Consider the following 139754-nt stretch of genomic DNA (forward strand, 5'->3'; position numbering starts at 1 on the left):
ACTCACTATGTCCTCACTGGCCATGTGCTGGGAATGAGCAGCTCAGGTGGGCAGCAGCAGGGCTGCCCACTGGTCACCTCCCTCACCAGGGGCTGCAAAGTGGCCTGGAGCTCCATACTGAGTAGAAGGCTTTGGGCCAGAGTATGATGCAGTGCCAGACACCACCTGTGTCAGTTCCTGTAGTGCCTGACGGTCTATTTCCCTGCCGTCCAGGCTGTGTACCCCGCTGTGGGAGAAGGCTTGGGCCAGGCTGAGCCAGGTTCCCTGACTGTGTGCAGCCGTTCTGCCCCACAGAAGCTGCTCCTTGGTATCCGAGCTCTGGAGTGTTTGGGCTGCAACTGACAGGAGTTCAGAGGACACCCCAGGGGCAGTGGCAGTGCCCGTCTCTGATATGCTCTTCTCCCATGAGCCCTTGTTACACTCCTGCTAGCCCCTGGCTTGTGGGCTTGGCCTCTGAGCTGGACTTCTTTCGGTCCTTGTTGCAAGTGGGCCACCTTCACCTGGAAGGCCAGGTCGTATTTCTCCATCTCATTGGGCCCCAGGGTGTACCACCGCTCACTCAGCATCTGGCTGATGGTCCGGTTATCCTGGTTGGGGTGACCCTGGTGTGTATATATATGTTTTTGAGATGGAATCTCGCTCTGTTGCCCAGGCTGGAGTGGAACAGCGTGATCTTGGCTCACTGCAACCTCCACCTCCTGGTTCAAGAGATTTTCCTGCTTCAGCCTCCCGAGTAGCTGGGATTACAGGTGTGCACCACCACGCCTAGCTGATTTTTGTATTTTTAGTAGAGATGGGGTTTCACCATGTTGGCCAGGCTGGTCTCGAACTCCTGACCTCAGGTGATCCACCCACCTTGGCCTCTCAAAGTGCTGGGATTACAGGCATGAACGACCATGCCCGGCCACTTTGTATATCTTGAACTTCAGAGTAATTGTGAAGTCAAGTAAGTAACTAAAATAAGAAAGGATGAAAAACAGAGTGGTGATTACAAAAAGAAAATGAATATGTAGCAACGGAAAATCCTATTAAAGGAAACAGACTTCTACTGTAATCTTGTAGAAGTTGAAATTAAATAAAGGGGGTAAGCAGATACATTCCATAGCTCAGCTGAGGGCCCGTGTGTGGACACATGCTGGACACAGCCAAAAACATTTTGCGAGGATTTGGATGCTAACCTAAGTACCTAATGCAAGGTCTGACATGCTGAGGTCAGACAATGTCAACTTCCCATCTGCACAAGGGTCGTTTAACAGAAGCATGCACTGTGCAGCCTGGCTACCGCTGAGAGGATGGACTTGGAGAGATGACGCTAAACCTTTCTGTCACCAGCAAACTTGTTTATGTACTTATTTTTCAAATGAAGACAATTGAAATGATTTACAAGATTCTTAGAGATAACTTGAGAAACCCGAAGTTTGGGATCCGTTATTTAGAATCCTGGGATTTAACCGCTGTGATGAGCAAGTGGTAAGATACCAACTCCTTTGCCTCCGACTGTGAATGCCTGGCTTGGTGTGGGTGGGCTGGGGAGGGCCAGGGCTGAGGGAGCACCCTTGGACTGGAGGAGCTGCCACGTTCCATCAGGGAGAACCAGCTGCTCACCAGCTGTCCTTGCATCATTTCCTTGGCCTCCACCTTCCTGGCAACTCTGGACTGGGCTTATGAGTATGTTCTCTATGTATACCTATGTATACCTCTTTCTTCTGTGCTCAGGCTCACCCCACCCTGGAGCCACCCCAAGGGAAGCAGGAGGCCCCCACAGCTGCTCAGTCTCCCAAACACAAGGGCTTCTTATTGAGACCACCCCCTTCCCTGCTCTGGGGCCTAGCCCTGGAGCAGCTGCCTAGGCCTCTGTAGGGCTTCCCAAGACCCCTCACCACATATTAGTAAGGTACCTCTGAGCCGCCAGGCCCCAGCTCAGGGAGGGCTTAGTTCCCGCTCATCTGGCTGACTCCTCACCCACTCCCTGCCACCCACCCCCCGAGGTTGGGCACACTGTTCCTGAACACTCCCTGGTGCCCAGAGCCTGCTTTACCTGCACTGAACTCAGCTGATGTGCACCTGCCACACCCTCCACCAATTGAGTGTCACCTGCTCCCTCATCTCAGGCCTCATGGTGTTTGCTGGCTGATGACCGAGGTGGCCCCGACACTAGGCCTTCACAGCCCTGATAAACCTGGGGCTGATCTCGTGCCAGGTCTCAACTCCCTCCTCCTTCCGCCAGCTTGGTGTCACCTGAGTCATGACCCTTAGGTGACCTGCTCACACTGCGGCTGCTCTCGGTCCCAGCCTCCACTTCTAGGAAGTTCTGTTAGCGAGGTTTGTGGAAGTCTCCTGTTACGCTGCCTCTGCATGTCCACCCGCGTCCTGCCCTTCCTGGTGCGCCCTAAACAATAACCCAGGGCCAACTTCTGTGCACAGACCTGCTTTCAGAAGTTCATCAAGTTGGCCGGGCACAGTGGCTCATGCCTGTAATCCCAGCACTTTGGGAGGCTGAGGCAGGTGGGTCACTTAAGGTCAGGAGTTCGAGACCAGCCTGGCCAATGTGGTGAAACCCTGCCTCTACTAAAAATACAAAAATTAGCTGGGTGTGGTGGTGTGCTCCTATAGTCTCAGCTACTCAGGAGGCTGAGGCAGGAGAATAGCTTGAACCCGGGAGGTGGAGGTTACAATGAGCTGAGATGGCCCCACTGCACTCCAGCCTGGGTGACACAGCAAGAATCCGTCTCAAAAAAAGAAAAAAAAATTCATCAAGTCACAAGATAAATTATAATCCATAGCATCATGGAATACTGAAACTGGAAGTGACCCCCCAATATCTACTTTAATTCCTGGTTCCAGGACATCCGTGTGACTCACTCAAGGTCACACAGCTAGTTGGTAGATACAGAGCTGGCACTAGCATCCAAGTGCCTCGTTCCTGTCCCTAAAGAACTAATGACTCCCTGTGGGTATGCATTAATAATCTTACTGAAGTTGTTCAAAATCTGGAATTCAAAATGAACTGTGTCCCATAGAATGAGTTTGGAAAACTTTGAGGTTTGACTTCTGCTCGTGCCTAATTCACTGAGAGGCTTTGGAAGGGTCCTTTATTCTCCCTTTCCCCACACATCAAACACGGACACAATGATGGCACACAAACGTCGGGACACCACGTGGGAATGCGGGTGAAGACTGCGAGCTGCTGGCAGGATGGCATCCTGTCATTTTCTAAAGTCTTCTGGTAAACAGACGGGACAGCTTGAATGGCTAAAATCCACAGTCAGCCTCCAGAGATCACTCCTGCAATTATGTGTCAAAGGTGTCTCCAAATACATGCCAGACCCAGGGCCAGACCTGGCGGTTGTCCTTGGGGAAGGAGGTGGAAACACTTGGGTCTTCTGACCTTTATAACGAGAGAAAACTAACTGGGAAGAGGAGGAGTACGAAAGAGAAGAGGGGGACTAGACCTGGAGCTGGAAGATGAGGCTCAGGCCCCGTGACCACTGCCTACCCACTGAGCAACTTGGGGCCAGGCATGGGATCTCCGCCTCAGCGTGCTCATCCACAAATTAGAAATGACAACAACATTCATCTCACAGAGTTATTATGAGAATAGAAGAGGTCATGTATTTGAATGCACTCTGCTCACTAGAAAGAGGAGCAAATGTAACTTCTTATCAACTAATGGCCAAAGACCAACAGCTGGAGGTACAGTAATGAGAGAGAGGGCTCCCGGCTGGTTACTCCTTACCAAATAATTAATAAACTCTATTTAAATAGTAATATAATGAATTTGGGTTCCAAGTGTTTAATTTACATTGACCCCTGGGGGCTTTTGAACATTCGTATCTTGTTCAAGTCATCCTATGCCTTGTGTAAATTTGCAGAAGCCCTAAGGCATCTAATGGGGATGACTGGGGGAAATCAAATGGATCAAAATGACAAAATGACAATTTTTCTCTAGGCTAATAACTCAATGAGCAGAAAGGAAAGTCCTTCCTTTTAAATGTATATGAATGTATATGTAGTTCACACTTACACTCTGACACAGATCTCATTGTGTCCAATGATGTGTGTGTGTGTGTCTCCAAGACTGAGACACATGTACTAAAGAGTGATACTGGCCACATCTACTCTGGGCTTGGAGGGTAACTTCAGCAAGTGCTGGATGCTGGAAGCGACCAGTGCTGGAATGAAAAGCTTCATGGAATGTGAGGATCAGGCAGTAGTTTGGGGAAGGCGGGCTGGGAAGGCATGGTGATACACTGTGCCACGCTCATCTGCAAACTTAACGCTACCTGCTGGAGACCTGCGGCTGGAAGCCCAGCTCTGGAAACCTGCATAGAGTATTTAAAGCCAGGGTATCAGCACGTTTATAAAGTGGGTTTATGATAATATAAAAAATTCAGTTAATAAGCCTGAGTCCCAAAAGATGAACCCATGGGGTAACAAGAGTGTGAGACTGTGAGAGGCAGAGAAGGGCAGCTGACATGTTCCCACTTGAGCAAGGGTTTGTTATTCTGTTCAGATCAAAACTGGCACCAATGGCACGTGTAATTCCGTGCAGCCTTAAAGGGGACTGGAGGGGGCTGCACACTTCTCTGAGGTCACCCTTCAAAGAGACAGGCTTCCATTTATGGGCTCAAGCACTGACACACACACATCCACAGCAGCTCAGGGCTGCTGACTGAGTTATTTTTAGAGCCCTGCCGAGGACTAGGCAATACCAGGATCTTCATGATCCATTATATCATGATTCTCACACGCTTTAGCCTGAATCCATTTGGTGCACAAAAAATGCCTCATTTCTTTATAGGAGAATTTTTTTTTTTTTTTTTTGAGATGGAGTCTTGCTTTGTTGCCCAGGCTGGAATGCAGCGGCACGATCCTGGTTGACTGCAACCTCCGACTCTTGGGTTCAAGTGATTCTCCTGCCTCAGCCTCCTGAGTAGCCAGGATTACAGGTGCCCACCTCCATGCCCAGCTAATTTTTGTATTTTTTGTAATTTTTTTGTAATTTCTTTTGTAATTTTTGTATCCAGCACTCGCTGAAGTTACCCTCTCAGCCCAGAGTAGATGTGGCCAGTATCACTCTTTAGTACATGTGTCTCAGTCTTGGAGACACACACACACACACACACACACACACACACATCATTGGACACAATAAGATCTGTGTCAGAGTGTAAGTGTGAACTACATACACATTCATATACATTTAAAAGGGAGGACTTTCCTTCCTGCTCATTGAGTTATTAGCCTAGAGAAAAACTGTCATTTTGTCATTTTGATGACATTTAGTAGAGACGGGGTTTCACCATGTTAGCCAGGCTGGTCTCGAACTCTTGACCTCAAGTGATCTGCCCGCCTCGGTTTCCTGAAGTGTTGGGATTACAGGCATGAGACACCGTGCCCAGCCTATAGACAAGAAAGCCAGGCTCTGCACATCACATGTGACTGAGAAGAGTCTACATTTGAAATAAGCTAAATTCCACAGAACTATAGCGAACCTTGAAAATCACTGACCTCTCCTCTTCTTTCTCAGTTTTACTTGTTTCTTCCTCAAATGTTGCCTCATTTTTGTTGAGCAAAGATCTCCAAATGGGTGACAGCCTTTCCTATTCTTGGGCAATACGCTTCTAAAGGGTGGGGTCTGATAGTGAACTTGCATTGTTTGGGATTTGTATGAGTCTAATTTCTTTAATTTGGCTATTTTAATTATAGCTGAATAAAAGTAAATGACATTTTCCAAACCCTTTTTTGGGCTTTCCCAAAATAGCTTCCTTTAAAGAATCATGAAATGAACCCTGACTGGCATCTCAGAGTGTGAGCCGTCTTCCAAGAAGGATGTCTACTGAGATTGTAAGAAGTGATCTTTGAGGCTAACCAAAAACCCACTCTAAAGTTTCCCTGTTCCTTAAATACAGAGATGTGAAAAAAATATATAAACAGAAAAAGAAGGGAAATAAACTTCAAGAGCTCTTTGGGAACAGTATCTATCTACTTTTCATATTATTAAAATGTCACCTTTATGACACTTCGAGTTTGATTAAAACGGCGCACTTGCTTTATCTGGATGGGCCATGAATCCTGGTTAATTATGGTGTTCTATAAATAAACATACCCCACAACCCAACTCAGACTTGACATCTCTTAGCTGACATCTGAAAACTTACCCTTTGCATGTTTTCAAAGTGTCAGCTTGATAAACCTAAACTTTGTAGGGTTTCTGTGGATGGAGACTTTTATGGAATAAATAGATTAACAGATCAGTGCAGAAAACAAGGACACAAGGGAGGAGGTACTGTAGCTGCTGTTCACTCCCGATTTCAGGTGACTGCTTTCTGGACTGAGGTGTCACACTGACCGAGGTTTGAACGTATACTTTGCAGCTTACAGGCTGTGAAGCCTCGGGGACATAACTTCACCTTTCTGAGCTTCCATTCCCTCAGGTGGGAAATGAGGACAAAAATGCCCAACTCTGTAGTTGTCAACAGGATCAAACAAAAAAACACACATAATGCAGACTACAGAGCTTTGGAACAGTTGGTGTGAAAAAGGAAAACTGGATCAAGAGAAAGGTTAATAAACCAAAATAAAAGCACTTTTGGAAAATATAAACACTCCAAAAAGAAAAACTCAGGTAAGCATCTGCCCATTTAAGCAGAAACAAGTTCAGCGGTGGAACATGAAACTGCAGGTGGCGTGAGGTCAATGTCATGAGTTAGTGGCCAAGGCCGCCGTGCTGAGTCCTGCTTCTCCTCCGGGTGAGCCCGCTTCCTGTCCCCACTCCTCAGCATGGCACTGCCCACGAGCAACTGGCACTGAGAAGCTCCGGCTGCAAATACCCATACTTCAAACATTTTCCTTTGTGAAAAGGAACAAGCCAGATACTATTCTTAGGAAGAAAAAAACCACAAGCCTTTTTCCTGCAAGTAAGCTCAGCAAGTTTGACCGTCCCCCACTCCCCGCATCCACACAAGGGTTTTCATTATTCACAGTGTCAGAATACAGAGCAGCGTTCTGTGCCTCCAAACCCAGGCCGCGCTGGCCCGTTCAGAGGGCCCGAGGCTCAAGGATGGCAGGGAAGCTCTATGGGTTAAGGCGCTTGGCATTTCCAGTGAGCTTTCTGCTCCTTATTTATTTATTTATTTATTTGAGACAGAGTCTCACTCTGTCACCTAGGCTGGAGTGCAGTGGCACGATCTTGGCTCACTGCAACCTCCGCCTCCTGGGTTCAAGCGATTCTCCTGCCTCAGCCTCCTGAGTAGCTGGGATTACAGGTGCCTGCCACCATGCCTGGCTAATTTTTGTATTTTTAGTAGAGACAGGGTTTCAATACGTTGGCCAGACTGGCCTTGAACTCCTGACTTTGTGATCCACCCGCCTCAGCCTCCCAAAGTGCTGGGATTGCAGGCGTTAGCCACCGTGCCCGGCCTCCTTATTTATTTATATGACTGAATACAGCAGCATCTCCAGTTACTGGGTTTTCATTTACCAATAACTGGTAAATGAGGAATGTCCATGAGCATTTAAAAATAGTTTTAAAAAATCTCAAAATCTGCAAAGGCTATGACATGAGTCACCAACTTTGGTTATAAAATAATGTGGGGTGTCACACACCTTGAAGATTGTTCAGTTGTACCTGCTGGAGAAAGGAAACACCACAAACCAAGGGATCACCGAGTAGAAAAACAGCCTTCCTGCTACCAAGCATTAGGCCCAGGACAAGGGCGAGGGCAAAATCATTTCAGGAGAGCTGCACGTAAGTGGATTTACAAACTAGTTAGCACATCTGCCTTGCAGAACTGGAGCAAAAATGGCTTGTAGTTCTGGAAAGGAAGCCACTTGGACCAGGAAGAACGGATAAAGAAGGATGACTCACACAAGCACCACACCACTGCAGGTTAGCTGAGCCATATGGGAGGAATGCGTGCACACGCACTGGGACACATGTGACAGAGAGGGACACAGGACATCGAGGTCCTGTGTGAGGGGCAGCAGCAGCCAGGAAGGTGTTTGTTTTCACCCAGGCAAGAGGCTGCCCAGTGAGCACACTGGCACGAGGACAGGCTGCTAATGAGCAGCAAGAAGGAGGAAGAATTGTCCCCATCTTGGCTGTCCCCATCAGGGAAGCCCTCCCTGCCTCCTGGCCAGGCACGTAGTCACCCTTCCCAGGGCACTCATGGCAGCATCCACACCATGACTGGCACATAGCCAATCACCTAGGGAGCTTTACACACACACACACACACACACACACACACGCATGTTTACACACATGCATATGCACACATGGCCATGAGTGCACGCACACCCCTATATCCGAGGCTCTGGGGCAGGGCCTGGGAATGTATGTTGCTTCTGATGATCAGCCAGGTTTGAACTTCACTAGGACTAGATAAAACTCTAAAGGCACTTCCAGCATTAGAGGACAATGATTTTATGAAACATGCACCTATTTTTTAAAGAGCCATTTTTTTCTCTGTATTTTCTCTTGGAGGAGGGATATGCTTTTCTCTCTTTGGAGACATGAATTGACTCTGTCACTTGAGGGATGTCAGCAGGTCACCTCTCACTGCCCCATTGGGCACACGCTCCTGGGGCTGCTGAAAGGCTCAGCTATGAGGCAGGCGAGCCAGGAGCCCAGGCATGCAGGCTAACAGCCCGCAGCCCAGAATGAGGATGCAGGGGTGACCCAGAACCAGCACACTCCAAGAGTAAGACTGAGCCATACTTCTTCCCAGGGCTCCCCTGGATCCAGGTGGTAACACTGGCCTTTGGTGCACGGGGACTAGCAGTGGCCTCTCAGCATCCTGTCGGTCTCACCAATGCCACCTCTCTCAGGTTTGGCTGGTTATATTCCTATCGTCCTGACATCCTAACAGCTACCATGTAGTGAGTGCACTGATCGATCCCCCTCCCTGTGCACCAGGCACTATGCCAAGTGCTCTGTCACACTGACCAACTGTCACCCCAAGTTCTTGTGAAGTGCTCTTATTAGCTTCATGGTACAGATTGGAGAACAGGGTTAGTCATCTGCCCAGGAGTGCAGAGCCAGGAGCTAGGGTGTCAGCAGGGCCACCTGACCTCGAGGCTGTATTCTTAACCTAGCACATGTTCATTCCTTAAGCCTTCTGGAACGAAGCCTCCTCCCACCCATCTTGCCTCTGGAGAGGAGACAGCAGAGTCCCAGCCCCTGGCCTCTGTGCAAGGCATCTCCTGGCTTACCTTGGCCAGCCTCGCTCGCTTGATGAGGTCGTTGAGCTTGCGCACCGCTGCCTTCTGGGGGAGGCTCTGGATGTCTCTGAAGAGGTCCTGGGCCTCAGCCTCGAAGAGCCGGCGGTTGTCTGTGTTCTGCAGGGGCTGCGCCCAGAAGGAGCCAATGTAGACGCGCAGTACCTCGGGCGTGTTGATGACCTTGCCTAGGGACCACACGAGGGCCCCGTAGACCCGCATCAGCTGCTGCGTGTCCACTTGGTCGGCCTTGTTCAGCACGACACGGATCTTGTCGTCCTGGCACCGGAAGGCCTTGATGGCCTCTGAGAATTCATCTGAGATGTCCAGCTTGTGAGCGTCAAAGAGCAGGATGATCCTGTCCACCCTCTTGGCAAACCACTGCAGGACCTGGCAGAAGTCATAGCCTGGGTGGAGAGAAGGACACGTCAGTGTAGCCACTGCTGCAGGAGACACGTTTAATGAGGGGCTCAGGAACAGTCTCGCTCTCCAGCAGCTGCCAGGGAGAGAGCCCTGTCTCCAACCTGGAGGCAGTGGAGGCCTGGTGACATGAAAATCACGGGCTGGATGAATCCAGGCGGGAAGGACCTGGGGAGCCCTTCCACAGGAGGAGGGAGGAAAGAGAATGGGGCTCATGGTCACTTTGGGAATTGCTGACTTCCATATCTGCGATTTCATTTAGTCCTCATGAGTGTTTTATTTCACCTAATACAGACCTTTTGCTTGATGGCAGAATTGATCAATGGTTTTGTAAAAACACAGGCCATGGGTCAAAAGATCTTACTTCTGAAAAGTCTCACTTTTCTGAAAGCCCCAGATAGAGAAGAAAGAGAACCAGAGGCCACCTGGCATCCCATGGGGGTATCCAGTAAGCATAACAGAAGAGGCATCGCCTTCAATTAACCCAAGTTTGTAGAGTGCTGAGGAGGTCAAAGGTTGGCCCAGCCAGTGTTGTGATCAATATTTATCTTTGGACTATTTATAACTCAGGTATATTGTGAATATTTTTTTAACATTACGTATCACAGCCATTGTGTAAAATGGTCTCTTGCCAATTTCTTTTTTTAAAATGGCCTGGCCCACAGCAAATTCTGTCCAGCCTATTCTGACCACCTCCACAAATCATGCAGCTGCATAAACACTCTTCAGCCCAAGGTCAAGGCTCTCAGGCCTTTCCCCAGGGAGGCAGATTCCCACGAAAAGCAAACAAGAGGAGGCCAAGCCCACAAAGTTGACTTTTAATCTCAGTCTGACTAGTTGTAGAAGCAGAGTCTCAATCCAGCCCAGCTAGTGCTGAGATGTCACCTGCCTGACCCCCATGCTAGGGGTCGTCTCCCCTCTTCTTTTAGATTTTGAAAACTTTCAAACATACATAAACATCTGTAAGTCATATAATGAATGCTGATGTACCTACCACATAATTTTAACAAATGTTGACACTTTGCTTTGTTTGCTATTTCAGATATGTTTTAAAACCAAGTATCGTTTCTTTAGATAACAAAATACCATACAGTGGTGAGAAGGAACTAGATCTTCACTTGTCAACACAGGTAAATCTCCAAAAAAGAACAAGAGTAAAAACTTAGTTTCAAAAGGACATGTACAGCATGATAACATTCACGTAAAATGTTAAAATACAAAATACTCAACCATCTGTGGATACAGACTATAGCACAAATACAAAAATGTCAGCATTGATTGTGAGACCCTGGTTGGCTGTGGGGGTGGAGAAGGTGTGGATCTAAGGCAGAGGAAAAAGTATCTGAGGTGAATAATCTATTAGGTGAAAATAAAGAGGGTCTGCGGACTAAGGTTTCCATGCATTTGAAGAACAGGTGTTAGAGGAATAGCTGAACAAGCAAACTGGATTCAGGTCCATTTTTCATAAAGAAAACAAGACGCTTGGTAACGTTGAAGCCCCCTGTGCACCCCTCCCTGAGCCCTTCCCCCCACTAGGAGGCCGCTGTCCTGAGTGTGGTGTTTATGCCGCCACACGCGTGGATACTTCCAGTTCATGCTTTTCATTTCTCTGTTCTGTCTCACTGCGGCACTCCCTGACTCCTTGGGGATAAGGAAGACAAAGGCAGTTCTCGGAATGTGGGCCAGCGTTTATTTTCATTGCTGTCAGCAGCCAGTTTAGGTCAGAGGAATATCAAAGACCTACTGACAGGGTCACACATAGTCAAGGTTTCACTCTGAGTTCTGTCCCTGAAAGGCCAGAACAAACTGCCTCCTAGGGTAACACTAAGTGCTACTGTCATTTGAGACAGACGTGTGCACAGACAGCCCTAGCCCACAGGATTGTAGGTCCTTAGTGGATGAATGAACTGGCTGTTTTCTGGGTGCTGGGAAGATGCTTTGGAGCCACTCGTAGATGGACCTGCATGGGGACTTGCTTTTCCAGGAGAGATGATTGATTCACCATGCTGACATGACCACTCTCCCACGTGGTCTTCCTAGTGATCAGATGGGGTATCTGAAGGTTCAGAAACAGATCAAAGAAAATGCTGTGCACATGGAGTGAATGTGAGTTGCTTTTGCTGAATACCCTTCCTGTTGGGTCGGGAGGTATCCTTTATGGGTTGTGGAGGCTGAAGGTGTGGCAGAGAGTCCCTCGCCCCATTCCTTAGCAAGCTGGGGCATAAGCATGTGATCTAGAGTTAGACATTCACTTCCTTCCACCAGAGAGGAGTGCTGAACCTTGGGGAAATGACACGAAGACACAGTGAAAATAAGAATTTACTCATGGTGGTGGCGGCTTCCTAACTCTTTTCTAAGCCTAGTTCTCCAACTTTCCCATTAATCCTGTGAAAAATTCTCCAAAACATTTTCTTTTCTGCTTAAATTAGTTAGAATCAGCTTCTTTGGTTTGCTATTGAAAGTGATGATAAGGCTGGGCACGGTGGCTAATGCCTGTAATTCCAGCACTCTGGGAGGCAGAGGCAGGAGGATTGTTTGAGGCTAGGAGTTTGAAACCACCTGGCAATATGGTGAGACCCTGTCTCTACAAAAAATAAAAACAAATTAACTGGGCGTGGTGGTGTATGCATGTGGGCTCAGCTACTGGGGAGGCTGAGGCAGGAAGATCACTTGAGGCCAGGAGTTTGAGGCAGTGAGCCATGGACACACCACTATACTCCAGCCTGGGTGAGAGAGTGAGACCCTGTCACAAAAACAAAACAAAACAAAACAAACAAAACCACAATTGGTAAACAATCCTCCCCTCACCCCCATTTAAGATTTCGGAGTACCTCTTACTGTCAGTTCCGAAAGAAACCTGCCACCCAAACTGAAACACAGCTGCTGCCACTAGCTGCGCTCATGCCAACCCTGCCGTGCTTGTGCCAACCCAGCCGTGCAGATGCAGGCTGTCTTCCTCCAGGGCCACCTGGGTTGAATGGTTACCTTTGATTGCAACACTTGTGTTTAAACTTTAACTTAAATTTGAGTTCCTAACAGTTAATTTAAGTATCTTTAAAAAAGATGCCATTTCAATGCTATAGTGAAATCAAAAGTTATTAGGAACAGAGCTGCCAGATTTAAGTTTATTATAAGTGATGCCAATACTCATGTCTGGAGGAACAGGTACATATCCATATTTTCTTGTGTTAAAGTAACAATGAGAGCTTAATACAGTTCGAGAAGTACAGGTAGGCAGAGCTGTGTTTGTTCTGTCCCTGAGCAGGTGTAAGAGGACGGTCTGTCACACATCAGGCAACACAATCAAAGGAGTAGAAATCACTGTGTCCAAAAGAGAGCAAGGAATGATCAAAGCTGGGAGAGGTTGGTCTGCTTACCACCTCCCCCTACAAAGTTAGGATTATTTTGCTACTTTAAGCATTTTAAGTGTACTGCACAGTGGCATTAAATAAGTCACATTGTTGTACAACCACCACCACCATCCAACTGAAACTCTGAACCCATTAAGCACTAATTCTCCCCTCCTCTCTCTAGCCCCTGGTGACCACCATTCTACTTTTTGTCTCTATGAATTTGACTACTCTAGGTACTTCAGAGAAGTGTCCTTTTGTGCCCGGCTTCTTTCACTCAGCACAACGTCCTCAAGGTCCATCTGTGGTGTAGCATGTGTCAGAGTCTCTCCCTCCTCCTAAGGCTGAATAGGTCGGCTTGATTCTTGTGTCATGAAGGACTCAGGTGGCAAATACCTAGCTACCCAAAAATCCCAGTGGATCTAACTCCCAACATGTCATTTAGTCTGCCTGCTAAAGGAAAACGGTGATTCAGAAGGACTTAGAGACCACTGATCCTCAAAGCCTGTTCCTGTGTTGGAATGAAATAAGGGGCTTGCTAAAGTTTAGACTCCTAGGCCCCTCCCCAGAGCCACTGAATAAGAATCCCTGGGGCTGAGCCTGGTGATCTGCACTTGGAAGCTCCCCAGGTGATTGCAATGCATGGTGCAGTTTGAGGATCACTGTCTAGACTGAATACCAGAGTGGGGAAATTGTACAGACAGGTTTATGTTCCTGTTGGTTAGCAAGCAACAAAGCAAATCAAATACATTTAAAGTAGTATTAGTTCCTTTTATTCCAAAAAGTTACCAATAGATGTTTAGGTGGTGCATCACAGGTCGAGGAAACAGAACTGAAACATGCTTATCTGAAGACAGATTTTAAAACTCACCCAAGCTCCCTGCTTTTGCCCATGCTGGGCTATGGCCCTGGTGAACCCTTCCTCTATGGTCTAGACTGAGCCTAGAAAGCCAGCCCAAACCCTAGTCATTCTTCAAAATATCTGGGCCAACTTTGATTAAGTTAGACATAACTTTAAGCTCCAGTTTTTTTCACCTGTAAGATCGGGTTGTTGAGTGATTACCTGAGAAAATGCTTTTATCCATAAGGCATTGAGACTTTGTTAACTTTCAGCAAATTTGAGCTGTGGTTACTCTGGTTTCCTCAACTGCTCCCCATCCTGAGTTCCCTTGCCTGTGCTGCCTATGGCACCACTTCACACAGGGTATTAAAATCAGAGGGATGGGCTGGTCTCTTTCATTAGATTATATATTCTCTAACCACAGGAACCGTGTCTTCATCATGGTCACACAAGATAGTGGCGGACAATGTGGGCCTTGGACCCAGACTGCCTGGGACCTTCCTGGCTCCATCACTTACTAGTTCTGCGACCTTGGGCAAATTACTTCACCTCTCTGTGCCTCGTTTCCTCATCTGTAATAACAGTGTCTTGGGGCTACCCTAGGGCTGATAATAGTATCCACAGGCCTCAGGAGCTGCAGAGTTAATATACGTGAAGCATTTAGAATCACCTTGGCACCTAGAACGCTGTCCAAAATGCTATCTACTGGTTATTTAAAAAATCTTTGTATCCAGTGCCTGGCATACAGGGGGGATGCAAGACATATTTGTGGGAGAAGCACAGTCTGCAGTTATAGAAGGAAATAAAATTATTTAGGGTGAAGGCGACAGTGCACTGATGCTTGAACCAAGTGAGAGAATCAGTGCTCAGAAGTAGATAACAGAAGACACCAAGGGAACAAAAACGCTGCTCATATGCGATCAACAGAGCAGCAGACTCACAGAAGCCCGGTGGCCTTCCTTTTCTACCAGCAGGTCTTAAAGATTCCAGCTTGCTCCTAAATTGAATCTATGATTTTAATCACAGACACTCCCCAGCTCAGGAAAGTCCTATACATACCCATGCTGGCTGGGATAACGCAGGGCACACATTTGTACCCAGAAGGATGAGAATAATGCATTTTTCCAAAGGTTCTATTAGAGGGTGGTTAGGTTCCCAGGAACACTAGAGGTTAGCTACACTGTGCTAAGTAGGCCTGTGAAAGAAGCGATCACTTAGAACAAGGTTGAAAACCAGTGGGCCTCAGACTGAATGTGGTGCTCAGCTGCTGTTTTGTTTGGTCTGCATAGCAGGTTGTTTGTTTGTTTGAAGACAGGGTCTCACTCTGTCATGTGGGCTGGAGTACAGTGGGGTGATTATGGCTCACTGCAGCCTTGACCCCCCCTGGCTTAAGCAATTCTCCTGCCTCAGCCTCCCAAGTAGCTGGGACTACAGGTGCCCGCCACCACGCCTGGCTAATTTTTGTATTTTTAGTAGAGATGGGGTTTCACCATGTTGGCCAGGATGGTCTCAATCTCCTGACCTCATGATCTGCCAGCCTCAGCCTCCCAAAGTGCTGGGATTACAGGCGTGAGCCACCACTCCTGGCTCTGTTATAATTTTCGTTTGCCTGCTCAAGAGCGATGGGGTGCAGAGTTTCCAGAGCCATCTTGCTTTTGTCATACTTTTTTTTTTTTGAGACGGAGTCTAGTTCTTGTCGCCCAGGCTGGAGTGCAATGGCATGATCTCAACTCATTGCAACCTTCACCTCCTGGGTTCAAGCAATTCTCCTGCCTCAGCCTCCCAAGTAGCTGGGATTACAGGTACCCACCACCACACCTGGCTTTTTTTTGTATTTTTAGTAGAGATGGGGTTTTACCATGTTGGCCAGCCTGATCTCGAACTCCTGACCTCAGGTGATCTGCCTGTCTCAGCCTCCCGAAGTGCTGGGATGATAGGCATGAGCCACTGTGCCCGGCCTGTCATACTTTTTAAAACCCTCCTGACTGTGACATTCTAGAAGGGGAAGCAGGAGACTAGAAGGTGGTATAAAAAGAGAAAGGAGTTCAAGACCAGCCTGGGCAACATGGCAAAACCCCATCTCTACAAAAAATACAAAAATTGACTGGGTATGGTGGCATGTGCCTGTAATCCCAGCTACTTGGGAGGCTGAGGTGGGAGGATTGCTTGAGCCCAGGAGGTCGAGGCTGCAGGGAGCTGTGATGGTGCCGTGGTGCCACTGCAGTCCAGCCTGGGTGACAGAGCGAGACCCTGCCTCAAAAAAAAAAAAAAAAAAATGAAGGAAGGGCTGAGCCAGGGTGGCATGAGCCTGTAATCCCAGCTACTTGGGAGGATGAGGCAGGAGGATTACTTGAGCCCAGGAGTTCAAGACAAGCTTGGGCAACATAGTGAGACCTTGTCTCAAAAAAACAGAGAAAGAAACAGGAACAAGGAAAGAGTAGGAAATGGAGAAAGAAGGAGGAAAAAAAAAAAACAGGAAGAGTTGAGGGGTTAGAGGAGAAAATGATGTGACTCAGGAATTCCACAGCTGTTGGTCAGCCTGGCAGTTCTGGGCATATCTAGTCACATCGGAGGTCCCAGTGTCCCCAAATTTGCATATCGAAGTGGTTTATTGAGCCCAAGATGCTTAGCCCTCACTAGCAACTTGCACCTACCTCCCTTCAAGTTTCCAGCCAGTAGTGGCGTTCAGATATGGGGGCTGCAGTGGGGTCCCAAGAGGGAAAATTAGGTCTGGGGGAAGTAGCTGTCTCCTCTTTCTCTCCTCCCTGCCTTTCCTATTCGCAGTCTCCAGGCTTGCTCTTGTCTGCTATTTCCAGTGCTAATGAAGAGTTGAGGCAGAAGGGGCAACGGGCCAGGGCCTGCTGACTGCCAGGAAGCCTAAAGAGAAGCTGCCTGGCTACTGGCCTTTGGCTTCTTGCCCCCGATTCCTACTACCCAGCTTCTGTCTCCGGAGCTGCCTCCGGAAAGGCAGGACCTGATTCCATCCAGCAGCCTTGCTGCCTGGCGGGAGAGGTTGCCCCCACCTTCTCTGTGAGGCAGGCAGAGTCCCTGATTCTGCTTCTGGCAGTTGGGGGGCTCTTCTCAGGTTTCTTGGGGCCAGAGATTCTCAGGGTGGGGCTTGGGACCTCTGTGGCACTGTAAGGCTTTCCCAGGCCTTCTCAGGCTATCTCTATCCCCCACCCCATCTTACTGAGCCTCTCTGCTGTGTGGCCCCTGCCTCGCCTCCCACTTCCTTCCTTATTCAACACATGGAGGGTGTGGGGGGCCAGCTCTTGCCAACTACACACATGGGTGCACACGTGAGAGGCCTTACATCTTAAGGCACACATGCTTGATACATGTGTGGCCCCAAGCCTGTGAACGGGCTGTGCACCCAAGGCCTGCTTTGCCCAAATCACATTTCTTCTTCCCTCCTACACCCCTTCCTGGGGTATGCACAAGGGCTGCGGGATGGCCTGTGTCCCTGCTGCCCTTTGTGGGTATGGCCAGAGATAGAGCTGGTATTTAGGGGCCTGGCTGGGGGGACAGGCTTCCAGGGAACCCTTTCACCCTCATTGGGCTACAGAGATAGTTCCTCTTGGGTGGGGAAAAGGAGCAAGAACAGGTTGCCAGGAGAAAGCAGTGGAGGCTGGGCACGGTGGCTTATGCCTGTAATCCCAGCACTTTGGGAGGCAGATCACTTGAGTTCAAGAGTTTGGGACCAGCCTGGGCAACGTGGCAAGATCCCGTGTCTACAAAAAAAAAAAAAAAAAAAAAAAAAAAAATACAAAGATTAGCTTGCATGGTGGCATATGCCTGTGGTTCCAGCTACTAGGGAGGCTAAGGTGGGAGGATTGCTTGAACCTGCAAGTTGAGGCTGCGCTGAGCCATGTTTGCACCACTGCACTCTGGCTGGGATGACAGAGTAAGATCCTGTCTCAAAAAAAAAAAAAAAGAAAAGAAAAGGAGAGGAAAAAAACAGTGGAGCCCTTCTGAGCTCTTTCTACCCAGCTCCCTCTGCTGGGTGACTGGAAGTCCTGGGTGGCCTGGAGGGCTCCTGGGGGAGCTGTGGTTTGCTGCTGAGCCTGTTGTCTGCTCATCTTCTCAGGTGTGTGGTTGTGTTGTTCAATCCCCGGAAACACAAACAGCACCACATCCTCAACAGTTCCAGGTAAATGGGCTGGGGTCCTCAGGATACCTCTTCCTTCTGGGAGCTATGAGAAGGGCACTGTCTAGAGTCTCTATGGCTCTGGGGGCTGGGACCTGGTTGGGTCCTAAAGCCAGATGGGGAAGTGCCACATGTGCCATTGGTGTCTGCTGGTCTCACCTTTTGAGAGGCTGGGAGGGAGCTAGGCTTAGGCCAGGCTGCCGGTGCCCCTCTGAGCCTGCCCCATCTCTTGCAGGAAAACCATCACTGCCCTTGCCTTCTCCCCTGATGGCAAGTACTTGGTCACTGGAGAGGTGAGTGAGGAAGAGGGCTGGCAGTACTGTAAAGAGGGCAGGTGTCCCGGCCTCCGCAGAGAGCTGCGGTCCTAGGCCTGCTGTCACTTTGGCTTCTGAAACAGACACCAAATCCTGGTTTTCGCTGTACCTTAGAATAGTGGTTCTCAAGCTTTAGTGGACATCAGAATCACTTGGAGGGCTTGTGGAAGCACACATCACTAGGCTGGTCCTCAGAGTTTCTGATTCTGTAGGTCTGGGATGGGAGTCTGAAATGTGTATTTGTAACAAGTTCCCAGAGAGTGCTGATCCTGCTGGTGAAGGAAGCGTGCTTTGGAAACCGCTGCCTTAACTATTCCTTACCCCCGGGGGCCCCCTGCTGGGCTCAGGAGGAACGTTGCTGTCCCGGCGGCGTAGTCTTACTAGGGGCAGAAATAGACCTGAGTGCTAGTGGCTCTCAGTGCCGGCTGCCCATCGGAACCATTCAGGGAGCTTTGAACAACCTGAAGTACAGACGGCCACCCAGAGATGCTGACTAAAATCGGGAGCCACTTTCTTCCTGGTAATCACTGTCGCCCTCAGATCTTTATCATATTTCCTCTGTACCCTGCCCTGACTTTTGGCTGGGGAAGTGATGGTATCTAGTAGCTGAGGAGGCGAGGGCCCCGCTCTGGAAGACGAAGTGGGGCTGTATGCCTGTGGAGAAGTCAAGAACTCACTTCCAGTTCTTGCCTCCCTGCAGAGTGGGCACATGCCTGCCGTGCGGGTTTGGGACGTGGCAGAGCACAGCCAGGTGGCCGAGCTGCAGGAGCACAAGTATGGTGTGGCTTGTGTGGCCTTCTCTCCTAGCGCCAAGTACATTGTCTCTGTGGGCTACCAGCATGACATGATCGTCAACGTGTGGGCCTGGAAGGTGAGTGGCTGGGTGGGGTGGCCTGGCAGCCTCACAGGGGTCAAGTGTCAGCTGGGGAGGCAAGAGACTGCTGACCTGCACTGCTCCATTCCACCCCACTGAACCATTCTCATTCTAGAAAGTTATTTGAAGCAGAAAAGAGCAACTGTGTGGCCAAGCATGTTGGTTGAAGGGGCTAGCTTTATGCCTTCAAGGACTTCTGCAGGAAACGAATCTTTTCAGCTCCTCTAGAAAGGGATTATTTCCCTACCCCTCTTTTTCTGGCCAGTAAATTCTGGAAAGAAACACTTTTTCAAGTACAAATTCTAATTCTCCTCCATTCTCTGAGTCACTGTCTTCTTAGCTCCAAGAGACAGAGCCTTGATTCTTCCTTTGGCATCCCCTCCAGAAAAACATTGTGGTGGCCTCCAACAAGGTGTCCAGTCGGGTGACAGCAGTGTCCTTCTCTGAGGATTGCAGCTACTTTGTCACTGCAGGCAACCGGCACATCAAATTCTGGTATCTCGATGACAGCAAGACCTCAGAGGTGAGGTGCTGAAGCTGGGAGTAGCCACCAAGGCCCCTGGCAGGGCCTGCCCAGCCCACCCCAGGAGACTCTGCCCCACTTGGGCCTCTCTCTTCATTCCCAGCAGCCATGCAGAAGTTTTGGATGAGCCAGATGCTGTCTGGGCTGAGGAGTAGGCCCAAAGAGCAAGGAGGTGCTGGAGGCGTCCCCTGTACTCTCCTAGGGCCTAGTTTCCAGGGGCAGGCTCTGGGGTGGATGGGGGTGTAACAGTGGTGTGTGCCTCCACAGGGGCAGGCTCTGGGGTGGATGGGGGTGTAACAGTGGTGTGCCTCCACAGGGGTAGGCTCTGGGGTGGATGGGGGTGTAACAGTGGTGTGTGCCTCCACAGGGGCAGGCTCTGGGGCGGATGGGGGTGTAACAGTGGTGTGTGCCTCCACAGGGGCAGGCTCTGGGGTGGATGGGGGTGTAACAGTGGTGTGTGCCTCCACAGGGGCAGGCTCTGGGGTGGATGGGGGTGTAACAGTGGTGTGCCTCCACAGGGGCAGGCTCTGGGGTGGATGGGGGTGTAACAGTGGTGTGTGCCTCCACAGGGGCAGGCTCTGGGGCGGATGGGGGTGTAACAGTGGTGTGTGCCTCCACAGGGGCAGGCTCTGGGGTGGATGGGGGTGTAACAGTGGTGTGTGCCTCCACAGGGGCAGGCTCTGGGGTGGATGGGGGTGTAACAGTGGTGTGCCTCCACAGGGGCAGGCTCTGGGGCGGATGGGGATGTAACAGTGGTGTGTGCCTCCACAGGGGCAGGCTCTGGGGTGGATGGGGGTGTAGCAGTGGTGTGCCTCCACAGGGGCAGGCTCTGGGGTGGATGGGGGTGTAGCAGTGGTGTGTGCCTCCACAGGGGCAGGCTCTGGGGTGGATGGGGGTGTAACAGTGGTGTGTGCCTCCACAGGTGAATGCCACTGTGCCCTTGCTGGGCCGCTCAGGGCTGCTGGGAGAGCTACGGAACAACCTGTTCACTGATGTGGCCTGTGGCAGAGGAAAGAAGGCGGACAGTACCTTCTGCATCACGTCCTCAGGGCTGCTGTGTGAGCTCAGTGATCGAAGGCTTTTGGACAAGTGGGTGGAGCTGAGGGTAAGTACCTCCGTCCCCAGGGGTAGGGTCTGCTCATGTCTCAGCTCAGGGGAGAACTAGTGCCCAGGGCTTCAGACTAGGGGCTGGTCCCTTGTGCATACGGGAGATCCCAGGAGAATGAAGCTTGGGGGAGCTAGAGCTTGGCCCGTTTCCAGCCCTTGGTGATCTGTATAACTGCCTCCTCTCTGCTCTTTCTGTCTCTTTCCCCTGCTTTCCTCTTCCGCTCAGAACATAGACAGCTTCACAGTAAGTGGTGCCTGCACCTTCCTCTCTTTCTCATGCTATTTCTTTCTCTTCACTGGGCTTTTCCTACTGGATCCTCTGGTGCCTAGAAGAATCCTCGATTCCTAATCCCTGGCTGGACAGGGCTGAGGGGCTCAGAACAGGGCAGCTGGGCGGCTTTTCCCTTGCCCCTGCCTTGGCCGGTCCCTCCTCTTGGCAGGTGGCTGTTGATGGGTGGGGAGGAGAGAAGACTGAGTGTGCAGGTGGCCTTGCTGAGCTGAGCCACTCTGCCCACAGACCACAGTGGCCCACTGCATCTCTGTGAGCCAAGACTACATCTTCTGTGGCTGTGCTGATGGCACCATGCGCCTTTTCAACCCCTCTAACCTGCACTTCCTTAGCACCTTGCCCCGACCCCATGCTCTAGGGACAGACATTGCTAGCGTCACCGAGGCCAGGTGAGCTATGTGGGCCCCCCTTCCTCCATTTGTAGCCTTACCCCTGCCCAGTCTTTCTTGTCAGTGCCTCAGGGAGCAGGTGAAGAGTGTATTGATGCCCCAAAGATTATTGGGAACACCTCTTTAGACAGAAGAATTTGGGTTTATTGGTACTTGTTGCAACCAAGGAGACCCCACCCCATGGAGAACCGTGGAGAGTCTCAGTAAGTGGGTGTTAGGAGGGACATGTGGGATTTGGGTTTGCGTTGGGTGATTTTAGGAATCGTTCAAGGGATTGAAGTATTCTGGTTGGATGCTGTCCGGAACTAGGGGCAATTCTACAGTGGAACATCTTGTTAATTTATCTAAGAGGTGAAGGAAAGGTATGGGGCTAAAGCTGTATTTGGTCAAGAAGCCGCCAGCAGTCATGTCGATGGGAAAGGCGGTGTTTGGTCATTGTCATGGTTCGTTGTGGTTTGTATGGTGATCTTGTTTTTATCTGTGCACAGAGTAGTCTTGTTTTTGTTTTGCCCCATCACAGCCATATAAGTATCTTGTCTAACGTTGGTGTTCTGTGAAGCTGTGTTCATCCGAACACCATGACCCAGCAGCTAGTGCTGGGTCAGGTTCCTGCTGATGGCTAGTAGGGTCTCCTTTCTTCTCTCAAGCAACTACTTCCAAACCTGCAGGCCCAGGGAGGGCTCCTCACACACTGCTCCTTCCATTGTGGATTGGCTTCTCTTTTCATTCCCTTCAGTCTGACCAGTGTGCCCTGTCCTCTCCCTACAGTCGCCTCTTCTCTGGAGTGGTGAATGCCAGGTATCCAGACACCATTGCCTTGACCTTTGATCCTACTAATCAGTGGCTGTCTTGTGTGTACAACGATCATAGCATTTATGTTTGGGATGTGAGGGACCCCTAGAAAGTGGGCAAGGTGTACTCGGCTCTGTATCAGTCTTCCTGCGTCTGGAGTGTGGAGGTATGTGGGCTGGCTGGCTGGCTGGAGACTGGCCAGGTTGGCTGGGATACCATTTTGAGGACAGAAAATAGGGATCCCCAAGTATAATCTTAGATTCCTGCTGCCTCCCTGTTTCTCCAGTGACTTCCCTGGGATAGATCCTGGGGACTGAGTTTGAATGTTACAGGCTTCCCCAGTGTGCCCCATCCTTAGTTTTGCCTCAGTCATCTTGGACAAGTTATTGAATTTGACCAAGCCTCAGTTTCCTCACCTGTAAAATGGTGTACTTGATTCACCTAATTGTTCTAAGAATAAAATGAAATAGTGTAAGTGGGAGACATAGAAGAGTGCCTGATATGTAGTGGGTGCCTCCCCTTGGTCATGTTGAAGGGTATATACCAGTTATGTATGGCCTGTGACAGGCACTGGGTTAAGTCCTGGCCACCATTCCCTTTTTCGTCCCATTCCCTTCCATCTCCTTGGGTAGGCAGAGGACTGCTCCCGAATGGAGGTCTGATTGTGTTCCCTCGGCCCCTTCAGGTCTACCCCGAGGTGAAGGACAGTAACCAGGCCTGCCTGCCCCCCAGTTCCTTTATTACCTGCTCCTCAGACAACACCATCCACCTGTGGAACACAGAGAGCTCCGGGGTGCATGGCTCCACCCTCCACCGAAACATCCTCAGCTGTGTGAGCCCTGAGGCTGTGGGGCCCTGCTTCACCCTCAGTGCCCCCATCCCCGCAGCTATTGCACCTGGTTACTGGGAACTGGGTCCCTAGGCCTCGGCCTTCCAGCCTTCATTTGGCTGTGCTCTGTGGTCCAAGGGTTTATTGTGCTCAGCTTTCTTGCCCCTTGCAGCTGTACTGGTCAGGCCTGCTTCATCCACCTTTTCTAACCTGTTCCACTAGGACCTCATTAAAATCATCTATGTGGATGGGAACACCCAGGCCCTGCTGGACACAGAGCTGCCTGGAGGAGACAAAGCTGATGCATCCCTGTTGGATCCCCGCGTGGGCATCCGCTCGGTGTGTGTCAGCCCCAATGGACAGCATCTAGCATCAGGGGACCGTATGGGCACACTTAGGTAATGCCAGGCCCTGGGTGGGTACTGACTGCCTCTCATGGTGCCGAGTTGGGTATTTAGAACTTTAGGGAGGGTTTGGCTCAAAAAGATTGGGCAACAAGATACTTATTTACAAGGCAAAGATAATAACTTCACAATGAGTAAACCTAGCAGAAATCATCTTCACCAAGTGATCAAGGTTAACATCCTCATATCAACATCATTAAGCCCATAATAGGACGTGCTAAGAAGGAGGAGACATTGTTTCTGTGGTATTCTTACCAAAAATGCATAAACTCAATATAGGCGTGAGAAAACATCCGACAAACTCACATTGAGGTACATACCACAGAGTAACTGATCAATACTCTTCAAAAGCATCAAGATCATGAAAAGTAAGGAAAGACCAGAGAACTGTTACAGACCACAGAAGTCTAAGGAGAAGTAACGAAATGCAATTTGGATTCTGGATAGGATCTAGAGTCAAGAAAAAGGACATAGTAGGAAAACTGGTGAAATTTGAATAAGGTCTCTAATTAATAGTATTGTACCAACATAAATTTCCTAGTTTTGATAATTGCACTATCGTTATGTAAGATGTTCACATTAGGGAAAGCTGGGTAAGGGAAATATAGACGCTCTCTGTTCTTTCAGCAACTTTTCTCTAAGCCTAAAAGTTCAAAAAAAGGAAAAAGGAGGAGAAAATGTAGCAGAGGAGGGGGCGTGAGTCCTTCCTGCGGCCTGGCCATGGCCTCTTCCCACCTCTCCTCATCTTTGCAGGATGCACAAACTTCAGTCCCTGAGTGAGATGCTGAAGGTGGAGGCCCATGACTCTGAGATTCTGTGCCTGGAGTATTCTAAGCCAGACACAGGTTAGGAGAATGCCCGGAATGGCACAGGTCTCCTCCAGTCCTGCCGGTGCCACTTATATCTGTCCCGGCTCTTGGACGTGGGGTCGGTAATCTTTGGATCATTGGTGTCTTTGCTGGTTTAGAGGAAGACAGCTCTGTCCTTGCTCCGTGGTTCACATGGCTTGGGGATATGGGGCTCAGTTCCCTTGGGGCTCTTTGCCAGGCCCAGATAAGGGCTGTTCAGGGCACTCATGGGCTGATGGAGTTCTTTCATCCCCAGGTCTGAAACTGCTAGCATCGGCGAGCCGGGACCGGCTGATCCATGTGCTGGATGCCGGGCGGGAGTACAGCCTACAGCAGACGCTGGACGAACACTCATCCTCCATCACTGCTGTCAAGTTTGCAGGTGCGGGCAGGGTGAATGAGACACATCCTGCCACTCTCACCCCTGCTGCCATCTGCCTCCCACCTCCATGAGAAGGGTCTGCCCGTTGTGGGGGAGTGTTGGACAGCAGCTGGGAGGCCTGGAGCTGGTTGGGAAGATAGGTGGAACAGAGACTCTCAGTGCTGGGACTTGAGCCAACCAGGTTGGACTGAGGATAAGGAGACAGGAAAACCTGGGTTTCCAGGTTTAATTTAGTTGGTTTTCCCTGGCATGTAGAGTAGCTTGATGGGGGATCTCATGGAGGGAAGGTGGGAGGCAGGCTGCTCCCATGTGGTGAGAACAGTGGGAACAGCTGGGCTTCCCTCCTTCATAGCCAGTGATGGGCAAGTCTGCATGATCAGCTGTGGAGCAGACAAGAGCATCTACTTCCGCACTGCGCAGAAGGTGAGGGCACTGGGCTTTCCTGAGAGGGGCGGGGCAGGGCGGGGTCTGCCATTCCCTGCCTAAGGTTATAAGAGGTGAAGGGAGGCGCAAGTAGGGCTCTTGGGGCCTGGTGAGGCATTTGGGTGTGGGCCTGCCCACATGCTCCACCCCTGCAGTCTGGAGATGGAGTGCAGTTCACATGGACACACCACGTGGTGCGGAAGACGACCCTCTATGACATGGATGTGGAGCCCAGCTGGAAGTACACGGCTATTGGCTGCCAGGACCGAAATATTCGGTGGGCATCCCCTCCTCAGACTCTGCCCACATTCCTTCATCGCCCTACGGGGTCAGCTCTGTGCAGCTAAGTTCCCACATCTGTCGTTCTGTACAGGACTTTGTACCCCCTTGAGCCTACAGTACTTTGCTTCACCCAAGAGGTGGTAGCCTGTTTGCTGCTGGGGGTAGCTCCCAGAGAGTGTAGACTGGGAGTGAAAGCTGGCATTTCCATCCCCCAGGCGTGTTCCACCTTCACCGCCTCCTCATGAGAAAGAGACTATGTTTCTTACAGGATATTTAACATCAGCAGTGGAAAGCAGAAGAAGCTGTTTAAAGGGTCACAGGGTGAGGACGGCACACTCATTAAGGTAAGGACCCAGAGGGGGTACTGGACAGGGGCTCGGGGACAGGGTGGTGCTGGGTGGGAGGGACTGGTACTTCCCATGTCCTCCAGCTGCACACCCTGCTACTCCTCAGGTGCAGACAGACCCCTCAGGGATCTACATTGCCACCAGCTGTTCTGACAAGAATCTCTCCATTTTTGACTTCTCCTCAGGCGAGTGCGTGGCCACCATGTTTGGCCACTCAGGTGAGTGTAGCCTGAATCCCCGAGTAGAAGCTGATACCTGTGTAAACCTGAGTGAGTTCCACCCCCGGAACTTCACTCTTCTATTAGTTTCTTGGGACCCGCAGAGCTACCTATCCCTACCCTGCAGCCAACCCCTGTGTCCACTGTTGGGATGGAGAGGACTTGGTTGGGAATTTAAGGTGGCTTATAGACCGTATTCTTTGTTCTTCACAGAGATTGTCACTGGCATGAAATTTAGTAATGATTGTAAACATCTCACCTCTGTGTCTGGGGACAGGTGAGCAGAATCCAGCTTCCCTGAGAGGCAGATTCTTACTCTGCCACAGCACCCTGCCCTCCCCTCTCTCCATTTCAGTGATGTCTCTGGGAAGTGGGGTTAACAGGGATAGCTCTTGGCTGTGCTTGACCTGAAGTGGAGGGTGGCTCTGGTCTCCTTGCCATCCATGGATAAGGGGAACGAATAGCGCTAGCCATTCTACCTGCCCCTCCTTCAGCCAACTGTGTGGCTTTACCCCAGCTGCATATTTGTGTGGCGCCCGAGCTCTGAGATGACCATCAGCATGAGGCAGCGTCTGGCCGAGTTGCGCCAGCGTCAGCGGGGCGGCAAGCAGCAAGGACCATCCTCTCCCCAAAGGGCTTCTGGACCCAACCGGTGAGAACAGAATGTGGGCAAGTGATGGGTGGGTGTGCAGATGGCTTGCTGGGACCTCACTGCACTTCCTCCATGCTTTGGGCCTGCCATTCAGCAACTCTGTCTCCCAAGACCTTACCTCTCACACAAGGATCCATGATGTCAGCCTCTTCCCCCTGTTGAGTCTCCTCTCCCCCTATTGAGTCTCATCTTCCCCTCATTGAGTCTCCTCTTCCTTTTTCCCCCATTGAGCTTCCTCTCCCCCTATTGAGTCTCCTCTCCCCATGCCCTTCCTTGTCTCGGACTCAGGCACCAGGCCCCATCAATGCTGTCTCCTGGACCGGCTCTCTCATCAGACAGTGACAAGGAGGGAGAAGATGAGGGGACTGAAGAAGAACTTCCAGCACTGCCCGTCCTTGCCAAGAGTACCAAGAAGGCACTGGGTCTGTGGCAGTTGGGTGTGGGGGCAGACAGGCCCTAGTTGGTATGATGGCTAGATATGGTTTTTCTGAGACTGTGGGGTGAGAGCAGTGTGAGCTGAGGAAACTGAGGCATCATTGTGGCCACACAGGGTATGGGCTGATGGGGCCAGGGCTCCAGGGTTGGGTGGGGGCGGGGGGGGGCAGGAGACACTTCCTCTGACTGCCTGTTTCTGTCTAGCCTCGGTCCCCAGCCCAGCCTTGCCCCGAAGCCTGTCCCACTGGGAGATGAGTCGGGTGAGTCGCCATTGTTAAAATGTTCTTCCAAGGTTAGAGGAGGCGAAGGGAGCTGTGAGAACAGGGCTCTCTGGGCCTGGTAGGGTACTGGGGCATGGGGTCTGCCCACATGCTGCACTCCTGTGTCCAAGGAAGGCCTTGTCGGGGAAGTTGAAGCAGCTGGGCCGGTCCTGGGTGCGGGGTGAAGAAAGCCCAGGTATTTCCTTCCTGTGGACCAGTTGGGGTGGATGGAGCACAGGGTTAGTCAGCACTGGGGAGGTGGGGCACTTGTTCAGCTGCCTGGTGCCTGGAAGTAAATATCATCAGAGAAGAGCTCAAGGTGGAGAGGACAAAGGACCCCTAAGCCAGACAGTTAGAACTAAAATGCAGGAAATCAAGGATCCAAAGAGCGGAGATCTGGAGAAACAGTTCTAAAGACCCCGGTTAGGAGGTAAGCGGAGAACTTCCAGAATAGTTAGAGGGAAAAGGCCATGAGGGGACCCGTAACTCAGCAACTGCCCTGGGGTGGCCAAAGGGGGATCAAGGTGTTCAGAGCAAGTTCCCAAGCACCAGTACCTTCCGTTGTCAGCAACAGTTTCACAGAGTGATGATGCTGTGGTGTCTCTGGAGCACCCTGACCGGGCCAGGGGTCTCAGGCCTGGGCTATAGGTTTGTCCTTGGTGCTGTGAAGGGACTTTGGGGCCCCCAGCTATTGGAGTGATTAGGGTAGAGAGGCAAAAGGAGTGGTTGGGGTAGACAGGCAGAAGTGGCCTTTGCCCTGGGCTGGGTTTCTTGGGGGACTCTTTGTAGTAAGTGGTTGCTGCTGGGGCTGTCCTCAGAGTGGGAGACTTTTAGAGACCCCCAGCTCTGAGGCATCCATGATACCAGGTGAAGGCTGAGACTAGGGGTTCCTGTGCCAGAGGATGCGGAATGCAGCTAAGAGCATGAACTCTGGAGCCAGACTAACCTGCAGGCCACTTACTGTCTGTGGGACGCAGACTGGTCACTTAAGCCCCCTGTGCTTCAGTCTCCTCATCTGTAAAACAAGGATGATACTAGTGCCCATTTCAAAAGGTTGCTGTGAGGATGAAGTAAGCTAGCATGTGTAGTGTGCCAGGCACATAGTAAGGGATATGTGGATATTTGTTGATCTGACTGTGTGGTTGTTGTTACTCCTCCCCCACGCCCTACCTCCCACCAGGCACAGGAGTCCGTGGGGTTCCTGGACCCAGCTCCTGCAGCCAACTCGGGACCCAGAAGAAGAGGGCGCTGGGTTCAGCCAGGTGTGGAACTGAGCGTTAGATCCATGCTGGATCTGCGGCAGCTGGAAACACTGGCCCCAAGCCTGCAGGACCCTAGCCAGGACTCGCTGGCCATCATCCCATCTGGTCCCAGGAAGCATGGGCAGCAGGCCCTTGAGACTTCACTCACTAGCCAGGTGAGCCTGCTTTCTCCCAGCTCTCTAGAGAGTTCCAAGGGGCCTTAGGCAGCCTTTGCCACCAGCTGGGACCTGAGCACTGGTCCAGCTATGCTTGCTCTGCCCCTGTGGCACATGGGTAACCTGAACTGCAAAGCCAGGATGGGGGTGGCTGGGATGTATGCTTTGGTCATCAGGATAGGCAGGGGAGGGGTTGGGGTGGAGAGGCAAAAGTGGCCTTTGCCCTGGGCTGGGTTTCTTGGAGGACTCTTGGTATTAAGTGGTAGCTGGAGGTTGGCAGCCCAGAGTGCTAATACAGTTCATCCAGAAGCTCACATCAGCAACTGGAGCCCAGCCTGGCTTCTCGATGTCTGTCCTTCAGCTTCCCCTTGAATGAGTGCACACCACATCCTTACTCACCTCCACCTCTTCTCCAAGGGGAGGGTTGGCCCCCAGGATACTCAGGGCTTACCCCCCAGCTACCACTGCCTCATCTGTCACCTCTGCTCTGTTAACATCCCTTTGTGTGTTCCCAGAATGAAAAGCCCCCTCGGCCTCAGGCTTCCCAACCTTGTTCCTATCCCCATATTATCCGATTATTGTCACAAGAGGAAGGGGTCTTTGCCCAAGATCTGGAACCTGCACCCATTGAAGATGGTATTGTCTACCCGGAGCCGAGTGACAACCCCACCATGGATACCAGGCAAGGATCCTGCCCTAGCCAGACCTCGTGCCCCCGTCTTCCCCTCCCTATGAGTGTTCTTTAGTCGAGGGAGGGTTGGCCCCCAGGATACTCAGGGCTTTCCTTCCAGCTCACCACTGCCTCATCCCTCACCCTGATCACAGGCAGGAGTCCAGCGGGGCTGCTGCCTACCCCTGCTCACTGCCTTTTCTTCTCCCTGCTGGAATCCTGACAGTGAGTTCCAAGTGCAGGCTCCAGCCCGGGGAACTCTGGGAAGAGTGTACCCAGGCAGCAGGAGCTCAGAAAAGCACAGCCCTGACAGTGCCTGCTCTGTGGATTACAGCAGCAGCTGCCTTTCCAGCCCGGAGCACCCCACTGAAGGTGAGGCTGTAGCCTGGAGGGAGGGGCCATGGGGGGTGGGGCCCGGAGGTGGGTAGGGAGGTTCTGGCAACAGATGGGTGCAGTGCGATGCCTCTCTCCCCTCCCCACACCCAGACTCTGAGAGCACGGAGCCCCTCAGTGTGGATGGCATCTCCTCAGACCTTGAAGAGCCAGCTGAGGGCGATGAAGAAGAGGAAGAAGAGGAGGGAGGCATGGGCCCCTATGGGCTACAGGAGGGCAGCCCCCAGACTCCAGACCAGGAGCAGTTTCTAAAACAGCACTTTGAGACTCTGGCCAGTGGAGCTGCTCCAGGTGTGGTCAGAGGGCCAGCATTTAGTGCCTGCAATTTGCCCTTCTCCCCTCCTTGCCTACCTGAGAGGAGGGTCCCAGGGTATAGGCTGTGGCTGGGGGTCTCAAGGAGGAAAATCTGGGGCAAGGGCTTGGTTTTTGCCCCAATTCATGATTTCTCTGACCTTGGTAGGGGCCCCAGTGCAGGTCCCAGAGAGGTCAGAGTCTCGGAGTATCTCTTCACGATTGCTGTTGCAAGTACAGACCCGCCCACTCAGGTACAGAGGCCCCCTACCCCCCAGCAGCAGCTCTGGCTCTCCTGGCCTCCCAGGGCTCCTGCCCTCTCCTCTCCAGTGTTCTGTCTCTCCATGCGCGGAGTGTTTTGCACTCCCGGTTTTGGGCTAACTGGCCTTTCCCCAGCCCTATCTGGCTTTGTGCTGGTTCTCTCCTAGTGCCCTGGTGCTATGAGTTTCTCGCCATTTTGGCAGGGAGGAGCATTGAGACTTCTCTGGGCCTTCTCCCACATTTCCTCCCTGTAGGGAACCATCCCCGTCCTCCTCAAGCCTGGCACTGATGTCGAGACCAGCCCAGGTGCCACAGGCATCTGGTGAGCAGCCGAGAGGCAATGGTGCCAATCCCCCTGGAGCACCCCCGGAGGTGGAACCGTCCTCTGGCAACCCCAGCCCCCAGCAGGCAGCCTCTGTGCTGTTGCCACGATGCCATCTCAACCCTGACAGCAGCTGGGCTCCCAAGAGAGTGGCCACAGCCAGCCCCTTTTCTGGACTCCAGAAGGCCCAGTCTGTGCACAGTCTGGTGCCACAGGGTGAGGAGCCTGATGGGTTCAGTGCCAGGGTGCAGGGTGTATGGAACACATGTACATGCTGGAGGAGGGAGGGCCTGGTGTGGCCCTGATGTGCCACTCTGCTGGCCACTAGGTGTCCCTTAATGGGCATGTGGAGGGGAACAGCAGCTCTTCGGGATTGGGTGTTGGCACCTGGGATGCCTTCCTCAACACCTGACCTGTGTATACCTCTGTCTCCTTTGCAGAAAGACATGAGGCCAGTCTGCAGGCCCCTTCACCAGGCGCACTGCTGTCTCGGGAGATCGAAGCTCAGGATGGTCTGGGCTCCCTGCCCCCAGCTGATGGCCGTCCGTCTCGGCCTCACTCCTATCAGAACCCCACCACCAGTTCCATGGCCAAGATATCCCGCAGTATCTCTGTTGGGGAGAACCTGGGCCTGGTGGCTGAACCTCAAGCTCATGCCCCCATCCGAGTCTCACCACTCAGCAAGCTGGCCCTGCCCAGCTGGGCTCACCTGGTCCTGGACATCCCCAAACCACTGCCTGACCGTCCTACCCTGGCTGCATTCTCTCCTGTCACCAAAGGCCGGGCCCCTGGCGAGGCAGAAAAGCCTGGCTTCCCGGTGGGCCTAGGAAAAGCTCACAGTACAACTGAGAGATGGGCCTGTTTGGGGGAGGGCACCACTCCCAAGCCTAGGACAGAGTGCCAGGCTCATCCTGGGCCCAGCAGCCCCTGTGCCCAGCAACTGCCAGTCAGCAGCCTCTTCCAAGGCCCTGAAAACTTGCAGCCCCCACCCCCTGAGAAGACTCCCAACCCCATGGAATGCACCAAGCCAGGGGCAGCCCTGAGCCAGGACTCAGGTGTGCACAGCTCCCCAGCTCTCATCTCCTGCCCCATCCTTACTCTCCCCTCTCTGTTGGCCGCTGTCTGGCTCCATCCCATTTCTGTGGGTACAGCTTCTGGTGTTTCTTGTCCTGTCTGCTCCTGTCGCAGGTCCGTAAGTCACACCCCTGATGGTGAGACCCTCCTGCTAACCTTCATGATTTCCTTGTGACTCACTTGCCCATTCAGTGGCTTCTGAACTTGGGGCTGGCCGTCTCCTCTGGACCTTGTTTGTGTGGTGTTGGGGAGGCCGTTGGAAGAGAAGCCAAGAGGAAGGGACTGAGGGCAAGTGGGGGGTGCAATGCTGAGGGCTAGGTCTCTCCCGCTCTGAGTGTCTTGGGTGCGGAGGCCTGAAAGGGCTACATGCTGGGCCTCACTAAGCTGTATCCGTCTCTTTCGGAGCCAGCGGTGAGCCTGGAGCAGTGTGAGCAGCTGGTGGCAGAGCTCCGCAGCAGCGTGCGCCAGGCAGTGCGGCTCTACCACTCGGTGGGTGTTAGGTGCCCCCCGGCAGGAGGGCGGGCACGTCAGTAGTGCTGGGTGTTTCGGATAACCATGTCCAGAACAGTATGCTAAGGCTCTTGTGCTGACAGGATGGCACACTCAAGAACATCTTGGGCAGCATAGGTGAGGGGGTTAGAGGCCAGGCTAGCCTCTTGTACCGGGCACCTGCGGTCATTTCTGGTTAAGAGCTGGAGACTTCCCTCAGGAGGTGAGGCCTGAAGAGACCACACCTCCTAGTTGGCTCAGGACAATCCCAGTTTATGTCGTTGTCCCAGTGTAATTATTAATGGCATCCTTTTTCATATCCATGAATTATTTGGCCCCCTTAGACATAGGGGACAGTCCAAGAAGGCCCAAACTTTGAAAGAGAAAGCAGATTCTGCCGGAGTTGTCATAAGGAGTTGCTTATAAGATGTAGACGGTTCTGCAATCCAATGGGTTCCTCCTTGGGCGTCACCCCCAGAGTCTGCCTGCATCCCATGTTCCCTGGCCATACATGCTGATCTTGGCGGGTAGAGTTCCCAGCTAGTCCCTTTTGAGGCAGGCTGGACCCAGGTGGGGCCCCTCCCTTTTATATGTCTGTTGACAGGCTCCTCCACCTCACTTCTGGGGGTGCTGTTTCAGGTGGCTGGCTGCAAGATGCCCTCAGCAGAGCAAAGTCAGATTGCCCAGCTCCTCAGAGACACCTTCTCTTCAGTGCGACAGGAGCTGGAAGCTGTGGCTGGGGCAGTGCTGTCCAGCCCAGGCAGCAGCCCTGGGGCTGTGGGAGCCGAGCAGACAGAGGCCCTGCTGGAGCAATACTCGGAACTGTTGCTTCGAGCCATGGAACGGCGTATGGAATGCAAACTCTGAGTTCTGGAAGCCTGTCCCAAGTGAATGAATGCCCCAGCGATTCCAAACTGCAGCCCCTCTGCCCCTCACCAAAACCTGCGGGGCTGCCTGGAGTGGAAAGCAGGGAGCAGTGTTCAGAGGCAAAGCAGCCTTCCCAGCCGCTCCTCGTGGGGGGGCCTGTATTTATTAATTTATTTCCCTGACTGTTGCCTCACTTCCTTGGAACTCCTGCCTCCACAGCCCCTCCAGTGGCAGGGACAGGTCTTGGGTCTTTGTCATCTTGGTGCTGTGAGAGGTAGGAGGGCAGCCTACCCCATCTAGGAATCTGGGAAGGGCTGGCCCTCTCTTAGAAGCCATTTGAAATTACTGCAGGGATTAGCTCCCTGTGGTGGAGCATACACAGGGTACTCTGGGGTCGAGGTGAGAGGTGATGTGGTATTCAGTGCCCCTCAGCCAACTGTGGGCCTTCACCTCTACCTGCACTTCCCCTCTCACACCAGCTGCACTCCCCTGGCTGCCAGAGCAGGGTGGTTTTCCCCAATACCTGGCAGCTCAGAAAGGCAGAGCCATCTGGCCCTCCAGGGTGTCCCCAGCCATCAGGAGACTTGAGTTGGTATTTGGACCTGAGCCCGCACATTCCACTCCCATTCTCCCTCCAAGAGGGGCCCAGCATTGTATTTCCCTGTGACCCCTTACTCTCCTGGCCAGAACTTGAGCCAGCTGTGGGACGTTGCTGCAGAACAGTAAGCCCTCACCTGGGCAAACATGAAGCTCTGGCCTCCTTTCCTCAGCCCCTTGTTCTTCCCTGTCCTCCACCCTGGACCCCAGCCGGCTGCTGGAGCCCAGAGGCCACCTTCTCCCTGCATCCTGAATGATGCTTAGTCAGAAGCCTGTGTTGGAACATCCCTCGTTTACAGGGCGCTGGCCTACCTCCTGAGGACCTCGGCCACAGATGAGATCACACGCATGCACGTGCACACATGTACACACACACACCTACCTGCACAGCACGCCGTTGAGTGTTGGTTGCCAGAGTATCTGGCTGGCTGCTGTGTGCCTGGTTTCCTCACATCCTGCCTCAGCTTCACCACCCTGGCTTATGTGGAACACCTATCAGGGAGCAGAAAAGGGGTGCAGTACACTAAGTGAACCCAGATTCTGGATTCTTGGTGTCCACAGCCTAGCTGATACGAGATGGCCCATAGGACACCTGGTTTAGGTAGAAGGAGCCTCCTCAAAGGCAGTGCTGGGCACCCACGGGTGTGCTGGATACTGGAGTTTGAGAGGAGGGAGGTGCTGGGGCCAAAGGAGACACTAGAAAAGTGGTAGATGGGACAGGTAAGTGGCAGAGGTGAGGGGATAAGTTAGAATGTAAAAGGGCAGTAATTAGGGGTGAGGGAAAGGAGATAGGGGACCCTAGGAGGTAGAGTGGGACCATGTCGTGAGGCAGTTGAAGAGTTGAGGAAAGGTTTTTCTGGGCCCTACTGCTCCCCTCTGCTGCAGGTAAGTCAGAGCAGCTTTACCACAGCTTCAGGCCACGAGAGCCCCTGCACCCGCCCTGCTGCGCCATAGGCAGAGGCTTATAAAGAAATGGGTTCCGGGCCAGGTGTGGTGGCTCAAGCCTGTAATCCCAGCACTTTGGGAGGCCGAGGCGGGTGGATCACGAGGTCAGGTGATCGAGATCAGCCTGGCCAACATGGTGAAACCCTGTCTCTACTAAAAATAAAAAAATTAGCTGGGCGTGGTGGTGGGCGCCTGTAATCCCAGCTACTCGGGAGGTTTAGGCAGGAGAATCGCTTGAACCCTGGAGGTGGAGGTGGAGGTTGCAGTGAGCCGAGATCGCGCCATTGCACTCCAACCTAGGTGACAAAGCTACACGCCATCTCAAAAAAAAAAAAAAAGAAAAAGAAAAAGGGTTACAAAATGTTCCCAGCTCCGGGGCATCAGCCTGAGTGCGCTTGAGCTGCTCCAAACCTGGCCCTTCCCCACTCCTCTAGCATCGCCACCCGCATGGCCCTGGAACTCCCGCGGCGCCGGGGGCGGGCCCGTGCCTGCTGTGCCCCGACTTCCCACACCAGCCGCGCCCACCGCAGGTGGGACTCAGGTTCGCCCTCTGGGCCAGGTCCTTCACGAGGAGGGAGCTACCCTTCGCCAGAAGTTTGTGAGAATGTGGCCGCCCTTTTCCTGCCCTCTGCCCCATGTGGGTGGGGGGCCTCGTGGCCCGGCCGGCGCCCCGTCCCCTTCTGCATGTCTGAGGCCACCGGCAACCGCCGCCCCACTCCAGGTTTGCCCCCGCCCTGTTTTGAAAGCCCCTTATTTATAACTTTTATACTTTGTGCAGGTCGCGGCGCTTCCCGCCTCATCCTCGGCTGCATGGGGCGGGGGGGCTGTTTTTAACGTGCCCGTTTGTACTGATGTATGAACTTGTCAATAAACACAATTGTTTGTTAACCCTGGGATGCCGGCCCAGTGGGGCAGGCCGAAGCGGGCGCTGCCAGTCGCTCCACCGCTTCGCTGGCAGAACTCGGTGTGTGTCCAGGGGCAGGACGGGGCGGGGTGCTGGGGGTGTGGCCTGCGGCGGGTGCCTCTGGAAGGGCGGGGCGAGGGTCTGGGGGTGTGGCCTGCGGCGGGGAGGGCGGGGCGAGTGCTGGGGGTGTGGCCTGCGGTGGGTGCCTCTGGAAGGGCGGGGCGAGTGCTGGGGGTGTGGCCTGCGGCGGGGCGTCGGGGAGGGCGGGGCGAGTGCTGGGGGTGTGGCCTGCGGCGGGGCAGGACGGGGCGGGGTGCTGGGGGTGTGGCCTGCGGCGGGTGCCTCTGGAAGGGCGGGGCGAGGGTCTGGGGGTGTGGCCTGCGGCGGGGAGGGCGGGGCGAGTGCTGGGGGTGTGGCCTGCGGTGGGTGCCTCTGGAAGGGCGGGGCGAGTGCTGGGGGTGTGGCCTGCGGCGGGGCGTCGGGGAGGGCGGGGCGAGTGCTGGGGGTGTGGCCTGAGGCGGGGCGTCGGGGAAAGGCGGGGTCTCGGCCGGCGCTGACGCAGCCATGGCGGAGGCGGCTTTGGAAGCCGCGCGGAGCGAGTTACGAGAATTCCCGGCCGCTGCGAGGGGTGAGTGGCTCTCCCACAGGCTGCGGCGATTTCCGAACACGGGAGGGGCCCTGGGATGCCGCTGACACCGGGGGCTCGGAACCTCGTGTGTGCGACTGCCCTGAGGCCCCGCTCGGGTTGCTCTTCTGTGGCAACCTGCTTCCCTTCTCCCGTGTTCGCGCGCTCCCGCGGCTTCCTGGGTGATTCTGTTCACGTTATTCCCAAGGCCCGGTGCCGTCTTGACCGTGGTCGCGGCGAAGCCCTGTGTTTCCTACAGTCTTGAGCAGCTTGCTGTTGCCCTTGTTGAAAGCTCATGGAAGGCACACAGGTGGTGGTCGGATTCCTCCCCCACGTGCCCCGCCTCCGACCTCAACTCCCGTGTCGCACTTTGGGAGGATTGCAGGCTGACCAGATGGTCCCTGGCTCTTCCCCTGCTTGGTTTTTATTCCTTTTCTTTCTTTCTCTCTTCCCTCCTTCCTTCTTTTTTCTATTTGTAAATGATTTCTTACCACTGAACAGCAACACAGGCTCATGTGTATGTGATGGGTATGTAATATACAATGGTGCGCAATGTAAATGAAGCAAGGTTCCCTCCCAGCCCCAGTTTGCATTCTTACAGAAAGATTGTTTATATCCGTGCACACACGACTTTTTACCCTTTTTTTGTACAAATAGTAGCCTGCTAAACACACTCTTCTGCACCGTGTATCTTGGAGATCATTTCACATTCCTCTACCTCAGTCTTTTTCACGTCTGTGTGCTAGTGCTGTATTCACTTAGTCATTTAGGTCATGTCCAATCCGTTGTTTTCAATAATGCTGCAACGAATACTTTGAGGATTGATTTAACAAATACTTATTCAGCATCTCTGTGTGCCAGGCTCTGTTCAGTGTGTTTGAGATACATCACTGAACAAAACAAATCTGTCTTTTACAGTGTATGTCCTGTTACATTCTAAGTGAGAAGGTGGACAATTAACCACAGGTGTACTGAATGAGTACAATGTAGAGTAGAAGAAGTAGGTTAGAAGGTAAGTGCAGGCAAAGCCCTCTGTGGGAGTGTGCCTGATGTGTTTAGGAAACAGTGAAGAAGCCAGTCTGCAGGAGCAGCGTTTTCTACACATGTGTGAGTATGTTTGTTGGTTAAATTCTTTATATTTTTTGAGACAGGGTCTTACTGTGTCACACAGGCTGGAGTGCAGTGGCACAATCATAGCTCGCTGCACCTCGACCTCCCAGGTTCAAGAGATCCTCCTGCTTCAGCACCTGGGAGTAGCTGAGACTACAGGCATGCGCCACCACGCCTGGCTAATTTTTCTGAATTTTAGTAGAGACAAGGCTGGTCTCAGATTCCTCAAACAATCCTTCCACCTCAGCATTCCAAAGTTTTGGAACGCCATGGAACACATAAGCCACTGCTCCCTGCCTTGTTAAATTCTTAGCAGAGTTATGGGGTCAAAGCAATTGTTTGGATCCCTTTTGAAATTTTCTCACTTGGAAGCCCCAGGAGAGGAAAGCAGCCATTCTCTAAAGGAAATGGTGAGCAAGTAAAACAAATCCCTAATTGCAGAAGTCCAAAGGGTGAAAAAATGGCAGTTTCCATGCATTTTCAGAATCCCAGGCTGTGTGCAGGACTCACGCCTGTAATCCTAGCACTTCAGGAGACCAAGGTGGGAGGCATCTCTTGAGGCCAGGAGTTCAAGACCAGCGTGGGCAACATAGTGAGACACCATCGTGTGGTGGCATGTGCCTGTAGTCCCACCTCCTGAGGCAAGAGGATTGTTTGAGTCCAGTAGTTTTGATGACAGTGGCGGGCAGTTTGAAGCAGATGCTGTCATCATGCTGGCTGCAGTGGGGAGGCACAAGTCGGGCAGCAGAAGCAGCTCTGGGAGCAGCAGTGGTGGTAGTGAGTCCCCTGTTCCCTGCATCCCCGAGGCAGCCGACTGCACCACCCCCACCCTCACATGGCTGGGCAGGACCTGCTCCTAAGCCCAAACCCTCTGCTGCAGCCTGAACCTCGCTCCCTGCCACATCCCAGAAGCCTGCGAGCACCCTGCCAAAGGTGCAACTGGGACTTGTAGGGACTTGTACTTGTGAGTACAAAAATACTCACACATGTGCACAAAGACCCTGCTCCTGCCAACTGGCTTCTTCACTGTTTCCGGAACACAGGACTACTAGGCTCATTTGTTTGGGGTGGTCAGAGCTGCCATGCCATATGCACCTTGCCCGCCACCGCTGTGGGGAAAATGCGAAGAGGAGAGGCAGCTGGGGCCACATGTTCCACAGAGCTGGCGGGAACTGGGGACAATGGGAGCCCCACCCCTTCCAAGTTGGTAGAGTGGGAGCTCCCTAGGCGCAATTACAGCCACCCAAGCCGGGACTGCAACTCAGGCACCCCTGTGCTCTTGGGAGCCAGGAGCAGGCAGGAGCCCCACCCTCCTAGATGCAGCTGCAGCCTCCCAAGCTGCAGCTGTGGACCCAGGCATGTCTGCACTTTTGGGGACTCAGGAAGGCCCCTTCCTGCTGCCGCAGGCTTGGAAGTGCCTGATCCTGCTGTCTGGCTTCTCCCCACTGTCAGCACCTGATCAGATCATGGAGCAAAGTTGAGGCCGAGCCTGGGTGCTATTGCAGTGCTGACACACCAGCCCCCTGCCTCCTTGGCCCCCTCTGGCCTTTGGGTGCCAACGAGCATGGGAGGGAGGCCAAGAGGGGCTGAGGGCAGCTCAGTGCTGGCCTGCAGGCACCCCTTGGCACAAACAGCTTGGGTGCCGTGAATGGTGGCAAGAGGCAGACAGGTTCCTGGGTGGAAGGTGGCGGGTCCCGGTGAAGCCCGACCTTCAAGCCAGGGAAGGCCTGAAGCCTGGGGGCTGGGCTGCCGGTTCCATGGACCGGAATGGGAACTTTTGGTGCTTTTTCCGGCCCACCCGTGGCTGCCCATGGACCAATAGGCATGTACGTCCTCCCCTGTGAGACCCATAAAAAGCCCCTGACTCAGCCAGACCAGAAGAGACGATGGGACGACCAGCTGCGGGGAGCAGCTGCCCACTGTGGGTCTCCTCTGAGCTATTCTGTGGCTCAGTAAAGCTCCTCTTTGTCTTGTTTACCCTCTGCTTGTCTGTGTGTACCTCATTCTTCCTGGATGCAGGACAAGAATTGGGACCTGCTGAGTGGCAGGGCGAAAAGAGCTGTAACATGAAGAGGGCTGAACCATGCGTCTTGCTCGCCACATTGTGGGTGACCAGAAGGAAAGAAGAGCTGCGGCCCTTTGGGGAGTCCAGACCCAGGAGCTCCCCAAGCTGGGGTTCTGACACCCTCTTTAGGGCTCTGCGGTTCCTGGTATCTGCAAGCTTCCAGGCACCACCACCATGCTTCCCAGTGTCAGCTGTGGAAGCTGCTTATGGTACACCTGGTCTAGCTGCAGCCTTGCAGGAAACCAGCACCTGTGTTGGCACCTGAAGCTGCCTGCCCCACCGCAGCCCACCTGCCTAGCTGTGCGCAGTGGCCAAACCCCACACTCATTTTTTTTTTTTTTTTTTTTTTGAGATAAAGTCTTGCTCTGTCACCCAGGCTGGAGTGCAGTGGCACGATGATAGCTCATTGCAGCCTCTACCTCTTGGACTCAAGTGATCCTCTGGCTTCAGCCTCTAGCATAGCTAGGAGTATAGGTGCATGCCACCATGTCCAGTTAATTTTTAATTTTTTTGTAGAGATGGGGTCTCCCTACGTTGCCAAGGCTGGTCTTGACCTCCTGGCCTCAGCAATCCTCCTGCCTCTGCCTCCCAAAGTGCTGGGATTACAGACATGAGCCACCACATCTAGCCCTAAAATATATAGCATGTCAGATGGTGATGAATGCTAACGAGAAAAAATACGGAAAGGGATATAAAGATTTGCGGCAGGGGGACAGATTATAAATTTAGAAAGTATAGTCGGAGAAGGAAGTCTTATCAATGTGATATTTGAGTGAGGACCCAAAGGAGGTAGCTGGAATGTGGATGCCAGCGGAGGAGAGGAGACGGTGGGTTTGAGAGACATAGGAGACAGAATCAACAGGACTCAGAGCCAACCAGTAGGATGACGGGAGTGAAGGAGAAAGCTGAGTCAAAAAGATTTTGATTAGCGGTGACACAGGGCCACTGTAGACCCCTGTGCAGGCGGCACACCACGCAGCCTGCCGAAGTGTACGTGGTGGCCCTGGGTGTCTGGAGATGGTGATGCTGTTCAGCAGGACCCAAACCATAGCCGAGCCCTTCCTTTTCCTCCATTGGTGTCATCTGGTAGTTTGTCTTCCCGGGTAAGAAGGTTGTAAATTTCTTAAGATGATGATTGTGTCATCCCTGATAGCCCCAGATTAGCCAAGCCAAGTGCTGAGCACATTCCTGGTGCTCAGTAAATGTCACTGTTAAAGGGGGCTTCCCAGAGCCACACAACACCCAGAATAGCCCGTGGCCATGGGGCCTCAGCCTTACTCATTCTGGAGCTCCCAGTGCCACTTCCATGGTGGCCTTTCCTGGTAGATGCTAGGAGGCTGGCCTCTCCAGGGTGGGAAGGCATAGGGTCCACTGTGCAGACACAGCCCCACAGGGGATTTGGCTTATGGGCTGGGTAGCAGCCTCTGGCCCCGTGGACGGTCAGGGCCCATGCTGGTGTGTGTGCGTGATGCTTTCTGCTTTCATTTTTCACTCCTCATCTTTCTATTACTGGTTGTCCAGGGTCCTTTGGTCACCAACGAGCATTTCCCAGTGACACAGCGCGGCCTTTCCAGGGAGGGCATCTCTTGGGCAGGGACTGGGTGCTGCAGACATCAGCCCTTCCATCCCCTGTCTTCTTCTTTCTCTCAGAGCTCTGTGTGCCTCTTGCTGTGCCCTACCTGGACAAACCCCCAACTCTGCTCCACTTCTACCGGGACTGGGTCTGCCCCAACAGGCCGTGCATCATCCGCAACGCTCTGCAGCACTGGCCGGCCCTCCAGAAGTGGTCCCTCCCCTATTTCAGGTGGGAGCTGCCCTGGGGTCAGGTGTGAGCAGTGATTACTGGCATCTGGGCATGGGCTGAGTGTCCATTCCTCTAGAACCACAGTGGGCTCCACAGAGGTGAGTGTGGCCGTGACCCCAGATGGTTACGCGGATGCCGTGAGAGGGGATCGCTTCATGATGCCAGCTGAGCGCCACCTGCCCCTGAGCTTCGTGCTGGATGTGCTGGAGGGCCGGGCCCAGCACCCTGGAGTCTTCTATGTGCAGAAGCAGTGCTCCAACCTGCCCACCGAGCTGCCCCAGCTGCTGCCTGATCTGGAATCCCATGTGCCCTGGGCCTCCGAAGCCCTGGGTGAGTGGAGGTGGGGTGGTCCTGGCCCTGGACAGGGAAGATATGGGAAGGAGGGGGGTCAGCCTGTTTGCTCTTAGGTGATGACCTGGCCTATGGGCTTGGTCCTGTCAGCATCTGGTGCAGCTCACTAAATACATTCCCAGGCCTTGACTTAATCATAGATGAACTGCCAAAGATTGTTGTCCTTCCTTCTGCCCCAGGGAGGGAGGACCCCTTCCCCAAGATTTCCCAACCTCTGCCTCTTCTCCCTGACCCCTTTCTTGGGATTCTTCTGTGCTCAGACAGGTTTTGGCTCTGGCATCACTGGATGGCAGCTTTCCCCAGCCTGGCCTTCCTAACTTGCTCTCTGCCTTCTGCCCTGCAGGAAAGATGCCCGATGCTGTGAACTTCTGGCTGGGGGAGGTGGCTGCGGTGACTTCTCGTAGGTGTAAGGGGAATACAAAGGTGGGGAAGGAGCAGGTTGGGGCAGAGGGAGGGAAGACGAGGCCAGGAGTGGAGGGATGGCCCTGGGTGGAGGTTGGGCTGTTCTCTAAGATTTCTTTTGGCTTCTAGGACTCGGGCACCACAGAGGGTTTCCCCTGACAGCTGAGGTCGGGGAATGGACCCATGGCATTGGGGGCGGGTGCATTGTTTCTTCTAGACCCAAAGAAACCTCCCTGAAGGCCCGCTGGGCCAGGGGGTAAGTGTAGGAGAACTTCCCCTCTTGTTGAAGAGGAGTCCAGGGCCTGGTGAGCATCAGGTCCCTGGTAGGCAGAGTTCCAGAATGCCCATCAGAGCCCCTGGCATCTCCAGCCCACTGGCTCTGTGCGTGCTTCTCTTTTGTCATAGGCCGTCTTGGGGTGCAGGGCTCTCAGCATGATGATTTGCCTCCTCCCGTGCCCCTGCCCTCCATACCCTGCCCCCGGGCCTTCTTTCTGTTGGCAGTGCACAAGGACCACTATGAGAACCTCTACTGCGTGGTCTCAGGAGAGAAGCATTTCCTGTTCCATCCGCCCAGCGACTGGCCCTTCATCCCCTATGGTAGGGGATGTGGCCTGCAGGGAGGGGCTGGGGAACAGCTGGCCCAAGGGGGAGGGAGGCAGCAAGAGCCTGGGAGGCCAGTTCCCAGGCCTGAGGTGTGGCTGTGGCATCCCCAGTGCACCAGGGCCCCTGATCCCCTTGCCCCTGCCCAGGGCTGGCTGGGGTGGAGGAGGGTCTGGAAAGTTCCAGGCTGTTTGCAATTCCCCCACACCCTTCTCCCTTGGGCTCCAGAGCTGTACACGCCGGCAACCTACCAGCTAACTGAAGAGGGCACCTTTAAGGTGGTGGATGAAGAGGCCATGGAGAAGGTGTCTGTCCTGTTCTTGGGCTCTAGGGAGGGAGAAGGGCAGAAGCCTGGCTCTGAAGAGCAGGCACAAAAGATCTGGGGAGAGGTGGCACCTTGCTCTGAAAAGTCCCTGAGACTGAGGCCTTTCAGTGCTGAGCCAAGCAGGGCCTGTGGTGTTGACCTTTGGAAGGGACAGAGCCTGAAGTCCTGGGGGGTCTGGGGGGCTGCTCCCTGGCATCTGATGTGTTCCCAGGTGCCCTGGATCCCACTGGACCCCTTGGCACCAGACCTAGCACGGTACCCTAGTTACAGTCAGGCCCAGGCCCTTCGCTGCACGGTGCGGGCCGGTGAGATGCTCTATCTGCCGGCTCTGTGGTTCCACCACGTCCAGCAGTCCCAGGGCTGCATCGCAGGTGAGGAGTTGTCCAGGCCACCTGGGGACAGGCCCTGCCAAGGTCCAGCAGGGCCTCTCGGGGGAGGCTTGGGAGGCTCTGGGTCAGAAGAGGGATCTTCATGCTCAGATCCCCGTTCTTCCCACAGTGAATTTCTGGTATGACATGGAATACGACCTCAAGTATAGTTACTTCCAGCTGCTCGACTCCCTCACCAAGGCTTCAGGCCTTGACTGATGGAGCACTGGTGAACACGACCAAGCACGCCTCGGGGGACGGGGCCAGCCCCTCCCTGGCCAGGTCAGTTCTCGAGAGAGCCTGGAGTGTGCATGCTGGCTGCTGGCCCCAGGTCCAGCATGGCTTGAGATCAGCTTTGGAGGATCTTGGAATGTGGTCATAAGGACTCAAGGTGCCAGGCAGGTCTGGGTGAGGGTTCTCAGGAAGTTGCCACACAGGTGAGCAGAGCGGGGATCAGGTGCAGCGGCACCTCTCCCCAGCGCTGTGATGTTGGGCGAGTCACTGCGTCTCGGGCATTGGTGTCCTGTCAGTAAAGAGATAATAATGGCTGTACCTTGCGGGGCTGTTGTGGGCTTGGAGATGATGTCTATGAGGACCAGCATGGAGCTGGCACACAGGACATGTGGAATAAAAGGTAGCTGTGAGTCGTATGTCCTTTTTTTTTTTATTTTTAAGATGGGGTCTCGCTCTGTCACCCAGGCTGGAGTGCAGTGGTGTGATGTCAGCTCACTGCAAGCTCCGCCTCCCAGGTTCACACTATTCTGCCTCAGCCTCCCAAGTAGCTGGGACTACAGGTGCGTGCCACCACGCCCGGCTAATTTTTTTGTATTTTTAGGAGAGACGGGGTTTCACCGTGTTAGCCAGTATGGTCTTGATCTCCTGACCTCGTGATCCACCTGCCTCGGCCTCCCAAAAGTGCTGGGATTACAGGTGTGAGCCGCTGCACCTGGCTTATGAGTCGTATGTTCTGATCCTCCCTCTTGAAGTTGCCTTCTGTGGTCTAAGGAGGGCCTGAAGGTTCAGGTAAAAACTTCAGGGTGACCTTCACTGGGGGTGAGGGCTGGATCCCAGCCTGGGCCCAAAGAGCCGTCAGCTGCCCAAGTCCCGCTGTCCATGAGAGCCACCGCAGCCCCTCCCTGGGACAAGCGAGCAGACCTGAGTCTTGTAGCTCTCTGGTCTGGACCTCTTTGGCCCAGGACCTTGAGAGCTATTCCTAGCTCTCCTATGGTTACTGTCCTCCCCCAGTTCAGGGGCAGCAGGTGGGACCTGGTGCCCTGGGGATAACCCCTGTTTCTCCCATAACAAGCACAGGCAGGAAGGGACGGAAGCCCCCGCCTCTCCTAGGGCTGTCCCTCTGAGGAAAGAGTTGGTTTCCACACGCTGACCCCCCAACAAACCATGCCCTGGAGGCAGAAGAACCCCCTGCCCCTGAGTGCCAACCCACAGGCCTCATCCCTGGCCACTCAGCCCCTAGCTTTGAAGGGCTGTTTTATGTGACAGCCACTCCCCTGCCTGTCATGAGGGGGCCCGGGTGTTCATCTCAGATTGATGGAGCCCTGCCATCAAGACTGGGCATTCCTGTCCAACAGGTGCCAGAGTTGCGAAAGGCCTGTGACAGGGAACTCCACTCTTCCCTTGGCTGCTGTTCTGGGACTCACCCCTGCTTTCCTTCTGCTCAGCCCCTGGCAGCAAGCTCTCCAGGCTGGGATTGCAGGGCTGGGTGGGGCAGGCCCAGCTGGTAAAGGCTGGCGAGTGCCACAGAGGTATCAGGAGCTCTAGTATAGGCTTAGGGTGCCTCATTTCCTGGACAGGTGGCTGGTTCAGGAGTGGGTGTGGAGCTTAGGTGGAGCAGAGACGGCGGGTAGGAGGGACTTGGGACCAATTGGGACATCACATCCCTGGCTCTGGGTTAGAAAGCTGACAGTCCTTGATCCTGTGGCCACTGCCCCATCATTCCTGCTCCTGAGGACTCAGTCTCATGGCTGTGGTAAGGCCTGGCAGGGCCCTGGGTCCCTACTGGGACCCCTGGTCTCTACCTGGGGCCTAGTTAATATGTTTCTTATGGGAGCTGTGGTCTTCTCCAGGGGTAGGGAGGGGAGTTTATTGACCACAAGACCAGGGTAGTGGGCAGAAGCCAGGGGAGAAGGAGGCTTGGGGATGAGGGATCCGTCCTGAGTGTTTTCTGTCCTGGGAACGGGCTCCTGGCAGAGCTCCCTGGCACCATAGATTTGGGCCCTGGAGACTCAGAGGCTCCCAGCTGCCGCCCTGAGGCCCTGGAAGCAAGTGGCTCCTCCATGCTCCTCTGACTCAGTTGCCTGGAGTGTGAGGGCCCTGGGCTGACCCTGGTGGATGAGGCCCTCCAGCACTGCCCTGGACCTGGTTGCTCCCTGGACTTGACCTGTTAGGGTCCTTGCGGAGGCAGGTGGAAGGCCGAAAGGAAGCAGTTGGCACAGGCTTCCCTGGTCCCGGTGCGCCTGCCAGGCTGCATTCCCAGAACCAGGGGCATGGGTTTGGAGGGAGCTACCAGGGGACCATCTTCAGCCTGACCTGGCAGGACCTGGAGGACATGACAGCCTGTGAGGGGTCTGAGCTAGGAGCCGCCTCCCCTGCCCAGGAGAGAGCCCATTTCTAGGATGCTCTTCTGACCAGGGTGGAGGGAGGGTACGAGAGCAGCTCAGCCTGGGGCCCAAGGCCCTGATGTGCTACTTCCCCTCCCTCGATAGCTTATGTCCCCTGCCACCCAAGACCAGCCGGAAAGCTGCTTAGCTGGGGTGTGGGCTGGGGATGTGGGGTGGAGAGCCTAAAGGATACTAGCCCGAGAAGGTGGAAGCAGGTCTGTGTGAGGCATAAATATGGAGCCAGCCTGCCCGGGCTCCAACCCCAATTGTGGACCTCAGGCAAGTGACTGCTTCTCTGTGCCTCAGTTTCCTTGTGGAGTGGGCCATCGTAAATAGTATCTGTGCATAAGATGGTTGTGCGATAAATGAGTTAATGTATGCAAAGCCCTTGGCCCAGAGCCGGCGCAGAGCATCGTGTAAGTGCTGGCAGGCGTCGTGATGGAGATATCATGTCTCCTCTTGTTGATTCAGGATTCTGATGAGATGGAGGATGGGCCTGGGGTTCAGGATTAGGCCTTGAGGCACTGCTCCAGCCTCCTTTGTGGCCCCTGTCACCCTTGGCTTCATCAGCCTGTAGCAGGTCTCCCCTCTCCCACCTCTGCAGGCAGAGGTGTCCAGGACCTGCCTGCTCACGGTTCGTGTCCTGCAGGCCCATCACCTACCCTCTAAGGACCTAGGTGAGTGCGCACCGCCCTGGCCCCTGTGCTGGGCTGAGGGAGGAGGAGGGTGCTGTGGCTGGATTTGGTGGAGGCGGGTGGGCCGGTGGGCAGGGCCTAGAGGAGGGAGCTGAGAGGAGCTTCTGGGTGGAAGGTGGCAGCTGGGGCTCTGCCTCTGGCCCCCACTTCCCCCCACTTCCCCTCCCCCTCAGTCTTAACCCACATGGGGCTCTAGGTGATGGAAGGAAGTGGGTCTGGGCAGCTGGGAAGGGCTCTTGTCCACTGCTGGGCACTTGTTCCTTCCTGTAGTGACCCCCTCTGACTGCTACGTGGCTCTCTGGCTGCCCATGGCCTGCAGCCACAGGCTCCAGACACGCACGGTCAAGAACAGCAGTAGCCCTGTCTGGAACCAGAGCTTTCACTTCAGGATCCACAGGCAGCTCAAGGTGGGCCAGGCATCAGCGCTGACTCTACCCACATCCTCGCCAGCCACTGCCTCTGCCCTGCTCACCTTTCTGTCCCCTCCCTCCTGCAGCCCTGTCACTCGTTTCCCCTCCAGAATGTCATGGAACTGAAAGTCTTTGACCAGGACCTGGTGACCGGAGATGACCCTGTGTTGTCAGTACTGTTTGATGCGGGGACTCTGCGGGCTGGGGAGTTCCGGCGTGAGAGCTTCTCACTGAGCCCTCAGGCAAGGCGGTGTTTCCACAGCAGCCCTAGCTGGTGTCTGGGTTGAAATCTCCACGCGCACACATGCACACACACGCATGTCTCTCATACTCACTGACATATGTGCACTCCTTCTGACCCTTTCTAACTTACTTCTGGCTCTCTTCCCAGGGTGAGGGGTGCCTGGAAGTTGAATTTCACCTGCAGAGTCTGTGAGTCAGGGGCCTGGGGCAGTTTGGGTGGGAGTGACTTGTGGGAAGGACAGCACTAGTGCCTGGGGGATGCCCAGGTCTCTGTGGGGTGGGAACCTGGACTCCTGCTAAGGGGGCTCTGGGGGCTCTTTCCAGGGCTGACCGTGGCGAGTGGCTCGTCAGCAATGGCATTCTGGTGGTGAGTGTGCCAGTGCTCTGGGAGGCGGTCTGGGGTCCGCGGGACTCCCTCATGCCAGCGACTTGAGGTACAGGCCCACCGCTGCCTCAGCCTGGGGACCCTGGGATTTCAGTTTGTTAAGGGAATACAATCTCAAGGGCCCAGGTAATGAAGTGCAGACCAGCAGCAGCCAGGGTGCTGCGAGGGTGGGGTCCCTGAATGGGGGGTGGGGTTAGTGTCTGAGGGGCTGTCTTCATGACTCAGGCCCGGGAGCTCTCCTGCTTGCACGTTCAACTGGAGGAGACAGGAGACCAGAAGTGTGAGTCCCCAACCCACTGGGACAGCCCCTGGCTCTCAGCTCTTGTCTTCCCCCTTTAAGCATTGGACAATTCTCCCTGGGGCCTGAGCTTTCCCCTTAGGCCTTCTCGGGGGACCGTGGTGGGGGATCCATCTCCACCAGATCATTTCAGCGGGGAGAGGGAGGTGCCCTCCAGGCCACGCAGCAAGATGGGTTCTGTGGGCAGAGATACCGTCCCCAGCCTCTCTGCTCTGGTTCCTGTTTCCAGCCTCAGAGCACAGAGTTCAGCTTGTGGTTCCTGGGTCCTGTGAGGGTTCGCAGGAGGCCTCTGTGGGCACTGGCACCTTCCGCTTCCACTGCCCAGCCTGCTGGGAGCAGGAGCTGTGTATTCACCTGCAGGTAGTGTGCCTCGCTCCCTCGAGGTGGGGCCCCCAGAACTTCCTCCCTCCCTCTGCACCTCCTCCCAGTCTGACCTCTGCTCCACCTGGCAGAGTGGGCACCCTGGCAGCATGTGTAGGCCCATGCTGGCCTCCCCTTCCCGTCCCTCCCATACCTCTATGGCTGCCGGCGGGAGTTTGGTGAGGTCTTTGCTAGGAGTGGAAGCGTAAAGATTCTTAGGTCTCCATTCTTTGTCCCCTGCAGGATGCCCCCGAGGAGCAACTAAAGGTGCCACTGAGTGCCCTGCCCTCTGGTCAAGTGGTGAGGCTTGTCTTCCCCACGTCCCAGGTACTGGCCTCCCAGGGAAGGAAGCAAGGTGCCTGGATGGGGCTGGTACCCAGGCCACAAAGGGAGGGGCCTGCTTCCTGCTTCTCCGTGGGTCACACCCTGAGCAGGTGCTGGGACCAGGCTCTTTGGGGAGTGTCCTCTGAGCATCCCTGCTTCAGGCCTGGCGCCTGTGGAGACAGTGGCGGGGCGGGGGTGGTGCGCCGGGGATCAGGGTAAGAGGACCAGAGCTGGGTGGAGGTGGCCGACCTTTTGTGACTGGGGCCTTCACGGTTTTCAGGAGCCCCTGATGAGAGAGGAGCTGAAAAAAGAAGCAGGGTGAGAGGCCTGGCTGGGGGCTGGGCAAGGCCCTGGAAAACAACCAGGGTGCGGGGCTGGAGGAGGCCTGGAGGAGGCCTGGAGGAGTGAGGGGGAGAAACAGCCGCCCCTCATCCTCATGCTCTCTGAAGGGGCTCAGGCTTGCGCTCGGTGGGGCACGAAGTACTGGGAGGAGTACTGGGAGGAGTCTTAGCACCTATGGTCAGAGGGGTGAGTGACCGGCCCAGTGCCAGGCACCCGGGGAGCACTTGATAAATGTTTGGCTGGAAAACGCAGGGAGGCGAGGATGGAAAATGGTAACATGGTTTGGGGCGCAGAGAGGGCAGGAAAACCAAGGGAGAGAAGAGGGGAAATTGCGCCCTTTTGGGTGGAAGCTGTTATGGCTGGACCTTAAATGATCTTCGTAGAGTTGTCGCCCACCCTGGCCCTCTGTCTTGAGAGAGTGGCTTCTCACCTCACAGACACAGGATTATTGGTCCTTTTCTGCCCCGCCCCCTGCCCTTTTTTTTTTTTTTTTTGAGATGGAGTCTCTCTGTGTCGCCCAGGCTGGAGTGCAATGGCGCGATCTTGGCTCACTGCAACCTCCGCCTCTGGGGTTCAAGCGATTCTCCTGCCTCAGCCTCCCGAGTAGCTGGGATTACAGGTGCCCACCACCACACCCAACTAATTTTTGTATTTTTAGTGGAGACGGGGTTTCCCCACATTGGCCAGGCTGGTCCTGGCCTCAAGTTATATGCCTGCCTCAGCCTCCCAAAGTGCTTTGAACTCCGTGGGTAAGGGACAGAACGCGAGACTTGGAGGGGGGGATCTATGGTATGGGGCCTGCCTGGGGGCCTGTCTGCACCTGGGAACCCCAAGCAGCCTCTTTCGGCCATGGCATTCTGGGTCCTGCCAGTCTGCTTTGCAGCATTCCCAAGCATGTCCACATGGACACACTCTCCCCAGGTGTCAAACTTCAGTCTTGTGACACAGGAGTGGCATTGAGGGTTGGGGAGAAGAGGGAGGGCAGTAGGTATTACAGGTGAGGCAGACCCAGCTTTCCATTCTCTGGGGAGGGTTGAGAGCTGTCTCACAGTCTCTTCCTTCCCCGGCCAGACTGAGGGAGCTGGCCATGCGACTGGGCTTCGGGCCCTGTGCAGAGGAGCAGGCCTTCCTGAGCAGGAGGAAGCAGGTGGTGGCCGCGGCCTTGAGGCAGGCCCTGCAGCTGGACGGAGACCTGCAGGAGGATGAGGTTTGGGGGCTGGGCTGGATGGGGTGTCCCCGGGCTTGCTTGGGCCTAGCTCCTGGTGCTGAACACTGGAGCTGCTTGTCCCTGATCTAGACCAGAGCTCGTAGCTGCCTGTCCCCACCCTGCTTCCTCTCACCTGGTGTTAGCAGGGACTTGGTACAGGCAGAGTGTTGCTTGAGGCACCTGGAGCCTGCATGGGAGCTACCTCATAGGGCTGGCTTTCCTACTCTGTTTCTTGGTTCTCAGCCTAGCCTGTCTGAGGAGGGAGACAGATATCTGGTATGAGGCCTGTTGGCCCAGGGTGCTTCAGGAGGTTCATATTAGCCTGGGCCATCTCCTGGGGGAGTGATGGCAATTTGGGAAAATTTTGAGGCGGGCCCTGGGGCTTCCAGAAAGTGAGCATCAGGCTCGGGGGCTGAGGGCAAGGAGATGAGGCTCAGAACTTGCCTGGGCCATTTTTTCCTGGAGCCCTTAGGACTGGAGGAGGTGGGCACTCAAAAGGCTGTTTCTGGCCCCCAGGGCTGACTCAGAACTGGTCCCAAGACCTGTGATCAGGCCTTAGCTGTGGGCTGGGTGGCCACTTGACCTGCTACCTCTTCTTCCTGTGACTTGGCCTTCCCCATCCCTAGGGCCTCTACAGGCCTGGCTCTCTTCTTTTCCAGATCCCAGTGGTAGCTATTATGGCCACTGGTGGTGGGATCCGGGCAATGACTTCCCTGTATGGGCAGCTGGCTGGCCTGAAGGAGCTGGGCCTCTTGGATTGCGTCTCCTACATCACCGGGGCCTCGGGCTCCACCTGGTGAGCTGGGGGCAGGCTGATGCTGGACCCTGTGTGGCAGGGGGTACTGGTGCCAGGGTTCTCCTAGGCCTCTGAGAAAACTAGAAGGGCTGGGAGAATGAATGTGCCAGGGAGAAACGTGCTCAAGGGGACCCTGGGAAGGTCCCTGCCAGGCCATTGTCCTAGAAAGCCCGGGGCACGTGGGGCCTAGATGGGGTCCTTCAGTGACAGCCCTCTGGCTTTGGCTTTTCCCAGGGCCTTGGCCAACCTTTCTGAGGACCCAGAGTGGTCTCAGAAGGACCTGGCAGGGCCCACTGAGTTGCTGAAGACCCAGGTGACCAAGAACAAGCTGGGTGTGCTGGCCCTCAGCCAGCTGCAGCGGTACCGGCAGGAGCTGGCCGAGCGTGCCCGCTTGGGCTACCCAAGCTGCTTCACCAACCTGTGGGCCCTCATCAACGAGGCGCTGCTGCATGATGAGGTGCGGGGGCTGCGGCCTGGGGGCAGAGCCAGGGCAAGGGCTGTAGCTGGGGCTCGGTGCTGGACAGCAGGGTGGGAAAGGCCCTGGGCACCCAGGCCACTGTGGGTTTAGGTTCTATGCATCTTTCCCCAGCCCCATGATCACAAGCTCTCAGATCAACGGGAGGCCCTGAGTCATGGCCAGAACCCTCTGCCCATCTACTGTGCCCTCAACACCAAAGGGCAGAGCCTGACCACTTTGGAATTTGGGGGTGAGTGGCCCAAGAGCTGAGACCTGTGCCCTTGCAGTTGGTGGAATAAGGGGAGACGGGGCCTGTGTGCAGATTGTAGATGTCACACCCACCTCTCCTGAGCCAGGTCCCATGCTTTCTGGAGACCGACACCCTACCGGGGTCCCTCAGCCCTTTGGGAAGGAGGCAGGGGCCTTAGGTCCTATGCACAAAGCCCAGGCCACAAGGCCTGGGCCTCCTGGTCCTCAGCTGCCCTAAAGCAAAACCCTGGGTCGGGGTGGGGGTGTGGGTGCCTGAGGGCTCTGCACCACGAGGCTGAGGGGTGGGCTCCTCACAGAGTGGTGCGAGTTCTCTCCCTACGAGGTCGGCTTCCCCAAGTATGGGGCCTTCATCCCCTCTGAGCTCTTTGGCTCCGAGTTCTTTATGGGGCAGCTGATGAAGAGGCTTCCTGACTCCCGCATCTGCTGCTTAGAAGGTGAGGGGCACTGGCAGGCCGGGGAAGCTGGGCCGAGCAGGGAAAATGGGTCCTGGGTGAGAGGGCAGCCTCGGTCAGAAGAGTTTCCTGGGCCAGGACTGGCCATGGGGAAGGGTAGGGTTGGGACAAGAGTCGGGGGCCCTCTTCCCTCACGGCTGCTCTTTCAGGTATCTGGAGCAACCTGTATGCAGCCAACCTCCAGGAGAGCTTATACTGGGCCTCAGAGCCCAGCCAGTTCTGGGACCGCTGGGTCAGGAACCAGGCCAACCTGGGTAAGTGCTCCGGCCCCTTCATAAGGGTGCCAAGGGGCAGCCAGCTGGGGCTGCACCAGGGGGCAGGGGGTTCACACCTCTTCCCCTCCAGGGTCACCACCAAGGTGGGGATAAAGGTGCAGGAGTCCCCATTTCCCCACCTTGCCTGTGTAGACAAGGAGCAGGTCCCCCTTCTGAAGATAGAAGTACCACCCTCAACAGCCGGCAGGATAGCTGAGTTTTTCACCGATCTTCTGACGTGGCGTCCACTGGCCCAGGCCACACATAATTTCCTGCGTGGCCTCCATTTCCACAAAGACTACTTCCAGCATCCTCACTTCTCTACATGGAAAGGTACCTGCTTCTCTCCAAAGTCCTCCTGTGGCCACCTGAGCCTTGAGTCCCCAGTCCAGATACCCCTCACGGTCCACTCCCATTCTCCTGCTTTGAGCTTGATTCCCTGGACTACTTGGAACAGGGGTCTTTTTCTCCTTGTCTTGGGGACCCAGGACCCACCTGCAGGGCTGTTGGGGGTGTTGGTTCAGCAGGAGAACAGGGACCAGAGGCCAGAGTCTCTCCTTCCAGCAGGAATCTGGTACCCTTGGTGTCTGTGACAATTGCTGCTCTCCCCAACCTTCCAGCTACCACTCTGGATGGGCTCCCCAACCAGCTGACACCCTCGGAGCCCCACCTGTGCCTGCTGGATGTTGGCTACCTCATCAATACCAGCTGCCTGCCCCTCCTGCAGCCCACTCGGGACGTGGACCTCATCCTGTCATTGGACTACAACCTCCACGGAGCCTTCCAGGTTGGGAAGGGTGGGCAGCCCACCAGGGAGGCGGTGGGTGGCCCCTGTCCCCTGAAGAGAGGGGCTTTGGAGTCCAGTGTCTGGTTCAGCTTCCTTTAGGAGCTGTGACTGGGACACTGGAATCTTAATTTGCCACCAGAGGAGCTCATTCTTTTCCAGAAGTTGGGAAGCTGGCGAGGTTCTCCTGGTATCTTGTAGCTGGGTCCCCTTTACTGACCTGCGAGGTGTGGTCCTGGGCCTCTGGGCCCACCTGCTGAGTCTGCTTTGGCTCCCAGTGTCAGAACTGGAATGCTGGGAGTAACCCGGCTCCGTCTAGCCCCAGAGGAGCTGCCACCGAGGCCTGTCAGGTGTGGAGAGTTTTTTCCAACGCTCTCCATAGGCCCCACTGGAGAGCGTTTTGGCATTTGAGCCCCAGGTCCTGTGCATCTTACGTCAGCCCCAGTGTTGAGGATGCCAGGGGCCCTGTCCCTCTGAAGCCCCTTCTGCCTGCCCTGCAGCAGTTGCAGCTCCTGGGCCGGTTCTGCCAGGAGCAGGGGATCCCGTTCCCACCCATCTCGCCCAGCCCCGAAGAACAGCTCCAGCCTCGGGAGTGCCACACCTTCTCCGACCCCACCTGCCCCGGAGCCCCCGCGGTGCTGCACTTTCCTCTGGTCAGCGACTCCTTCCGGGAGTACTTGGCCCCTGGTGAGCTGCTGTTCACCTCCCCATCCTGCTGCCCCGGTCCCCCACACCTCCTCCGTCCCCTGTGCCTCTCCAAACCCGTCTTCCCCACAACGTGTTCCCCATGCCAGGCTGCACTCTCTCCACAGGGGTCCGGCGGACACCCGAGGAGGCGGCAGCTGGGGAGGTGAACCTGTCTTCATCGGACTATCCCTACCACTACACGAAGGTGACCTACAGCCAGGAGGACATGGACAAGCTCCTGCACCTGACACATTACAATGTCTGCAACAACCAGGAGCAGCTGCTGGAGGCTCTGCGCCAGGCAGTGCAGCGGAGGCGGCAGCGCAGGCCCCACTGATGGCCGGGGCCCCTGCCACCCCTAACTAACTCTCATTCATTCCCTGGCTGCTGAGTTGCAGATGGGAACTGTCATCACGCAGTGCTTCAGAGCCTCGGGCTCAGGTGGCACTGTCCCAGGGTCCAGGCTGAGGGCTGGGAGCTCCCTTGCGCCTCAGCAGTTTGCAGTGGGGTAAGGAGGCCAAGCCCATTTGTGTAATCACCCAAAACCCCCCGGCCTGTTTGTTTTCCCTTCTGCGCTACCTTGAGTAGTTGGAGCACTTGATACGTTACAGACTCATACAAATGTGAGGCGCTGAGACCATCTGTTATTACTGCTGAGAAGGGCCATGTCATTCTAGGCTCTTGGCTGTACATGGCAAGGGCTGGTACAGAGCTCGCTCATCAGTGTTCTTCCTTGAAGAGCACATTCTCTGCGTCTACCTGTGCTCAGAGTCATCCCTTCCAAGCAAGGAGGAGGCCACATGGGCCTGGGGTAGCCCTGGCCTTGCCTACCTGCTCTGCCGTAACACGTCTCCTCTTCACCCAGACAGGAATGCAGGGGGAGGCCAGGCAATGGCTGTTTCCTGCCACATGGTAGGACCCATCTAACCAGAAGGAACTGTCTATTCCAGAAGCTGGGCCTGGGGAACTGGGTTGAAGCAGCCACAGGAAGGAGCCCTTTTGCCTGTAGCTGAGTCCCATTCTGGTCCCTTAGATGTGTCCTCGCTTGTGCCCCTGAAGTTTGGTGTTGCACTGGGGTTCACCTCAGGGATCAGACCTGTTGGGAAAACGGAATGAATTTAGTAGGGTATGGCCACCCCAGAATCTTCTCCAAACAAACACTGGTGCCCCTGCCCTCCCCTGGACCAGCCAGCCTCCTAGAATAAGCGTGGGAGTGGATTCCAGAGCTGACAGGCGCTGCGGCAGCGACCACAGTGACGGGTGAGTGGGTGGGAATTGCCTCGACTTTCATAACCCAACTCGACGTCTGTCAGCTGGCCTAGCGGCCCCAGCCCTGGGTTAGAGACAGCAGAAAAAATAGCTGTCCTGGTAGCCTCAGGAGCCCCTGTGTCCAGGACAAGGCCTGTCCCATCAGCAACACATCATCTAAATCATATATTGGGCTCTGCAGGACTGGGAGCAGATGGTTACACTGGAGACCACAGCCGTGGCTGCCACCCCTCATGGTATGAGCCCTCCAGGCACACGGCTGTATATGCGTGTGCACGTCTAGGCACATCCTGGCATGGGGCCCATGCATGGAGGATTTGCCTGTCTCCGGTCCCTCCTCCACTTTCACCTAACCTCAGGTGTCCCCTCCCCCTGGAGAGCCTGAAGCCCTCTGGTTTGGAAGGGAAGGAGATGTGGGTGAGGGGGGTTGAGCATCGAAATGATGCTGGGATCTACAAGGAGGGACTGAGGAGCCAGGTAAGAGCCTCCTGCCCCCGCACATCCACCTTCGCATCTCCTCCCTGGCCTGCAGGCCGGGACGTGCTGGCCCTCTCCATTGCCATGGAGTGGGGATTGGGGAAAGCAGGGGAGGACCAGGTAGAGAACAGGTTGGAACAAGGGTGGGGCAGGGTCTGGCCATCCTGCCAATGTGCTGTGCCTTGGAGAGGGGAGAGGAGGGAGGAAAGTGAGGAGTGCGTGGGAAACAAACCCAGGCAGGCTCTCAGCACTGGGCAGAGGGAAACCTGGCTGCTCCTCCCACAAGCAGCCGAGCAGGAAGGGCACAGGGAGCCCGGGCAACTTCGTCTACAGGGTCCCCACACCAGAGCATGGAGTGAGCCCTGGGAGGGGACCACTGTTGAGTCTGTGGAAATCTGGGCTTTGTGGCCTGGATTCCTCTCAGCTGAGAGTGGGCAGGGGCAGCTGAGGGTTCCAATAGCATTTCCCTACAGCCCAACAGAGTAAGTCTGAGGCCCAGAACCTCAGGCTTCAGAGGACAGTGCCTGCCAGCCACTGAAGCCCAGGGCTCCCCGCCCTGCTTCCCCCACCCAGGTGTCCCACCTAAGTAGACATCCAGGCCGGGCATCCTTGGTCGTGCACTCATTCAGAGAGCTGACAGGTTTGGCTTTGAGTTCTGGGCTCAGACTCTGGGCTGCAGAGCAAGGGAATAACCACTGTTAGCCCGGCCCAGACCATCTGCAGGCGCCAGGTCTGGCTGCTCCTTCCTCCAGCTTCTGGAGGCTCAGCACAGCCTTAGGCAGCTGCAAACAGGATCTCTGCCCCACTGGTCAGCCTGGCACCCACACAGTCACAGGTCAAACTCCACTGTCCCTTTGGGGACCCCCACGCCTCCAGCCCCCGCTGAGCCAGGTGGCTGCTGGGGGCGATGCCGGAGTCCATGTCTCTCCACTCACCTTAAGGAGAATGTGTGTTTCCTGCCATGGCGGCCCCGCAGCCTCTCACACCGGGCTCCCGTGAGGTCAAGGAGGGCTATGGAAGCTGCTTTCTGAGGAGAGATGAGAGGCAGGGGTCACTGTGGCCATCTCAGCTTTTCCCTGTGGGGTCCCTCTGTCCTGGGGCCCCTCTGCCTTGTTTCCCAGCACCCTGATGTCTGCATCTCCCCTACCCCGCCTGGTACCTCCGCTGCCATCCTCTCATCCAGGAACAGGCTCAGAGAGCTGCCCTGCAAGGTCCCGCGGCAGCTGTCCCAGGAGCTCGAGCTAGGCTGTGGAGAGGAGGCGGGAAGGTTGCATGAGCCACACACAGGAAGCCAGAGCTAGGGCCTGTCCACGCCTCACCGTGTGTCTGGAGCTTCCCAGGAAAAGCGGTGGATTGGACCAAAGTCCCAATGGGGAAAGGGAAGCCACAGAGGGGCTCTGACGGAAAACCAAGCAGAAGGGGAAGAGCAGGTAGGGAGGAGGAATCCCAGCACCTCCTGGGGGGGTGGGTAGGTGGGGGTGGTGGCAGAAGCTGGGAAGGGTCCCAAGGAGCCAAACTGCCTGGACAGCATGGTGGGGGGTGGCATCTGCCCAAGTTCACAGTGCAAGGGTGCCAGGCCCAGATGGCTCTTTGAGCCACTCAAGTGCTGCTGCAAGTGGGGAGCTGCCTGGAGAAGGAATCTCCAGGCACTCACCTGCCTCCCGCCAGGCAGCAGGTGCTGCTTGAACTCCAAAGACCCCTCCATGGTGGGGGTACCCTTTGCATCCTGAAAATGCAAGATGGGGCCCAGAAATGTCAGGACCAGCACCCTCAGGAAGGTGGGCAAGGCACCCACTGCCCCCGGCTCTCTTTATTCCTCCCATCCAAGTACTAACCAGGCCTGACCCTGCTTAGCTTCTAAGATCAGATGAGATCGGGCATGTTCAGGGTGGTATGGCTGTAGACAGCCATCTTTATTCCTAATGACCTTCAGCTCCTGTGCCCGGGCTCCCAGCACTGGCTCCAGGGTGTGGGCCCTCACCCCCACAGCCCCAGCCCCACTGCATGCTCCAGGGAGACCACGGCGGGGGTGCCTGCAGCCCCATGGGGACACCTGCCTGGGGGTCCCTCGTCTCAGCCAGCTGTGCTCCTAGCCCCTGGTGTCCAGAGGGCCTCCACTGAAAGGATGTCAGCGAGCTGCCAGCTCTCCCGGGCTTCAGCTCCTGTGGCTGCAGCAGGAGCTCCTGTTCCATCTTGGGGAGTGGGCAAGGTGGGCAAGGTGAGCCAGGTCAGGGAGACCAGCCACACCTCGGGTTCCCGTCTACCTCCCCTTCCCCAGCCCTCCCGGTCAGAGGGGGCCTGCCTCCCCATCACTAGCTCTTTCAGCTTTGGCTCTGGAAGCTCACACCCAGTCCACAATGGTGCCTCTCCCACCACCGCAGCTGGCCAGGGAAAGGAGCAGGTAAGGCAGGGCCGGGTGAGGGCTCAGTGCCCTGGGAGACACTGACTTGCAGGCTGAGAGGGACTGTTCCCCCACCAGCCCTCAGCCCCTAGCCGAGGCAGTCGTCACCTCTGTCTTCTGCATTTGGGCAAACTTCTCTTCCTGGGCTGCCAGCAGCTTTTCTAAGTCCTGGTGTCTGTGCAGCAGCAACTCCACATCTGACACTGAGTGCTGGGGAGAAGCATGTTCAGGTGAGGCCCAGCTTGGGGGGCGCCCAGAGCCTGGTAGCCAGCTAAGGGGCAGGACCCCCACTCACCCCATAGTCGGGCTTCAGCAGGAGGCCCTCCCGGCAGGCCAGCCAGGCCTCAGCCTGCTCCAGCCTCTGCCGAAGCTTCCGCAGGCCCCAGCTCTCGGCACAGCGTTGCCAGCGCAGGACCCAAGCCTCCTCCAGCTCCTGCAGCCGCCCTTCCAGCTCCTGCAGGCACTCTGTCACCTGGTGGGGAGGGGCTGCTATGGGTGACAGCTTGGGTAGGGCTCCCACCATGGGCAGGGCAGGGCTGGAGAGCCAAGTGTTAATGGAAGTGCAGAGGGAAGGCTGTGAGACCCGCACCTGCCCCTTCCCAGCCTCTCTCCCTGCCTGCGCCCAGCCTTCCTTTCCCGCTGGTTTCCATGCCTGTGAGGGGCCCTGGGCAATCAGGCTGTATCCCGAGCCCAATCCCAGGCCCACCCTCTGAGTTCACACCTCCGCAGACATGAAGTGGCTGTTGTCCACCAGCTGCTGTCCTTCCTGCCGCAGGTCCTGGGCTTGAAGGCGGCACTCCCTGATTTCTTGCCCCAGCTCTTCATGCTGCCCAAGGAGCTGCTCAGCCCCCGCCACGTCCTCAGCCAGCTCCTCGGAGGACACCAGCTCCTGCCTCTCCTGTGCCCATGCTCTGTGGGGCAGGGAAGGGAGCTGTTGTCAGGGCTGGCTGGGGAGCAGGGGAGGGAGGGTCCAGCTCCCCCAAGAGCCAGGATACCCCCACCCCACAGGGTAGAGCTGAGCCGGCAGCTGAGGTAGGACACCTACAGCAGTTCCTGGCAGTGCCTGAGGAAGGCATGGCCCTGTGCAGCCTGCGCCAGCCACTGGCCTCGCTCCTGGGCCTTCGCCTGCATGGTGGCCCAGGCCTCCTGCACCTTGGCCAGGCCCCCCGGAGCTGCAGGATGTAGCTGGCCCAGTCGGCAGGCCCCCGTCTGTACCCGTGCCACCTCCTTCTCCATAGCTTCCAGCTCTCTCTGCAACCAGAGCATGAGATCAGGCCTCAGTCCCCCAATTGAGCCGATGCGTGCTCTGCATTCAGGAGCACCAGGCCTCTCTGAGGAACCACCTCCACTCTGCTGCACAAGCTGGGCCAAGTCCTAGGGCCCCTCGGGGAAGGATCTGGGTTTCTGGAGAAGACGCTGAAGCAGGCTGGGGTGGGAGGGCTGAGACAGATCCCCTCAGCCACCGCCTTCGGGCAGGGGCTCAGACAGGCAGGCTGCAGGGCGTGGGCCTCACCTCCAGGCGCCTGTGCTGTTGCTGCAGGGTCCGCACAGATGACAGGCTGTGGCCTCCGTCCTCTCCCTTCATCAGGGCCGTCTTCTCCTGCATCCTTCCCTGGAGCTCAGCCGCTGCCTGCTGAAAGCTGTGGACCTCATGGGCTGCAGCCAAGTTCTGGGAGAGGAGAAAGGACCTGGTCAGGGCTGTTCTCTGCTCCCAGGATTCCTTTCTCCCTGGAGACATGGCCTTCTGGGCCACCTCCTTTTGAACAAGGAGGACCATGGGGCTTGATGTGTCCCCAGGTACAGAAACCATCCTCCATGCTGCAGCCCTCAGTGAACGTGATGATACGGGTCTGCGGCAGGCCAGGGGGTGGGGAGGGCGGGGAGAGGAGAGGGCCTCGTGCATCTCAGGGAAAGGCAGACGCGAGGTGTTGGGTCCACGTGAGGGAGCAGGCCGGGTCTCGGGGATCTGGCTGGCCCTGGCAGTACCACCTGCAGTGCCTCTCATGGGGCTGGGGGACCGGGTCAGCTCAGGAGGCAGCCCCAGCCCAGGACCTACAGAGATGGAATGTCCTGGGCTGCAGCCAATTCCTGGAAGAAAGCTGAGCAGGTGAGGGAGAAGGCGCATTCACTTGAGGCCAGCAGGGTGTGTGTCTTGTTGGAACCAAAGCCTGTGGTAAGGAGGGCTTAGAGGGATTTTTTGAAGACTCTGACACCCCTTAGCTTGGCCCGGCCTGTGATCACCTACCTCTGTGCGGGCTTTTATTGCTTGGTCCAACCTCTCCCAAGCGGCCTCAATGCGGCTCCTCTGGGCTTGGATGTGGGGATAGCGCCTGGGTGCACCGCGCTCCAGGGTGCCTGCCAACTTCCTCAGGGCATACACCTTGGCCTGGCCCAGGCTCTGCACTTCCTTTCTGAAAGCATCAAACTTCTCTTCCAGCACCTGCAAAGGTATGAGACCCAGCAGGGTCACTCGAGATGGTATCATGAGCTCTCAAAGCTCATGAAGAGCTCAGCAGACTCTGATGGCTCTGAAATCCCTCAGCCCAGGTTCTGGAACCATCGGGATCCTCCCTAGGACACCCTCTCCAGGCTCCTTTCTGCTGACTCCCCAGCAAACCTTTCATCCCAAGGCAGGCCTTCCTCAGCCTCTGCCCACTCCCCGTGAGGTTTGCTCAGGAGTAACTCACCTTGACACCCTCCAGGTCCTGCCCGTAGTCCTGGGACTCGGCGGTGGCCGCCTTGGTGGTCAGCCAGACATCGAGGAGCAGGGTCTCTCGCTCCAGCTGGTGTAGCTGCAGCTGCTCCTGCAGGCCGTGCCCCCTGGCCTCCGCCCTCCGCAGCAGCTCTGTGTGGGCCTCCCGAACTGCCTGCAGCTGGGCTAGCACCTTGGGGCTGTGGGAAGAGAGCGACAGTCTGGACTGCAGCCCTTCCTTTCCAGGCTGGAGCAGTCTCCTGCCATCTCTGTAGGGGGCTTCTCTCTGCTCCTTCCCGAATGGTGTGGCTTCCGCCCACCTTTCTGGGTTCTTCCTGCTCTCCAGGAGTGCTGCTGTCTGCTGCAGCCGCTTGATGCGTGGGCTGAACGCTTCCAGGTCTCTCTTGGTGGCCTCCAGCTGCCGCAGAAGGGCCTGTGTGGCTTCAGCACTGTGGCCCATGTCCTCGCTGTCCAGGACATGGCCCCGCTCAGCCAGCCAGGATCCCGCCTCCAGGAGCTGGGGGTGACAGAGTGGAGATCCGTTTTCCCGGGGCACCCTCCAGGGCTCAGGATTTACAGCCACGATTCTCAGCCTGGCTGCACAGGGGAATCACCTGGGAGCTGTCATGCTCCCTCGGCCTGGCCCCACTCCTAAGCAGCCTCATCTGGTCCGGAACACAGCCAGAGCGGCAGTGTTTTGTAAAGGGTCCAGGTGATTGTTTTTTTCCATGCAAAATAGACATTTTATTCTTGGTTCATAGGCATAGATTTTGTCACTTAAAACCAAGTTTTAGCAAATATTCCTTGCAGTGTTTCTCCCTTTCATTTATTAGCCTATTTACTTCAGTTTTTCTTCCTTTACAATTGTATTCACCATTGTGAAGTAATTGAGGTATAATTGTCCGAGTGAAGGTTCCAGGTGATTCTCATGTAAAGCCCTGGTTGAGAACCACTGATCTAGAGGGAAAAAAGACAAAAGCCAACCCAGCCAGCAGCTGTGTTCTGGGAAACATGTGGAAGGAAGCCCTTGGGGGCAGGAGACCACTGAGTGGAGGAGACGAAAGGTGCCCAGGCCAGGAGCCCCGGAGTGACCTCCCGGCCGCACTCGCCCTGTGTTCCAGGCCTGCCTGCTGTGCCCTGCCCATCACTCCCCTCACCTCAGTCAGAAACTGCTGGGCCTCCTGAGCCTGCTGCAGCAGAAGCCGCCTCTGCCCGCAGGTGGGCCATGGCCTTCTCCAGCTGCTGCACCCGGGCGGCCACCTCGTGGGCGGCAAAGTGCCCAGCACCACCCGGGTCAGAGCCTCGTGGCTGCTCATCTCACTCTCCAGGTTCTGTGGGGGAGGAGGCAGGAGGATGCGGATGTCGCTGACCCTTGGGGGACTCCCACAGTTGTGCTTGAAGTTTCACGGGACCCCACTAACTTGTCCCCAAGGAGTTCCCTGTCCCCATGACTCCCAAAGAATCCAGGGCATCCCCAAAGCCCCCACAGGCAGAGAGTTCCTGGCTGGGCCACAGAGAGTGCCATTTCCTTGGCTGAGAAGCCCTGCTCACGTGCGAGGCCGGCCCTTCCCGGGTGGGCCCACACCTGGTGCTGCTCCTGCAGGTGCCGCACCGCACTCAGGCTCTGGCCACAGTCCTGGGCAGCGGCCAGAGGCAGCTTCTCCTGCACCCAGGCCATTTCCTCGTCGGCATCCCTGAAGAACTTCAAGAGGAGGCTCCGGGCCTCCAGGGCCATCCTGCGCTCCTGCAGGGGCTCCCTCAGGCTCTTGAACCTGCAGCGGTGGAGGGTGGGACCAAGGGAGGCAGGGACCAGGGTGTCAGTATTAGGGATACCTGGTGACACAGATCACCCAGCTGTGGCCCTCACCATGGGCAAGGGGAGAAAGTGAGAAGACATCAGTTAAGAGGGCAGGGGTGGGGGTCCCTCCAGGAAGGCAGGGAAGAGAAGCTGAGGGCACGGGTGGATCTACCTCTGAAGCAGCCGCCGGGCCTGTTCTTCCACATCTTGGGTAAGGCAGTGGCCTTCCCTCACAAAGGCCTGGGCCTGGCCCAGCAGTGCCTCAGCCTGCCTGGCCTTCTTGTCCACTGCTGCCTCCAGCTCCCTCTGTGTGCCCAGGAGCTCGCCCACCCGAGGCAGGGCCTGGCCCACAGTGGGGGCTCTCGGCTCAACCTCGATGGGCTCCAGCCAGTTCTCCAGTTTCTCCATGCTCCGCCGCAGACGCAGGGCCTAGGGTAGGAAGTGAGGTAGGCAGGAGGGGAGTGGCCTGGAGCCCGGCCAGCCACCCCTCGGCCTGCACAACCTCACCTCACAGGCCTTCTGGAGCTTGGCCACCTTCTGGAAGTTGTCTTGCAGCTCACCGCAGAGTGCTCCCAGCTACTCCAGTCGCTCCTGGATGGCCTCCGAGGCTGGGTGGCCCCCCTGCAGCAGCCTCTGTCCCTCCTGCAGCCACAACATGAAACACACCTTGTGGACTCAGGACTGCCAGTACCAGGGCACTTGTGTTGACTCTGACCACCAGCACTAGAGCTGCAGAGTCCCTGCGGTCCAGCTGCATGATCTTGAGCAACTTTCTTTACCTAAGCCTCATTTTCCTCATCCGTATCATAGAGAAAATAATGGTTATTTTGTTTAAATGAGATAAGTCATGTAAAATACTTAGCAGGGTGATTTATATCAGAGGGAGCCAGCCTGGGGTCAGGACCTGCCTTTGCAGGTGGAAAAGAGAATGTTTTAAAAAGTGCTATGCTGGGCACAGTGGCTCATTCCTGTAATCCCAGCACTTTGGGTGGCTGAGGCAGGTGGATCGCCTGAGCTCAGGAGTTTGACACCAGCCTGGACAACATGGCAAAACCCCATCTCTACCAAAAATACAAAAAAGTAGCTGGATGTAGTGGTGTGGGCCTGTGATCCCAGCTACTTGGGAGGCTGAGCTGGGAAGATCACTTGAGCCTGGGAGGCGGAGGTTGCAGTGAGCTGAGATCTTGCCACTGCACTCCAGCCTGGGTGACAGAGCAAGACCCTGTCTCAAAGTGGCTATGTTTTGACTCCTTCGCTCACAGGACTGGTGGCTATGTCCTGTTCACATCAAAATGTTATCTTTAAAATTACTGAAAAGGTGCCATTTTTGGAGAAGGTGCCCGCCGCCCCCCCCCCCCCCCCCCCCCCCCCCCCCCGCTGCCGGAAAGCAACTTCTTCTCACTACACTTCTGCCTAAACAACCGCTTAGCCAGGTGCCTGCACACAGAAAGTACTGGATAACGCTGGCCAACGTTACTGTGGTTCAGCACCAGCTCTGGGGCACTGTCCTGTGTTCTGCCTGGAGAGCTGTCCCACCACCCTCCTGCCTGCAGGGCCTCACCCGCTGCAGCTCCTGCTGTTGGTGCATGCTCGCGTCCAGCTCCGCCTGGAAATTCTGCTGCTTCTGTAACTGTGCTGGCAGCATGGCTGTGTCCAGCAAACCCTCCTCCAGGGCCACCAGGTTCTTCTCCCTCAGCCACGCAGCTACCTGGGCACGTGGGGAGGACAGGCCTGCTGTCCAGGGCTTTCCCCTTCCCCTGACCTCTGGGATACCCCAGAGGAAGGGTGGCCTTTCCCTGGGTCGACTCCTTCCCCACCATGACCGCCTCCCTCTCCAAGCGAGGCGAACCTCCTGGGAGTCCTGCAGGAAGGCCTGCAGCTGCCGGAGCCCCTCCAGGAGATGGCGGCGGGTCCCGGCTTGCCTGAAGAGCGCCTCCTTCCTGCCAGGAGGAGAGGCTTATGGGCCTGGAGCCACCCCCGGGGCCAGGTGGGGTGCCCGTCCAGCCTAGGCTTTCTCGGGTATGAATATACTCCGAGTCTGGAGTTTCCTTTGGAATAAAGGTACATTGCACTCCCCCTCTGTATTTGTGTCTGTTATGCGCCGGATTTTGTACCCCCAAGTTTGTTTTTGTTTTTGAGACAGAGTCTCATTCTGTCACCCAGGCTGGAGTGCAGTGGCACAATCTCGGCTCACTGCAACCTCCACCTCCCGGGTTCAAGCAATTCTTCTGCCTCAGCCTCCCGAGTAGCTAGGACTATAGGCTCACACCTCCAGGCCCAGCTAAATTTTGTATTTTTAGTAGAGGCAGGGTTTCCCCATGTTGGCCAGGCTGGTCTTGAACTCCTGACCTCAAATGATCCACCTACCTCGGCCTCCCAAAGTGCTGGGTTTACAGGCGTGAACTACTGCACCCAGCCTGTACCCCTGAGTTCTTATGTTGAAGGCCTAACTCCAGAAGTGTTTTTGGAGACAGCCTCTTTAAAAGAGGTAATTAAGTGAAAATGAGGTCATATGGGTGGGTCCTAATCCAGTGTGACCTTATGAGAGGAGGCAACTGGGGCAGACACAAGCACAGGGGGACGATCTGCCTCCTGCAGGAGGGCAGAAGCCAGGGGCTAGAAGTCAGGGTGGCACTGTGCTGGGGGAAGCTGAGCCTGCCAGGAACCACCTAAGGTGACTGGGGGAGGGGGTGGTGACAGAGACCAGCAAAGCAAAGTTTGCATTCTGTTAATTCAAAGACCTCCACAGGTACCCAGGTGTGGTCCACCTGCAAGAATGGAGAGGGGGTGGCCCCGACCACCGCCAGGACACCAGCACAAGGAGCCATGGCATTTGTGGGTGCTGGTTGGCTCTCTGATCGGCTCTCTGAGAAGGACAAAAGCCTCCACCAGTCTGGGATCTGGCTTTTGACCATACCTGCCTTGATCTAAAAGTCTGAGGAGCTGCATGAAGCAGCCAAACCTGATGAGCTTTTACAGGGAAAAAAAACTGCAGAGCTGGGGTCTCATGGGCCATGCAGGTCACATGCATCTGTGTCTGAACTTCAGTTAGATGAGCTAAGACTTCTGCTAGCCTGCCTGTGGGGCCAGCACAGTGCTTTCGTCCTCATCACAGCTGTTAAAGCCCAGGATGTGAGGCTCAGCTGCCGTGAGGAGGAACTTGTCTGAGTCCTGCCATTAGTGGGCAGCACAGGGACTCAGGGCTGTGACCCTGGAAGGCCGATGCTTGACCTCTGTGCCCTGCGACCTTCCGTTTCGTGAGATGATTTCCTCTTGGTCTCCTAGCATAAGCCTCTCTTTAAACTCCCTTTGATCTCAACTGAATGAAGAAGGAAGTGGGATTTTCCACGTGGTGTTTGATGTCCATAACAGGCAGACACATTGCAGGGCCAGGGGTGGTGGGGATCCCCGGCATCTGACCTCAGTCCTTGGACAAGGCTGGTGAGCCTGGGCCAAGTAGTGGAAGGGTGGGAAGGGAAGAACCGGGATGCCAGATGCCTGTGCCAGCCTGCCCACAGCACCCCTCACCCCAGAGCCACCACTACCTCAGAAGCATGGCCTGGCACCTGCCCAGGGCACTCTGGGCCTCGGGGTGCCCACCCTGGTGCAGGCCGTGGGCCATGGCCTCCAGAGCACTGATCTTTCCCGCCTGCACCTCCAGGTCCCGCTCCAGCATCTTGTGCTTCCACAGAAGGGGCTCCATGGGGGCCAAGGGGTCCTGGTGGGAGTGGGGAACCCAATACTGTCCATGAGCCTCCCCCTCCCATCCCAGGCTACCTGCCTTCCCACCTAGAACCATCCTACCAAATGCTCATCCACAGAGCGGCTGCTCTGCCCAAACACATCCCTCACATGCCTCAAGGCTGTTTCCAGCTTTAGGACAGTGATTCCCAGCCAGGGGAGGCATTTGGATTAGGGATCAAGAGCCAGAATCTCTGAGGCAAGCAGAGCTTTTTCATGTAAGGTGAAAGCTCCCTCCTCTGCACTCCCTGGAGGACCATGTTAGTCCCCAGTTATCCTCTGAGGTCTCCTATAAGTTATACTCGTCTGCTTCAGGGTTGGGGCAGTGGCGGGAAAAGCCAACCTCTAGGCATTTGGGAAGCGAGGAGGGCAGGGGTGAGGTGGCAAGAATGGGTCAGGCCCACACAGGCACTCTAGAAGCTCCTTGGTGTTCGCGGTGGGGCCTGCCCACAGCTGCATGGGAACTGCTCTAGATGACGGGTAAGTAACTGCCCAGTGACGGATGTGGCCCAGGGTGGGGAGATGGCCCAGAAGGGGAGGATCCCTGGCCTAGGGAGCTCAGGCAGCACTGGCTGGTTTGACCCCTAATGCTGCTCTTGTAATTCCCCCCTCCTGCCCATTCCTGCTGGGCACCTACCCATAGACCCTCACTGGCTAGGGAGTCTTCCTTGCTGCAAAGCCAACGTTCCATCTTCTCCACTGAGCTCAGAAACAGCTGAGAACAAAGGAAAAGGCAAGAGACAGTCGGTGGAGGGTCCAGCCACTGCAGTTGGAGTGACTGTTCCAGTGGCACAGGTTAGGGAACCAGGGTCCTGGAAGGCAAGAGTGCTGAGTGGTGGGGAAGTCCCTGGCACAGCAGCCCCTCCAGTCTTAGCCTTGACCAGAGGCTGTGGGGTCAGCGCAGGCCCTGTTCGGGGGGGCAAGATGCAGGCTGGGGATGGGACTGTGCCTGCCTGTAGCTCCAGGGCCTGCTGCAGCTGTAGCTGATGCTCCTGCCAGGCCCCTTCCAGGCTGCTCAGCTCCTGTTCTAAGCCAGCCAGCACCTGGCAAATGTCAGAGCTGAAGGGGTGCCCCACTGTGAGCAGTCGCTGCCCAGTGCTTCTGGCCAGGCTGATGCTGTCTGTCCAGGAGTACAGCTCGGCCTGGAACAGGACTGGGCTCAGATCACTGGGGGCTGGAAGCAGCCCAGCAGGCTGGAGAGAGGTGGGGAAGCAGCTGAGGAGTGGGAGGCTGGAGGAGATAGGCAGGGCGGGACACTCAGGAGGCCCAAGAGCAAGGAGATGAGAGGAAGGGGAGGGCAGGGCAGAGCTGAGAGCCTGGGAAAGGCTTGGGCCAGCTGCCCATTCACCTTGCACTCCTGATGCTCTTCTAACATACGCCGGGCTTCCACAGGGCTGCGAGGAGCGGGGCTCGTGTCCATCTGAGCCCGCAGCCTCTGGGCGCTGACCAGCAATTCCTGCAGTGTTGCCTGGAGTTTCTGAGCTTGGTGCAAGGCATCCAGCGCCTCCCTCCTGCCCACAGCGCTCATCAGCTAGTCGTCAGGCCTTCAAACCCCTCTCCCCCATGCCCACTGGTGTCTTCTGTCCCTTAATCCCCTCAACCACAGGAGGGCCCACAGGCTGGGAGTTACTGGGAGGACAGTACAGTTATTTGAAGGGTGGAGAAGGAATCCTAGGGGAACACAGGGGCTGAGGGGAGCTGTGGGGACTGAGATGCTGGAGGATGGGTCGGCGAGGGCAAGGCCTGCGGGTTCATACCGCTTCTGGGCCCTGCTCCGGAGCTGCCACCAGCTCTCAGCCACCTCCTGCTGCCTGTGCCTGAGGCCGCGGGCTGCCTCAGGGCTTCTTTGGCAGAGGTGGCCCACTTCACGCTCTAGGGACTGTGGGGGAAGCCGGGGTCAGAGGCTGGGGCAGGGGAGCTCTGGGCCACCCTGGCATCCCAAAGCCCCTCCTCCCCACTTGTGCCCAGGGTCCTACTGAGGAGATGCCCTGGGCCCAGCTCTACAGCCAGCTACGCACCTCCACCTGGGCCTGGATGGGGTGCACTTCCCGCTCCAGCTCCTCGTGTTTCCGCAGCAGCCTCTGCACGCTCTCCAGATCTTTCCCACAGTCCAGGGCCTGGATCAGGGCTTCCTGGAGGAGGGGCACGGCCAGTTACCTGCTGGGCCTTTGCTTCGGCTCCTCCTTCCTGGCAAAGGGCCCAACCAGTGGCTTCTGTGTGCACAGCAAGTCCCCAGCGTGATTTCCTGGCCCCGACTTTGAGGGCCAGAGATCTCTTCCTTATGTGAGGGGGACGATTCTGAGGAGCAACTCTGGATTTGGAGTCTCCTCTGAGGGAAGAACCTCACGTGTGTGCTGCTTCCCTGTACAGTCTCATCCCTTGAGGAGCGAGAAAGAAAATAGAGCAAGGTGGACAGACAGGCCTGTGCCGTCATTTGAGGGCAGAAGCCAGCGGAGGAAACAGCCAGGCATGCCCAGCACAGGCAGCAGCACCTGTTTCACACAAGGGCTTCCTAGACCGGGTTCTAACTCTGCCAGATTCCAGCCCGGAGCTCTGTGGTTATGTACACAGTCCCAGGGCAAACCTCCCGAGGGTTTGGGCTTCCTCAGGGATGGGAGGAAACAGAGTGTGTGTTTTCTGGCCTCTGGACCTGCCATGTATCTGGGGACCAGATCTGGGGGAGAAAGGAGACAGGGAATCCCCCACTGAGCTTGCAATGGGTGCTTCTATGGTCCTGAGTTGATCCCGAGGGCCAGCCCATCAGATGTCCCTGGTGCAGACTGCTGGGACCCACCTCCAAGTACCCAGCTGAACAGGAGAGGCCAGTGAGCGGGGAGACGCATGGGAGACTCTAGGCAGCGCCCCCTCCCCTGACTGCATTTGCTCACAGCCCCCACTGGGACCTCTTTCCACCACGTACCTTCTCCTGAATCCTCTTGGTGACATTGTCCAGCTCTCGGGACAACACGTGTATCTCCAAGGCCCCTTCGAGCTGCTGGTGGTACCGGAGCAGGTTGCCATGGAAACTCGCCCACCTGGCCAAGGGGTGGTGGTGTCATGTGGAGCCTGAGGTGGCCTTCCACCCCTCTTCCCGGCCCTTTGGTTCTCCCCAGCCTGGGACTGGCCTGTTGTGGAGCTGGCTTCGCCGCTGGCAGATGATCTTGACTTCCTCAGGGTCCCGGTTCTTGAGCTGCAGTGACAAGTCACTGATGCTCCTGATGCAGGCATCACCCACTGTGTCCTGCAGGGGAGGTATGGGTGAGGGCATTGGCACCCCCCACGCAGAGCCCCTTCTTCCCACCTCAGCAGGCACTGGAAGCATGCCTGGGCCCCGGAGCACGAGGAACTGCATATTTGGGCAGTGGGAAGAACTGCCTCCTGCCTCCTCTACTGCAGCAGGTCCCTGAGGTCACCCCGTCCAGGTGAAGTGAGCAAGATCAGCTTGGAGCCTGCAGCCCCAGAGTCATCTCTAAGGCCAGAAAATGGGATCCCTGCACTGGGTACCATGTAGGAGGGGGAGAGTGGGCACATGCTCACTAACAGAGACTCTTGAGACGGAGTCTCCCTCTGTTGCCTAGTCTCCCTCTGTTGCACTGTTGTTGTAGTGGCACAATCTCAGCTCACCGCAACCTCCACCTCCCTGGTTCAAGCGATTCTCCTACCTCAGCCTCCCGAGTAGCTGGCACTACAGGTGCCTGCCACCAAGGCTGGCTAAGTTTTGTATTTTTCGTAGAGATGGGGTTTCACCATGTTGGCCAGGCTTGTCTCAAACTCCTGACCTCAAGTGATCTGCCCGCCTTGGCCTCCCAAACTGCTGGGATTACAAGTGTGAGCCACTGTGCCCAGCCACAGAAACTTTTAAAATGAAAATTCAGCTTCTTGGTTGAAGAGAAGCAAAGGGAGGTTGTGGAATGGAACAGTGAGCTCTGGCTTCCTGGGGTTTGGGTGTCCCCACCCCAGGACTCGTCTGAGCTGAGGCTGGTGCTGCTTGGACACTGGATGGGGTTTAAAGGTACACAGGGAGGGGGTCCACCGCAGGGTGTGGTTGCAGATCTCCTGCCTCTGGCATCTGTAGAGCTTGTTTAAATTTCCAAAGCACTTTCCTATGAAGTGCCTCATGCAAGGTAGGCAGGGAAGGACATTCCCCTCCTTTTATAGATGCCGGAGCAGAGCTCAGAGGCTAACCTGGCTCCTTTGTGGCAGAGCCAGGATTCAAGCCCAGCTCCTTTAGAGTCTAGCTCTCTTCCTACTGCAGCATCTGGCACAGCGTCTGTGAAATTCCACCATTAACAAGGGATGTCTTAGGTGTAAGCACTGCCGCCTCTTAAAAAGTAATACATACATGTACCGGGGGACAAGGTTAGCACATTTGGTCTTTAACACCTGATTGTCAATACATTTGCCATTTTTTTCCCCTGTATACCACATAAGAGAAATAGATGTTTGGTGTGTGCATGTGTGAGGGGGCGGGTGTGGGGTGAGGAGAAGACGCTGAGACGCTGAAATAGTCACACTGAAGGTGGGCGCTGATTATCTGCCACACACATAAGAGAAATAGATGTTTGGTGTGTGTATGTGTGAGGGGGCAGGTGTAGGGTGAGGAGAAGACGCTGAGACGCTGAAATAGTCACACTGAAGGTGGGCGCTGATTATCTGCCACATCCAGGCATATGTCCTATCATTTTAAGATTTTTTGAAATAATTATAGATGCCCAGGAAATTGCCAAAGTCCTGCAGAGAGGTCCCTGTGCCCTTCCCCAGCTTCCCTTACAGCAGCATCCTATATAATGATAACATTAAAACCACAAAGCTGACGTTGGTGTAATACTACCAACTAGACCAGACCTCATTCAGATTTTATTAGTTTTTGCAAGTACGCATCTGTGCGGGGCAGTGGGGGATAGGTCTATGCAGTTTTATCACAGCTAGAGACTCACGTACCTGCCACCACACACGTGCTCTCTTACCTCTGAGGTGGGTGCTACCCCCATTCTAAAGAGGAAGGAGTGAAGGCGGGTGAGAGGAGGGAGCCTGCCCGAGGGCGTAGGAGGAGCAGGCATGGTGCCCACGCCCTGCTCTACAGCCCACACTCTTTCCCTGCTCTCAGTTGGATTTTCAGTGCGGGATGCATGGCCAACCTCTACCCAGCAAGGTCCCCTTACCCCGGCCGAGTTTCCTCGGAACTCGCAGAGCCGCCGTCGGAGCTGCAGGCAGTGCTCCAGGTCCTGGCCCAGGTCACCAACATTCATCTTCATCTCCTGTGAAGGCGGAGGGTGGGGAGGGAGCGCTCTGAGCACCAGCCCAGGCTCCTGGCACCTGCTGCTGGGGATCCCTCCTGTCAAGGGAGGGCTCCTCCCCCCATCTCTCAGCCCCCACCCAGCTGGGGCTACACCTTCTCCTGGATCCAGGCCTCTGCAAGGTCCACTCTCTGCAGGAACTCCAGGAAGTTCCGCCTGTCCTCCAGCTCCTGGCCCCTGAGGGCCATTGCCTGCCTCAGGTCCTCCCAGTGCTTCCGCAGGCCCTGCAGCTGCTGGGAGACCTCTCTGGCTCGAGGGTGACCCTGTGCCAGGAGAGCCTCTCCCTTCTGGAGGGAGAGAGGGGACACAGGACATCTTGCCTGCTGCACTTCCTCCTAAGACTGACATGGCCCCTGGGCCACACTTTGGGGCAGGCATGGGGCTGAGGGCCCTGTTGTTACCTTGGCAACAGAGGTCATGACCTCCTCATGGGCCTGGACTTCAGCCTCAAAGGCCTGGTGTTTCAGCAGGGGCTTCAGCTTATCTCTCAGGTCCCCAGGAGGGATCGGCTCCTTCAGCTGCTGGGCCCACGCCTGGATCCAGTCCTCAGCCTGGTGGGGGTGGGACATGAATGCTGCAATGTTCTGCAGCCTCAGGCCCCAGACGCCACAGGCCTAGCCCCCAGCCATTCCCAGGAGGCTGGCCTCAGGGGTTGGAGGGGCAGCACCTGGTAAATGAGCCCTGAAGGTTCCAGCTCCGGAAGGTTGCTGCAGGAGGCAGCCAGGCAGGGCCTTGGGTGGGCTCTCGTTTTGGAGGTGTGGCCCCTACTCCTGGGGCCCTGGGCTGCTCTGCTCCCTTCCCCACCTCTCTTGCCCTGGCGCTGCTAGAGCTCGGGACACTGGTGGGGTCTCCACGCAAAGGGGCTTAGATCCCATGTTCTGGGCTCCAGCACAGCCTCTGGGAAAGCCATCCACCCCCGAACCTGTTTCCGTCTCACAGTGTTGCGGTGTGAAGGCGGCTGAAAACTGTCGAGTGTGGTTCCAGTGGAAGGCCCTGGGCTGGGGGTGCCCTCTGACCTGGGTTGCGGCCTGGGTGAAGCTGGCCATCAGCAGGGAGGCATGCAGGGCGTGTCCCCGGCTCTCCGCCAGCTCCTTCACTCTCACCCAGCGCTGCAGCAGGATGGGAAGCTGGTCCCGCACCCGGGGGCGCCGGAGCGTCTTCAGCCGCTCACGCAGGGCTGCCTCCTGTGGGGCAGGGGCACAGCTGCTGCTCTCCCACCCTGGGCTGGGGCAGGGCCTGGCCTGCAGGGCTCACAGTCCTTTCTTTGAGGGCCCCGGAGCCCTTACCTCAGCCCCATATGGCTGAGGGGTGTCTGATCCTCCCAGCCACAAGCCAGACCAGTCTGCTCCCCAAGGACCACACGGTGTGGACAGAGCCGAATGCCCCGTGTGGGTCTCTGCAGTGTGGCCCATCTCCCCCTGGGCCCTCTTCTTGAGCCACACGTACAACTTGCTCAGTCAACCCCAACCAGGCCCCCAGCCTCGCAGGCTCATCAGCACTGCCTCCAGGAACGCACCAAGCGCCCCGTGACCCCCTTCAGGACTCTCTCCCAACCACCACATTCTGACCACGCCCAGGCCTCCTGACTCCATTACCTTCTTGTCCTGGGCAGTCAGAACCTTCAGGAAGACCTCGTGCTTGCGAATCAACTGCTCTACCTCTTCCACCGAGCTCCCCAAGGCACTGGTTTTCAGGGAGACCTGGATCCACAGAAAAGTCAAAGAGGCCACCAAGCCTTCCAGCCAGCCAGCCCCTCCAGCTGCAGTCTGTGCCCATGGGCACTCTGGGTATGGCAGGGCCTTAGGAGTGCCCACTGAGCTTGGCATGGAGCTGTGAGGAGTGGGAGTCCAGGTTGGGAGGCTGCGACACCTCAACCTCTGCACCATGTGGGGAGCATGACCAGCCTCTGGCCAACTTCCTTGGGGCTCAGTCTGGGATAGGGGCTGGGGATGTCAGTGGACGCTCAGGGGCCTCAGCACTTCACCATGGCCACCTGGAAGGACTTGTGCACAGCTGCCTCATATTAGAGAAAAAGCCAGAGAGGCGGGAGGAAAGGGACTCAGCAGAGAGGGGAATGGAAAGGAGGAGCAGGAGGCTGAGCGGAGTGTGAGGGCGGGAGGGGACCTGCCTCCTGGCCCGCCAGGATCTCCTCCAGGCGGCCGCACTCTCTGAGGAAGAGCTGCTCCTGCTGCTCGGCCTGCAGCCTCTCTTGCTTCCGTGCCCAGGCCTGATACACCTGGTCCCGCTGGTCCTGCAGGGCTCGAAGCTCTTCCTGGACCTGGGGATGGACACATGAGGAGCCTCAGCTGGGGAGGGTGGTGTGGGTGAGGTGAGGACTGGATCCTGAGGGAAGCTCCTGAGGAGAGGCCAGCATGGCACAGTAGGACGGGGCACCAGGTGGCCAGGCACAAGCTTGGTCAGCTAGGGTATGTGGGGGCACCAGGGGAGGGGGTCCACCTCCTTGGTGGGTGTCCCTGCAGCAAGAAGTGCCTGCTGGCCCAGCTGGGTGGCCTGCTGCCACAGCTTCTCCCGGGCCTCCAGCTCCGCCCGGAGCCACTGGTGGGCACTGAGCTTCAGCGGGCCGCTGCTAGGCTCTTGTGAACTCTCCTCCACCTGCAGGTCCTGGCGCATGCGGGCTGCCCAGGAGGCGTAGTCACGCACCTGATCCCAGGGACACGGAGGGAGAGCCGGGTGAGGGCTGGGCTGGGCAGCAGGAAACCAGGTGCTGAGGCAACTGCAGCCCACCTGAGTCCACTCACACAGCCCAAGCCGACCTGGGTCAGGGCCTCGGGTGAGGCACGTGTGGCCCTTTGTCACTTGGTTTCTCCGTTCTCATCCAACCCGATCCTCCCAGAACCACGAACCCCCTACATGAGCCAGACACTCACCACGACACATCTCTGCCCTTTGTTCCTCCTGCCTTCCCGTCTCTACAGAGCTCACCTGGATGAGGCCATGAGAGGACTGGCGGCTAGCAAGATCAGCCCCATCAAGACTGCTTGATGGGGAAAGAAAGTTCACCTGCTCTTCAAAGGCCCCTTGGCCGCCTTTGCCTGGCAAAGCCTTCCCTGGTATTTGACATTGCACTGCTCTCCTTGTTCTCTGAATTACTAATTTAACCCTTACAGTCTTCTGCTGATTTGGGTACAACTATACAAGATTGGTGCTGGAGGGACTTCAGGCCCTTGTCCAAATATCTCATTGCATGGAGGAAGGAAGGGTAAATGGCACAAAGAGTCTTGTAAACTCTAAGTGCATGACAAACCCAGGGTTAAGTGCCTTGCTCAAGCTCACATTGCTAGCAAATCAGCAGAGTTAGGTCCCTAAACTCAAGCCTTTTTGCAGTGTCAGTTTGGGCCTCCTGGTCTGCCAGGTCCCAGGACAGTGGGATGCCGGGGACATCCCGTGGCCAGGACCTACTGTCCCAGTCTGATTCTCTGGGTTTCGGGCTCATCTCCCCAGGAAGCAGGGCTCCATGAGGGCAGCAGTTCCACTGTCCATAGCTTCTATATTGCCCTCCTCTCTCCACCCGTGGCTTCAGCAGGGAGCTGAAGACAGACATTAAATAGATACTGACTGATCCAGAGGTCACTGTCTAACATCTGGGTCTCCAGTTATGAGCTTTCCTTGGCAGTCCTTACTCCCAGCCCTGGCTGGGACGCTGCATGACTGCCCTGCCACTCACCTTGCTGGCACTGACCCAGACCCTAAGGTGTCACTGCTACGCCCATGTGCTCAGCCCCTGACCAGCCAGACTGACATCCCGTGTGCTTGTGCTCTCCCACCCGAGTCCATGCTTGTTCTCCCTCCGGAGCTGGAGGGCCTCATGCGTGCATGCCCATGCATGGTGCAGCACACACACATGCACACACACGCCACCCAAGGGGCAGGAGCCCTCACCGCCGTGCGGAAGCGGGCCAGGAGGCGTGCCCGCTCCAGCGGGGCCCTGCGCTGCTCCATGCGTCGCTGCAGCACTGCCCACGCCTGCGTCACAGCTTGCTGCCTCTGCTGCACCGCATGGGCCTGAGGCCCCGGACACAGCTTCTGCACCCTGCCTGCAGTCTCCAGCAGTTCCTGCAGCTGCGGGAGGGGCAGGGAACAGGGAGGCAAGGGTCATGTCCTCCTGATTATCTCGCAGATGTATCCCTCACCTGGGAACTCTGGCCCCCTTGGGCCACGTCCTGCCATGCACAGTAGGCCCATGGGAGGCTCTGAGGGAGAGTGGAAAATCTAGAGGAACAGGCGGGCCAGCCTGAGGGGGCTGCAGGGGCCTGGGTCGGAGAGGCAGCCAGCTGGGCTCACCTGCCGCTCGGTGCCCACGAGTTCTCGCTCCAGCCCCTGGTGGCTTCTCAGCTGGGCCTCCAGCCCACGCAGGTCCCGTGCCACATTGTTGGGGAGGCTCGTGGCTTTCTCCTGAGGAAGGGAGAATGCCGAGGAGATGCGGGATGGAGGGTGGGCACTGAGCCTGGAGTGTATCCACTTCTAGCCACCCCTCCGGCTCACACCTGGACCTGGGTGAGGACTTCCAAGAGATCTCTGTGAACTCTGAGGGTGGTCTCGGCGTCTCGGAGCGCGTGGCCTCGGGCCTGGGTCAGCTCCCACAGCTCCGACCAGGCGGCCCTGCCCACGGCGTGTGGAAGACCAGCCGGGGATCTGCTGCCGGGCCGTCTCATTCCTCCCTCCCGCTAGGCCTGGTCAGCCCGCTCCTCTCTGAGTTGTATCGGGACTTGCCCAAAGCTCCTCCTTCTTAAAACCTCTCCCGCCTGTGGCCCTGCCTACGCACCTTCTTCCTGGGAGCCTGTCTTCTAGCTTTACCATGAATTCAGTGCTTTGCTGCTGTAATGCTCGGCACTGCATGGTATCTGTGCTGTGATACTCCTTACATCCTGTGCTTTGACTCATAGTGCGTCACCCAGGTTATGATCACAGACGCTTTGTGGGCAGAGGCCACATCTCTCCGTTCCTCGCTAACTCTGCAACTGGCTGAGCTCCTAAGGCTTCTGCCAGGCCAGGCTCTGGGCTAGGGGTTATGAGCAAGTCATGACCTTGCCTCAAAGCTCACAGGCTGGGAGTGGATCCAAATCAGCCAAGTGGACAGCTAGGAACCACACGAGGCATGGGCTGTCCCGAGTGAGCACAGGAGCTGGGGTAGCTCAGGGGAAGGCCCTGATGTCTGGCCCCACCATCTTCCCACAGCTCCTGCTCTCAATCCTGGGAGCAGGACTCTGACCTGCACACCCAGCCTCACCTCCCTTCACAGACCAGATCCTGTGGCGGGCTCAGCTTCTCTGCAGCTAGGCCCCCTGCAGAGCCCTGTGGGCAGCCAGGGCCAGCGTGGCCCTCACAGCATGCCATCCCCTCTTACCACTCTGGGCCCTGCCTGCCCAGCTCCTTGCCCCAAACCCCATGCTGGCCTGGCCCGCTGGGCACTCACTGCAGATCCTACTGCCTCTGACGGACCATGGGGCCAGCACTGTGCCCACGCTCTAGCAGGCTCTCTGCCAGCAGCCGGCAGGTGGCCACCCGCTGGCTGCCCATCTCCACTTGGTGCTGAAACTTTGCAAACTTGGTGCAGAGGTGCTGAGAAGAGGGGAGTGGGTGACAGGGTAGCCCCCGGCTGGTTAGGCGTCAAGCAGCCTGGGAATTGAGGCACCTCAGTGCCCAACTGGGTGATGTGGGCTTGGACAGCCACGGCGTCTGCCCGCTCCACTCAGGAGGCCCCACCTCAGCCAGGGCTCGCCGCTCTGCTGCCACCTTCTTCCTCCACCCTGCCAGAGCCAGCTTCCCCACCCCATAGGCTCTTCCCCAGGGCACCCTCCTTGACCCTGGCCCTCTTCTCACCAGGGCGTGCTCGGGGTCCTCCCCCAGGCTCTCCCCTCCTTTGGCTGCCTGCTTCTGGCTTGCCAGCCAGCCCTGCAGGTCCTCGGCCTCCCTCAGGAACTCGTGCAGCCTCAGGGTCCCCTCCAGTTCCCGGTCCCTGTGGTGACAGTCCGTGGTTCCCCAGAAGTGAGTTGCCCACCCCCCTGGGGGCCAGTCGGGCCAGCCAGAGGGGCCAGTCTGAAAACTGGGGTTACTCATGGTCTCTGTCCAAGCCTGCGGCTCACGATTCAGGGAGCAGTAGACACAGCAGTGCAGGTGTAGGGGCAGAGGAGGGTGTGGACGTGGGGAGATGGACTGCAGGGAGTTGTGGGGCCTCACTGAAGAATTTATGGAAAGAGGTGAGCAGCACACACCCTTCTCCCAATGCATCTCTACAGCCTGGGGTCATGGGTTCTGATTGACTTTGGGCCATGGCATGGGAACAGTCAGCTGTGGCTAGGCCTCCTGTACTCACTGATGAGAGGGGTTATGGTGTCCTCACCGTGTGGCCGCCAACCCCTGCAGTGCCCGCAGCTGCTCCCGGAGCCTCTCCCATACCACACGCAGCTGCTCAGGGACTTCGGGGCCAGTGAGGGTTTGGGCCGTCTGGTCAAGCTCCTCCATGGAGCTCCAGTAAATGGCTAGTTCCTCCTGTAGAGCCTATGATGCATGAGGACCCATGCCAGGCTCAGCCTGGGTGACTCATCCACCCACCTGTCCGTCCCCCACCCATCCAGTCACCAATCCCCATCCATTCACCCACCACTCACACGCCCATCCATCTACCTCAACTCATTCATCCACCCACCCAGCATCCATCTACCCATTACTGATGGAGTAAGTACTTATTGTTCCATAAAGTGAACACCTGGTCTGTGCCCACTGAGGGCTCATTATTTAGCAGGGAAAGGTGAATGCTGGCTAATCTGGGCCAAGGAAGGGAGGGCACAGGAGGCATTAGACTGGACCCCAACATCCATGTGTAAGAGAGAGGCAGAGTTAAACAAGCTGTCCAGTATAGCCGGGAGATGGGTGCTCCATGAGGCCAAGGCTACAGGCCTTTAGAAAGACCTTCTCTGAAGGTCCTGTCGCAGAACACACTGGAACTGGGGCTGTGCAGGAAACATGCCCAGACAGGAGGACAGTTCAGTGACAGCAGGAACCGGGACTGCCGTGGGCTCCAGGCTTTGAAGCTTGTGTGGTTCTGGGAGTCCGAATTCAGGAGTGAGGAAGGGGGCTTCGAGACCTCCCTCCCTTCAGCCAGGGGATGTTTGTGGGAGGAGGTCGGCTTCATGAAGGGCATTGGGTTAACTCAGAGGATGACGGGTAAAGCCTGGGAGGAAGACACCTGTGGGAGATGTGGAGCGGGCTGGGCAGGTGACCTTGACAGAGGAGAAAAGTGCCAGGGGTGGGGTAGAGAGGAAGCAAGAGGAGGCGGAGAAACCCCAAGGCCACAGGGAGAGGCAAGACTCGTAAGAAGATGAAGGGAGAAAGCGTGTACATCACAGTGCCCAGGTTGCCTTGGAAGAAGGGGCACTGTGGGATCTGGGTGGGCAGTGGGGATGGGGCTGTCTGCGTCTCCAGGAAGCAAGAGCAGGGCTCTGTGCCTCTGAGAGAGGGAGGGTGACAGCCCTCTCCCCGTGGTCCATCATCACCCAGACCACACTGCAGGGGAGGCTCAGGACGTGGTACCTGGTGCTTGTTAATGAGCCTGAGGGTGGCTGCCTCATCTCTGCCATAGTCCCGACTGCTCACCAGCGGCCGCTTCTCCTCCACCCAGCCCTCCAGCTCTGACACATCCAGAAAGTACTGCCAAGAGTGGGGCCAACTCACCTGGAGGATCTCAGACAGGACCCTCCGTCAGCCCTGGAGACATCTGCCCCTGCTCTCCAGCATCAAAGGGGCTTCTGTGCCCATAGGGGCACCCATCAGCTCCCAGCCCAGAGCCCCCACCACTGATCCGCCTCCCTGAGAGTCCCACAGGTGGCCCCTCAAGGAGCCCTGACTTCTGCCTCTTCCCCCAACCCCACCTCTCTGCATCCTACCTGCTGGAAAGTGACAGCCTGCTGCAGACACTGGGCCCGCGCTTCACATGCCCTCTCCAGCTCTGCCCAGTGGCCTTCCAGCTCCTGGCACTGCTCCACGATGTGTTGGGCTTGGGGGTGCCCTGAGGCTGCTAGGCTCCGCCCAGAACTCAGCACCCGTTGCACCTGCCCCTGGTGAGCTTTTACCTCCACCTGGAGCTCCTGCCACAGAGTGGCTTGAGAGGCTGCTGCTCTTAACCCAGGGGTGTCCGGAGCAGAGCCATGGATGTGGCTCCAGGACCCAATCATGGCAAGACCCCCAGGGTCAAAATAGCTGGGGCAGAGATTTGGAAATTGGGATACCCAGGGGTGAGGGCTTAGAGGCCAGGACACCTGAGTAGGGGCAGAGGGTTTCTAAGGTCTGGGAAGCGGATGTCGGTAATCCTGTAGGAAGAAGAGGGCTATTACCTTGTGCTTGTGGTGAAGGCTCTGGGCACCATTCAAGCACTCGGTATAGCTGGTGGGGCTGCCATGGGGCATGTGCTTGGCTACCCAAGAGAGCTCCATGTTGCTCAGGTGGCAGAACTGGTGCAGCTCCACTGAGGCCTGCAGCTGCAGGCCCCGGATGGCCAGATGCCCCTGCAGAAGCTCCAGCCTAGGAGGAGGAGGAAGAGATTGGAGAGGGTGGGAACAGAGTGAGCACAAGGCTCCTGGTTCTCTCCTTGGCCAAGCCAGGGCCCGTGAAGAACAAGACCAGGGAATAGAGCAAAGCCCCATCTGACAAAGGGAGGCAGTGGAAGGGCGCCAGGGCCCCACCTCATGGCCTAGATGACTCGCCTGACCGCACTGTGGGGGTCCTGCTGAGGAAGCATAATGGGGTCTCCGACCCTCCCATCCCAGAATGACTCTACTCATAAGGGAGGAGGTCTGGACACCCCGGTCCTGTGGGTGCCATCTTGTGGGACCTTAAATTCACATGGAGGAGTGACACACAGGTGGGTGGGAGGACAGACCCCACCTCTGGAGGTGCTTCTAGGTCTCTTCCAGGATGGCCGGGGAGGCGGCCACGCCATGGGCCTTGGAGGCGAGGGCAGACATCTTGGCAGCCAGGGTCCGGCTCTCACTCTCCAGCTGTTGGTGCCGTTTCTGCAGCCTCTGGCTGGAGCGCAGGTCCTGCGCTCAGGGGGACGTGGGCGAGACATGTGAGCATCCACCCATCATCCACTCTGAGCACTGATCACCCCTGTCCCTCCTCTTTCCCTACACCTCATACCCCTCCTGGCCCCCGGCCGAGGCCCAGGCCTCGTGGCATCAGCCCTAACACTCCCTTCTTGCCAGCAGGAGTTCTGTTACGAGATCAAGCATGGGGACCTGGCCAAGAAGTCCCTGGAGGTCACCGTTTGGGATTACGACATTGGAAAATCCAACGATTTCATTGGTAAGGGGGCATAGTGGGAACACCGTCTCACTGTGTGCCTGTCCTGGATCAGGCCACAGCCCCTCTTTCCTGGTCCATGGGGAAAGCTGGAGCCACGGACCACCTGCCCCCAGGTCAGACCTTCTCCAGCCTGACCCTTGTGCCCCAGGAAGAGACAGGCCCAGAGACGGAAGGAGTTCTGGGAGGGTCACACAGCACTCTGTGGTGGAGCACAGACAAGAGACAATGATGGGCAGAGCCTCGGGCTGGACTCTGAGCCCTAGAGGCCCCAAATTCCAAGTGGGCCTGGTGGCTGTGCATAGTGGGGCTGCCTGGCTCTTTCTCCCCTCTTCAGGCCCCCATTCCTTGACCCCTGATGCTCCCTCTGCACCCTGCCCCTATCCCTGCCCTGGTGGAAGAGAGACAGGATGGCTGGGCCCTGACGGGGCCAGAGTGTGGCATGGAGGTCAGGTCCTGTTCATGCTCAGAACCCAGTGGGCAGTGGGAGAGGCTGGCCTTCGAGCACAGAACCTGGGAGGGGGCATGGGCCCCACGCCTGGGAGTTGGGGGTCCCTGTGCCCCAGCTGCCCCTCCTGTCCTCCTGCAGGTTGTGTGGTTCTGGGCATCCACGCCAAGGGGGAGCGCCTGAAGCACTGGTTTGACTGCCTGAAGAACAAGGACAAGCGCATCGAGCGCTGGCACACGCTCACCAGCGAGCTCCCAGGGGCCGTGCTCAGCGACAGACACCCACCCACCACTGCTACCCCTGCCGCCACCTGCGCCCAGCACGGCCGGCCCCGGGCTTCCCCAGCAGCCACCAAGGCCTGTGGCCCCCACACTGGGGGAGATCCAGAACCCCTGCTTGGACACAGAGCCACTGCAGTCCCCGATCGGAGGACATGGAGGGCTCAGCCACTCTGGGATGGGGAGGGCAAGGAGCTGGGGTGGGGGGCTCTCAGCCCTCTGGGGCCCAAGAGGCTGGTGGTGGAAAGAGACCTCAGCACCTGCCCAGGGGAAGGGGACACGCCCATCTGGGAGCAAAGACCCTTCTAGAGGCCAGCCCTGGCTGAGAGGACAGGAGTGTGGGGGCGCCTTGGCGGACAGTGGGAACGGAGGAGGGAGGTGGTGAGCAGACAGACAGGTGGAGGATGGGACCTTGAAGACTGGCTGCTCCAGCCCAAGAAAGCCTGACTGCATCCCTCATCTCTTTCGCTGCTGGGCAGATGGAAGAAGTGGGCCTGCCAGCCGAAAGTCTGCCAGAGTTCCCGGAGGCTCCTGATGACGGGTAAATTGGCACATGCTTCACTCAATGATTCCACAAGCCCTGGGGGTGAATGAGACACAGGGCCTGCCCTCAGGGAGTTCCCATCTAGTCAGGAAGCCGGAACAAACCATTCCAACTGGGGTGAGAAATACCAAGACCAGCTTGACCAGTCTGCAAGTACCGTGGGCTCTGCTGACTCTGCCGGGAGGTCAGGGAAGGCTTCCTGGAGGAGGCGGTGCTTCCGTAAGGCCTTGGAGGGTGAGTGGGGGCTTCTAAAAGCAGTCCAGGCAGTGGGAGTGGTCTAAAACGGCCTGGAGAGAGAAAGCCAATGGGGCCGGGGTGCTGTGGACCCGGGGTCTCCTCTCCAGGGGAGGGTTTGTTAGGAAGGTGTGAGGCTCGAGGCAGGAGGTGGGGGACGTGATGGAAACACCATGGAGAAACTGGTGTAGGCTCAAGTTCAGACCTCAGACCCAAGTCTCCCACTCTGATCTCTTTCTACTCCTGAGGGACCTCAAGGACAGAGCCCGCCCCTCCTCCTTCCCGGCATAAGCATCAGGTCAGCTGCGGTGGAGAAAAGGGTCCCTTGTGCTTCGAAAAAAGCAAGCATTCCTACACGTCCTGACTCTGCCCTTTCCCCTCCCCTCCACTCCATGGCTCACACTGGGGGCCTCCGGGTGCTTGCTCGTGGCATCTTGGTCCCGCTACCGCCACAGATGTCCCTTTTGGGAGTAATCAGTGGCAGTCCAGGGCCGTGTCTCTGGGGAGGCCTATGGGGCCAGCTCCACCCTCCAGGAGCTGAGCAAGAATCACCCTGGCTGGTGGGCCTGTCTGCTCCCCTGAGTCAGACTCCCCAGGAGGCTTGAGAGTATCTGAATCTTGGGGCCCATGCCTGAAGCCCACAAACTTTCTCTGCCTACCAAGGGCCCCTCAGGAACGCTGGGTGAACAAATGCAGAGCCAAGGAGTTGCACAGCCAGAGTCCCAGTGTGCTCAGCCCATCAGTGTGTGATGGAAACAAAGGCCCAGATAGGTCAGGTGACCTGACCAGGGCCTTCCAGCCCCACACATCAGGCCTTTCCCAGGTTGCAGGGAAAACAGGACCCCAGCCCCTACACAGTCCCTGGCTACCTGCTGCTCATGGAGACTTGTCTCCCCATCTTTAGGAAGGGTTTTTATGTGAAGGTTTTTGCATGCACTGGTCTGAACACATGTTCACAGCCCTGCAAGGTGGGTTTGATTCTCATCCCCATCTTGCAGGTGAAACAGGTTCCCAGAGTCTGAGTAGTTTGCCAAGGCCACACAGCCAGGAAGGGTGAACCAGGACTCAAACCCAGGTCCTCTGACTGCCACTTTCTCTCTCTGGGGGTCGGTACCCCCAGTCCCTTCCCTCCTGGTCTGTCGGAGACTCAGCAGAGACACCAGGTGAAGGCTCAGTAAGCTCAGGTGCATGATGGAGACCTGGGGTCTTGTCACTGTCCTGCCACCTCATCCGCTGGCTTTGAAACCATCCATGCTACTTCAGGCTTCCCCAGAGGTGTCTAACCTGGCCCCCAAACTCAGCCACCCCACCCTAGCCTCTGGGGGCTGAGGCAAGGGCTCCTCTTTTCTCCACACAGAATGGGCACCCTCTGGGGGCCTAAGGTAAGAGGTGGTCTATTTCTAAAAGGCCTGGTGTCTAGTTAAGCTCTGGGTATCTTCTTAGCTTTGCTTTTTTGGGGGTCTCATTCAGAGAGGAGATTTGACAGCCTCTCTGAAGACACAGAAGTGAATGGCAAAGCGAGAAGAGGCTGTATCCCCCACCTACCATGACTTCCTTATTAGGCACATGGGGAATAAGGGGCCTGAAGGGGCACAGCTGGGACAAGAACCCAGAACTCCAGCCCCCCAGTCCAGGGCTCTCTACTGCCCAGGCTGTGCAAATGGGGCTGGGACCGAAAGATGGGGACAGTCAGGCTGGGAGGCAGGCTTACTGGCCAGCCAGCCCAGGGGCAGCACGGGCACTCGGGCAGGAACTCCCCAGGAAGTTTGGAAACCTTCCTTTCCAAGGATCTCAGCACCCTTCTAGATCCCGTGCAGATTGTCTTTCTGTTAAAGCGTTTTGAGGCCGGGCACGATGGCTCACGCCTGTAATCCCAGCACTTTGGGAGGCCGAGGCTGGCGGATCACCTGAGGTCGGGAGTTCGAAACCCGCCTGGCCAACACGACGAAACCCCGTCTCTACTAAAAATACAAAAATTAGCCGGGCGTGGTGGCGCACGCCTGTAGTCCCAGCTACTCGGGGAGGCTGAGGCACGAGAATCGCTTGAACCCGGGAGGTGAAGGCTGCAGTGAGCCAAGATCGCGCCACTGCACTCCAGCCTGGGCGACAGAGCAAGACTCCGTCTCAGAAAAAAAAAACAAAAAACGCTTTGAGAAGCTGCAGAAGCGGCTCTGCCTTTGACCCCGAATGGGCATCTTTACTCGGGTCCATCATCCCCACAAAGACAGGAAATCTGATGCCAAAAAAAAAAAAAAAAAAGTCATTCCAGGTGTCAGTAACCAGGCGCTGCCTCCAGCCCCGCCCCGCCCGCCGCCCCGCCCGCCGCCCCGCCCGCCGCCCCGCCCGCCGCCCCGCCCGCCGCCCCGCCCGCCGCCCCGCCCGCCGCCCCGCCCGCCGCCCCGCCCGCCGCCTGCGCCAATCCCCGACGGGCCCGTCTTCCAGCCCCGAAGCGGTCACCTCCTGACCTCTAGTGGCGAGCGCGGGGAACTGCGCCCCGGCCCGTCCGCCCGCCGAGCCCGGGCCGTGCATGCCGTGCCCGTTGTTCCTTCGCAAACCGAGTGAACCTCCCGATGCATGGACTCTGGCTGTCGTCGACTCAGACTCTCGTGCACTGCTTAACCCCGTTTTGCTGCCATGTGACGGCTGCAGACACTGTTGCAGACACTGTCCTCAAACTGCAGTCCCACAGACAAGTTTTGTATTTTGGTCTGACCTACCCGAAGGTGTCCTTTTTAAGTCTTATTTGTTAATATTTATAATGACATATAATCCAAAGTAAATGGAAACATCATATTGCGATCTCATTGCCTTGGCGAGACTCTCACCTTTTAATAGATTTGAAGGGGGTGGGGGCGGTGGCTCACGCCTGTAAGTCCTAGCACTTTTGGAGGTCGAGGTGGGAGAATTGCTTGAGGCCTGGAGTTCGAGACCAGCCTGGTCAACATGGATAAACCACGCCTCTAAACACACACAATGACAATTAGCCTAGCGTGGTGGCACACACCTGTAGCCCAGGTATTCAGGAGGCTGAGGTAGGAGGAGGAGGATCGCTTGAGCCTGGAAAGTGGGGATTGCAGTGAGCCGAGATCACGCCACTGCACTCCAGCCTGGGCAACAGAGGGAGACCTTGTCCAAAAAAAAAAAAAAAAAAAAAAAAGATTTGGAAGGGTAGGAGGGGAGGGTGGAAAGACGGAGGAAAAGGCAACTGAAACCTACTCCGGATATAGTCTTGTTACTCTTCACCAGGAACCCATTTGAGGTAGGCCCTCAAGTTACAGATGGGGAAACTAAGGCCCAGAGAGGTTAAAATACTTTTACAGAATCACACGGCTGGTCGATGGCAGAAGCACGATTCAAACTGAGGCAGCCGAAGACTTTTTGCACCAGGACCTCTCGGCCATGCTGTTGTCCACTCATCCAACAAACAGCCGTGGAGTATTGACTAACTCCAGCCCGTCTGAGGCTCCAAGAGTCGTACATTTTAGAAGGTAATTTAAGACATGTACTGCTTAGGTTTGGAGGGAAAAAAATAAACCTTCCTAACCACAGATTAGTGTATTAGGACTAGTAGCAATCCCCACACTTTATATTTTCATTCCACCTTGTTAGAAAATGTTGATCAATGGTTGAATACAGTTTATTGTACATCATTCTTTAGGTCAGAAATTTCTCGAGATAAAAGCCTCTGCTTTCTAACATCGACTAACGAAGAAAATGTATGTCACTGAATGTGCAAACCTCTCAATCTCTTTCCTCTATGTCCCCCTTCAGGGTCAGGGTCAGGGTCCAGGTCCGGGTCAGCGTTTCGCATTTAGTCAGGGTTTGGTGTTCGGTTTTGGCCGGGTTAGGGTGGGTTAGGACTCGGGTCATAGTTTTGGGTTGGCGCGGTTGGCATCCGTGCTGGAATTTCCTTTCTGGCTGTCACCGTGACCGTAACCCGAATTCTGGTTCCACTGCTCTCCCCTGTCTAATTATCAGGACTCTTTTCACCGCTGGCTCCATTCATTGCTTGCTCCTCCTGCTTATCTCTCCTGTCCAATCTGCCGAGCTCGCCACCTTCTTGTTCCGCCCTCTTCTCCCTAACATCCAATAGCAGCCTTCTCCGCAGTCCTTGCTCCGACCACTCCTGTCTCTTGCCCAATCAGCAGGCTCTACCAATGCTTACTCCGCCCACTTCTCTCGTCCAATTGGCAGGGTCTCCTCAGTGCTCGCCCCACCTACTTCATGCCCGTCCAATTGCAGGATCTCAGTGCTAGCCCCGCCCGCTTCTCGCTCCTATCCAACCAGTAGAGACTCTACCAGTGCCCACCCAGCCCACTTCTCTTTCTTATCCAATGACAGGATCTCCTAGTGCTCACTCCGCCCACTTCTCTCCCTCATCCAATCAGTGAGCTCTGCCAGTGCGTTGCGTTCCTGTCCTTGGGGGAGGGAGCCCGGGGTCTCTCGGGGAAACGGAAACGCAGGCTCAGATGTGCGGGTCCAGTTTCGAGGCGACGCGGCCGAAGCGCTCTTCCGCCACACAGTGGTTTTGTGGGGCAAAGGCCGCGCGATTCCGCAGGCCCTGACCCTGCAGGGACTCAGGATGGCCCTGGGCGCTTTGTCCGGGTGGAGCAAGGGCCCGCCCGGCGGGACGTGTGCGGGCGGCTGCGCAAATGGCCCCGCCGGCACCGCGCGGGCCTGGGGATGGGGGCAGCCTGGGGAGGCAGTGCCTGCGGGTGCCGCCCACGCCGAGCGCTCTCTGCCTCCCCGAGCACTCGCTCCGGACTCCAGGGCACCGTGCACCGAGTGCCATCCCCACTGTCCGCACAGGGGCTCGGCTGGGCTCCCGCTCCCTCTCTCGGTGGAATGAGCTTTTGCAGAATGAGGGGACAGACTTCGAAGGAAACACATGCAGGCCTGACACCTAAAGAGAAAGCCAGCTGTCCCTGTGGTTTATTTCTAGTATTTTGTCTGATTGCTTTTCAGTGAGTCAGTGGTAGCCAACATCTTTAGTTCCTAGTACGTACCAGTGCTGTTTGAACACTCTCCCTGCGCTCTGTGCTCTTCCCATGATGAAGTGAAAACTTCATGTAAGGACAGGGAAAGTGTATCCTGGCCAGCTGTGGGGCTGGATCCACGTGGGGTCAGCCCATGGCATGTTTGGCCATCACACCGTGCTCACTGCTGCTCCTTCTTTTCCTTATACTGTTATGACATCAGCGTCTCTCCTGACACCACCTGTGCCTGCTCATATTTAGGCCTGATACTGCCCAGGTGTGTGACCCTAGGCATGTTCTCAAACCTCTCACCTGTAAAATGGGGATGGTGCTAGGACCTGCCATGGGGTGGTTGCAAAGGTTAAGCGGGGGTGGTTAACCAAAGCCTAGGAGCATCAAGGAGCACCATTGAGACACAGTGAGTATTTGTGGAATATTAATTCTTAATTCTTTAATAATTCTCTAATGAATTATTTACTTAATTCCTTTAGGATCAATCATCATTTATTCACTCAACTGTTAGGCTCATCATTTTCAGTTAGGTTAGGGATAGCATAGGGTTATGACTGTTAGGGTTAGGGTGGGGATTAAAATTCTATATGAGATTTGGGTGGGGAAACAGAGCCAAACGATATCATCAGTCCAATATTTTATATTAAGAGTTACAGAGATGTCGAACTCCTTACCAACTGATAACTATAGTGCCCACATTTTGCTCATGGGGAAACAGAATTAGAAAAATAAAATATCTTGCCTAGACTCCCAGCTAGCAAGTGACCTATGCCAGGCTTGAGTCTACCGACAGATCTGAAGTCTTGGACTTTTAATTACTATTCCTATTCAAGTCTATCATTTTGGATGTATTTCCTGGGTGACAGGGTGAGACCCTCTCTCAAACAAAAAAAGAAACCCAAAAAGTTTGTTTGTGAAGAAGAAGGAAAACTAGTTTTATGTGGTGTCATCAAGAAGTGAGAAAAGAAAATGTCTTGATCATAGAGCATGATCTGATACTTTAAAAGTTGCCGAGAGGTCAAATAATGAAGGCAGATGGGACCTTTTGAGCTTACTGGTGACCTTCATATGAGCAATTTCACTGTTGGAGATGAAGCCATGTTGGTGTTCAGTTACTCAACATTATTCAACATCCCTTCATGCTAAAAACTCTCCATAAACTAGGTATTGATGGAACGTATCTCAAAATAATAAGAGCTATTTATGACAAATCCACAGCCAATATCATACTGAATTTGGACCAAAGCTGGAAGCATTCCCTTTGAAAACTGGCACAAGACGAGGATGCCTTCTCTCACCACTCCTATTTAACATAGTACTGGAAGTTCTGGCAAGGGCAATCAGAGAAAGAAATAAAGCATATTCAAAGAGGAAGAGAGGAAGTCAAATTATCTCTGTTTGCAGATGACATGATTGTATATTTAGAAAACCCCATCGTCTCAGCCCAAAAACTACTTAAGCTGATAAGCAACTTCAGCAAAGTCTCAGGATACAAAATCAATGTGCAAAAATCACAAGCATTCATATACACCAACAATAGACAGAGAGCCAAGTCATGAATGAACTCCCATTCACAACTGCTACAAAGAGAATAAAATACCTAGGAATACAACTTACAAGGGATGTGAAGGACCTCTTCAAGGAGAGCTACAAACCACTGTTCAAGGAAATAAGAGAGGACACAAAACAATGGAAAACCATTTCATACTCATGGATAGGAAGAATCAATATATTGAAAATGGCCATACTGCGCAAACTAATTTATAGATTAAATGCTATTCCCATCAAACTTCCAGTGACTGTCTTCAAAGAATTAGAAAAAACTACTTTAAATTTCATATAGAACCAAAATAAGAGCCCGTATAGCCAAGACTACCCGAGGCCAAAAGAACAAAGCTGGAGGCATCACACTACTTCAAACTATACTACAAGGCTACAGTAACCAAAACAGCATGGTACTGGTACCAAAACAGAAATATAGAACAATGGAACAGAACAGAGGCCTCAGGAATAATACCACACATCTACAACCATCTGATCTTTGACAAACCTGACAAAAACAAGCAATGGGGAAAGGATTCCCTATTTAATAAGTGGTGCTGGGAAAACTGGCTAGCCATATGCAGAAAACAGAAACTAGACCTCTTTCTCACACCTAATGCAAAAATTATGTCAAGATGGGTTAAAGACTTAAATGTAAAACCCAAAACCATAAAAACCCTAGAAGAAAACCAAGGCAATCGGGTTAGGGTTAGGGTCAGGGTCAGGGTTAGGGTCAGGGTTAGGGTCAGGGTCAGGGTCAGAGTTAGGGTCAGGGTCAGGGTTAGGGTTAGGTTAGGGTGAGGGTGAGGGTTAGGGTCAGGGTTAGGTTAGGGTGAGGGTTAGGGTCAGGGTCAGGGTCAGGGTCAGGGTCAGGGTAGGGTCAGGGTTCGGGTTCGGGTTAGGGGTTAGGGTTAGGGGTTAGGGTGAGGGTTCGGGTCCGGGTCAGGGTCAGGGTCAGGGTAGGGTCAGGGTTCGGGTTTGGGTTCGGGTTAGGGGTTAGGGTTAGGGTTAGGGTAGGGTTAGGGTTAGGGTTAGGGTAGGGTTAGGGTTAGGGTTAGGGTCAGGGGTAGAGGTAGGGTCAGGGTTAGGGGTAGGGTCAGGGTCAGGGTCAGGGTTAGGCGTTAGGGGTTAGGGTTAGGGTTGGGTTAGGGTTAGGGTCAGGGTCAGGGTCAGGGTTAGGTTAGGGTCAGGGTCAGGGTTAGGTCAGGGTCAGGGTTAGGGTCTAGGGTTAGGGTCAGGGTTAGGGTCGGGGTTGGGGTTGGGATAAGAGTCAGGGTTAGGGTTAGGGTTATTGTTAGGGTTAGGGTTTTAGGGTTAGGGTTAGGGTTGGGTTAGGGTTAGGGTTAGGGGTTAGGGGTTAGTGTTAGGGTTAGGGTTAACGGTTAGGGTTAGGGTTAATGTTTAGGGTTAAGGTTAGGGTTTGGTTTAGGGGTTCAGGTTGGGGTTGGTGTTCGGGTTTGCGATTACGGTTGGGGTTGCTGTTGGGGTTAGGGTTAGGGGTTTGAGGTTGGGGGTTTGGGGTTGGGGTTGGGGTTAGGTTTTGGGTACAGTTAGGGTAAGGGTAAAGGTTAGGATTGGGGGTTTGGGTTAGGGTTAGGGGTTTGGGTTAGGGTTTAGCGGTTAGGGTTAGGGTTATGGGTTAGGGTTAGGGTTAGGGTTGGGTTAGGGTTAGGGTTAGGGGTTAGGGTTAGGGTTATGGTTAAGGGGTAGGGTTAGGGTTAATTGTTAGGGTTAGCGTTAGGGTTTGGTTTTGGGGTTCAGGTTGGGGTTGGGGTTGAAGTTTGCGATTACGGTTGGGGTTGATGTTGGGGTTAGGGTTAGGGGTTTGAGGTTGGTGGTTTGGGGTTGGGGTTTGGGTTAGGTTTTGGGTAGGGTTAGGGTAAGGGTCAGGGTCAGGGTCAGGGTTAGGGTGAGGGTCAGGGTATGGTCAGGGTTCGGGTTCGGGTTCGGGTTAGGGGTTAGGGTTAGGGGTTAGGGTGAGGGTTCGGGTCCGGGTCAGGGTCAGGGTCAGGGTAGGGTCAGGGTTCGTGTTCGGGTTCGGGGTTAGGGTTAGTGTTAGGGTAGGGTTAGGGTTAGGGTTAGTGTTAGGGTCAGGGTTAGGGTTAGGATTAGGGTCAGGGGTAGTGGTAGGGTCAGGGTTAGTGGTAGCGTCAGGTTCAGGGTCAGGGTTAGGGGTTAGGGGTTAGGGTTAGGGTTGGGTTAGGGTTAGGGTCAGGGTCAGTGTCAGGGTTAGGTTAGGGTCAGGGTCAGGGTTAGGTCAGGGTCAGGGTCAGGGTTAGGGTCTAGGGTTAGGGTCAGGGTTAGGGTCGGGGTTGGAGTTGGGATAAGTGTCAGGGTTAGGGTTAGGGTTATTGTTAGGGTTAGGGTTTTAGGGTTAGTGTTAGGGTTGGGTTAGGGTTAGGGTTAGGGGTTAGGGGTTAGTGTTAGGGTTAGGGTTAACGGTTAGGGTTAGGGTTAATGTTTAGGGTTAAGGTTAGGGTTTGGTTTAGGGGTTCAGGTTGGGGTTGGTGTTGGGGTTTGCGATTACGGTTGGGGTTGCTGTTGGGGTTAGGGTTAGGGGTTTGAGGTTGGGGGTTTGGGGTTGGGGTTGGGGTTAGATTTTGGTACGGTTAGGGTAAGGGTAAAGGTTAGGATTGGGGGTTTGGGTTTGGGTTAGGGGTTTGGGTTAGGGTTTAGCGGTTAGGGTTAGGGTTATGGGTTAGGGTTAGGGTTAGGGTTAGGGTTGGGTTAGGGTTAGGGTTAGGGGTTAGGGTTAGGGTTAGGGTTAAGGGGTAGGATTAGGGTTAATTGTTAGGATTAGCGTTAGGGTTTGGTTTTGGGGTTCAGGTTGGGGTTGGGGTTGAGGTTTGCGATTACGGTTGGGGTTGGTGTTGGGGTTAGGGTTAGGGGTTTGAGGTTGGTGGTTTGGGGTTGGGGTTTGGGTTAGGTTTTGGGTAGGGTTAGGGTAAGGGTAAGGGTTAGGATTGGGGGTTAGGGTTCGGGTTAGGGGTTAGGGGTTTGGGTTAGGGTTTAGGGGTTAGGGTCAGGGTTAGGGGTTAGGGGTTAGGGTTAGGGTTTAGGGGTTAGGGTTAGGGGTTAGGGTTAGTGTTAGGGGTTAGGGGTAGGGTTCGGGTTCTGTTTGGGTTTGGGGTTTGGGGTTAGGGTTAGGGTTTGGGGTTTGGGTTAGGGGTTAGGGGTTAGGGGTTAGGGTAGGGGTTATGAGTTAGGGGTTAGTGTTAGGGGTTAGGATTGGGTTTAGGGTTAGTGTAGGGTTAGGGTTAGGGTTAAGGGTTTAGGGTTAGGGTTAGGGTTAGATTACAATTTCTAACCTGTTTTATTTTGTTTTTTTTTTCTGAGACAGGGTCTCCCTCTGTTGTCCAAGGCTGGAGTGTAGTAGCGCTATCGCAGCTGACTGCAGCCTCAACCTTCCAGGCTGAAGCGATCCTCCCACCTCAACCTCCCACGTGGCTGAGACTACAGGTGCTTGCCACTATGCCCAACTAATATTTGGATTTTTCGTATACGTGGATTCCAGAGGGGTGACAGCGAAACGTGAGTAAGCATGGATTTTGGTATATGCAGAGATGGGGGGCTGGAACTAATTCTGTATACTGAGGGACGACGACTGTATATGTTTTTACAATTACGCTGTAGGATACATACTGTTGCATAGCCTTGAAAATAATAATTTTTAATTGAGTGGAATACTAATAATATTGATAAAAGTAGCAGCTGGCCAGGTGTGGTGGCTCACACTGGTAATCGCAACACTTTGGGAGGCTGAGGCAGGAGGATGGCTTGAGGCCAAGAGTTTGCGATAGGCCTTGGAAACAAAGGGGGAGTCACCACCCCTACAGAAAAACACATGAATTAGCCTAGTGTGGTGGCATGTTCCTGTAGTCCCAGCAACTTGGGAGGCTGAGGTGGGAGGATCACTTGAGCCCAGGGAGGCTGAGACTGCAGTGAGTCATGATCAGGCCTCTGCACTCCAGCCTGGGTGACAGAGTGAGACCCTGTCTCAAAACAACAAAAAAGTAGCAGCTAACATCAACTGACCTTTTATACCAGGTGCCTATGGATACCATCGTTTAATTTCTTATAACTGTTTCTTATTTCACTTACCAACTCTGTCTTCAGTTACTCCCAGATTTTTACTGTGTGTGTACAGATGACCTTTTGTTTAGATTGAATTGTCTCCCCAGACGTAAGATTACTGTGAGTCATGGTGAATGGACATTCTCATTACCCTTGATGTAAATCGACAGGGTTTTGGGTGCCTCCCAGCTATAATCTTAGCACTTTGGGAGGCTAAGAGAAGAGGATTGCTTGAGGCCAAGAGTTGGAGGAGGCAGTATGGAAGTATGGTGAGACCCTGTCTCCAGTATTTTAAAAAATTGACAGGCTTTACCCTGGAAGGCTTATACACAATTTAAACACCCCTCATAGTATAAGAAAGTGCCCATTTCACTGCACCTTTGCCAGCACAGGGTATTATAATTTAGTAAGTCATTTTTTGTTTGATTATTTTACATAGACAAAAGACCTCATATTACTTTACTTGTCACATTTCAACATCTTTCCTCAGCTTATTAGCTCTATTTCTTTTCTGTCTGTAAACGGTTGTTGTTGTTTTGTTCTTTGAGACAGGGTCTTGCTCTGTCACCAGGCTGGACTGTAGTGGCATAATCATGCCTCACTGCAGCCTTGATCTCCCAGGCACAAACTTCTGTATTCTGAGTAGCTGGGACTACAAGTGTGCACCACCACTCCCAGCTAACTTTTTTCTTCTTTTGGATAGAGACAGGGTCTCACTGTGTTGTCCAGACCGGTCTCTAGCTCCTGGCCTTAAGCAATCCTCCTGCATTAGCTTCTCAAATTGCTGGAATTTCAGGCATGAGCCACCATGCCTGGCCTGGGCTAGTCCCATATTCTCTAGAGTTCTCTTTACTTTGTGCTAGCCAATCTCTCATTATGCTGTTCACCTGCTATAATGAATAATTCTCTGTATTAAATTTTACCAGTTTAAACTTTTGAGTGGTTTATGCTTCCTGATTGGACTCTGACTAATATGTTAGGAAGGGTCCCAGGAGATAAACCCACACAGATGGGATTTGGGCATAGGTTTGGTTTCCCAGGGGGCAGTGCTGAGCTCTTTGCCAGTGGGAAATGGGATGCTGGTGATTTCCAGTAGGTGACCTCACAGTGACTCAAGCTGCCACTTACTGTTGATTGTGACGAAATGCCAGCTGAGGCACATGCCTTGGGAGCTAAGTGGTTGCTGCCCTTGACCACTGTGAAGACTGGTTTGGGAAGGGTCGCTTTGGATGCACTTGAGCAGGGGTCCCCAACTCCTGAGCCATGGAGCCGCAAGGAGCCACACAGCAGGAGGTGAGCGGTGTCGAGTGAGGGAGTGAGGGAAGCTTCGTCTGTATTTACAGCCACTCCCCTTTGCTCACATTCCCGCCTGAGCTCCACCTTCTCAGATGAGCAGCAGCATTAGATTCTCATAGGAGAATGCACCCTGTTGTGAACCGTGCATGTGAGGGATCTAGGTTGCACTGTCCTTATGAGAATCTAATACCTATTGATCTGTCACTTTCTCCCATCACGCTCAGGTGGGAACATCCAGTTGCAGGAAAACAAGCTTAACACGCCCACTGATTCTACATTATGGTGAGTTCTATAATTATTTTATTATATATTACAGTGTAATAATGGAAATAAAGTGCCTAATAAATGCAAATGTGCTTACATCTTTTGGCCCAGCTCCTACCTCCCGGCAGCCTCTCCAGGCCCAGAACTTTCTCCAGTCAGCCTCTACAGACCAAGCTCATGACTCACAATGGCCTATTTAGGCCCATACCGTACCTCGCGGCAGTCTCCGCAGATGAGGCTACTGCCTCACAACAGCCTCCACAGGCACAGCTCCATCGTTACAATGGCCTCTTTAGACCCAGCTCCTGCCTCCCAGCCTTCTCTCCAGGCCCTGAACTTTCTCAAGTCGACCTCACCAGGCCCAGCTCATGCTTCTTTGCAGCCTCTCCAGGCCCAGCTCCTGCATCTTGGTGTCCCCTCCAGGCCCAGCCTCTACCTCCCGTCGGCCTCTACATTCCCAACATCTGCCTCACAGCAGATTCTTCACGCCCAGCATCTACCTCACTGTGGACCCCCCAAGCCAAGCTCCCAACCTTTTAGCAGCTTCTACACACCCAGCTCCTGCCACCCAGTGGCCTCTTTAGGCCAAGCTCATGCTTCACAAGGGCCTTTCCAGGCCCAACTTTTGTCTCATGGCAACCTTCCCTGGCCAGATTCCTGCCTGTCTCCCAGCAGCCTAGACAGGCCCAGGTCTTGCCTCACACTGGCCTCTCCACATCCAGCTTATGCCTCACGGTGGCCTCTCCAGGCCCAATTCCTGTCCCAGGACATCATCTCCGGGCCCAAAACTTACTCAAGTCAGACTCTCTAGTCCCAACTGCTGCCTCCTGGTGGCCTATGAAGGCCCAAAATCTCCTCAAGTTGACCTCTCCAGGCCCACCTCCTGCCTCCTTTTAGCGTCTACAGGCTCAACCTCTGCCTCATGGGGGCTTCTCCAGGCCCACCTCTTTCTCTTGGCTGGGTCTACAGGCACAACTGCTGCCTCACAACAGCCTTTTTTGGCCCAGTTCCTGTCCAGCTCATGGCGGCCAATGTAGGCCCAAAACTTCCTCAAGTCAAATTCTCCAGGCCCACCTTCTGCTTCCCGGTGGCCTGAACAGGCCCAGCTTTGACTTGAGAACAGCCTCTGCAGGCCCTGCTCTTGCCTCCCAGGGGCTTTTTCCAGGCCCAACTCTTGCCTCATGGCAGCTGCCCCAGGCCAAATTTCTGCCTGCCTGCCAGCAGCCTCAACAGGCACAGCTCCTCCCTCACAGTGGCCCATTTAGGCCCAACTCATGACTGTCGGGCCATTTCCAGGCCTAGTGCCTGCCTCGTGGCTGACTCTTGAAGCCCAAAACTTCCTCAAATCAGCCTTTTGCCCAACTTGTGTCTACTGTCGGACTCTACAGGCCAGCCTCTGCCTCACAGTGGACCCTCCAGACCCAGATGGTGTCTCACTGTGGCATCCTCAGGCGAAGCTCCTGCCTTTCGGCAGCCTCTCCAGGCCCGGCTCCTCCTGCCTCCCAGTGGCCTCTTTCGGCCCAGCCCAGCTCATGCCTCCTGGCGGCCTTCCCAAGCCCCGCTTTTGACTTTCGGTGGCCTCTGCAGGCCTCGACAAGGCCCAGCCTCCTGCCTCCCGAAGGCCTGCACAGGCCCAGCCTCTGCCTCACAGCGGACTCTCCACACCAAGCTAGCTGTCGCCTCACTGTGGCCTCCCGAGTCCAAAGCTCCTGCCTCTCGGCTGCTTCGGCAGGCCCAGCTCCCGCCTGCCAGTGGCCTCTTCAGGCCCATGGGGCTCATTCCTCACAACGGCCTTTCCAGGCCCAGTTTTTCCCTTCCGGCAGCCTCTCCGGGCCCAGAACCTCCTCAAGTCAGCCTCTCCAGACCCACTTGCACCCTCCGGGCGTCCTCTCCGGGCCCAGCTCTTCTTCCTGGTTGCGTCTCCAGGCCCGACTCCTGCCTCTCAACAACCTCTTTGGACTCAGTGCCTATCCATCTCCTGGCGGCCTTGGTCAGCCCACAGCTTCCTCAAGCCAAGCTCCCCAGGCCCAGGTCAGGCCTCACAGTGGCCTCTCCAGGATGAGCTCCTGCCCTCCGATGGCATCTCCAGGCCCCAAATGTTCTCCGGTCGGTGGGCTCCTCCACGCCAAGCTCAGGCCTCCCGGCGACCGCCACAGGCCCAAGATGTCCTGAAGTCGGCCTCTCCCGGCCCTGCCTCCCAGCAAGTAAGCAAGCTCTTTTGGCTCAACTCCTGCCCAGCTCCCAACTGCCTTTGTAGGCCCCGAACTTTCTCCAGCCAAGCTCTGAGGGCCCACTTCCTGCCACCTGGTGGCCTGTACGGGCCTAGCACTGGTTGGAGAACAGCCTCTGCAGGCCCCGCCCTTGCCTCCCAGGGGCCTCTCCAGGCCCAGCTCTTGCCTCCACGGTGGCCTCCTGGGGCCAAGTCCCTGCCTGCCTCCCAGCAGCCCACGTGCGGCCCAGCTCCTCCCTCACGGTGGCCTATTGATGCCCAACTCATGCCTCTGGCACCCTGCCCAGAGGCGTGAGCCCCTGCCTCACACTGGCTCCTCCCACGCTGAGAGAGGTCAGTGTGAGCCCTTGCCTCACACCGGCCCCTCCCACGCTGAGAGAGGACAGCGTGAGCCCCTTGCCTCACACCGGCCCCTCCCACGCTGACAGGTCCGCGGGAGCCCTTGCCTCACACCGGCCCCTCCCACGCTGGGAGAGGTCAGCCTGAGCCCTTGCCTCACACCGGCCCCTCCCACGCGGACAGAGGTCAGCCTGAGCCCCTGCCTCAACAGGCCACCGTGAGGGAGGGGCAGGGTCGCACGCGGGCTGCTGGGAGGTAGGCAGGGACTTGGGCCCGGGAGGTCGCGATGGGGCGAGAGCTGGGCCTGGAGACTCCCCTGGGAGGCAACAGCTGGGGTCTGCAGACGCCCTTCTCCCGCCGGAGCTGGGACTGTTCAGTCACTGGGAGAAGGGATGTGGGTCTGAAGAGCTTGGTTGCAGAAACTTCGGGGTCTACAAACGCAGGCGGGAGCTGAGCCAAAAGAGCTTGTTTGCTGGGAGGTGGGAGATGCAGCCAGGAGGAACAGCTGGGCCATGCGGGAGGCGGAGGCCAGGCCTCCTCAAGTTGGCCTCTCAGACCCACTTGCAGCCTCCCGGCGTCCTCTCCGGGCCCAGCTCTTCCTCCCGGCTGCATCTCCAGGCCGGACTCTGGGCCGACTCCAGGTCCCAACAACGTCTCAGGCCTCACGGTGGCCTCTCCAGGCTCAGCTCCTGCCCTCCGATGGCATCTGCAGGCCCCAAACGGCCTCCGGTCGGTGGGCTCCTCTAGGCCCAGCTTGGGCCTCCCGGTGGCCTCTGCAGGCCCAAGTTGTCCTCAAGTCGGCCTGGAAGTGGGCCTGGAAGAGCAGCAAGTCGGCCTCCCCCGGCCCAGCTCCGTCCTCTCGGCGGCCTCTCCAGGTGCAAAACTTCCTCGAGTCAGCCTCTCCAGGCCCAGCTCCTTCTGCCTCCCAGTGGCCTCTTTCGGCCCAGCCCAGCTCATGGCTCTCGGCGGCCTTCCCAGGCCCCGCTTTTGACTTTTGGCAGCCTCTTCAGGCGCAGAACTTGATCTCCAGTCGGCCTTTGCAGGCGTGGCCTCCTGACTCTCAAAGGCCTGCACGGGCCCGGCCTTGGCCTCGGCCTCACTGCGGACTCTCCACGCCCAGCTAGCTCTCACCTCACTGCGGCCTCCCCAGTCCAAAGCTCCTGCCTTTCGGCTACTTCGGCAGGTCCAGCTACTGCCTGCCAGTGGCCTCTTTAGGCCCAGCTCATTCCTCACAACGGCCTTTCCAGGCCCCGTTTTTCCCTTCCGGCAGCCTCTTGGCCTCTAATTTGTTTATCTTTTGTGTATAAATCCCAAAATATTGAATTTTGGAATATTTCCACCGTTATATATTTTGGTAGGTAATTTATTTGGAGTGAGTTTCTGCACCATGCCCGAATTTTTTATTTTATTTTCCTTATTATTTGGTGTTAAACAGGTTTAATGACGGTCATGGCAACTTTTTGGCACAATGAAAAATATCGCCCATGATCAACGTGTTCTGTTCTGGGGAAGGGGGCAAAGGCAGGGTGAATCACTTTCTTAAAAAGTATAGCTCAAGTTGGGAGTGCAGAGGGAATGGGGAGAAAACCCTCCCGCTGCCTGTGTCGAAGTGCAGGAGCCCCCACCCCCATACTCACCTGAGTCCAGCCCCTCTGGGGAAGGAAGGGGTGCATTAACTCCCCCTAGTCCACAGGCGCCTCCCTGTGGCCCAAGGCCCTCTTCACACTCCATCTTGTAGCCCAGCAGGAGCTATTTTCCAAAAAGTGAAAAGCTCTGAAGGTCCCACAATTCATGGTATGTACAGGGGCTTGGAGGAGGGAAACTGCCCAGCTTTCCCCCGGCACAGCTGCAGGGGTAGGGGGTATAGATAAGAGGAGCAGGCCTTGGCCAGGCGTGGTGGCTCACGACTGTAATCCCAGCACTTTGGGAGGGGGAGGCAGGCAGATCACGATGTCAGGAGATCGAAATCAGCCTGGCCAAGATGATGAAGCCCCGTCTGTACTAAAAATACAAAAATTAGCTGGACGTGGTAGCGTGCACCTGTAATCCTAGCTACCCGGAAGGCTGAGGCAGGAGAATGGCGTGAACCCGGTGGGAAGAGGTTGCAGTGAGCCAAGATCGCACCACTGCACTCCAGCGTGGGCGACAGAGCAAGACTCGGTCTCAAAAAAAAAAAAAAAAAGAGGCAGGCCTTACTCCATCCCAAACTGAAAGGATTAAATGGCTTTACCTGGGAGAAGATAACCATCCTGCCCTCCATTGCTACCCCCACATACTGTCCATGTTCTCAGGGGGTACTGTGAGTCCTGGGATCTTTGGGGTTGCCCACCTGCCTGTGGTAGTTATGGAGACCCCCCAGGTGTTGAGGCAGGGCTGGGGTGTCCCCTTCCAACCAGGCTGTCAAGGCCCCAACTCTGGGGCAGAGGCAGTGGCAGGGCAGCCAGGGTTGCGCCAGAGCCTGAGCAGGTTGAGGTGGGGTCAGGCAGGGCTGGGAGTCAGGGCAGGGGCAGCAGCAGTGGACCTGCTATGCACACATCATCTTCTCCAAGGTTTGTGTGCAGAACATCCTGCCCATGCTGCCCCAGCAGCTTCAGTTGGCACCTGCCCCAGTCCAGCCTCTGGGAACCATGCAGCAGCTCCCAGCGGCCCTGCACCCACCACCAGCATCCGTTTCACCTGCAGTTGAAGATCCGTGAGGTGCCCAGAAGATCATGCAGTCATCAGTCCCATGGAGCAGCCCGCGAGGCTGAGGCTCCTCCCACTGGACCGCCCCCCAACTGGCACCACTGCTGCCCCTGCCCCTACTCTCAGCCTCACGTGACTCTCGGGCAGAGGCAGTGGTGGGGCAGCCAGAGCAGCGTCAAGAGTCTGAGCCAGGTGAGGTGCGATCAGGACCCCCACAGGGCTGGGAGTCAGGGCAGGGGCAGAACAAACCTTGGAGGGGAAGATGTGTGCATAGTGGGCCTGGAGAGCGGCTGTGGCCTAGTGGACAGGAAGAAGCAGTGGACCTGGAAGAGCTGCTTGATCAGGGCCGGCACTCGTCCAGGGCACGTGCAGTGAAGAGGACAGCGCCTTCTCGGTCTCCGGTTCCCTGAGCCTGTCCTCGGCTTCTCCACCTGTACAGGCAAAGGGGAAGCTGTCCCCATCACACATGGCACAGTTGGGGGTGTCGGGCTTTGGACTGCAGCTGGAGCATCTTCTCATCTTGCATTTGGGTGTGGTGGGGTCCTTCAGTGTGGGATCCATGTCTGTGGGGTTCCCTCTGCCCTGACCCCGAAAGCCCAGTCAGTTTCTCTTCAGGCTCTGCCCCCCAGGTGGCTCAGCTCAGCTCCTGCCTAGGAAAGCCTTAGTGTTGGGAGGGACCCTGATGACTGAGGAGCCTGGTAGCTCCAGGTCGCCCAAACTTTCGGGTCTCTTGCACCAGAAGGTGGCAGGATGCATTGGGAGGAAACAGGTCACCTTGGAAGGCGTCCCTGGGCCCCCATCCCCAGGGGTAGGGGCCGTAGGGGGCCCGCTCTGCTGCCTTGACCAGACTCCTGGGCTTTGAAGGCTCCTGGGCCCAGTAAGAAGGAGGTGGGTGCCAAGGTTGAGGAAGAAGCATCCGAGTATGTGTAGGAGGAGGACAGGGTGGGACCATAGACTTTGCCAAAAGCTGCAGGTGGATCGGGGGACCCTGGGGTCTCAGGATCCAGCAAGGGCGGCAGGAGTAAAGGAGGAAGGAATGACAGGTGCAAATACCTTCTCACCAAAGCCCTTGTTGCCCTCTGGCTCCTCCCCAGAGTTGTCCCCACTCTCAGTCAGTCACCCACTCCTTGAACTTGAGATCGGTGTCAATGGTGCTAAAGCCATCATCAGCAATGACATCATCACCCCCTCCTCCTCATGGATGACCGTGTGCTCCTCGTCACTCACTATGTCCTCACTGGCCATGTGCTGGGAATGAGCATCTCAAGTGGGCAGCAGCAGGGCTGCCCACTGGTCACCTCCCTCACCAGGGGCTGCAAAGTGGCCTGGAGCTCCATACTGAGTAGAAGGTTTTGGGCCAGAGTATGATGCAGTGCCAGACACCACTTGTGTCAGTTCCCGTAGTGCCTGACGGTCTATTTCCCTGCCGTCCAGGCTGTGTACCCCGCTGTGGGAGAAGGCTTGGGCCAGGCTGAGCCAGGTTCCCTGACTGTGTGCAGCCGTTCTGCCCCACAGAAGCTGCTCCTTGGTATCCGAGCTCTGGAGTGTTTGGGCTGCAACTGACAGGAGTTCAGAGGACACCCCAGGGGCAGTGGCAGTGGCAGTGGCAGTGGCAGTGCCCGTCTCTGATATGCTCCGCTCCCACGAGCCCTTGTTACACTCCTGCTAGCCCCTGGCTTGTGGGCTTGGCCTCTGAGCTGGACTTCTTTCGGTCCTTTTTGCAAGTGGGCCACCTTCACCTGGAAGACCAGGTCGTATTTCTGCATCTCATTGGGCCCCAGGGTGTACCACCGCTCGCTCAGCATCTGGCTGATGGTCCGGTTATCCTGGTTGGGGTGACCCTGGTGTGCCCCGCCAGGGCCTGGTGCCGCTTGCTGAAGATCATGACCGCCACTCATGGGCCACCGGATGTGGTCCTTGTCCCATTTGTTGGGGCTGCGTCCATCCTTCTCAGAAGATGAGTCCTGTTCCTTGCGCAGGGCACTGAGGGACTGGGCCTGACATCATCTGAGTAGTAGAGGCAACTGGGTGTCAGGAGACATGATGGAGAGGAAAGCATCATCATGGTCATTCTCTGTCTCGCTGTCCAGCAGGGACTCCCCTGAGGGGCCCAGGGCTCCTCCTCCATGGTGGGAGGTGAGCTTTTACCAGGTTCCACCACCCCCAAAGTGTGTGGGGTTGCGGGTCCTGGGCTTTCAGGGCAGGTGGCTCCAGGGGGCCGCCCAGGGTCAACACTCCCTGTCCCACCTGGTGAACGCTCATGAGCAACAGCTGCCAACTTGGCAGGTTGTTTTCTCTGGTTGGAGGCCACTGAGTGACTGGCAGGTTGCTGGGCCTCGTGTGGCTGCAGGGAGGGGTGAGGAAGGGGATGGAGTACCAGGGGAACACGGCCGCAGAGTGACCTTCCACATTTCTCCACACGAACATGCTGATGCCACGGGAGGCCTCACTGAACGCAGGCCTGGGGGCCGAGTACTTGGTCCGTGCAGGGGGTTCCTGGCAGGGGCTCACACCTCGCCCCCTCCTCAGCCAAGGTGGCTTGGGCCCAGAGAAGGGGAGGTTGGAGAGGAGCAGAAGGCCAGCCCTCAAGTTTTGTTTTTTTTGTTTGTTTTGTTTTTTGTTTTTGAAATGTAGTTTGACTCTTGTCACCCAGGCTGGAGTGCAGTGGCACGATCTCAGTGGCCTTCATACCTGGCTAATTTTTTGTATTTTTACTGGAGGTGGGGTTTTGCCATGTTGGCCAGGCTGGTCTTGACCTCCCGACCTCAGGTGATCCACCCACCTCAGCCTCCCAAAATGGGATTACAGGCATGAGCCACCGCTCCCAACTTCATTCATTTTTACTTGAAAAACTCCGTTAAGCATTTTTTTTAAGGTAGACCTAGTGGTCCTGAATGCCCTCAGCTTTGTTTGTCGAGGAAGCACGTTATTTCTTTTTTCTTTCTGAAGGACAGCTTTGTCAGACATAGTATTAGTTGCTGGCAGTTTTTTTCTTTCAGCACTTTGAATGTATTATTCGATTCTGTCCTGACCTGCAAAGTTTCTTTAACTTTTGACTATTTGATTATATTGTGACTTGGTGAGTATCTATTTGGTTTGAACCTCTTTAGGAATCTTTAAGCTTCATGGATTTAGATGTCTAAATCTTTCCCATGATTTAGGAAGTTTTCAGCCATTCTTTAAATAAGCTTTCTTCTCCTTTCTCTACTTTCCTTCTCAAACTCCCATAACCTGACAATGGTTTGCCTAATGGTGTCTTGTTGGCTTTCTTTTCTCTGTCTCTTTTTTTTTCTTTTTTTTTCTTTTTTTTGAGACAGAGTCATGCTCTGTCACCCAGGCTGGAGTGTAATGTGTGGTCTCGGCTCACATTGCACTCCAACCTCTGCCTCCTGGGTTCAAGCGATTCTCCTGCCTGAGCCTCCCAAGTAGCTGGGACTACAGGTGTGTGCCACCATACCCAGCTAATTTTTGTATTTTTAGTAGAGATGGGGCTTTGTCATGTTGGACAGGCTGGTCTTGAACTCCTGACCTCTTAATCTGCCTGCCTCGGCCTCCCAAAGTGTTGGGATTACAGGCTTGAGCCACCACACCCAACCTTCTTTTCTCTTTTTTATTCTTTTTTTCTTTGTCCTCTGACTGGATAATTTCAGAAAATCTATATTCAAGTTTACAGATTCTCTCTCCTGTTGAAGTTTACTATTGTGTTATATCACCCAGTCTGGTCTTGAACTCCTGGGCTCAAGCGATCCTCCCACCTTGGCCTCCCAAAGTGCTGAGTTTACAAGCATGAGCCACTGCATCCAGTCAGCCCCAGCACTTTGGGAAGCTGACGTGGGAGGATCACTTGAGCTCAGGAGTTTGAGACCAGCCTGGGCAACGTACTGAGAACTTGTCTCTATATTAAAAAAAAAAAAAAGTCCTTGGGAGGCCAAAGCGGGAGGATCACCTGAGGTCAGGAGTTCTAGACCAGCCTGGCCAACATGTCAAAACCCCATCTCTACTAAAAATACAAAAATTAGCCAGGTGTGGTGGCACACGCCTGTAGTGGTGGTGCATGCCTGTAGTCCCAGCTACTCAAGAGGCTGAGGCAGGAGAATCACTTGAACTGGGAGATGGAGGTTGCAGTGAGCTGAGATCACACCAGTGCACTCCAGCCTGGGCAACAGAATGAGACTCCATCTTATAAAAGGAAAAAAGAAAGAAAAGAAAAATTCCATATCTGAGTGTTTACTCCTGAGTTTTTGAGATTGTTATTAAGATCGTGCTCTACTGTGATGATTTGGGTTTGTTTGATAATCAGAAAAAAGCATATTCTTTTGGGTGTTCAGCCACTGCTTTGGTGTCACAACTGCACATTGGTTTCACAGCTGCAGGACAAGTTCGAGCATCTTAAAATGATTCAACAGGAGGAGATAAGGAAGCTCGAGGAAGAGAAAAAACAACTGGAAGGAGAAATCATAGATTTTTATAAAATGAAAGCTGCCTCTGAAGCACTGCAGACTCAGCTGAGCACTGATACAAAGAAAGACAAACATCGTAAGAAGCAATAGTTTCTCTTACTATTCTGAGAGCCTTATCATTCTACATCCCATCTTCCTGTGAGATTGTCTTTGTAGCATTTAACTCTAATTGCAGTTCTCTTTTTAAAAATTGGCTTGCTTATTGTATATTTTCCCCAACTAAAGCGTGAACTCCTAGCAGGGCATGGTGGCTCATGCCTGTAATCTCAGCACTGTGGGAGGCCGAGGTGGGTCGACTACCTGAGGTCAGGAGTTCGAGACCAGCCTGACCAACATGATGAAATGCTATCTCTACTAAAAATACAAAAAATAGCTAGGCGTGGTGGCTGGGACCTGTAATCCCAGCTACTTGGGAGGCTGAGGCAGGAGAATCACTTGAACCCTGGAGGTGGAGTTTGCAGTGAGCCGAGATCTCACCATTACACTCCAGCCTGGGCGACAAGAGCAAAACTCCATCTCAAAAAAAAAAAAAAAAAAAAAGAGTGAACTTGAAGGCAGGTCCTGTGTCCATCTTTTCAGATTCTGTATCCCAGCACTTAGGACATAGACAAACACGAAGATGACAATCAATATTTGCCAAAATGAAAAAACAAAAGAAACATGTAACATCATGTAAAAGAAGCTGGTTAGTTGGAGAAATTTCTTTACCATAGTCTTGCTTGTGGATCCAGTAGTGACTTTTACATTTTATATCTAAATAGAAGCTGGAGGCTTTGTTGGGTACTCATAGACATAAAATATTATGTTATTTATTATAGAGTTAAATGCTACAAAGACAAATCTAATTAATAGGCCTATTTTCCTTTTTAAGTTCTACTCATAATTTCTTCATAGTTTTTATGATAAAAGGTTGGATTTTGATTAGAACTCCCATGCTTTTGTGTCAGAATTAAAACTGGTATTAGAATAAATAATTCAAAAGCTAGAGAAGGAGTACAATGAGAAGCCATGAGTTGCATTTGAATTATAATATTATGTCTTACAGATTTGGGGTATATGCTAAAGTTACCAAAGTTGTAGAAAATAAGGCCGGGCATTGTGGCTCACATCTGTAATTCCAGCACTTTGGGAGGCTGAGGTAGACGGATCATTTGAGGTCAGGAGTTCGAGACCAGCCTGGCCAACATGGTGAAACTCCGTCTGTACTAATAGTACAAAAATTAGCCAGGCGTGATGGTGTGCACCTGTAGTCCTTGCTACTCAGAAAGCTGAGGCAGGAGAATCGCTTGTACCCAGGAGGCAGAGGTTGCAGTGAGCAGAGATTGTGCCACTGCACTCCAGCCTGGGTGACAGAGTGCTATGAGTCACCACACCTGGTATGAGCCACCGTGCGTGGCCCACAATGACTTTTATACATGTTGTTAAATCATCTTACAGATTTTATAATTTGGGGGAAGAAAAGTTTTAGTAAATGGTCTTTTAATGGAAACTCTACAAGAACCAGAATCTTTGCTTTGTTCACTTATGTATCCATTCCTAGGCCTAGAAAAATGTCTGACACATAGCGGCAATTATTCATTGAATAAATGGACCCAGCGATAGTACATTAGCTATGCTATATGCATACATTAAAGATGTAGATTATTGACTTTCAAAAGACAATTAATGTAACTTCTTACTGCTTCTGAACATGTTTGTGAGTTATATTGCTGAGGGACCTTTATCTTCTCATTCTTTCATCTTAACCCAGTGTTATAAAATTGAAATCACCAATATTATTCCATATCTAAAATTAATATCTACCTTGTAAAAAATATCACTCTGCTGCATTTGACAATAGACTTTTTAGGTAATAATGATGCAATCCATAGGGTTTTTGGGGGGCACAGAGAGATTCATGCTAACAGAACATTTTATTTTCTACTTTCCCAGAGCTGTAAAACATGAAATTGGGGTAGTATAAGGCATATTTTTACTCTTTTTAGAATTTTTTCTAAAAAAAATTAGTGTTTGTTCCCTATATAACTTTTAACTTTATAGGTAAATATTTGTCTCTTTCAGCTCCAGTTTTATGTGAAATAGAGTTTTCAGATTTATGTAGCATGGAAAGTTTTAATACGTCAGACTTGCTGATTTTTGCCATTTTCTCAATTATTTCCTTTTATCTTTAGTTGATTTTTTTGTAGTGACACATTTTGTTTCTAGTCTCATTTCCTTTTGTTTATATTCTATGTATATTTCTTTTTTTGGTTACTATGAGAATTACATATAACATCCTAGAGTTACAACATTTTAATTTGAATTTATTTCAACTTAAGTTCAATCACATACCAAAATTCTATTGCTATACATATAGCTCTACTCTTTTTATGTTATTGATGTAACAGATTATATCTTTATTCATTGCATACCAGCTAACAGATTTACAATTACATTTTATACATTTGCCTTTTAAATTATGTAGAAAATAAAAAGCAGAGTTACAAACCAAAATTACAATAGGACTGTTTTTATGTTGGTTTATGTATTTACCTTTACCAGAGAGCTTTGTATATTCATACAGCTTGCTTATTTACTTATATAGTTATTGCCTAGAGTTCATTTATTTCAACCTGAAGGACTTAACACTTCTTGAATGGCAAATTCAGGGATAAATGGATTTTTTTTCAGTTTTAAAAAAAAATCCGGAAATGTCTTAATTTCTCCCTCATTTTTGAAGGATAAGTTTTCCAGCTATAGATTTCTCAATTGACAGGTTTCTTCATTATTTTAAATATATAATCCACTGCCTACTGGCCTTCAAGGTTTCTGCCGAGAAATCAGCTGCTAATGTTATCTGGATCCCTATCTGTGAGAGTTGCTCTTCTCTCTGAGTTTTCAACATTCTCCCATTATCTTTTGTTTGTTTGTTTTTAAGACAAATAATTGTACATATTCATGGGATACAGAGTGATATTTTGATACATGTATACAATGTCCAATGATCAAATAAGGATAATTAGCATATCCATCACCTCAAATATTTGTCATTTATTTGTATTGTGAACAGTCAACATTCTTTCTTCTAGTTTTTTAAATTTATAAACATTTAAATTTTATTACAGAAATTTAAATTTTTTGATTCTGAAAAAGTCGTATATGTATGCAACATCGTTTTATCATTTATTTATATATTTATGCATCTTTCCTTTTAGTTTTGACAGAGATTTTCTCTTTTATCATTATTTCAAAAGAACTCTTACCTGTATTTATTTATCAATTATATTTCCCTTGTTTTTTCCTAGTATATTAATTTATTTACTTATCTTCTAAAAATACTCCATATAATCTGTTTATTTTGTTTCCTTTCTATAATTTCTTCAATGATTAGTTGTGTTCTATTTTCCATTAAAATATTTCAATCTCATATGAATTTTTGTCAGATTAGAAATTTAGGGCATTTCTTAATTTCTCTATGTTCTAGCTTTTGACTTTTTTTTTTTTCTGACCTAAGAGGTATTTAGAGCACATTTTAGATTTTTTATTTTGACTAATCATTTAAAATGTATACTAATCTTCAATTTAAATAAAAAACTGGTCTATAGTGACAAAAATTACAAATGAGCCTAACTAATTAATTATCAGCTGTGTTTATATGTATAAGCATGCACAGATTTTGGTAAATATGTACATAGTATATTGGTGAGCTTATTTTTATCATTCTTAACTCATTGTGTAGTCTAAACATTGGGGAAAAAATAAAATACAATAATCAGATGGTGTGAATAAGAAAATTGTTCTAATGTTTGTAAACCAAGCAACTGTTTTAACTGCTCCCCTCTTCCTGATTGACTTCTAAAAGGGATTAATCCATATTGGGTCCTATCATATATGTCACGGTATAACATCTCCAGCTATAAAATGGAAATTTGAGAATAACTTTGCTGCTACTCAGACACATTTTATTTCAAAAACATACACTAAGGTGTTGCTGTTGGATCTTTCCAAAAACATATTCACACAGAACTTTCAATCACACTGAGCCATATTTGAACAATCTTTCAAGGTCAGCTCTGGCATAAGCTAACATTATACCATTTAACACAGAAATTTCTTTAGTATTTGATTAATGGGTTTATGTTTGATATGTAATGTAATTTTCTAATGCTAAATCAAGTGGTAATTTTGTTAGTCAAGTTGATTTAGTGGCTTGGGAAGAAAGCTTTTAACGTTCCCCTAATTTTTCTTACCTTTGACATGATCCTTCACGTGTCTTATTTTGCTTAGTGATTTTTCTTTTCTTTTTTTTTTTTTTTTGAGACAGGGTCTTACTCTACCACCCAGGCTTGAGTGCAGTGGTGTGATCACAGCTCATTGCAGCCTTGACCTCCCAGACTCAAGCTATTCTTCCACCTCAGCCTCCCAAGTAGCTGGTACTACAGGCACATGCCACCAAACTTGGCTAATTTTTGTATTTTTTGTAGAGACAGAGTTTTGCCAAATTCTCAGGCTGGTCTGGAATTTCTGGGCTCAAGTAATCCTGCCTTGGCCTCCCAACATGCTGATATTACAGACATAAGCCACGGTACCTGGTCAGTTTTCTTTTTTAAAAAAATCTATTGGTTATTAATTTGAAGCCTTCCTTTTCATAGCTGTGCTCCTTAATTGGGAGCAAATATGAATGGACCACAACTTAGCCAATTTTCTATATACGATCTTTGCCATCCTAATTTAAAGGAATATTAATTCTTTCTTTTCCTCTTTCATTCCACAAACCTGTATTGACTACATCTAAGTTCTAAATGGTGCACCGGATGTTGAAAAAGTTGATGATGAGCAAGAACAAAATTCCTCCTTTCAGGAGACTTACAGTTCAATATGGGAAATATAATTTGTTAAAATATAAAAGTGCAATTGTGTTACATGCTGTACGAAGTACATGTTGACATGTGAGTATATAACAAATGGGCTGGAGGCCAGAGGATTGCCAAAGAGAATGGGCCTCCTGCTGAGATGAAAAGTTGAGCAGGGATTAGTTGGCGAAAGTGGAGGGACGATCCTTTCTAGGCAGGAGGAAGAACATGTACAGAATCTCTGAGGTGTGATGCAACAAAGTCTATATAAAAAACTGAAGAAAGGTCTAATGTGGCTTAAATACAGAAGCTAGTAGGAGAGGAGTTGAAAAGAGGCTGGAGAAGTAGAAAGTGTCTGCATTCTGCAGGAACTTATATTGTATAAAAAGAATTTCTCTTTATTCTAAGTGCAATGTGAAGCCAATGAAGTGCTTTAAACAGGTGATGTGATTTGATTGAATTTATTACTTCACTTAACACATATTCATTACATGCCCACTGTTTGTCAGATATTGCTGTAGCCCCTGGTGATACAGTAGGGAATAAAACAGGCAAAAATCCCTGTCCTCTTGCAGCTTATAATGGACTGCAATGTTTAATATGTCAGAGGAGGTCCACGGAGGAGTGACTTCTAAGCAAGAATCTGAAAAAAATGAGGATATCTAAGGAGGGAACAAATGGTTCAAAAGCCCTATAATTGCAAGCAGGCATGATGAAGCAATTGTAGTTGTCCTGACTCTCAACACCGTGGAACTCAAAGGAGATGGAAAGATTCTTTCTCTCCCTCATATATTTTCTCTCTTTCTGTCTATATATATAGAATATGAGACATTTCCCTAATCATTATGTGTAATTACAATTACATATATATATACGTATGTAATATATAAACATATATATGTAATTGTAATTACACATAATGATTAGGGAAATGTCTCATATTCTTCTACTCAGAAATAAGCAATATAGCAATTACTGTTTTTTACATTTTACAGTTACAGTTTCAGAGAAAGTTTGATATTTATCTAAAATTTTTCAAAGTATGAACTTTTTCATTTGGCAAACCATAATTGTACATATTCTTGGGATACAGAGTGATATTTCTTTACATGTATAGAATGTGTAGTGATCAAATCAGGGTAATTTCCACTAATTTAAAATGCCACCTTTATTTTATTGTAATTTATATATATACTATATATATACACACACACATATATATATACATGTCCACATACAGTGTGTGTGTGCACATGTACACACATGCATATGTGTATATAATGCCCAGTATAAGCAATGTGCACAAATAAAATTAGCTAACAGAGATAGAATAGAGTGAGAGGAGAGGCAGGTTAATCTTTGAGGAAAAGCACAATTTTATGGCTGAATGGAGAAAGCTGAGGTGGTTTCTAAGATGGAGAATAAGACGAAAAATGTAAGTACGTTGTTTGACTGAATTCAAGAAAGAAGGGTAAAAGAGAAGAAAGTAGTGGTCTTATCATTAAATGCCACAGAGAGGTAAAGATAAAAACAACATATTGTTTTGGGTTTGGTAATTTAAGGGTTACCAAATTCCGTTTTGGAGGAGGAACAGATTCCATGTCCACTAGAATGGAATGAACAAGAAATGGAGGAGGAAAATAGGTAGTTTTTCAAAAGTTTTCAAAAATATGAGAAGAAGAAATGAAATGGTACTTGGAAGAGATTGTTGAAATGGGAGAGACTATGGTGGCTTGTTTAGAAGCAGTTGAGATAGATCCAATTGAGATAGAGATATTGACTATATAAACAAAAGAATGACAAATTAATAGTGTAATGGAAAACTTGACTTTGGCAAATATTGTGAATTTTTGTGAAAGTACAACTAAAAGGCAATGTCACTCCAATAATCACCAGAGTAATCAATTTGCTTATTGCTGTCCCTTTAAATATAGTTCTCTGGTATCAACTAACATGTTTTTAACTAATGATGCTTCTTAAAGAAAAGGGAAAAGACCTTTTTCTTTCTTTCAGTCTTCAATGATTCACTGCTTCATCTCGCTCCACCAAAGATAAATGAAATCTACATCTCTTATACATTAACAATGCATGACAATTTATAAATAGCTAAATTTTTGGAGCGAACTTTAAGTACCTGAATGGAATTTAATCAACACACTAATCTCCTTCTCACTTCTCAGTTATTTATCAAGTTTATGCCAAGGGACAAGGAAAAATTATCCAAACATTGTTTAAAACAATCATCATTAATTAGTAACACTTATCCAGGGGGGGTTTTAACCTTTCCCCCACTCAAGGATTATTCTAATGTCAGAGTAGAATAAAAAACAAGTGCAGCGATGCTGACTCTTTCAAGCTTAACATTTCTCACAAGTCAATTAGCTTTGTACTGGGAGGAGGGCGTGAAGGGCTGCTTGCGGTAGTTGTGTAGCAGCAGCACAATGGCCGCAGACAAGGAAAACAGTTTCTAGGAATTCCTCGTATATAATTTTATATTTTTGACAAGATTAATGACCCATGCTCCCTTCCTCTCCATTTCTTTTTTTGGAATTCTGTTGGTATGTAGTTACTATATTTGATTAAAGGAAATTAGCCTTATCTCTTATTATATTTTATTAAAGAAAATTATTATATTATTCCTTTATATTTTTATTAAAGGATTTTATTATTATTAAAGGAAATTAGTCTTATCTCTTATTATATTTTTTATGACCTTCAAAGTAGTGTCTCTGCTTAAAAGTGTACCCTGGCCGGGCGTGGTGGCTCACACCTGTAATTCCAGCACTTTGGGAGGCCGAGGCGGGTGGATCACGAGGTCAGGAGATCGAGACCATCCTGGCTAACACGGTGAAACCCCGTCTTTACTAAAAATACAAAAAGTTAGCAGGGCATAGTGGCGGGCGCCTGTAGTCCCAGCTACTCAGGAGGCTCAGGCAGGAGAATGGCGTGAACCCGGGAGACGGAGCTTGCGGTGAGCTGAGATCGCACCGCTGCACTCCAGCCTGGGCGACAGAGCAAGACTCCGTCTCAAAAAAAAAAAATGTACCCTGAAGCACACATCAAGCGACATGTAGAGTTCATAAATTCTGGCCAAATGGTCATACCTCAAACCTCATCAGCACTAAGGCTCTTTACTTGCACTGACAAATATGAACGCTGGGGAATTTGGAAATGATATATAATATATTATATATATATATAATAGATATATAATATATTATATATATAATAGATATATAATATATTATATATATAATAGATATATAATATATTATATATATATAATAGATATATTATATAATATATGTAATAGATATACAATATATAATATTATATATAATAGATATATATTATATAATAGATATATAATATATATAATAGATATATAATATTATAGATATATAATATATATAATGATATATAATATTATAGATATATAATATATATAATAGATATATAATATTATAGATATATAATATATATAATAGATATATAATATTATAGATATATAATATATATAATATTATAGATATATAATATATATAATAGATATATAATATTATAGATATATATTATATATAATAGATATATAATATTATAGATATCTATTATATATAATAGATATATAATATTATAGATATCTATTATATATAATAGATATATAATATTATAGATATCTATTATATATAATAGATATATAATATTATAGATATCTATTATATATAATAGATATATAATATTATAGATATCTATTATATATAATAGATATATAATATTATAGATATCTATTATATATAATAGATATATAATATTATAGATATCTATTATATATAATAGATATATAATATTATAGATATCTATTATATATAATAGATATATAATATTATAGATATCTATTATATATAATAGATATATAATATTATAGATCTATAATATTATATATAATAGATATATAATATTATAGATCTAGAATATTATATATAATAGATATATAATATTATAGATCTAGAATATTATATATAATAGATATATAATATTATAGATCTAGAATATTATATATAATAGATATATAATATTATAGATCTATAATATTATATATAATAGATATATAATATTATAGATCTATAATATTATATATAATAGATATATAATATTATAGATCTATAATATTATATATAATAGATATATAATATTATAGATCTATAATATTATATATAATAGATATATAATATTATAGATCTATATTATATATAATAGATATATAATATTATAGATATATATTATATATAATAGATATATAATATTATAGATATATAATATATAATAGATATATAATATTATAGATATATAATATTATATGTATAATAGATATATAATATATAACTTTCCATGTGATTTTCCTCTTAATTTTTTTCTAGCTGATCCATATGAATTCCTCTTATTAAGAAAAATAAAGCATCCAGGATTCAATGAAGAACTGACTATCACCTTGTTAATCATTCAGAAACATGTTGCAGACTTAAGCCATTTTTGATACAGATACTGAAACAATTACTTGCTAAGAGCAAACTTGAAGGTATGGATAAGGCCCTGAGTCATCTTCCTGAGCTGAATGATAGTTAAGCTGAATGTACGTATAAAATATGATTTTCTAACCACTTGCTCGCCAACAAGGAAAACTTTTAAGTAGAGCAGAACCTGAATAGACAAGACATTTCTTTCTTTTGGTAGAAAAAGATTTACCATCACTGTCTAGTTAATTGTAGACTAGGTAATTTTAACTTTGTGATTTATTGCCGGAGACATTTTCTTCTGTACTGTAAAGTGTGTGTCAAAAAAAAATAGCGATTTTGGAGGATTAGGGGAGTTTGATAAATTGCCTGCAATTCTGGCAGTATGAACTGCATATTAATTTCTCTCTTTCAAGAACATTTTTATTTATTAATTCCTTACAAAAACTCCCTAAACTTTGGAACAGCTCTCAATTGCCTGCATTCTTTTTTTTTCTTATTATGGTAGTCTTCTAGAGATTTGGCTTGCATCTATGAATAAGCCAGGACATCTTCAGAAATTGTCTGATTAAAAACACCACCAATGGAGTTTCATTAAATTTGTATTGCTCTGACTAGTGAAACACACACATCTATGTTGCTGAGGATATTTTACTGCAGTTTGAGTTGTAATAATAGCTCTGTTTAAGATCCGTCAGTCACTTGAATCTTCTGTAAGGCTTTGTATGTTAGAAGTTAATTTGCTTTCTTACAAGGCCACATTCTATCTTGTAACTAAACAACTGAATTTTATGTCTTAGCATAGATGGTTTATTACTTTCTGGTTTTTCTTTAGTAAGAATCCTATAAAAACACTAGTATTTTTCTCTGAGTTTAAAATTCAACACATGCCTACTGATATGGTTAGGCTTTGTATCCCCACCTGAATCTCATCTTGAATTGTAATCCCCATAGCCCCCATAATCCCCACAGGTCAAGGGAGAGACCAGGTGGAGGCAATTGAATCATGGGGGCAGTTTCCCCTGTGCTGTTCTTGTGATAGTGAGTTCTCACGAGATTTGATGGTTTTATAAGGGATTCTTTCCCCTTTGCTCGGCACTTCTTCATGCTGCCTTGCGAAGAAGCTGGCTTGCTTCCTCTTTGTCTTCCGCCATGATTGTAGATTTCCTGAGGCCTCCCAAGCTGTGCTGAACTGTGAGCCAATTAAACTTCTTTCCTTTATAAATTACCCAGTCTTGGGCAGTTCTTTATAGCAGTATGAAAACAGACAAATACACCTACTATGTAAAACTTAAAATACAAAAAAACAAAACATTATCTCACTAACATAGGAGCTAATATTTTGGTGTACTTTGTTTAGTATTTTATATTAAAAATATGTACATATATTTATATATAATTAAGAACATGTATGTACAATCGTGCATACATCATGTACATACATCTACTTAAGAAAATAGCTATGTAATATACCATTACTCAACTAGATTGTAATTTTTTCTCCATTTCTTTATTGTAATTTATCATTTTCTACTTTTTTGTTTTCTCATTTTTATTGCATAATATTTAATTATGCAAAAAATACATTAAATACATTGAAAATATATAGTGTAGCTATAAGAATAAAGAACGATGGTAAAACAAATGCTAATACCCACTACCTGACTTAAAGAATATGATACTATTTTTTTCCAATTGAAATCCCCTCAACTACTCAGAATTACTGCTATCCCTTTTATCCTTTCATTAATTTTCTTCTAGTTTTCTCACATGTGAATCTATTTCTAAATACATTTCTTTATTTTGCAAGTTTTTGGACTTCATATAAATGTAACCATATTGTATATATTCTTCTTCAGCTTCTTACTTTTTCACTAAACAATATGTTTTGCTGATACTTACTTTCATATGTACAGTAATAGTTGATTTATTTTAATGGCTATATATTATGCCATTGTTAGAATACACCAGGATTTATTTTTACTTTTTTTTTTTGCTGGAAAATTGGGTGTCTTTTTTATTTTTTGATATAACAAACAATGTTGTAATCATTTTGTATTTACTTCCTAGTCCACTCCTGTAAGTTTCTCTTGAGTACATACTAGCAATGAAGATGCTGAGTCACTGCATATACATACTCACAACTGTATTCTATAATGTAATATTCTATAAAGTAGCTGTATCAGCTTATACTTTAACCAGTAATGGACAAGATTTTCTGTTACTTCCCATATTTGTTAATTATTACTTTTAGACTCTAACTTTTATCAGGCTCATGGATGTAAAAAGCATCTCAGGGTGGTTTTAATTTGCATTTATCTGCTCATCTATGAAGATGAGCTTCTTTTCATATAATTATGAGTCATTATTTTTGTTTTGCCTTCTTTTATTTATGCATTTTGCTTGTTCTATGTCTTATTTTTCCTGTTGAGTTTTGGGAGTTCATATATATTCTAAATGTATATTTATTCACTCATATATATCTTGCAAATATTACAGTTTATGATTTGTCACCTTATGATATCATCCAAATAGAGAAGCTTTATATTTTGATGCAGCCATATGTTCATTTTTCCTCCTTAATGTTTGTTTTTCTTGGTTCTATGACCTACCAAAAGTAACAAAAATTCTCATTTATTTTTAATCTAAATGTTTTAAGTATTTTCCTGGACTTCACCTTGAATTGATTTCTATTGGAGATAGGTAGCCAATCTAATTTGCCTCATATGGATAACCACTTGTTCTATTACTGCTGTAACAAATTTCTACAAACTAAGTGACCTAAAATAACACAAACTTGTCATCTTACAGTGTACACAAGTCAGAAATCAGGCATGAATTTTCGTGAACTAAAATCAAGTTGTCGACAGGCATGTTTCTTTATGGCGGCTAGGGTAGAATCCATATCCTGGCCTTTTCTATCTTCTAGAGAACATCAGCATTCCTTTTCTCATTGCCTCCTCTCTCTCTTTTTAAAGCTGGCAATGTCACATTTCTCTGACCATTCTTTCATTGTCACATCTCTCTCTGGACTCAGCTAAGAAAGGTTCTCCATTTTTAAGAATTCATGTGATTAGACTGGGCCCATCTGGATAACCCAGGAAGATCTCTCCATCTCAGTTTGCATCCTTAATCACATCTGATAAGCCTTTATTGCATTCAGTGTAACATATTCACAGGTTCCAGGGTTAGGCATGGGCATCTTTGAGGGCCATTATTCTCCCTACCACATTATTTGCCTAGCATCTTTCATTACATTGTCCATCTATTTACTTACTGATTTCTAATGACATCCAAATCAGTTACAACATTTTATGTAAGCATTGTTTTTATTTTTATGTTATTCCACTAGTCTATTTTTCTACTCATGAATTATGGTACATGAGTTTATTTTTGCAACTTTAAGCTCAATAACATGTTTTAAGATTTCCTCAACTTTCTTTTTCCACTTCTTCAGAAGTTGACTCTTTTGGCCCTTTGGTCTTCTATACACATTTTAGAAATGCTTTGTTGAGGACTAAGAGGAATGCTAAGATTTTGATAGGAATTTCATTGAATTTTGAGTGTATTGGCATGCTACAATGGTTAGTGTTTTATACATGAAAATAATATATCCCTTCCTCTTTTCCTAGTATCATGAGATGTTTGTTAGGCAGACATGAATATTGAGTTGTATCAAATGTGTTTTTCTGCATTATTGTGGTGGTTATGTGATTTAGCTCCTTTAATTAGTTAATGTAATGAATTACATTTGTAGATTGCTCTAACTATTGAAACAAGCTTGAATTTCTGGAATAAGCCCAATATGATATTTATTCAACAAATATTCATTGAGTATACCTAGTATGTAATATGCTTTAAGAATACACCAGTGAACCAAACAGAAATATCTGACATTACAGAACTTTACATTCCAGTATTTGGAGACAGATGATAAAAAAGTGAACATGTACATTTACAGTTTGTCAAGGAATGATAAATGAAGACTCTTAAAGTAGATGGGGAATTGGGAGTGAAGTCTGTAATTTAAATAGGGTGGGCAGGAAAGCTTCACAGAGAATGGGACATTTAAGAATAGACTTGAAGGACAGGCAAGAGCAATCTCTATGTTTATATGGGAGAAAAGGTTCCAGGCAGATGCAGTAACAATGGCAAATATCCTGAAGTAGGATCATGCTGGAGTTTTTGTGGAACAGCAAGGAGGCTAGTGTGACTGCCACAGAATCACCCAAGGGAAGATGAGAAGATCAGACCAGACCAGCACTTGGGCATCTAATGGGAAAAGTTTCTCAAGCCATCATAAAAATTTCACTTTTACTATAAATACTATGAGAAACCATGGGATGTTTTACAGTAAGAAAGGTGGCATAATATGTTACATGTTTTAAACAAACTCTATAGCTTCTGAGTTGAAATAGATTGTAGGGGCTCATGGCAGAAGCAGAGGGAACATTTAGGAGACTACTGTAAAGAATATCATGAAAAGAACAAACAACGCTATGTAACATGCTTAAATGGACTGAAGAAGATGTATAAAATCAAAATGATGTTACCTTCACACCTTGAATCAGTACGATAAACCCCCCTCCCCAATCACAAAAGAAAAACTAAACACAAAAACCAGGCTTTGGTTGCTCAGACAATTTTACAGGTGAGTTCTAGCAAACATGCAAAGAACGTTTAATTGCACTGTTACAGAAATTCTTCTGGAGACAAGAAAATAAGACACATCACCCAACCAATTTCATGATAACAATGTCAATGTATAATAACAGAAAAAGTGGATCTCCAAAGAAATAAATTTATTTGGAAATGAACAAGGATTATAATCTGAGATATTTGTGCTATGATCAATCATAGGTGCATCCCAAGAGGTTGAGGTAAGGAAAATATTTAAAGACAAAAAGAAGTCTATGCAAGCTGTTTTGAAACAAACATCATTGGTCACAGGGCCTGATGCAGGAGCTGGTGTTAACTTACTGGCAGAAACAGCCATTGCTAGGCAAGTGTTCTTGTGAGGGTGGCTTATCTGAAATGCTGCAGTCTTGAGGAATTTTTTATGATAGGTCCTATTATAGAGACACCTACAGGATGAGCTGGACAAACAGAGTGTGCTGGGTGGGCAGAAATTTCTTGTGAGTTGATAGAAAGTCCTTGTGATAGTGCTTATCGTGGACACACACACAAGATCCCCTTTTTCATGACCCGGCTCCACTTTGCTTTGGGTCTGATGTAAGTGACTTTGCCTTGTCATTGGCAACTTTCACTGTAGTATAATCTGCACATTAAAGTTACCTAACAATAGTACAAAGAAAGAAAATTAAAGGTATATCTCTTTCAAAAATATAAACCCCAAAATTGTTAGGAAATTGTAGTGAGTATAAAAGATAATTCATTATAATAGACATCTCAAGCTTCACAGAATTCTGACCTTTGCTACACTCTCATCCACAATCTTTTCTCCTAGTAAATGGCAGCTCCTTCTGTTAAGTTGCTGAGGCTTCTTATTGCTTTTTTCTTCAAATAACAGTCAGAACTGAACAACTGTAATCATCCTAGTCCATACAATTGTTATATTTTCATTTAAAGAAGATCAATGTGTGATTCTTTTTTTATATATTTCTGGACAATTCTTTATATTTTAATAGTAGTGAGAATTTGATCAGGAAAACAGAAGACATCCTATGTATTATAATGATAAAAGTTTAATATTAATTAGGGCCTTATGCTATTATTGGAAGATCTTGGTGAATAGATATTAGAAAAGCAGCTAGACAAAATCAGAAGAGGTCTGTTTTATATCAGAGATCTTAGCCTGACAGTCTAGAGTGTGGGCACAGAACCAAAGCTTATAGGAATTTCTGAAAGGTCTGTAAATCTTATCCAGATGGACAGTGGGAGCTCATAAAGAATTCTGCAAGCCATCACATCTGTCAAACCTGCTGTGTCTAATCCTTAAGCCTGCTTTATGTGAAGACCTCCTTCACTCCTCACTTTCAGCTCTCATGAGTTTCTTTCATAGGCAAACCCAAACCTGGAACAATGTGCCTGAAGACTTCGGGTGACACAGTACCCAGACTTAAATAGGAGGGGAGCCATGGTGGAAGTGGCCATCCAGCACAATTTCCTTGGTCTTTACTCATAGTTTTGATTCCTTAAAAAAATTAACCACATTAAAATACGTGTTTCATAATCTACATCTAATAATACAAATATTTAAAGTCTTTTCAAGTTTGAATACACTACCCATGTTGCTGCTACCCCCATTTTGTGTGTGTGATTTTTGTGTGTGTGTTAGAAGCTCATGACCTTTGAAACCTGCTCTTATGAGCTTGCTTTGATGATTTATTTGTCCAGAGAGGATTTTTTTTCCTACCTAGCATTTTGGACTGCTATCAACCTGAGACCACTTTGAATTAAATTCTCAGCTTGCAAATTTGGAAGCCACACAGATTGTGTGAGTTCAGGCTGAAACCTGTTTGAGAGCTGGATTCTGGCTATAAACTCCACAGGGAACATTTTCTCTCTCCACTCAGAGCTGAGACCATAGGGAAATTTATTTGCTAGCTCTCTTTGAAGGTTTATTTTATTTATTTTTTAAATTTCTAGTACACGTGCTCACTGAAGGTGTAATACTTATGTGAGAATCTCAAAATCAGTTGTGTTCTTTGTATGACCCTGGTTTTGTTTCCTCCTGCTCTCTTACTTTCAGTGTGTCTCAGTATGTCTGCTCAATATGTCATCTTAAATTTCAACTGAGGGTGGATCTTCTTCCCAGCTCACTCACATGGTTCTTAGCTAGATTCAGTTTCTCTCCATTTGTAGGACTGAGGACCTCAGTTCTTCACTTAGGGTTGGCTACAGGCAATCATCAATTTCTTGTAACAGGACTTACACAGGGCCACTGACAGCATGCCAGTTGGCTTCATTCAAATGAGAGGGCAAGAGAAAGAGAGAGAGGGAGAGGGCACAAGATGAAATTCACAGTATCTTATAATCTAATCTCAGAAGTGGCATCTCATTTCTTTTGTTCTATTCTATTCAATAGAAACAAGTACCTGGGACCAGCTTATACTATAGGAAAGAGATTATATAAGGGTATAAATACCAAGAGGTAGAGATCATCAAGAGCCATTCTGGTAGCAGCCACAATATCTTATCCAGAATATTTCTTATTCAGGCCTTCAAATGTGCGGTCTTTTCTGGTCTAATGGAAATGAACCTTCCTTCCATACAATTTCTTCTCCTAAATTGTACTCTGGCTCTCTTATCACATACAAACGTCTATGTTAGGTATTTGTGTCTGTCTTGATTCTTGGTAGGCTTTTAAACTCTGTGAATGTTGGACTGTGATGTAGACATCATTTCACCGCACACTCTGTAACCACCAAACCTTAGCAGCTTATTCAGTAAGCACATACTTGGCTCTTAATGAGTATTGCTTAAATTGATGAATTGAATTAGTATTTTACCTTCTCTGTTGCTTAGCTAAGCAGAAGAATTTGTCATTTTTTTAATTTAGTGACTGGTTCTATTAAAAGTTACCTTTGTCTATATCATTTTGTTATACTAAAGCACAAATGTATAAGGTCAAAAAACATTCTCAAGATTTTGTTTAAACCACAGCCCTCAGTTGTGTATATTTATCTCTTGTTTTCATATGCAAGATTTCTCCTGAAATGGGCAACAATTACAAGAGTTTTTTTCCTCTTCTGAACTAAGAAAATAAATATTTAATTCACAAGTTTAGAAAAGTGAACCTGAAAAATCACAGGGCTAGGTGGGTTATGAGCCCCACTGGTACATGATAGTGTTGAATGTGGATTGGAATGAACTCCATGGATTAGAATCTCAGACCATAGGCAAACATTTACTTGTTTTAGAATAAGCACATTTGAGTCTGCAATAAGTATTACTATTTTTAAGTTGAAAATGTAATTGGTTTCTAATAATAACCATATTGGCTAGCATTATTTCAATCGTGTTTAATGTTTTCCAATGTCATTTCATGTCAGATATCTCTCTTGATTCTTAGTAACAATTTGGACAAGACAGCAAATGCTATTGTCCAAGTTTTCTAAAGAAGAATCTGAAGTGAAATGACATCAAGAGACCTATCAAGACCTGTATCCAGGAAAAGGTAAATCTGAGCTGAAATTGTAGCCCTTGTAAATTACCTACGTGACATACCAGATAGTGTTCATGATCCATTTAGTACTCTGTTCTAAAAACGAGACAATATCCATTTATTCACTTGTTCATTTATTTAGTGTTTGTTCAGCCCTTACTGCATATTCCAGGCACTATTCTGACTGTGGCAGGAGTGAACAAACAGGCATGATTCTTATTTGCATGTAATTACAGTCTTATAGTGAAAACAAGTGTTAAACAACAAAATCTCCCAATTATTTTAAAATTATAAACTTGATTCCATACTATGTGGCCATATAATTGTTCCTAATTTGGTTGGAGAAGGGAGGCAGTTAAGGAAGCCTTCCCTGAGTTAGTGCCATTTAACCTGAATTATGATAGATGATAAGTAATTTGTCAGGGGAAAAATACTCCAGGAATAAAGAACGGGTACAAAGGTCAGGTTCTGGGAAGAGCTTGTCTTGGTCCAGGAACTAAAAAATGTTAGAGTGGCTGGATCTGGGAAAGAGACAAAGAGTTATTAAATGAGGCAGCAGGCTTCAGCAGGTGCCACATTGCTCAGGGCCTTGTAGGCCATGCTAAGGATTTGGGACGTTAATGTCAGTACAAACAATTGAGTCATAAGCAGAAAGTAAAAGCATGATTCCATCAAATGTTATTCTCTAAACAGTCATTTTATAAATACAGGTTAAATGTGTGTGGTCCCAGCTACTCAGGAGGTCCCAGCTACTCAGTATTCCTTTTCAACAAATATTAGGTGCCTACTATTAGCCAGGTACAGCCCTTAGCTACTTTGAATGAAGCATATATTACAAACTGGCAGAATTTCTTAAACAAAGAATCTAAAGTTGTTTATACACCATAATCTCGGTATTTTATAAATTTCTTGAAATTATTTTTATGTACACTGCTTTGCAGAATTTTAACTGGCTTTGAAATAAACAATGACAATAGTCCTCCATGTTACTAGTTTCAAATTTTCCCAATACCTACTAAGACATTACTTAATCCACAGATTTACTGTCAATAGTTTGTATCAAATTGTGATCACATATTTGAAATTAATATTTCAAATTAAAGCAAAATCACAAATTTATACTTTATATTATGAATGAGATTCACAAAAGGAGCATAATATATTCTGTTGTCATCACATACAAAATAATAACATATAGAGTATGAACCAATAATTTTTCAAATACAAAGCTATTACAATTAGGAATACAAAGAAATCATAATTAGGAATACTTCTACAATATTAACACACAATAGTGGTAACACTTGCAAAATGATGGTGGTGGTTTTTTTGTTTTTTTTTGTTTTTTCCCGACAGAGTCTTGCTCTTGTTGCCCAGGCTGGAGTGAAATGGCGTGATTTTGGCTCACTGTAAACTCCACCTCCTGGGTTCAAGCGATTCTCCTGCCTCAGCCTCCCTAGTAGCTGGTATTACAGGTGCCTGCCACCACACCCAGCTAATTTTTGTATTTTTAGTAGAGATGGGGGTTTCACCATGTTGGCCTTAGGTGATCCACCAGCATCGGCCTCCCAAAGTGCTGGGATTACAGGTGTAAGCCTCTGCGTCCAGCCAGTGGTGGGTCTCATATCTCAATGTGGACTTTTACTAACTCCCGATGCCTCAGTTTCCTCATCAGTTGAAAGGAATGAATGAAAGATATGTGTTTTTCATATTACCAGGTAGATGATAAGGAGATTTTAATTTTCTTTTTTTTTACTTTTATTTTAAGTTTAGGGGCATTTGTTACATAGGTAAACTGGTGTCACAGGGGGTTATTGTACAGATTATTTCATCACCCAGGTATTAAACCTAGTACCCTATAGTTATCTTTTCTGCTTCTCTTCCTTTTCTCACCCTCCACCCTCAAGTAGACCCCAGTGTCTGTTTTATTCTTTTTGTTCATTAGTTCTCATCATTTAGCTCCCACTTATAACTGAGAGTATGCTGTATTTGGTTTTCTGTTCCTGCATTAGTTTGCTAAGGATAATAGAAGGTCCATCCATATTCCAGCAAAAGACACGATATCATTTTTTAATGGCGGCATAGTATTCCATGGTGTATATGTACAGCTTGCATATAAACTGTGGGCTAAAGACCTGCACCAGAGCAGTCTGACAGAACCTCTCTGAAAGACTTCTCCTAGGCTGTAATCCTCAGTCTCTTGTTCTCAGACCCCTAAATAAATCTAACTTTAATTTCTTAAAAGCTTAATTTTTTCTTTAGTTGACACCAAAAATCTCCCCAGCCAGATCCACAAACTTTTTCGGTATTTTTCCTATTTTTTATATCATTCCAGGCAAGCGTTTTCTAACTCTCCCATCAGAATATGACTTTGGTGCGTTTTCCTCAGCCTCCACTGATGATTTTTTCTCATTATCCTTAAAGCCCTTTCCAGTAGACTTCTTAAGCTCTTTCAAGTTTTCAGTCTCCTTAAGGACCATTCAGTGTTTACTGTCAGTTCCCAGAATGCTTTTACAGGTTTTGCTATCATTTTCCTTGAAGTCTGTTCACTTTTCACTAACAGTCTTTGTGAAATCCTTCTGGCTTCTATCCATTGTCTGATTCCAAAGCCAATGCCACATAGTTTAAGTTTATATTATATTAGAGTGACATCTTATTCCAGGTACCACAAACCACCTCAAAACTTAGCAGCTTAAAACAACAAACTTAAAAAAAATTGTGGACTTGTATTAGTGCAAGCAGGGCTTAGCTACATGATTCTGCTCCATGTGGTATTAACTGTAGCCATCTGTGGTATTCAGCTGGCAGCTGGGTAGTCTGGAGAGTTGAAGGTGGCTTCAGTGATGTGCCTGTTTTATTAGTGGATTGGATGAAATGTTGTGGTAAGGTGGGCCTCTCTTGCTCTCCGTGTAGTTTGAGAGCCTGTCTACATGATCTATTCAGCAGCAATATGGTTTGGCTGTGTCCCCACCCAAATCTCATCTTGAATTGTAGCTCCCATAATTTCTGTGTCTTGTGGGAGGGATCCAATGGGAGATAACTGAATCACAGGAGTATTTCCCCCATACTGTTCTTGTGGTCTTGAATAAGTCTCACAAGAGCTGATGATTTTATAAGGGGGTTCCCCTTTCACTTAGCTCTCATTCTGTCTTGTCTGCCATCATGTAGAGATGTGCCTTTTGCCTTCCACCATGATTGTGAGGCCTCCCCATCCACCTGGAAATGTGAGTCCATTAAGTGTCTTTTTCTTCATAAATCACTCAGTCTCAGGTATGTCTTTATCAGCAGCATGAAAACAGACTAATACAGTACATTGGTACTGGTAGAGTGGGGTGCTGTTGTAAAGATAACCCAAAAATGTGGAAGCGACTTTGGAACTGGGTAACAGGCAGGGGTTGAAACAGTTTGGAGGGCTCAGAAAACGACAGGAAAATGTGGGAAAGTTTGGAACTTCCTAGAGACTTGTTGAAGGGCTTTGACTAAAATGTCAAATAATGATATAGAAAATGAAATCCAGGCTGAGATGGTCTCAGATGGAGATGAGGAACTCACTGGAACTGGAGTAAAGGTGTCTCTTGCTATCGAGAGAGACTGGCAGCATTTTGTCCCTGCCCTAGAGATTTGTGGAACTTTGAACTTGAGGGAGATGAGTTAGGGTATCTGGCAGAAGAAATTTCTAAGCAGCAAAGCATTCAAGAGTGACTTGGGTGTGTTAAAAGCACTCAGTTTTAACAGGAAAACAGAGCATAAACGTTCAGAAAATTTGTAGCATGACACTGTGATAGAAAAGAAAAATCCATTTTCTGAGGAGAAATTCAAGCTGGCTGCAGAAATTTGCATAAGTAACAAGGAGCCAAATGTTAATCGCTAAGTCTTCAGGCCATGTCAGAGATCTTTGTGGCAGCCCCTTCCATCACACACCCAGAGGCCTAGGAGGAAAAAATGGTTTCATAGGCTGGGCCCAGGGCCCCTCTGCTGTTTGCCTGTGTACAGCCTAGGGACTTGGTGCTCTGTGTCCCAGCTGCTCCAGCCACAGCTAAAAGGGGTCAAGGTACAGCTCAGGCCATGGCTTCAGAGGGTGCAAGCCTCAAGCTTTGGCAGCTTCCATGTGGTGTTGAGCCTGTGGATTCATGGAAGTCCAGAATCGAGGTATGGGAACCTCCACCTAGATTTCAGAGAATGTATGGAAATGCCTGGATCTCCAGACAGAAGTTTGCTGCAGGGGTGAGGTCTTCATGGAGAACCTCTGCTAAGGCAGTGGGGAATGGAAATGTGGGGTTGAAGCCCCCAACACAGAGTCCCCACTAGGGTACTGCCTAGTGGAGCTATGAGAAGAGGGCTGCTGTCCTCCAGACCCCAGAATGGTAGATCCACAGACAGCTTGCACTGTGTGCCTGGAAAAGCTGCATACAATGCCAGCCTGTGAAAGCAACCGGGAGGAAGGCTCTCCCCTGCAAAACCACAGGGGTGGAGCTGCCTGAGACCATGGGAACCCACCACTTGCATGAGTATGACCTGGATGTGAGACATAGAGTCAAAGGAGATCATTTTGGAGCTTTAAGATTTGACTGTCCCACTGGATTTTGGACTTGCTTGGAGCCTTTAGTCCCTTTGTTTTGGGTAAATTTTACCATTTGGAACAGCTGCATTTACCCAATGCCTGTACTCCTATCGTATCTAGAAAATAACTAAATTGCTTTTGATTTTACAGGTTTATATGTGGAAGAGACTTGCCCTGTCTCAGGTGAGACTTTGGACTGCCAACTTTTGAGTTAATGCTGAAGTGAGTTAAGACTTTTGGGGACTATTGGGAAGGCATGATTGGTTTTGAAATGTGAGGACATGAGATTTGGGAGGTGCCAGAGGCAGAATGAGGTGGTTTGGCTGTGTCCTTTCCCAAATCTCATATTGAATTGTAGCTCCCATAATTCCCATGTGTTGTGGAGGGACCTGGTGAGAGATAATTGAATGACGGGGTGATTCCCGCATACTGTTCTTATGGTGGTGAATAAGTCTCATGAGAGCTGATGACTTTACAAGGGGCTTCCCCTTTCACTCAGCTCTCATTGTCTCTTGTCTGCTCCCATGTAATGCATACTTTTCACCTTCTGCCATGATTGTGAGGCCTCCCCATCCACATGGAACTGTGATTCCATGAAACTCTTTTTATTCATAAATTACCCGGTCTTGGATATGTCTTTATCAGCAGCATGAAAATGGACTAATGAAAGCAGAATAAGCAGAATTCTTCGATACTGACTCAGCACCCCACACACGTTGGTTCCAAGATGTAGAAATGGAAGCTTCAAGGCTTTTAACATCTGGACATCAAAACTGGAAGTTTTACTTTCACTGTATTTTATTGGTCAAAGCAGTCAAAGAACCCACCCAGGTTCAAGGAGAAAGAATATGTCCCCACGTTTTCAACGGGATGGTGCCACAAAATTTCTAGTCATCTTAATTCACCACAGATAGAAATATGAAGAGCTCATTTGTTATGTTATTTGTGAATGCAGACTAAAGATATTTGTTGGTTTATATAGTAGTGGGAAAATGAGAACTTTTAAAATATTCAACTTTTAGCCCTTGACATGCAAAATGAGTTCATTACATGGTAAGGATGAGGGAGAAAGAAAAGATCTGAAAAAGTAGAAGAGTGATGGATTCAGAAAGTATAGGACGATTGTCAGTGTGACTGTTTTATCTAGCCACATATAGCTGTGTGGTATCAAGATGTAGAAGGCAGAGAGTTGGATTTATCAGGATTGTTGTTTGGAAAAGTGAGTACAATCATTACGAGGGAGCAAGGTATTGATCATGGAATATAAAGTGGGAAAAGAGGTAAGGTAAGAAGGATATCAGTAAAGTGAATGGCAGCATAAATATGGTAGAACCATTGGATTGGTGGCTCTGGAGGAATTGAATAATTATTAGACTTGAAGCATTAGATGGTGCATTAGTGAGGGCATCTCCAACTAAGTCTACCATCAAGTCCTGGTGATTTATTATCTCAAATATATGACAAATTTATCTACTTATTTCCAAAACTCCCATATCTAGTTTAAGTAATCAAATTTCTTGCCTTGGCAAGCATGTTACTTTCTAACTGACTCACCTGTATCCAATTTGAATTCCTTAAAATCCATTCTACACATTGTAACCATAGTGATATTTACAAATGTGAAATCTGGTCAAATCATTCTTCTGCTTAGTAGTCTTGGATCTCTCATTCTCTTAGGAAGCATCTTCCACTACTTATTTCAGCATTATCTTCACAATGCTTCCCCTCACTTCCTCACAATGTGGTTTCAGGCACAACTCCCAAGGCACCACTCTGGCCTCGGGGAGCAGATTGTTCCCCCTGCAGGAAAACCTTTGTTCTCCACTCAGTTAACTGCTGTTTACCCTTTAGATCTCAGCTCCAGTGCTACTTTCTTAGGGGAAACTTCTCTGACTCACATCAAATCCCTCTCTTATAGTAATTTTCATTGTATTTCAGAGTAATTTTTATGGTTGCAATTTTACATTTGTGTGATTGTTTGATTAATCTCTGTCTCCTCCACGAAAACTCCAAGATGCAGGAACTATATCTTACTGGCATTCAGCACAATACCTGGCACATAGGTGTTCAAAAAATACTAATAGGGTAAATAAATGAATTAATTTTATGCTTTTATTTTAATATTTTCATGGTATTAATATTTCTCTCTATGTGATATTTTGTATGTACATATTTTCTTTTAATTTGAAGATTTATAGTTTATTTTAGTTATGTGCTGTATAAATTATATTTAGTTCTTTAATTTTTGTGTTATTTCCAAGGGTACTCTCCATGGACTCTTTTAATATAGTTCCACTTTACCCCTTTAACCCACTTTCCTCTCCCACCTTCGTCATTCAACTTTATTTGATTTTGTTATTTTTAATTTTTCTAATAATGACCTTTATCTTTTAAAATAATATTTAATCACCCATAACATAATTTGTTGATTCTCTCCCACTGTGAAAGTTGAATGGACCAGAATATATTTCTACTATCTTTCTCTTCTTATTTTTGTTATGAATATAATTAGTCTTTATATAGTTATGGTTTGTAACATTTGCATTCTGTTCTTTAACCGCAACCCCCAGAACATTTTGATATTAGGCTTCAGAATGCTCACTTGTGTCATGTTATCTCTATTCATTTTTAGTGGATAGTTTTCTTTTTTAAGTTTTTCTGATAGAGATGGGGTCTTGCTATGTTGCCCAGGCTGGTCTTATCTTGAACTCCTGGGCTCAAGTGATTCTCCTGCCTTGGCCTTTCAAAGTGTTGGGACTGTAGGTGTTAGCCCCTGTGCCTGTCCTCTAATATTTGTCTTCATTAAAGCCTCATGGGGACTCTATTTTTTTGTGTGTGGGTTGTTTATTTTGTGTTTGTGAAGTCCGGTAAATTCAGTTGCATCTGCCTTGATGTGGTCATACTATAACACATTTTTTCTGGATAAAGATAAGCCCTTTAACCATTAGATTCAACGTTTTCTTCATTTCAGAAAAGTTTTCTTTTATCTTTGAATTTTTTAACCAGATATTGTGAGCTCTTTCACACTAATTTCTCATTTGTTGGACCTGACTTTAATGTTACATTTCACCTTCTTGTGTTTTCTATTTCGTTTTGCTCAGGATATATTTAAGCCTGTCATTTATATTCTTATCTGTGTTTTTAGCAGCATTATTCTCTCCACTTCCCACTTTTTTCCCTGCTTTTATTGATCTTCATTTCTTTCATGGTTGTCTTTACTCATTACATCCTGAATTTTGCCAGATTATTTTTATCACTTTATTTTGTATTTATTTTCAATTATGTCTTCTAAATATCATTTCAGAGAGAAAACATTTTAGAGAAGGCATATTTTTAAAAAACATAGAAAATTTGATCCTATTTTTTACTGGTTCATGGTATAATTTGTATGTTCTGTACCTTATGTAATTTTCCCTTTTTCTTCTAGTATTTTTATAAAGGTCATCAAGTTTTATTTTTGTAACACAATTATTATAAATAATTATATAATATTATTAGTCTTTGAATATTCTAGATACTTGTGAAAGGATATTGTGGAGGAGGAGCTGGGGGTAGTAAGTATGATGGAAAGCAGACGAGTTTTGGAATCTTGTCTCCAAAACACTCTCATCTGTTAGAATGACTCCTAGGCTATAGGATTGACTATGGCTTAGAGTGGATTCATAGTTGTTAATTTCATCATGTGACTTGTGACTTATCCTTTTCTTTTCATAATAGAATGAAAATTGCCATCTGTCTGGCTTCTTCCCCATCTTTTTGCCTTCTTTCATTACACCACACACGTGTCCTAATTATTCCAAAGGTGATACATTTGCATGTTTCCCTTTAAACTCCTTTCCCTCTGTCACTCTGTAGAGGGTTCACATGCTGCAATATTTCTGTTCCAAGTAAAGATCACAGGTTTTGATCCTCAGTCCTCAGTATACACACCTCTTTTAGGGATTTCTGGGCTTCTTGACTAGCTCAAGCTCTTCAGAGGCATGCACTTTATCTTGGTGTTCAGTCTTGACTGGTTTAAACTTTTGATGTCCAGAAGGTTTTCTTCATGTGTTGTTGTGTGGAATTGTAAATATTTTCTAGCTTTTGTAAGGTTGTGGCTCATATTTATATTTCTCCTGGTTTGAAAGAAGAGAGAGAAAGAAGTATCTCAAATTGAGACTCTTAGATTGGAAATCTGAATTTATTTACACGATTGAGATTGATCTAGAGTTTTATTTTTTCTGCTGTAACTGAAATTTGGATTCAAGATTATATGTGTTTTGTGAATATGTTTGGTAACATTGTGACTTTTCTATAATTTAGGGAAGTGTGATGTAGGAGAAAGAGAAAAAATTTTTGAGAGAATCCTAAATTCATATATGGCCTAACCTTTTAATATCTATGTAATTTTAGATAATAAATAATTTGTTTGAGATTATGTGGCTCTAACAACACCTGCTTCACAGTGTAATTATGAGGATTTCATAGAATTTGTATAGTGAGCGTTAGTTTTGATGTTACTTTAAACCTCTTTGCTTTATACATTCTATTTTTTCCATGGAATATTATATGATTTCATGTCCACATATTAATCTCATACTTTCAATTACATTTTATGTTTAAATTGAATATTATGGTAATCGTTATGTAAATGATTAAAAATTTAAAGGGACAACATTTAATGTTGCTCTGGAATTCACCTTTAGTCATAAAATAAAGATTTAAAGTATCATCTGCAGACAATGGCAAAAGGCCTTTTTTGTCATAAGAAAATCAAATATGCTTTATTTCACCCAATTAACAGTTTCTGGGCTTGGCTATCCCGGGAAAACCAAAATGACCATAGGCGGTAATTCCCCAGGCCGTGTGATCTCAGTCTGGCATTCTCGGATCTCCAAGGCATCACTTTGGCCACTGCCCTCTGGGGCTGTGATTCCGGCTCTCTTCCTGTTTTATGCAGCTCTGTATGTATGTCTGCAGTGATGCCGTACTGGATCTGGTTCATCTTGAGAGAACTATACCTATCTGAATTTTTGATGATGCTGTTTTCTTAGTTCCCTTGGCAAAACAGGTAGGTGAGGGATAGAAATAAAATCTATACTTAGTAGATCGGTGAGCCAAGGTCTGTGACTGGCGATGAGTGAATTACATTCTCCTCAGTTGGGTGCAATGTCCGCCTTCTGTGTGGCCATTTGCTGTTGCCACTAGAGAAGGAGGATGCAGCAGGGATCAGGCACCGTGGAGAAAAGTCGCCGTGTGTAGGCAGCTAAGAATGTAGGAAGATGAACATCTCGGCTCCCAAAGGACGAGAATAAAGCTGTAGAAGAATGTCAGGGAGGAATCTGAGTTGATCGTATGACTATTCATCCTTCTTCCCACATTTTCCCAACTGTTTAGCCCTACTTTTTTTCGCGTTGGGTCTCATTTTCCTTCCTGTGTGGCCTGTGCCTTATGGTCAGCTCAGACGTCCATCAGTCTATCAAATGCCTAGAAACCTTTCTCCCTTTGTCACCTTCTGTGTCACCCAGCATTCCCCTTCTCAGCCCTTTTCATTCTCATGGTGGAGTCCTTTTGGTTTGATTTCAAGGGTCCGGCACCGTTGATGTCACAACAGAGTGGCATGGAAAGTTTCTGAAAATTTTGTCATCTAACCTCTCTTGGGGACTTTTAATTAACTCAGCTTTTGACAACTCCATCACATTCATTATATTATCCATTCATTCATTCATTAATACATTTGACATTTATAATGCGTGCCAACAATGTGCCAGGTCAAAACTGCCCACTTACAATGTAGAACATTTCTGTAAATTTTATTTCAATTTTCTTGTATTTCTTCTCCTTTATTCTACCATCCCACTTGATCTTCTGCCACAGAAGTTCTCTTCTCTCTCTCTTTGTTCTCTCTTCTCCTCCTTTATTCTTGATACCTGCTTCTGTGTTGGCTCCTTGAGGCCAGCACTTGTCCTCCTACCTCTGTGATGTTCTGTCTAGTTTATTGTTTCCTTTTCCTACTTTACATAATCAATGTGGATAGTTTCTATAGTTGGGTCTTTGCTTTTTAATTTTTTTTTCCTGTGTATTATTTCCTTCAGGGACCTTATGCACTCTTACACATCCGTCCATTATTTTTATATGGATTACTATACAATTACATGTTGAATTTGTACTTTCCCCCCATATATCCTGTCATATGTTTTCACCTGAGCATCTCAATATCTAATACTCTTATTTGCTTAAAATACACGTGATTATTTTCTCCACGCTGACATATTTTATGTTCAACTTTCTAATTTCTAAAAATGGACCTACCATTGTCCTATTTATTCGTGCTTAAATCTTGATATTTTCTTTGAGTTCATGCTCCTTCGTATTCACTCCAGCTGTGATAAGTCACCAATCCTTTGGGTTTTCACTTACCAGTATTTCTATTTCTGTTTGCATAGCCTTAAAGCTGGAACTGTGTAGTCCCAGTGCCTCTGTGTAGCCCCCAAGTCTGCTCCATTTCAATCTTCTCTTAAGGGAACTCCTTCCCTCCGTTTTTCTTTTCCTCCATTTGATACCTCACACGTATAGATGGGGCATCTTCCCTAATTACTCGCCTCATCCTCAATTCCCGGGACCCACACCTTCACTGGCTCCCTAAATTTATTTAATAATTCTCATATACCTTTGAGAAGTTTCTAATGATAGGCAACAAATGAATCTTGACTACCTTTCTTATTTTCCTTTCTTCACCAAAATGATTTTTAGGATGTAGACAATCTGTATGCTTCAACATACACCAAACTTACCATTTTTGAAATATTTTACAATCTACTTGAAAAGACTTCTTTAGACCCTATATTCATGTATTGTAATATTTATCCTCTTTTATGGCTATACTCAAATGCCACATCACTATAGTGCCTTCCCTCATCACTGTAGCTATCTCTTTTCACTCTACTTATATTGTAGAGGATTTGTTGCACTTCTTGAACTGCTGATCTCAAGCGATTTGCTTGCTTTGGCCTCCCAAAGTGCTGGGCTGACAGGCGTGAGCCACTGCACCTGGCCTGATTTGTTCCACTTCTACTATATGCATCACACATGCCTGATGCATATTTTAATGCACGTTGGATAAGGATCGGCTTTGTACGACTTCAGTCTTTCTTGATGTGTGACACCCACTTCAATTTTGGCTCCACTTTAACAAAATGAATAAGTGAGAAGGTAATACTGGAAACAGAACATAACTGTGACTAGGAATTTGGTCTTGACTCGCCATTTAATTTTCTGATGTGCATGACTGTTTTCTTCACATGTGAAATTTAACATGAGGTTGAAACTGGAGAATTTTATATTTTTCATGAAAAAGGCAATTTGGGAGAAAAGTCCATTTTCCTGAGGATAAGGTATTGTATGGTTTGACTGCTTTGCCTTGGCTGGTCAACACATTTGTACACCTGGATAGGCACAGTTTTCAGAAATCCTTTCAAGCATCTACCAATTCTCCTGTCTACAAGTTTACCTTCCTCCCATTTCTCATTCCTAATGACAAGGGAAATATCCAGTGTTATCTGAAGTGGTCATAAAAGACATTTTTTTTCTTTTTATGTGAGGAATTGAAACTTATGGCTTTAGATTATGGGGCTTACCATCAAGGAAAGGGCGTAGCGTGGTCAGAGGACAAAACTTCTTCCTGCATTTCTCAGGAAGTCTTTGATTAGTGCGTCCACCTAGGAGCAATTTTTTTGGCGGGGGGGGTGCTGGGAAATATACTTAAGTGATTAAATCCAAGTGTAGACATGAGAGCTTTACCTAAAGCCAGGTCTAATTACCATACCTGAGAATCAGGGAGTATTTAAAATTTGAGAAATAATTTTCTATACTTGAAAGTCACTTATGTAGGTAGCCCTCAGATTATAATAAATAACGTTTATTGTGCTATACTATGTGGTAGGTATGAGGTTAAGTATTTTTACCTATATTATATCACTTATTTCTTACAAATGGAGCAAGGGAGCAAGCAAGCAAGGGAGGTATTATTATCCCTATTTTATGTATTTATGTATTTATTTTTGATTTCTATTCTTTTGGTTTTTTTGTTGTTTTTTATTGATGTATCATAGTTGTACATGTTTTGGGGTACATGTGATATTTTTGATACATGTATACAATGTGTAATGATCAAATCAGAGTAATTTGGATATTCATCACCTCGAATATTTATCTTTTCTTTGTGTTGGGAACATTATAATTTTTCTCTGCTAGCTATTTTAGAATATATAATAAATTATTGTTCCCTATGATTTCTCCATTGTACAATTGAATACTAGAATTTATTATGTCTATCTACATATCCCCAGTTCAATAACTATAATTTCTCTGCTGTGCAATCAAATACTAGAACTTCTTCCTTCGAACGCTATATCCCTAATTCAATAACAAGTAAACTGAAGCTCAGCATGGTCTAGGAACTTTGTTACGTTAACACAGCAAGTGAGTGTTGCAGCCTGGATCCAAAAATCAGGCCTGGTCGACCTCAAAGTCCAGATTATTGACCTTTCTACCATAATGTATGGAGGTAAGTTTGTGAATTTATTCAAAAATCAGGCCTGGTCAACCTCAAAGTCCAAATTATTAACCTTTCTACCATAATGTATGGAGCTAAGTTTGTGAATTTTCATAGTTTTAGGATTTGAAGATAAAAGAGGTGAAAATTTGGAAATGGTTTCTGGACTTTTGAATTTTGGCAAACAGCTATGTGATAAGTCCGCCCTGCAGACCCACAACTTTTGGAAATAACTCTACTGTGACCTTCAGTAGCAGAAGCTGCTCCTGGGGTGGTAGAACACAAGGAAAACACACACTAGTAAAAATTTCATGTGCCTTCTTTGTTCTGTACATGTGTTTGTCTTGATTAGTATATGGTAGGATCCTCAAATCATAACAAGTATACTTTTTCCAGTGAATTGCATGTGTATATTATTGTATAGTATAAAAGGCAATATTTCCATTTATTATCATCTGTGCTTTTCAAAGAAACTCTGTGAGTCCAACAGGGCAGATAATAGAAGCTACTGCCCTTTCTCTCCCCCTTTAAATGCAACCCAATGTCAAAGTCCGTAGCATCCCCAAACGAGTGTATTAAAGGTGAGAAATTCCCAAAGTCAAAGTCAGTAGCATCCTTGAATGAGTGTATTAAAGGTGATAAATTTATTTTATTTATGTTCTTTTTAACCTGTGTTCTCAGAAACAGAGACTACTGTATTTCATCCTACCTTAGTCTTGCTTAGCAGTTTCTCTTCTCCTTTGAGGCTCTTTTATTTTTAAATCATTGTTCATATCTTCTAATTTCCCCTTTCTCCCATTCTTCCCATATTTTTAATCTTTTTTTAACTTTATCTCTGTTCTACTTTTTCTGTATTTCAAATTGATCCATAGACTTTAGAAAAATGAGTTGAATGCTGGCTGTAGGCTGTCTTATCCCCAGCAAGAAACATGTTGTAAAGTCTTAGTACCTTCCCACTGGAAGATCATTAGTCATGGCTACTATGTTTTTAAATGAGAATTGTTTTAATTATGCATTTTAAAATTATTGGAAAACATGAGGGAGAGGAATGAACCATAAGTAATAAAGATTATTGACTTGAAGTTAAGACCTTACTATGATCTGGGATTTTTAGTCTTACTTGTCAATCAAGAACTATCCACTTTCTATTTGTTTGTGGGTATCTAATATGGTTATATACACAGAAGTAATGATAATTGATATGAAAAGGTCTCCTCCTGTTATATCAATTTAGGTATTTTTCACACATTGTATACCTCATTCTTCTCCTATTCAATTTTCACTAATTCCTAAAGGGTCAGGTCAATGTCCTTGGCATAACCTCCTCCACCTGTTCTTAATGGCAATCGTATCTTCTGCCCTCCAATATCTATAACACTTTTTTCTTTAAAACTCTTTGAATGTTTATCTTAATACTCATTTGATATATATTGTATACCACATATGATTGTTTGTTATATGTACAATACATGTTTTTTCAACTTTTTTTGGTTCTTTCTATTTACAGGAATTAGAGAAAGAACAAATCAGTGTGAAGGAGAATTGTCAGTAAAATTACAAGAAAAGATTGAGATCATAATTGACCTTTGAGGATAATAAAATTTAAAGACCAAAAGGATGGACTTCACAGAAACATGACCTTAGGTTGTTTTTGCAGTTGTAGTAACTGGTTATATGACCAACAAAATATGAAGAATGGGTAAACAAATTCTGATAGTAATGATCAGTCACTTCGCAAATATAAAGTTACTATTTACTACTGTATTGTACAGGCTCAATAATCTTCGTGTATACATTTTATGTATTTATTGTCAGGCTGCTATATAATTCAGTATTTATAATAGATACTATGTATAGCAATCTATGGTTAGTTTTGGTCTTAACCAGGAAAAATCACTCTTTTGAGTTTTGCTGTTTTTACTAGATTATTTTTACTGGATGATTGCTCATATTATTTGATTATTATTGCAATTTGTCTTTCTGGAATAGGAAGCAAGAGTCCTGGATTCTGGTTCCTAGTCTATCAATTGTGTGAATTCTGGAAACTCAGCTTACTTTTCTGGGCCTCATGGTTTTCATCTGAATGATGACCAACTTGGATAAAATGGTCTTTATATAATTCCGTAGGCATTTCCCTTGCCAAGGGCTTGAGTCTTTTTCAACAATTATAGAGTTTTCCGGCCCCTCTTCCCAGTGCCTCAGCACCTTGCTATTCGTGTTCATCTGATCAGTTGTTTGCACGCTGACTTACATTACCCTGATGGGCAGTACCTGTGGCTGTTTCTGCTCCCTCACCCAGTCCATAGGCTTCTGGTTGTAAAAAGTGTGCATCTTGAGACTGTGGACAGTTAGCTCCAGAGGTGACAGTATAATCACTTAGCGTAGAAGAGGATAGAGAGAGACTCATGCCAGTGGTGGTGAGCAAGTATTAGAGATATGATGTGTGCCTCTGTGAGTTTTGGGGTCTAAGATAAATTATGGCACTAGGAAGATGGTCCTTTGTGTCAGAAGAACTGGAGTTGTTGGTGCAAAAAAGTGTGATGTCAGCATAGCAGTTTTATTTGTACCTCAGCAACTTCTAAAATAATCTCTATTAAATGTTTTCAGGAACTACTTTCTACTATAGGAAAATGATTGAGGTGAGTATCCATCTGGACACAGAGAAATATAACACTGTTTTCTGCTCACCCTCCACTTCACATATAAATACAACATGTGTTAAAGGACTAAATTTCTAGTGTCACAGTTTGTACTTTATAGTTTGAAGTCAATAAGAAAGCTCATATACCTTGCTAAAAGTCACTTGTTAATGTTTGATATTAATCTAATTTTATCATAAATTAAAAGTATAAAACTACAAATTTCTTAAAGATAAAATATCCAAATGGATTCAGTCAAATTAAGCATGATAATATCAAATATCAGAACAGGTTACCATGCAGGAGGTACTGAGTACTTAAAAGGGTGGGGAATACAATGAACATAAAAGCTGGTACCAAGGGGAGGAAGAGACAGCGATGAATTAAAACATTATCTTAACTAATCCAAGTGCTGGTCTTCAATACTTTCATGTGTATAGACAAAGAGAAACTGCGGAGATTTCTCACAACCTCTGTGTCCATTTTATGCATGTATCTTAGCAGAAACACTGGTGAAATCCCTCCAAAACATATTTATTAGGCATGGAAAAAGCCCTACATGACAGGTGGCATAGGCTCCTTATGAAATCGTTGCAGGATGGGAAGCCATTTAGGGCTTCGTAATTGTGAAAGATTGTATAGAAACCGAGGCACTTAAATAGCAGTGAGCATGAGAAAATGTGGTAGATAATGGTGGTGATTCTATTTCTTGTGAAAGTCCACTTACTCCGTTCTGCTACAGTTGTGGGCTTTCCGATTTCACATACCCCAGTCTCTATATTTTCTCAATCCACAGCCTACCTCAACTAAGTCCATCCCAGGCACCTCTTACTGCAGTGATAATCCATCTGTTAATCATGTTTTCCTCTTATGTCTACTTTCTGTCAGAGAATTGTGGGTACAAACTGGGAAGGGAAGGAAATTATAAGAATATGTATTAATACAAATGGAATATGTTGGAAATGAGGAATAGTCAATATCACAGGTCATTTAAACACCTGATGAATTTCATGGATAGTCAGGAATCTTGTTCTTACCTAACCTGTTAATTTTAGATCAGACATTATACTGAAAGTATTGATGATGGGTTTAAATCAGGCTGCAGCTCACATGTTGTGATAATATTATGTTGATTTTTTGTTGTTTTTATATGTGAGGAAATGAATAACTGTATACTATTTATTCATAGTGATGACATTGCAATATTAATGATATTAGTACACATTATTATCTTCATAATCACAATTTCCTCCCCATTTTCTTAGTTCTCATAATTTTAGCCACAGCCCAGTTGGCTGGACCAATGGATGGAGAGAATCACTCAGTGGTATCTGAGTTTGTGTTTCTGGGACTCATTCATGGGAGATCCAGCTCCTCCTCCTAGTGTTTTCCTCTGTGCTCTATGTGGCAAGCATTACTGGAAACATCCTCATTGTGTTTTCTGTGACCACTGACCCTCACTTACACTCCCCCATGTACTTTCTACTGGCCAGTCTCTCCTTCATTGACTTAGGAGCCTGCTCTGTCACTTCTCCCAAGATGATTTATGACCTGTTCAGAAAGCGCAAAGTCATCTCCATTGGAGGCTGCATCGCTCAGATCTTCTTCATCCACGTCATTGGCGGTGTGGAGATGGTGCTGCTCATAGCCATGGCCTTTGACAGATATGTGGCCCTATGTAAGCCCCTCCACTATCTGACCATTATAAGCCCAAGAATGTGCCTTTCATTTCTGGCTGTTGCCTGGACCCTTGGTGTCAGTCACTCCCTGTTCCAACTGGCATTTCTTGTTAATTTACCCTTCTGTGGCCCTAATATATTGGACAGCTTCTACTGTGACCTTCCTCGGCTTCTCAGACTAGCCTGTACCGACACCTACAGATTGCAGTTCATGGTCACTGTTAACAGTGGGTTTATCTGTGTGGGTACTTTCTTCATACTTCTAATCTCCTACGTCTTCATCCTGTTTACTGTTTGGAAACATTCCTCAGGTGGTTCATCCAAGGCCCTTTCCACTCTTTCAGCTCACAGCACAGTGGTCCTTTTGTTCTTTGGTCCACCCATGTTTGTGTATACACGGCCACACCCTAATTCACAGATGGACAAGTTTCTGGCTATTTTTGATGCAGTTCTCACTCCTTTTCTGAATCCAGTTGTCTATACATTCAGGAATAAGGAGATGAAGGCAGCAATAAAGAGAGTATGCAAACAGCTAGTGATTTACAAGAAGATCTCATAAATGATACAATAAGCCCTTCTCATTAAACATGATATGGCTTTATGTTTCTTTCTTTGATATTTTAGATTCAGGAACTATGAGACATTACGTATTGATTTGAATGCTATTAGACCTGTAACATAATTCT

At 50.5% G+C, this 139754-nt stretch overlaps 5 protein-coding genes and 2 pseudogenes across 6 annotated transcripts; 5 read left to right on the forward strand and 2 right to left on the reverse strand.

Moving 5' to 3' along the window:
* The first annotated feature begins 17856 nt into the window (after positions 1-17856).
* On the forward strand, positions 17857-35562 carry LOC129393064 (mitogen-activated protein kinase-binding protein 1-like; annotated as a pseudogene).
* A 536-nt stretch (positions 35563-36098) lies between these two features.
* On the forward strand, positions 36099-43878 carry LOC117979216 (bifunctional peptidase and (3S)-lysyl hydroxylase JMJD7). 2 transcript variants are annotated; one of them, XM_055093548.1, is made up of 8 exons: positions 36099-36206; positions 41029-41182; positions 41259-41512; positions 41877-41939; positions 42437-42532; positions 42764-42840; positions 43072-43231; positions 43359-43878. In XM_055093548.1, exons 1-8 carry the CDS (start codon positions 36143-36145, stop codon positions 43445-43447), a joined length of 957 nt encoding a protein of 318 aa, XP_054949523.1. In that variant the 5' UTR covers positions 36099-36142; the 3' UTR covers positions 43448-43878. The 2 variants fall into 2 exon arrangements, with proteins under 2 accessions (XP_054949523.1, XP_034809418.2); XM_034953527.2 differs by having other exon boundaries at positions 41877-41933.
* Positions 43454-54447, forward strand: LOC117976139 (cytosolic phospholipase A2 beta). Its single transcript, XM_055093545.1, has 20 exons — positions 43454-43510; positions 46451-46523; positions 46812-46948; positions 47038-47193; positions 47343-47383; positions 47519-47561; positions 47805-47859; positions 48107-48237; positions 48481-48564; positions 48842-48879; positions 49975-50110; positions 50770-50906; positions 51141-51363; positions 51496-51613; positions 51930-52067; positions 52235-52339; positions 52493-52672; positions 52960-53126; positions 53624-53810; positions 53936-54447. The coding sequence occupies exons 3-20, from the start codon at positions 46850-46852 to the stop codon at positions 54145-54147; spliced, it is 2250 nt and encodes a 749-aa protein (XP_054949520.1). The 5' UTR covers positions 43454-43510; positions 46451-46523; positions 46812-46849; the 3' UTR covers positions 54148-54447.
* Positions 54448-54587: 140 nt separating this feature from the next.
* On the reverse strand, positions 54588-80733 carry LOC117978083 (spectrin beta chain, non-erythrocytic 5-like). Its single transcript, XM_063607207.1, is given in 49 exon segments — positions 54588-54906; positions 56139-56295; positions 56327-56370; positions 56492-56583; positions 56716-56802; positions 57211-57282; positions 57614-57748; positions 58066-58167; positions 58253-58429; positions 58679-58868; positions 59003-59208; positions 59471-59626; positions 60203-60397; positions 60645-60849; positions 60970-61166; positions 61807-61858; positions 61860-61935; positions 61938-61980; positions 62235-62421; positions 62620-62876; positions 62955-63089; positions 64009-64155; positions 64297-64387; positions 65993-66165; positions 66826-66903; positions 67142-67330; positions 67537-67699; positions 67946-68067; positions 68207-68320; positions 69109-69223; positions 69314-69429; positions 71351-71446; positions 71581-71772; positions 71887-72036; positions 72502-72669; positions 73081-73185; positions 73614-73763; positions 73943-74146; positions 75386-75565; positions 75788-75898; positions 75991-76105; positions 76920-77065; positions 77327-77462; positions 77847-78004; positions 79037-79153; positions 79390-79590; positions 79837-80023; positions 80387-80541; positions 80722-80733. Coding segments are annotated over 49 exon segments (6669 nt in total). The 3' UTR covers positions 54588-54893.
* Positions 80734-81136: 403 nt separating this feature from the next.
* Positions 81137-84641, reverse strand: LOC134731073 (uncharacterized). Its single transcript, XM_063607208.1, has one exon. The coding sequence runs from the start codon at positions 81980-81982 to the stop codon at positions 81137-81139; it is 846 nt and encodes a 281-aa protein (XP_063463278.1). The 5' UTR covers positions 81983-84641.
* A 6827-nt stretch (positions 84642-91468) lies between these two features.
* LOC129393267 (putative uncharacterized protein FLJ46235) lies at positions 91469-95899 on the forward strand. The gene is made up of 3 exons (XM_055093570.2): positions 91469-92368; positions 94432-94489; positions 94583-95899. Exon 3 carries the CDS (start codon positions 94659-94661, stop codon positions 95280-95282), a length of 624 nt encoding a protein of 207 aa, XP_054949545.2. The 5' UTR covers positions 91469-92368; positions 94432-94489; positions 94583-94658; the 3' UTR covers positions 95283-95899.
* Positions 95900-138692: 42793 nt separating this feature from the next.
* On the forward strand, positions 138693-139627 carry LOC134731157 (olfactory receptor 4F3/4F16/4F29-like; annotated as a pseudogene).
* Positions 139628-139754: the final 127 nt, after the last annotated feature.

The sequence above is a fragment of the Pan paniscus genome, chromosome 8 (assembly GCF_029289425.2).
Source record: "Pan paniscus chromosome 8, NHGRI_mPanPan1-v2.0_pri, whole genome shotgun sequence".
Lineage (NCBI taxonomy): Eukaryota > Metazoa > Chordata > Mammalia > Primates > Hominidae > Pan > Pan paniscus.

What these genes read in the sequence shown, in the direction of transcription:
- LOC117979216 (XM_055093548.1), top strand. Translation starts at nt 36,143, where the DNA reads ATGGCGGAGGCGGCTTTGGAAGCCGCGCGGAGCGAGTTACGAGAATTC. An exon ending in ATTCCCGGCCGCTGCGAGGG is followed by an intron (nt 36,207 to 41,028) that starts GTGAGTGGCTCT and finishes TCTTTCTCTCAG; the next exon opens with AGCTCTGTGTGCCTCTTGCT. An exon ending in CTGGGCCTCCGAAGCCCTGG is followed by an intron (nt 41,513 to 41,876) that starts GTGAGTGGAGGT and finishes TCTGCCCTGCAG; the next exon opens with GAAAGATGCCCGATGCTGTG.
- LOC117976139 (XM_055093545.1), top strand. Translation starts at nt 46,850, where the DNA reads ATGGCCTGCAGCCACAGGCTCCAGACACGCACGGTCAAGAACAGCAGT. An exon ending in TCAGCAATGGCATTCTGGTG is followed by an intron (nt 47,562 to 47,804) that starts GTGAGTGTGCCA and finishes TTCATGACTCAG; the next exon opens with GCCCGGGAGCTCTCCTGCTT. An exon ending in AGCTGTGTATTCACCTGCAG is followed by an intron (nt 48,238 to 48,480) that starts GTAGTGTGCCTC and finishes TGTCCCCTGCAG; the next exon opens with GATGCCCCCGAGGAGCAACT.
- LOC134731073 (XM_063607208.1), bottom strand. Translation starts at nt 81,982, where the DNA reads ATGCAGTCAGGCTTTCTTGGGCTGGAGCAGCCAGTCTTCAAGGTCCCA.
- LOC129393267 (XM_055093570.2), top strand. Translation starts at nt 94,659, where the DNA reads ATGGCCTATTTAGGCCCATACCGTACCTCGCGGCAGTCTCCGCAGATG.